General features: G+C 38.6%; 1 protein-coding gene across 2 annotated transcripts; it reads right to left on the bottom strand.

Annotated features, from left to right (window-relative positions):
• Nucleotides 1-73,430: 73,430 nt before the first annotated feature.
• Nucleotides 73,431-124,503, bottom strand: pik3r4 (phosphoinositide-3-kinase, regulatory subunit 4). 2 transcript variants are annotated; one of them, XM_073024093.1, is made up of 20 exons: nucleotides 123,330-124,503; nucleotides 120,392-120,525; nucleotides 114,412-114,994; nucleotides 113,882-114,016; nucleotides 113,545-113,766; nucleotides 108,936-109,109; nucleotides 106,014-106,159; nucleotides 103,840-104,043; nucleotides 102,728-102,929; nucleotides 102,139-102,326; nucleotides 95,514-95,739; nucleotides 94,626-94,791; nucleotides 90,094-90,258; nucleotides 88,652-88,678; nucleotides 86,343-86,554; nucleotides 85,947-86,078; nucleotides 83,305-83,405; nucleotides 82,517-82,605; nucleotides 76,540-76,660; nucleotides 73,431-74,913 (listed from the first exon to the last, which is right to left on the bottom strand). In XM_073024093.1, the coding sequence occupies exons 1-20, from the start codon at nucleotides 124,057-124,059 to the stop codon at nucleotides 74,743-74,745; spliced, it is 4,128 nt and encodes a 1,375-aa protein (XP_072880194.1). In that variant the 5' UTR covers nucleotides 124,060-124,503; the 3' UTR covers nucleotides 73,431-74,742. The 2 variants fall into 2 exon arrangements, with proteins under 2 accessions (XP_072880194.1, XP_072880195.1); XM_073024094.1 differs by lacking the exon at nucleotides 88,652-88,678.
• Nucleotides 124,504-144,179: the final 19,676 nt, after the last annotated feature.

Raw genomic sequence — 144,179 nt, 5'->3', positions numbered from 1 at the left:
ATCTACTACACTGCGAGTCAAGATAAAAGAGGGGCTGTAGAGACGGCTCCTCAGACGCATCAGAAGAAACGCTGGTGATCCCGTAATAGCGGGAAGCCATTTGAAGGAAGCCACGTGCGTTCAGTTCCCTTGCCTGGGAGCCGGTGGCTGGTACCACGGACAACGATTTTTGAACTAATAACGGGGAACCAGCTCCCCCGACTCAACGGATCGGCCTCATAAAAGACACGGGCAAGTTTAAGACTGTCTCTCTCTACAACCCAAAAGAGCTGCACCTTTAAGGATAATTGACTTTTATTTCTTCATCGGACAATACAGTAACCCCTAGACAAACGATAGAGCTATTTCTTATGGATGATTATGATTATACTCGCGCGTTTAGATTGAGTATTGACGACGTACATTATCTGAATGTTTGTATTAATCTTATTTTTGTGCCCCTTTATAAATGAAGACTTTTTAAAATAGTACCATCAGACTTCAACGGACCTCTCTATCTTTGCTGGTAAGTGACCCAGTTACGGGGTTTGTAACACCTTGCACTTTTCAGTATGGTGTTAGGAGGTCAAGGATCCGGTTGTCAGTAAATAGTCCAAAGAATAATGTATGGCCAGGGAGATGACATCTACTATAAACCAGTTTTGATTGTAGTTGAGTTGTAGTGGGAGACTGGAGCTGATTTATGCAATGACCAGCTTCTCAAAGCATTTCATGATGATGTATGTCAGTTCATGTTGCAGGCAGTCATTAAGGCATGTTACCTTGTTTTTCTTGTACTGGGATGATAGAGTCTTAAAGCAGGTATGAACCTCAAATAAGAATAGGGAGATCTTAAAAATGTCTGCAAATACACCCTCAAGCTGACCAGTGCAAGGTCTAAGGACATGACTAGAGACCCGTCTAAGCCAGATGCTTTCCCTGAGTTCACTCACTGGACGACTGATCTAATGTCTGCAACATTGTAGGGACAGATACATTGAAGGATGCCAGGGCAGATAGTGACATTCCTGTCCTCTTTTATTCAAAATAAGCATAGTCTCAGAACTATAGAGACAACTCTCTTGCCTGCAACATAATGCCATGATCTTTTATACCCAAAGTGGGGCTGTTGTCTAATGTTTGGTTCAAAAGTCAGTGTTACTGACAGTGTGGTGCTTGGGACTAATGAGTTATCTTGGACACCTTCAAGATATTTTCTCCCGCAATGTGCTGAATTTTTTGTGCCATTATGCACAAGAGCTCCAATATGTTTAGGATCCCATTTTTATTTTTGTGACCATCCCAAGTATGCCCAAGAGGGGCCAGATAGGCAGAGGAAGAAGGGAGGACAATCTAGCAATCATTTTTATTACAATGCACAGACAATTGTGTTGCTAGAGATCATCCTGATCTTTTATAATTTCAAGTTTGTAGAAGCCCACTGCCTTACTCCCCACTTCAATTACTGTGGTGGCTATTCTCGTATCTTGACATGGCTTCAACTCCTGAAGGCTGCATCACGATGACAAAAATACTCACATTTTTTTTTAAATCATCTGTATTTAAAAACAGATTATGGAAAAACAATCTGTTCATTTTATTTTTTAAATGTTCAACTTACCTCTATTCCTCTGATTATTTAATCATTATTATTTCATTCACTTTTTGATGCAGTCCGAATCATTTTCTCCCACAGCTACAAACCTCACGTTCTTTCTGAAGTTAGACTCTGAATGAAATTTCCATTTTCAGTTAGCTGAATAATTAGCTGCTGATTGCGATATATAGAACAAATAGGTATTAATGTCAGATTCAAAAACAGTTACTTCCTTTCAATCATTCGGTTCTTGAACCTACTTTCAAAGCCATAATCACTACAATTTAAATCACTACGACCACTTTGAATGCTTTGCACTAAAATTGACTTTGTCCGTTTTTTTTGTTCTGACGGTGTTTTCCTGTATAGTTTATAATTATTTTGTTTTCCTTATGAATATTGCTTATAAAAGACTATGCACCTGTGATGCTGCCGCAGGTCAGTTTTTCATTGCATCTGTGCATGTGCATGTGTATTGAACATGAACTTATGCATATGACAGTGACTTTGATTTTCCTTTCAATTAGCCATTAAAACAGTTACAGTTAAGACTATTCCATTGCATGGTACAGGATTTTGGTACTTTTCAAAGGATTGATCAGATTTCTCCACAGTTCCCATCACCTATTCCTCTCCCACCAACACTACTCTGGTATTCAATAGACAATAGACAATAGGTGCAGGAGGAGGCCATTCGGCCCTTCAAGCCAGCACTGCCATTCAATGTGATCATGGCTGATCATCCACAATCAGTACTCCGTTTCTGCCTTCTCCCCATATCCCTTGACTCCGCTATCTTTAAGAGCTCTATCTAACTCTTTCTTGAAAGCATCCAGAGAATTGGCCTCCACTGCCTTCTGAGGCAGAGCATTCCATAGATCCACAACTCTCTGGGTGAAAAAGTTTTTCCCCAAATTCATCTCTCTCCTTTGCACCAATTTCAGTTTCCACCTTATTTTGTTCAGCATCCCTGATCTACAGAAGACCAGGATATCATGGAAAAGAGATTTCACTGCAGATCTACAATATACATGTAGGAATTATTCTACCCCAAACTACATCTTGAGCCTCAAGCAAAGAGAATATTCAAGCTAAAGGGTCTTACAGAAACAGGCATTGGTCCATCTTTCATTCATTTCTACAAGTCCTGTCCTCTCCTACAAAGTGCCACTTTGATATCCAGTACAATTCCAGATCCAAAATCTACCCACAGGCTTGTGCTCTGCCGGCAGAACTTATTGGAGGTAATTTAGCTGTTCATCATGCGTATGTATTTGTAAACCACACAGTGATTTTATAACTCAAGAATTTAATAAAATGAAAATAAGTTAATCCTATTTTACACAAATATCACAACGGCCAAGATTGTTTGAACAGGTACTTTTAAATGCACCCTTTAGTCCTCTTGGTAAGGAATCAATTTATATAAATGCTTTAACTTTTGTTACTTTATTATCCTATGCAAGAGATGTGAACTTAGAAATTGCAGTTTTTTTTAAACTTTAATCAACATCAGATAAAAGCAATATGGTTGATTAGAGTTTTCATCTGCATTTGATCAACTGTAGTATTGCCAAGATTGTTATGAAACCTCCTAATTTTAAATATAGTGGCTTGCTGCCTTTGCATTTTTTCATTTGGTTGAAAGAATCATAATCATGAACTTTTTATGCAAGTGCTAATTACAAACATGGGAACATAAGAAATAGAAATAGAAAGTGGAAGGTATGGGCTTTTCAGAACCTGATACCTACTCCACATTAAATCAAATCCTAACCCTTTCATCTCAGCACCACTTTGCTGTCGCAATCCCATATTTGTTGATTCCCATATCCAGAGAGATATCAATCTGTCTTTAATATACACAGTGACTATGCTTCTTGCCCTCTTGAGTAGAAAATCCCAAAGCTTCACCACCCTCTGAGAGCAGAAACTCTTCCTCATCTCCATCTGATACTGATGCCTCCTGTTCAAAAAGAATGATCCCTATTATTCCATAGTCGAATGAATAAAGGACCAATTTGTTTGACCTTTCTTCATATATCAACACATTCACCCTAGGAATGAATCCAATAAACTTTCTCTGCACTGTCTCCATGGTATGTATAACCTTCTCAAATTTGGAAAACAAATCTCAATGTGGTAGTCCAGTACTGCTGTGTCCCATCAAGTTATTTTTGCCCTTGCAATAACAACCATCATTCTGTTTACCATTCTAGTAGTTCACATTTTCTGCATGCTAAATTCCTGTGTTTCATGTGGGTAGACTAACAGATTCCTTAAGGCTGCAATATTTTTCAATTTCAATAACAATTCACTGTTGATTCTTCCTGCCAAAATGAACAATTTTACATTGCCACATTAAAATTCATATGATAACTTCTTAGCCAAATATGGCCTTTGCAGTTCTTTGTGGCCTTCTCACAACTTACAAGGTGTGTTAACATCATTAGAATATTTGGCTACAGATCGCACAGTCTCTTTAAATTCTTAATATAGATTATGAATATGAGGATGCATCATTGATCTCTGTGGCACCAACTAGATACTGATTACTAATTCAAAAGAGTCCTGACTCTCTATTTTTGATTAGTTAAATGAACTCAACCTATACTAATGTATCACACTCAACTCTCTGCGTTCTTATCTTGTGCAGTAACCTTCTGAGGGACATTCTATTGAAGATCAACCAAAGATCTAAATACACCAGATCTAAAGGTTTCCCTTTATCCACCCTGTTTGTTGTATCCTTAATGATCTCTTGCAAATTTGTCAAATTATTTCCTTTCTGTAAAACTATGTTGACATTTCTGGGGGAGAGCCCTGCTGGCAGTCGATGGGGTACCATCTTTTTAAAATTCCTCCTACCTTACTTATCTCTTTATTTCCTACCAGTTTTGAAACCTTATTATAAATCTTAATATTGCTCTAATATGTCTCCAAGAAAGACAAAAACCGCTGCAAAAGAAAAAGAAAAAGAAGAAAATTCACCAACTGTTTTGGAATCTATTGGAGATTTCTTTAAAAAGCAAAGATCAGAACTCTCTGAGGAATTTCAACATCTTAATGTCAAGTTGGACGCTATTCAACAAACTTTAAATGAACATGAAAAGCGAATTAAAGAGAACATAGAAGCTTTGTCATTATTGGAAGTGGACTTAGATGATATGAGTAAGATCTGCAAAAAATTATCATTATCTAATGAAAAATTAATAAAGAAGGTTATCAACCTAGAAAGCAGAAGCAGAAGGAACAATTTACGTATTTTGGGTCTTGAAGAATCAATTGAAGGTGACCGCCCCACGGAGTTCTTTGCAAGCTTTTTGAAACAACTTCCCGGATTTATTGCCATCCATGCCTAAGTTGGACCGCGCCCATCGATCACTATTGCCGAAACCCAAGGCAGGAGAATGTCTCAGGTAGGTCATTTTATGCTTTCAGGAATTTCACACCAAGGAGCTTTTAATTCAACATACCTGTCAAGTCGGAACAATTGATTTCAACGAGAAGAAAATTAGGTTTGTGGAAGATTATGCACCAGAGGTTATGGCTGAACGTGCCAAGTACAAAGAGGTCATGTTGTTGCTTTATAAGAAAGAGTTTAAACCCTCTCTTTATTTCCCTGCATGTCTCAAAATCGTTTTGAAAAATGGCAAGCGGAAATGGCTGAGATCCGTCGAGCATGCTCAGAAGTTTCTGGAAGCAGAAGATTAATTGCATTATATCTTTTACAAGAGCAATTACCTTTTAATATGTCGGACAGTATAAGGTTTTAATAAGTTTACATTTTGACTGTTTATATATCTTGCTTTTTATGATATTTTCTTTGATAATTTTTACTATTTTGTTTTTTCCTGTGAGGCTTTTATATATATTTCTTTTGAAATCGATAAAATGAATCCACTTAAGTTTTGGATTTTTGATCTAAGTTTTTTCTTTGTTTTGTCTGAGTAGGAACAAAACAACTTTCAAAGTTTTGGAGTTTTGCCAGCAGGATACCTTGGGAGGGTTATTTGTAGGGTTAGCTTTCCGGCTGACCTCTAGCTGGCTTGTTTTGCTTTGGGAGGGGTAGGGGGTGGAGTCTCTTTTTTTCTGGAAGCTGGGTTGTGTTAACATCCAAATGTTCTGCTTGAGTACCTTATTTCATGGTCTGTCTTTTGGATCTAATAAGTTATGCTCAGATCTTTTAACTCTTCTGTTAGTTACAATTTAAAATGGAGCAAAATATTAATTTACTCAGTTTGAATGTGAAAAGGTTAAACCATCCTGTAAAACGGAGTAAGATCTTTGCGTATATTAAAAAGTTAAGGGCCCCCATTATTTTTCTACAAGGAACGCAGGTACGTAATTGTGATAATGCACGCCTTTTTAATCGGTGGAGGGGTTTACAATTTCATTCTTCATTCAGAGTAAAATCTCGTGAAGTCTCTATTTTTACCAATAATACAATTTCTTTTATTCAGCATAAAGTTGTCTCTGACCCTAATGGGCGATTTGCTGTAGTGTCAGGGAAACTAGATAATACATTTTTTGTATTTGCTAATGTGTACGCCCGCAATGTGGATGACCCAGGATTTTTTAATCGTTTCTTTTCATTCTTGCCAGATTTGAGCTCATATTCTTTAGTGATAGGAGGAAATTTTAATTGTTGTCTAGATCCAGTATTAGATCATACTTCTTTTAATTTAGCCACGCCTAATAAATCAGCTTTATTTATTCAATCCTTTCTAACGAAATGTGATATCGTTGTGGTCTGGCATTTTCTTCATCCAGCAGAAAGGGAGTATTCATTCTTCTCCCATGTCCATCATTCCTATACTAGGATTGATTATTTTTTTTATTGATAGTTAATTGATTCCATTAGTTCGATCCATTGACTATAAAGAAATAGCTATATCCGACCACTCTCCTGTATTTTTATCTTTAAATCTTCCTGGTTTCACTCATATGAACAGATCTTGGTGTTTTAATTCAACTTTATTATCTGACAAGGACTTTCTAAAATTTCCGAAGAATCAAATTACACCTTTTTTTGAAGAAAATGCATTGGAAGAGACCTCCAGTCTTATCATTTGGTATGCTTTTTAAGACATATATCAGAGGACAAATTATTTCTTATACTGCATATATTAAGAAAAAAGCTAATAAAGAGAGAACTGATTTAGCTAATCAATTAAAACAGTTAGACCAGAAATATGCTTTGGCACCAGACCCTGAACTATACAAAAGACGTATTGAAATTAAAACTAAATATGATCTTCTTTTAACATACCCAATTGAAAGCCAACTTTTAAAAGATAGAAGCCAATTTATATACATGGAGAAAAAAATGGTAAACTATTGGCTAATCAATTGAAGACCTTTATAGCTAAACGGCAAATTAAAGAAATTTGAAAAACCAATAGTGACATGACAACTGACCATTTTGAAATAAATGACACTTTTAGAGAATTTTATTCTAAATTGTATAGTTCTAATTCTATTAAAGATAATACTATAATGAACAATTTTTAGGTCAATTAAATATTCCTGGACTTTCGGTTGATAATCGAAAGCAGTTGAATCAACCTATTTCTCAGGAGGAAATCACTGAAGCTATATGTTCATTGCATTCTGGGAAATCTCCAGGACCTGATGGTTTCTCTGGAGAATTTTATAAGGCCTTCTCCTCATTGCTTATACATTATTTATGTTCTACCCTTACTTTTAAGGTCTTTCAAGGTTGGTATGTTGCCACAGACTTTTTATGGAGCTTCCATTTCGCTTATTCTTAAGAAGAATAAAAATCCCACTGAATGCTCTTCATATAGACCAATCTCTTTACTCAACATTGATGCTAAGATCCTATCTAAAGTTCTGGCCCGTAGACTCAAAAATATTATACCTTCTGTAACATCTGATGAACAGGCAGGATTTATTAAAAATTGATATTCCCATTTTAATATACGGTGACTGGTAAATGTTATGCATTCTCCATCCAAGGAAATATCAGAATGTGTGATTTCTTTAAATGCAGAGAAGGCTTTTGATCAAGTCGATTGGAATTACCTATTTAAATCCTTAGAAAAATTTAATTTTGGGCCCAATTTTATTCATTGGATGAAATTACTTTATCTCTCTCTGTTCGGGTCCTTACTAATTTTCAGACTTCTAAACCAATTAAACTTCAACGTGGAACCAGACAAGGATGTCCGTTGAGTCCTTTGCTTTTTGATTTTGTGCTAGAACCTTTAGCAATTGCCTTTTGAATGTCTAAAGAGATCACCGGTATTTTAAGGTAAGGTGCTATTCATAAAGTCTCGCTTTATGCTGATGACCTATTGCTTTTTATATCTAATGTTACAACTTCTTTACCCTCTATGTTTTGTTTACTGACTAATTTTAGTCAGTTTTCAGGATATAAATTGAATTTACATAAGAGTGAATTGTTTCCTTTAAATAATTTGATACCAACCAATATTAACCTTCCTTTTAAAATTGTAAGAAAACAATTGATATATTTGGGCATAACAATTACTAAGAATTACAAAGATTTATTCAAAGAAAATTTTTTAACCTTAATGAATTATTTGAAAAAAACACTTTCTAATTGGTTGCCTCTCTCTTTATCATTGATTGGTCGAATTAATTCTATTAAAATGAATATTTTACCTAAATTTATATACTTCTTTCAAGCCGTACCTCTTTTTATTCCTAAATCTTTTTTTGATTCTCTAGATTTGATTCTTTCTTCCTACACATGGAAGAACAGAAAACCTCGATTAAATAAAGCCCACCTTCAAAAAAGCAAAAAGAATGGTGGTTTTGCTTTACCCAACTTTAGGTTATATTACTGGGCAATTAACATACAAAATCTTACATTCCGGTTATATTATATTAATCATAAGGGTTGTCCAACATGGGTCTTTTTGGAAGCCAATTCTGTTATTCTCTTCCTTTATCTGTAAATAAGTTAACTGACAGTTTGGTGGTTAAACACACTTTGAGGATCTGGCTACAGTTTAGAAAACATTTCAGTTTATTGAGATTTTCTCTTTCCAGTCCTATTTTTTCTATTTTTTTAAACCATCTATGACTGATCTGTTTTTTAGAGAATGGGATAGATTAGGCATTAAGCAATTTCAGGATCTGTTTGTTGGAGGGAATCTCTCTTCTTTTGAGCAGCTCTCAGTGAAATATAGCCTATCTAATACCTATTTTTTTCGATATCTACAGATCAGAGATTTTTTAACATCTAAATTACAAATATTTCCTACTGGCCTGGATAAGAACATGTAATTGTTAATTTGAAACCTTTTGAAAATGGCTCAATTTCTTATATTTATGGTCTGTTATCGGGATTGAGAATGGCTCCTCTAGATAAAATTTTAAAAGATTGGGAAAAGGACTTACAGACTTCATTATTTGATGAGACCTGGAGGGTTATTTTCAAAATGGTTAGTTCTTCATCTTAATGTGCTTGTCATTCCCTCCTACAATTTAAAGTAGTACATAGGGCTCATATGTTTAAAGACAAGCTCTCTCACTATATTGCAAATTTATCTCCTTACTGTGCCAGATGCAATAACGGAGAGGCTTCATTAATTCATATGTTTTGGTCACATTCGAGCCTTGAAAAATATTGGAAAGATGTATTCCAAACTTTTTCTGTACTTTTTAAAGTTAGTTTTAAGTCCAATCCTTTAACTGCCTTATTTGGTATTGTTGAGGAAAAAACTATAATTTCGGAGCCTTCTCAATTGCAGGTATTGGTTTTTATTTCTCTTATGGCTCGGAGGGGGATCTTGCTTAAATAGAAGGAGTTTGCCCCCCCCCACACACATGGTCGATGGTTATGTGATGTTATGTCATGTTTAAATCTAGAAAAGATTCATTGATCGATTTCTGATTCTAATCAAGATTTTCAAATGTTAGGGGATTCTTTCTGAACTATTTTAAAAATCTTTGAATTGTTATTATAATATAGATCTGGGATATTATTATAAAATATTATATGGTAAAGTACTCTTCTCTTTTTTTCTTGATTTTCTTTCTCCAACCAACTTTGTCTTTGTAGGGGGCATAGATTTTTTTATAACATAACTAATTGTACTAATGTATTTCATCATTCAATTTATTTTAATTGATAGATCATCAACATGGGATACTGTGATTGTATCACTATGATTTATATATAGTGCATTTTGTGCTATCTTATTTTGATTTATAATAAGTATCCTTATGAACTCTGTATTTGTGTATATGAAATTCAATAAAAATATTGGAAAAAGAAAGAAAGACATTTCTGGATTTTCTAAGTGATTTAGCTCGTATCAATTTCACAATGACATCTTGATTTTTCCCCTCTCTCCTTTCTTAAATAGTGGCTCTGCTTTTTGACTTATTCTGACAAATTGGATGACCACGTATGGAGGCCTGTGATCAGTGGGTACTGGGGATAAAGCCCAGAGGTCAGCTCGTCTGGAGGGTGAAGCCCAAAGGTCAAAGGCCCTAGGTTGGAGAGTCTGGAAGTCGGAGGTCCGGTGTCTGCACGTCTATAGCCACAGTCTGGAGGTCGGAGTCCTCTCCTGGGACTGAAGGCAAGTCTCTGTATGTGAGTGGGTGGTGGAGGTGGAAAAGGGGTTTGTTTTGATGTTGTTGCTTCTTGTATCTTGGCTGCGTGTTGCTCTGCTGAATAGTATGCACATGCTATGTTGGCACCAGAATATGTAACACAGATAACCCAGCACATCTTCAGATTATGTTGGTTGGTAATAAATGAGGCATTTCATTATGTTTTGATCTACATGTGATTAATAAATAAATCTAAAACCTGCTAAGTTCTCATTTGTTAGGTCCGGATCAACCTGAAGTCTACAATTTCCTAGTTTCCCTAACTTATTTTCCCAAATACAGGTGTCACAGTAGGAACTGATCCAGAGATCAAATTATGGTGGAAGGTAACCACCACACTAGACTTCCTCACTTGAATGAATTCCAGCGTTGGCATCTCCAGCACCCAGACTTGACACTTACTTCCTTCAGGACGTCTGCCCAGCACTGCTTCAATACAGCTCTGGGCACCTCCTGACACCCTTTGTGTGCATCTACTTCCCTACCATTCTACTCGGATACTGGGATCAATAAGTGTAAAACTAGGGATTAAATACATGCCCACCTCACCAGCAATGCTCCAGAAAAACTTCCAGCTTCTGCTTTAGCAAACAAATACCTTTTAAGAACTGGAGCCCTGATGTCAGTTAGCACAAGATTGGTGCCTCAAATGATACGGTATTGATTTGCTAACAAGCATCACAACACTTGGAAACTCTCTTGCCTGCAACATAATGCCATGATCTTTTATACCCAAAGTGGGGCTGTTGTCTAATGTTTGGTTCAAAAGACAGTGTTACTGACAGTGTGGTGCTTGGGACTAATGAGTTATCTTGGACACCTTCAAGATATTTTCTCCCGCAATGTGCTGAATTTTTTGTGCCATTATGCACAAGAGCTCCAATATGTTTAGGATCCCATTTTTATTTTTGTGACCATCCCAAGTATGCCCAAGAGGGGCCAGATAGGCAGAGGAAGAAGGGAGGACAATCTAGCAATCATTTTTATTACAATGCACAGAAAATTGTGTTGCTAGAGATCATACTGATCTTTTATAATTTCAAGTTTGTAGAAGCCCACTGCCTTACTCCCCACTTCAATTACTGTGGTGGCTATTCTCGTATCTTGACATGGCTTCAACTCCTGAAGGCTGCATCACGATGACAAAAATACTCACATTTTTTTTTAAATCATCTGTATTTAAAAACAGATTATGGAAAAACAATCTGTTCATTTTATTTTTTAAATGTTCAACTTACCTCTATTCCTCTGATTATTTAATCATTATTATTTCATTCACTTTTTGATGCAGTCCGAATCATTTTCTCCCACAGCTACAAACCTCACGTTCTTTCTGAAGTTAGACTCTGAATGAAATTTCCATTTTCAGTTAGCTGAATAATTAGCTGCTGATTGCGATATATAGAACAAATAGGTATTAATGTCAGATTCAAAAACAGTTACTTCCTTTCAATCAGTCGGTTCTTGAACCTACTTTCAAAGCCATAATCACTACGACCACTTTGAATGCTTTGCACTAAAATTGACTTTGTCTGTTTTTTTTGTTCTGACGGTGTTTTCCTGTATAGTTTATAATTATTTTGTTTTCCTTATGAATATTGCTTATAAAAGACTATGCACCTGTGATGCTGCTGCAGGTCAGTTTTTCATTGCATCTGTGCATGGGCATGTGTATTGAACATGAACTTATGTATATGACAGTGACTTTGATTTTCCTTTCAATTAGCCATTAAAACAGTTACAGTTAAGACTATTCCATTGCATGGTACAGGATTTTGGTACTTTTCAAAGGATTGATCAGATTTCTCCACAGTTCCCATCACCTATTCCTCTCCCACCAACACTACTCTGGTATTCAATAGACAATAGACAATAGGTGCAGGAGTAGGCCATTCGGCCCTTCAAGCCAGCACTGCCATTCAATGTGATCATGGCTGATCATCCACAATCAGTACTCCGTTTCTGCCTTCTCCCCATATCCCTTGACTCCGCTATCTTTAAGAGCTCTATCTAACTCTTTCTTGAAAGCATCCAGAGAATTGGCCTCCACTGCCTTCTGAGGCAGAGCATTCCATAGATCCACAACTCTCTGGGTGAAAAAGTTTTTCCCCAAATTCATCTCTCTCCTTTGCACCAATTTCAGTTTCCACCTTATTTTGTTCAGCATCCCTGATCTACAGAAGACCAGGATATCATGGAAAAGAGATTTCACTGCAGATCTACAATATACATGTAGGAATTATTCTACCCCAAACTACATCTTGAGCCTCAAGCAAAGAGAATATTCAAGCTAAAGTGTCTTACAGAAACAGGCATTGGTCCATCTTTCATTCATTTCTACAAGTCCTGTCCTCTCCTACAAAGTGCCACTTTGATATCCAGTACAATTCCAGATCCAAAATCTACCCACAGGCTTGTGCTCTGCCGGCAGAACTTATTGGAGGTAATTTAGCTGTTCATCATGCGTATGTATTTGTAAACCACACAGTGATTTTATAACTCAAGAATTTAATAAAATGAAAATAAGTTAATCCTATTTTACACAAATATCACAACTGTCAAGATTGTTTGAACAGGTACTTTTAAATGCACCCTTTAGTCCTCTTGGTAAGGAATCAATTTATATAAATGCTTTAACTTTTGTTACTTTATTATCCTATGCAAGAAATGTGAACTTAGAAATTGCAGTTTTTTTTTAAACTTTAATCAACATCAGATAAAAGCAATATGGTTGATTAGAGTTTTCATCTGCATTTGATCAACTGTAGTATTGCCAAGATTGCTATGAAACCTCCTAATTTTAAATATAGTGGCTTGCTGCCTTTGCATTTTTTCATTTGGTTGAAAGAATCATAATCATGAACTTTTTATGCAAGTGCTAATTACAAACATGGGAACATAAGAAATAGAAATAGAAAATGGAAGGTATGGGCTTTTCAGAACCTGATACCTACTCCACATTAAATCAAATCCTAACCCTTTCATCTCAGCACCACTTTGCTGTCGCAATCCCATATTTGTTGATTCCCATATCCAGAGAGATATCAATCTGTCTTTAATATACACAGTGACTATGCTTCTTGCCCTCTTGAGTAGAAAATCCCAAAGCTTCACCACCCTCTGAGAGCAGAAACTCTTCCTCATCTCCATCTGATACTGATGCCTCCTGTTCAAAAAGAATGATCCCTATTATTCCATAGTCGAATGAATAAAGGACCAATTTGTTTGACCTTTCTTCATATATCAACACATTCACCCTAGGAATGAATCCAATAAACTTTCTCTGCACTGTCTCCATGGTATGTATAACCTTCTCAAATTTGGAAAACAAATCTCAATGTGGTAGTCCAGTACTGCTGTGTCCCATCAAGTTATTTTTGCCCTTGCAATAACAACCATCATTCTGTTTACCATTCTAGTAGTTCACATTTTCTGCATGATAAATTCCTGTGTTTCATGTGGGTAGACTAACAGATTCCTTAAGGCTGCAATATTTTTCAATTTCAATAACAATTCACTGTTGATTCTTCCTGCCAAAATGAACAATTTTACATTGCCACATTAAAATTCATATGATAACTTCTTAGCCAAATATGGCCTTTGCAGTTCTCTGTGGCCTTCTCACAACTTACAAGGTGTGTTAACATCATTAGAATATTTGGCTACAGATCGCACAGTCTCTTTAAATTCTTAATATAGATTATGAATATGAGGATGCATCATTGATCTCTGTGGCACCAACTAGATACTGATTACTAATTCAAAAGAGTCCTGACTCTCTATTTTTGATTAGTTAAATGAACTCAACCTATACTAATGTATCACACTCAACTCTCTGCGTTCTTATCTTGTGCAGTAACCTTCTGAGGGACATTCTATTGAAGATCAACCAAAGATCTAAATACACCAGATCTAAAGGTTTCCCTTTATCCACCCTGTTTGTTGTATCCTTAATGATCTCTTGCAAATTTGTCAAATTATTTCCTTTCTGTAAAACTATGTTGACATTTCTGGGGGAGAGCCCTGCTGGCAGTCGATGGGATAACATCTTTTTAAAATTCCTCCTACCTTACTTATCTCTTTATTTCCTACCAGTTTTGAAACCTTATTATAAATCTTAATATTGCTCTAATATGTCTCCAAGAAAGACAAAAACCGCTGCAAAAGAAAAAGAAAAAGAAGAAAACTCACCAACTGTTTTGGAATCTATTGGAGATTTCTTTAAAAAGCAAAGATCAGAACTCTCTGAGGAATTTCAACATCTTAATGTCAAGTTGGACGCTATTCAACAAACTTTAAATGAACATGAAAAGCGAATTAAAGAGAACATAGAAGCTTTGTCATTATTGGAAGTGGACTTAGATGATATGAGTAAGTTCTGCAAAAAATTATCATTATCTAATGAAAAATTAATAAAGAAGGTTATCAACCTAGAAAGCAGAAGCAGAAGGAACAATTTACGTATTTTGGGTCTTGAAGAATCAATTGAAGGTGACTGCCCCACGGAGTTCTTTGCAAGCTTTTTGAAACAGCTATTCCCGGATTTATTGCCATCCATGCCTAAGTTGGACCGCGCCCATCGATCACTATTCCCGAAACCCAAGGCAGGAGAATGTCTCAGGTAGGTCATTTTATGCTTTCAGGAATTTCACACCAAAGAGCTTTTAATTCAACATACCTGTCAAGTCGGAACAATTGATTTCAACGAGAAGAAAATTAGATTTGTGGAAGATTATGCACCAGAGGTTATGGCTGAACGTGCCAAGTACAAAGAGGTCATGTTGTTGCTTTATAAGAAAGAGTTTAAACCCTCTCTTTATTTCCCTGCATGTCTCAAAATCGTTTTGAAAAATGGCGAGCGGAAATGGCTGAGATCCGTCGAGCATGCTCAGAAGTTTCTGGAAGCAGAAGATTAATTGCGTTATATCCTTTACAAGAGCAATTACCTTTTAATATGTTGGACAGTATAAGGTTTTAATAAGTTTACATTTTGACTGTTTATATATCTTGCTTTTTATGATATTTTCTTTGATATTTTTTACTATTTTGTTTTTTCCTGTGAGGCTTTTATATATATTTCTTTTGAAATCGATAAAATGAATCCACTTAAGTTTTGGATTTTTGATCTAAGTTTTTTCTTTGTTTTGTCTGAGTAGGAACAAAACAACTTTCAAAGTTTTGGAGTTTTGCCAGCAGGATACCTTGGGAGGGTTATTTGTAGGGTTAGCTTTCCGGCTGACCTCTAGCTGGCTTGTTTTGCTTTGGGAGGGGGAGGGGGTGGGGTCTCTTTTTTTCTGGAAGCGGTGTTGTGTTAACATCCAAATGTTCTGCTTGAGTACCTTATTTCATGGTCTGTCTTTTGGATCTAATAGGTTATGCTCAGATCTTTTAAATCTTCTGTCAGTTACAATTTAAAATGGAGCAAAATATTAATTTACTCAGTTTGAATGTGAAAAGGTTAAACCATCCTGTAAAACGGAGTAAGATCTTTGCGTATATTAAAAAGTTAAGGGCCCCCATTATTTTTCTACAAGGAACGCAGGTACGTAATTGTGATAATGCACGCCTTTTCAATCGGTGCAGGGGTTTACAATTTCATTCTTCATTCAGAGTAAAATCTCGTGAAGTCTCTATTTTTACCAATAATACAATTTCTTTTATTCAGCATAAAGTTGTCTCTGACCCTAATGGGCGATTTGCTGTAGTGTCAGGGAAACTAGATAATACATTTTTTGTATTTGCTAATGCGTACGCCCGCAATGTGGATGACCCAGGATTTTTTAATCATTTCTTTTCATTCTTGCCAGATTTGAGCTCATATTCTTTAGTGATAGGAGGAAATTTTAATTGTTGTCTAGATCCAGTATTAGATCATACTTCTTTTAAATTAGCCACGCCTAATAAATCAGCTTTATTTATTCAATCCTTTCTAACGAAATGTGATATCGTTGATGTCTGGCATTTTCTTCATCCAGCAGAAAGGGAGTATTCATTCTTCTCCCATGTCCATCATTCCTATACTAGGACTGATTATTTTTTTTATTGATAGTTAATTGATTCCATTAGTTCGATCCATTGACTATAAAGAAATAGCTATATCCGACCACTCTCCTGTATTTTTATCTTTAAATCTTTCTGGTTTCACTCATATGAACAGATCTTGGTGTTTTAATTCAACTTTATTATCTGACAAGGACTTTCTAAAATTTCTGAAGAATCAAATTACACCTTTTTTTGAAGAAAATGCATTGGAAGAGACCTCCAGTCTTATCATTTGGTATGCTTTTTAAGACATATATCAGAGGACAAATTATTTCTTATACTGCATATATTAAGAAAAAAGCTAATAAAGAGAGAACTGATTTAGCTAATCAATTAAAACAGTTAGACCAGAAATATGCTTTGGCACCAGACCCTGAACTATACAAAAGACGTATTGAAATTAAAACTAAATATGATCTTCTTTTAACATACCCAATTGAAAGCCAACTTTTAAAAGATAGAAGCAAATTTATATACATGGAGAAAAAAATGGTAAACTATTGGCTAATCAATTGAAGACCTTTATAGCTAAACGGCAAATTAAAGAAATTTGAAAAACCAATAGTGACATGACAACTGACCATTTTGAAATAAATGACACTTTTAGAGAATTTTATTCTAAATTGTATAGTTCTAATTCTATTAAAGATAATACTATAATGAACAATTTTTAGGTCAATTAAATATTCCTGGACTTTCGGTTGATAATCGAAAGCAGTTGAATCAACCTATTTCTCAGGAGGAAATCACTGAAGCTATATGTTCATTGCATTCTGGGAAATCTCCAGGACCTGATGGTTTCTCTGGAGAATTTTATAAGGCCTTCTCCTCATTGCTTATACATTATTTATGTTCTACCCTTACTTTTAAGGTCTTTCAAGGTTGGTAGGTTGCCACAGTCTTTTTATGAAGCTTCCATTTCGCTTATTCTTAAGAAGAATAAAAATCCCACTGAATGCTCTTCATATAGACCAATCTCTTTACTCAACATTGATGCTAAGATCCTATCTAAAGTTCTGGCCCGTAGACTCAAAAATATTATACCTTCTGTAACATCTGATGAACAGGCAGGATTTATTAAAAATCGATATTCCCATTTTAATATACGGTGACTGGTAAATGTTATGCATTCTCCATCCAAGGAAATATCAGAATGTGTGATTTCTTTAAATGCAGAGAAGGCTTTTGATCAAGTCGATTGGAATTACCTATTTAAATCCTTAGAAAAATTTAATTTTGGGCCCAATTTTATTCATTGGATGAAATTACTTTATCTCTCTCTGTTCGGGTCCTTACTAATTTTCAGACTTCTAAACCAATTAAACTTCAACGTGGAACCAGACAAGGATGTCCGTTGAGTCCTTTGCTTTTTGATTTTGTGCTAGAACCTTTAGCAATTGCCTTTTGAATGTCTAAAGAGATCACCGGTATTTTAAGGTAAGGTGCTATTCATAAAGTCTCGCTTTATGCTGATGACCTATTGCTTTTTATATCTAATGTTACAACTTCTTTACCCTCTATGTTTTGTTTACTGACTAATTTTAGTCAGTTTTCAGGAAATAAATTGAATTTACATAAGAGTGAATTGTTTCCTTTAAATAATTTGATACCAACCAATATTAACCTTCCTTTTAAAATTGTAAGAAAACAATTGATATATTTGGGCATAACAATTACTAAGAATTACAAAGATTTATTCAAAGAAAATTTTTTAACCTTAATGAATTATTTGAAAAAAACACTTTCTAATTGGTTGCCTCTCTCTTTATCATTGATTGGTCGAATTAATTCTATTAAAATGAATATTTTACCTAAATTTATATACTTCTTTCAAGCCGAAACTCTTTTTATTCCTAAATCTTTTTTTGATTCTCTAGATTTGATTCTTTCTTCCTACACATGGAAGAACAGAAAACCTCGATTAAATAAAGCCCACCTTCAAAAAAGCAAAAAGAATGGTGGTTTTGCTTTACCCAACTTTAGGTTATATTACTGGGCAATTAACATACAAAATCTTACATTCCGGTTATATTATATTAATCATAAGGGTTGTCCAACATGGGTCTTTTTGGAAGCCAATTCTGTTATTCTCTTCCTTTATCTGTAAATAAGTTAACTGACAGTTTGGTGGTTAAACACACTTTGAGGATCTGGCTACAGTTTAGAAAACATTTCAGTTTATTGAGATTTTCTCTTTCCAGTCCTATTTTTTCTATTTTTTTTAAACCATCTATGACTGATCTGTTTTTTAGAGAATGGAATAGATTAGGCATTAAGCAATTTCAGGATCTGTTTGTTGGAGGGAATCTCTCTTCTTTTGAGCAGCTCTCAGTGAAATATAGCCTATCTAATATCTATTTTTTTCGAGATCTACAGATCAGAGATTTTTTAAGATCTAAATTACAAATATTTCCTACTAGCCTGGATAAGAACATGTAATTGTTAATTTGAAACCTTTTGAAAATGGCTCAATTTCTTATATTTATGGTCTGTTATCGGGATTGAGAATGGCTCCTCTAGATAAAATTTTAAAAGATTGGGAAAAGGACTTACAGACTTCATTATTTGATGAGACCTGGAGGGTTATTTTCAAAATGGTTAGTTCTTCATCTTAATGTGCTTGTCATTCCCTCCTACAATTTAAAGTAGTACATAGGGCTCATATGTTTAAAGACAAGCTCTCTCACTATATTGCAAATTTATCTCCTTACTGTGCCAGATGCAATAACGGAGAGGCTTCATTAATTCATATGTTTTGGTCACATTCAAGCCTTGAAAAATATTGGAAAGATGTATTCCAAACTTTTTCTGTACTTTTTAAAGTTAGTTTTAAGTCCAATCCTTTAACTGCCTTATTTGGTATTGTTGAGGAAAAAACTATAATTTCGGAGCCTTCTCAATTGCAGGTATTGGTTTTTATTTCTCTTATGGCTCGGAGGGGGATCTTGCTTAAATAGAAGGAGTTTGCCCCCCCCCCCACACACATGGTCGATGGTTATGTGATGTTATGTCATGTTTAAATCTAGAAAAGATTCATTGTTCGATTTCTGATTCTAATCAAGATTTTCAAATGTTAGGGGATTCTTTCCGAACTATTTTAAAAATCTTTGAATTGTTATTATAATATAGATCTGGGATATTATTATAAAATATTATATGGTAAAGTACTCTTCTCTTTTTTTCTTGATTTTCTTTCTCCAACCAACTTTGTCTTTGTAGGGGGCATAGATTTTTTTATAATATAATTAATTGTACTAATGTATTTCATCATTCAATTTATTTTATTTGATAGATCATCAACATGGGATACTGTGATTGTATCACTATGATTTATATATAGTGCATTTTGTGCTATCTTATTTTGATTTATAATAAGTATCCTTATGAACTCTGTATTTGTGTATATGAAATTCAATAAAAATATTGGAAAAAGAAAGAAAGACATTTCTGGATTTTCTAAGTGATTTAGCTCGTATCAATTTCACAATGACATCTTGATTTTTCCCCTCTCTCCTTTCTTAAATAGTGGCTCTGCTTTTTGACTTATTCTGACAAATTGGATGACTTCACGTATGGAGGCCTGTGATCAGTGGGTACTGGGGATAAAGCCCAGAGGTCAGCTCGTCTGGAGGGTGAAGCCCAAAGGTCAAAGGCCCTAGGTTGGAGAGTCTGGAAGTCGGAGGTCCGGTGTCTGCACGTCTATAGCCACAGTCTGGAGGTCGGAGTCCTCTCCTGGGACTGAAGGCAAGTCTCTGTATGTGAGTGGGTGGTGGAGGTGGAAAAGGGGTTTGTTTTGCTGTTGTTGCTTCTTGTATCTTGGCTACGTGTTGCTCTGCTGAATAGTATGCACATGCTATGTTGGCACCAGAATATGTAACAACACTTGCAGGGTGCCCCAGCACATCTTCAGATTATGTTGGTTGGTAATAAATGAGGCATTTCATTATGTTTTGATCTACATGTGATTAATAAATAAATCTAAAACCTGCTAAGTTCTCATTTGTTAGGTCCGGATCAACCTGAAGTCTACAATTTCCTAGTTTCCCTAACTTATTTTCCCAAATACAGGTGTCACAGTAGGAACTGATCCAGAGATCAAATTATGGTGGAAGGTAACCACCACACTAGACTTCCTCGCTTGAATGAATTCCAGCGTTGGCATCTCCAGCACCCAGACTTGACACTTACTTCCTTCAGGACGTCTGCCCAGCACTGCTTCAATACTGCTCTGGGAACCTCCTGACACCCTTTGTGTGCATCTACTTCCCTACCATTCTACTAGGATACTGGGATCAATAAGTGTAAAACTAGGGATTAAATACATGCCCACCTCACCAGCAATGCTCCAGAAAAACTTCCAGCTTCTGCTTTAGCTAACAGATACCTTTTAAGAACTGGAGCCCTGATGTCAGTTAGCACAAGATTGGTGCCTCAAATGATATGGTATTGATTTGCTAATGTTACGTACCCTGTAACTGGGTGGCTTACCAGCAAAGATAGAGAGGTCCGCTGAAGTCTGATGCTTCTATTTTCAAACGTTTTTATTTATAAAGGGGCACAAACGTATGGTTAATACAAAACATTCAGATCATATACGTCGTCAATACTCAATTTAAAGCACAGGTATAGTAATAATCAATCAGAAATAAGCTCTATCGTTATCTAGGGGATAATACTGAGTCCAATGGAAATATAAAAGTCACTCATAAATCTGCAGGCTTTTCTGTTTGGGAACCGCTGGCATTTCACGTGTTGGAGAGAGATATTGGTGAGAGAAAGGAACACTTGCCCGTTGTCTTTGCGAAGCAAATCCCTGGTGTTAGTTAAAACGGTTTTTCCTTTGGTTTCAGCCACAGACTCCCGATCCGGAATCTAACGCACGTGGCTTCCTTCAAAATGGCTTCCCGCTCCGACAGGAAGCGCTATCGTGTTTTCTTAGTGTGTCTCCTTGGTGCGTCTGAGGGGCTGCCTCGGCAGCCCACCTTTTATCGGGACTTGCAGGGTTGTAGCTGTCAATCAGGGTGGGGTGAGGCAATCTCTCCTCATCTCCCAGCCCACGTTGCCCTGAGGGTTTGCACGTAACCCAGTCCCCATTCCACAAAGGTGTCTCCAAGAGACAATGGCCATTTCCTTGGCTTTTGTCTGGCCGAGAGGCCAGACTACATTCCAAAACCTGGAGGCCTCTCCCTCACTCTCCTGAGTCCAATTCAGCACATCGCTCTCTCTCTTGGGTCATTGACCCCCCCTTCACTAGGGCTCTTGCGATTCTCACAAAGGAGGGGGCTGGGGTCATAACACTAACAAGCATCACAACACTTGGAGACAACACAGCAAACACTGAAAGTGCTGGCACACCAAACAGAGTGTTGCATTTCTCCACCTAGGGTTAACATATCACATTACTGGCTTTTGGACAACACTAAAACCCTTCTGATGCAAGGACTTGGCTTGAAACATCAGACAACCCTTTGCATCCACAACTGGTGCTTGACCCACTGACTCCCACCAGCAGTCTGTATTTTTGCTCCAGATTTTAGCAGCTGCAATATCTTCCGTCTTGACTAAAAGATTTACCCTGCCCTGTCTGTAATTTACAAACGATGTTGAAATGTTCAAAGAGCTATTTAATGTTTCCAGCATGCCCTATGTTTATTTCTCAGTAAAGAGAGGTAACATGTTTCAGATTTCTGGTAATTGGATAATTTTGCTTTTTATTTTGTTGGTGATAAGTGAGAAAAGAAAAGAAAAACACCTCCAGGAAAGTTGAAGAGCCAGGTGTCAAAAAGATAAATGAACAGCCATTATTCTGCTAAATGCTTGGTAGAGGAAATCCATTTAGTAACACTTGATTAAATTACTTTCAATGTAATTTTCTTGTATTTCTAATCCAGTTTCTTTTAAAAAAGTTGACCATTTCAAATAAATTAGCATTTGTGGGCATGTCAAGTGATTGGAGTGAGAGTGTTAGAATACTAAACTACTTTTTATTGCAAATCCTTCAAACATCACTTTACTGCCACTTACAATGTTTTTGAATATCCATTTTAATTTTTTTAAACCTTTTCTTCATTCTCCTTTCAAATCAACAGATCAAATGCAAAAGGCTGCAGGTTGTCAAACAAGATCTCAAAAGAACGAAAATATAACTCGGCTTCTCCTGCGGCTAACATCAGTAGCATAGATTACTTCTGTAGCATACAAGCAAGAACTAACCACTCAAACCATGGAATTACCTACACAGCTCAGATGGATAGCCCAAAGCAAGTAAATAAAGACATAAATAGTGATGGTGGCAAAGCTACCTGGGAAAAAATGCACAGGTTTTCAGTGTAGGTTTTATACATTAATGGGGAGAGCTTGGGCAGCCTACAGCAGTTGACGTTGTGGTTCCAAAATTCTATCATACACTTGTATAGTGTTATACATTTTAGAAAAGGCCTTGAATGATAACCATGTACACAGAAATTAAAAACTACCATTGCACATCATAAGACCATTGACCATAAAATATAGGAGCAAACTTAGGCTGTTCAGCTCATCAAGTCTGCTCCACCATTGCATCATGGCTAATCCATTTTCCCTCTCAACCCCATTCTCTTGACTTCCCCCTGTAGCCTTTCATGCCCTGAGTAATCAAGATCCTATCAACTATTGTCTTAACTACACACAATCACCTGGCCTACACAGCTGCCTGTGGAAACAAATTCCATAGATTCACCATCCTCCAGCCAAGGAAATTCCTCCTCATCTCCATGCTAAGTGGAGATTGTTCTATTCTAAGGCTGTGCCCTCTGGTCCTAGACTCACTCACTATAGGAAATATCCTCTCTATGTATACTCTATCTAGGTCTTTCAACATTTGATGAGATCCCCCCTTATTCTTCAAAATTCCAGTGAATACATGCTGAGAGCCATCAAATGCTCTTCATACTAGAACCCTTTCATTCACAGAATCAGTCTTGGTGCACTTCTAAATATCTATATTCCCCTACTTCCACCCATCCTAGATCTTTTGTACTTCCATCTTCTTTTGATTCTGATCACAATACCCATTCACAAATTGATCTTGCATTCTAACTTACAATAAAAGTTCATTATGTTGACTTTTAAAACTGCAGCAAAATCATGATAATGCCATTCATTCACAGTTCCTGATTAAAATGCTGGCAATAATTTCACAATAAGAGGCAGTGGGCTTGAAATCCAAAGCATTGATTTTCCACAGAGTAGGTGATTGCTCACTCTCCACCCACCCACATTTATGCCAGCCCAGCCTCTTTGATGCTTTTAGGGCCTTCTTACCACTCCTGTCATTTTGGCATTCTCAATCATCGTTGTCACTCAACTTCAAATAATTTCCCCTCCACCACAATTTCCAACTTGCAAATGTTCCTTGCCTCACATGAACTCTTTCCTTTTCTCCACCTCTTCATTTCTTCTCAGAACTTTCATCTAATTCCCTGGTCGATAAGACCATAATTAAGCTAGTTGGCCCATTGAGACTGGTCCACATTTCAATCATGGTTGATTTATTTTCCCTCTCAACCCAATTCCCCTGCCTTCTCCGTGTAACCTTTGACACCCATTGCCATGTATTTAATATTTCAGTAAACTTGTAGATTAATTGTTTGATTAAGCATTCCTGTTTATTTAAATAATTCATTACAAGTTATATGTATCAACACATGAATGCATGAATTGTATACACCATCACACAACTTTGCTTAAAACTAAACTCGAAGTTAGACTCGCATTTTGAATTCCTGTGTCTTCCTTTGAATTAGTTTAATGTTTTGAAATTACAAAATATAACACTGGCAGTGAAGTAGCTTTAAAATGAATGTGAGACAGCTATCGATCTGTTGAAGTACAGCAAGACAGTTGAAATAAAAAAAACGCAACAAGGAACAGTCAAATTTAAAAACACATCCCAGTACATGCAGAGATGGTCAAGTTTAAAAGAAACCAGCACAACATGTGTTCTTCAGAAGGAAAGACACAATTGAGTTTTTTTTTAATGTCAGAAAATGGAAGAATTAATGGATTCATAAAGAGGAAAGGAAGGATTCCTGGGTTCATAAAGAGTGAGTAACAGTTGATAATTATCATAAAAAAGAGAAATGGCAGGCTACATCTGAAAGATTGTCACATTTAATTACACTACAGGTAATTGAATTTATATACTCAGTAAATTCAACAATATTTTGAAGCAAATGAAATAACCAACTTTGCTAAGTGCATTGGGTTTAAAGGCATACAGTTTGCTTTGACGTTTGTCTGGTCCAACAAAACCAGTGGATATGAGCTTTGCTGATATCGTAAAAGTGATATAGGAAAATTTAAAACTGAAGCCATTGATGATTGCAGAATGCTTTGGGTTTCATAAGCAGAATGAAAAAGAAAGGGAGTCCATTTCAACAAAAGAGAAGAGATTGTCTAAGCTGGGGTTCCGCTGAACACTAAGGTCCCAAGAGAGGGTACTAGGGATTCTGTGAGAGATCATGATTTTAAAAAGATAAGCATTATTTTTGGAACTTCTTGCAATGCACATTGCTAGGGCTGGCAGTGGTGACAGTGACCAAGCAGCCCCATTAGAGATCTCTCAGCTCAGAATGGCAGCACGCAGTTGGACTGTGTTTATTTAGTTGAGTCCATTCTCAGTTTTTGATGCAAGATAGTGGAGATCGTTGGTAATTGGTGAGCACTGTATTGCACAGAGGAGAGAACAGTATGCTGATGAAGAGTGTGAAGTGTGTTTTCCAAGCATTGAATGGACTCGCCCAACTGGAGCTGTTCCTATTACTTATGCCTTATGTGTCCTCCCCAACATGGACTAACTGGTAATAATGAGAGTGACACAGGACTGTATAGCTTTCAGATTTAGAGTGTCAAAATTAACAACAGAAGACAATATGCTTTATGCCAGAAGTGAACAGCAAATTAATTAAAAAGGAATTGGACACTGGCTCCACAAAATGAGTTAGAATGACAATTTCTAAGACGCTAAACTGAAGCCTGCAGATAGTTAGCAAAAAAAACCTTATACTGCAGTAAAGATAACTCCTGTGGGAATGACATAAGGAGAATATAATTTCCCGAACTACCCACATGCATTGCTACGTACCAGCAAAAATAGATCACAAATTGAGTCGGGTTTTAAGTTTAATGAAATAAACAGAAGTTAACAGTGTTATGTGTGTGTGGCTCCCAAACTGTCAAGCTTAGGAACAGTTCTTAAGATGGCAAACTAGAAAAGGTCTAGTAATCCACGGAATAAGTGAGGGCAGAGACTTGAAAATCCACATTAAGATGTAGAGAGGAGGCGATTATGAAAAAATCCACAGGTCCCACGCTGGGAAAACAAAGTAACAGTCACTGAAGATCCTATCCATTGAGTTGTCCCGAAATCTACATAGAAATACCACAAGGTGACAGTCACGGAATATACCCTAACACAAGTGGGTACCATATAACATACTGAGACCATGTAAGGGTTAACAAAAGTGGTTGCCACAGGTCACTCCAACAAAATCCACGTATGAATCATATGAAGTGACAGTCACATATCCAATGTGCACTGTGTGCTGTTGATCAACCCAATCCTTTGGGCATGGGAATGTATCAGACTTTACCCATTGTTGCAGCAAACTTCTGCCAGCAGCTTGCAGTAGAAAATTTCCACTCTCTCTCTCCTTCTTCTTCGAAAGTCCCAGTGGTCTGTTGCAGCTTGTTATATTGACGTCATAGTCCCATCTCATCCAGACGTATTAAAGTGATTCCCACAGTAAACGAAACCATGGTCACGTAACATCTCCTCCCAAAAAGGGAAAATTTTTACCTGTAAGAGCAAAATTTTAACTGCAAACTACAACACATGAAACAATACATTTACAGTTACCATACAGCATACTACAGACTAATACGACATATTGCATAAGTGTATACAAATAATAAATTCTACTCCACTATTAAAAGTACTTTGCAAACTTAACATCTGGAAGGACAATTGCCAATTATATTATCATTGCCTTTAATCTGAGTTATCATGATATCATACTCCTGCAAAATCAAACTTCGATTCAACAACCATCTATTTTTGCTTATTACCTTACTCAAAACCAGCAATGGATTATGATCTGTACACACAAGAAGTGGTTTCTGCGCTGTGCAAACATACTCATCAAAATGCTGCAAAGCCGAAATAAGTGATAATAATTCTTTCTCGATGGTGGAATAATTTCTTTGATGCTCATCGAATTTCTTTGAAATTGAAAGGATGGTCAACATCATCATAATCATCCCTTTGAAGTAACACTGCTCCTGCAGCTTCACCACTGGCATTCACACCTATGGAAAATGGCTTTGCAAAGTCAGGTGACCTGAGCACAGGTTGGTGACAAAAGATGGCCTTCAATTTATCAAATGCCTCCTGACAAGGCTCTGTCCAAACAAATTTCTCGCCCTTCTTCAGGAGGTTAGTCAGTGGGAGAGCAACATCAGCAAAGTTCTTGCTGACCATTCCCAGGAATCTTCTAAGAGCCTTTTTACTAGCTGGAATGAGAACCTCAGAAATTGCCTGAACTTTTGCCTGAACAGGAGCCAACCTGCCTTGACCTACAACATAACCAAGATAGGTCACAGTGGCATGGCCAAATTCACTCTTAGCTCAGTTAACTGTAAGGTTGGCCTTTGAGAGCCTTTCAAACAGCTTTTCCACTGCAGAGATATGGGCTTTCCATGTGTCATTCCCTGTGACCAAATCATCAATACAGGCATTTGTGTGTTCTAACCCTTGAATCATTCTCTGGCATGTTCCTGGAGCATTTTTCATTCCAAATAGCAGAATATTGTATTCATACAACCCAGAAGGCATTACAAATGCAGAAATTTCTCTACCTCTATACCTCAGCAGCCCTGTGTCCACCGTGGAGAACTTCAGGTTCCTGGGAACCACCATCTCTCAGGATCTGAAGTGGGAGCAGAACATCAGCTCCATCCTGAAGAAGGCCCAGCAGCGGATGTATTTCCTGCGGCTCTTGAGGAAATACGGTCTGCCTCAGGAATGTCTGCTGCAGTCCTACACTGCAGTCAGTGAGTCTGTACTGTGCACCTCCATCATTGTGTGGTTTGGAGCCGCCACCAAGCAGGATAGAACCAGACTACAGCGCACAGTGAGGACAGTCGAGCGCATCATTGGAGCCTCCCTGCCCTCTATTGTGGACCTGTACTCTTCCAGGTTGAAGAAGAGGGCGGGGAACATCATAAAGGACTCCTCCCATCCTGCGCATGGACTGTTTGATCTGCTTCCGTCTGGTAGGCACTTCAGATCCCTCCAGACTAAGACTAATAGGCACTGGAGAAGTTTTTTCCCTACTGCGGTCACTTTGCTGAACAGTTAACTGCCGGTTAACTGTCGGCTATCTATTACTTGGATTGCACTACCTGTATGTATAATCTATATTTTCATTTATATTTATCATTATTATTGTTATGAGCAGAGAGACAACATCTGCCAGAAGTAAATTCCTTGTATGTGCACAGGTACTTGGCGATTAAAGTCTGATTCTGATTCTGATTCTGATTAATGGAACACACCAATACCCTTTTAACAGATCGATCTTTGTAAGAAACTTAACTTTTCCAACCTTGTCTACACAATCATCCACTCTGGGGATGTGATAAGCATCTGTTTTTGTTACTACATTCACCCTTCTGTAATCAGTGCAAAACCCGATACTACCACCTGGCTTAGGTACCATAACACAAGGTGAGATCCAGTCTGAAGTGGAATGCCTACTAATACCATTTTCCAACATATACTCAATATCTTGTTCAGCAAGTTTACATTTTTCAATATTCATGCAATATGGATGTTGTTTTATAGGTTTGGCATTGCCAACATCTACATCATGTGAAGCTACTGTTGTTCTTTTTGGGACATCAGGAAACAACTCCCTAAATTTCATGATCAACTGCTTCATCTGTTGCCACTGCTGTGGCTATAAATGAGCCAATTTCTCATCAAGATTTTTAAAAAATAGTCAGATTTGTCAACCTGGCTGAAATAATATTTGATTTAAAGTAGGCCTCAGATTCCAGTAAATTCCCAGAGAGTTCTGATTCATTGTAATTGACAACGACCATCACAGCTGCTGTTTGTTTCTCATGATACAGCTTAAGCATGCTTATGTGACAAAGCTGCATTGGCCCTTGTCTATCTGGTATTTTGACTACATAATCCCTATCATTAACATTAGGAACAGTTTCATAGGGACCATGAAATTTAGCTTGCAGGGGGTTTGTTTGCACAGGGAAAAGAACCAATACCTTACCTCCCAGCTTGAATTACCTCATTCTGGCTTCCTCATCATACTAAGTTTTTATTCTTTCCTGGGCTGATTTTAAATTTTCCTTTGCTAAATTGCAAGCCCTTTGCAATCTGTCTTTGAATTTTAAAACATAGTCCAACAAATTAATATGCAGGCCATTGTTAATCCACTGCTCTTTTAATAATGCCAAAGATCCTTGGACCTGTTATCCAAACACAAGCTCAAAGGAGCTAAAGCCTATTGCCTCCTGCACTGACTCCCTTACTGCAAATAGAAGCAAGTGAACTCCCTTATCCCAATCCTTCTCATTTACAATACAGAATGTCTTAATCATGACTTTGAGGGTAGAATCAAATCTTTCTAAGGCCCCTTGGGATTCTGGATTGTACGCAGATGACATAATTTGTTTGGCTCCCAATTTATAAACTATCTGCTGGAATAATCCTGACATAAAATTACTCCCTTGACCAAACTGAAATTCTTTAGGCAAACCAAATAGGGTGAAAAACTTTATAAGAGTCTTTGACACAGTTTTAGCTCTTATATTCCTGAGAGGTATGGCTTATGGAAATCTAAATGCTGTACACATGATGGTTAGCAAATATTAATGGCCAGCTCTAGTCTTGGGCAATGGGACAGCAGGGATCAGCAAATGCAGGAATAGGCTGCAGTGGGACCACTGGGGACCAGATTAGGTTTACCCACAACCTGACAAGTATGACAGGTTTGGCAAGATGTCGCAACACCTTTCCTCAAACCAGGCCAGAAGAATTGTTTAAAAGTCTTATCCACAGTTGTATTCACACCTAGATGGCCACACAAGGGCATACGATGGACCAGGGTTAAAATTTCATTCCTATAGACTTTAGGAACTACAACCTGGTGAACAATTGACCATTCCTCACTTGCAGGAATATCAGGTGGTCTCCACTTCCTCATTAACACTCCATCCTTGATATAATACCCGACTGGCACTTTCTCAATCTCATCACAAGGGAGAGATTTTCCTCTCAAGGCTGCAATCTCAGGGTCTCTGCTCTGTTCTGCTATGAGCTTCCTAGACAGGGACTAATCTTTATAGTCAGAATACAAGAATCCTATTCCAATAATGAAGGCAGGAAAGTCACTGACAAGTTATTAAAATCTGAATCCCGATTTGGGCTATCATGAGTAGCAGAACCATGCTGCACAAAACCATCCACATTGGCTGGCTTCTTGGCCATAGCTCGAGTTATTGCACAGGAAGGATAAATGTCAGAATCCATCTTTGGGTCATCAGTGTTTCGCTTAGTCGTCAGCTGCACTGCAGGGACAACTTTGCCACCTGCTAGGTCATTCCCTAACAACAAAGAAACACCTTGCACCAGTAAACTGGGTCATAGTCCTATCTTTACAGGTCCTGAAACTAACTCTGACTTCACAATTACCTTGTGCAGAGGCACAGAAACAATGTCGTCCCCAATGCCTTGAATAAGATTTACCTCCCCAGTGGCAGTCTCATCACTAAACTGTAGAACATTGTCTAACAAAAGTGACTGAGAAGCCCCAGTATCTCAAAGAATTTTCACTGGTACCAGGGATGACACTTCATTCACTGAAACAAACCCCTCTGACACAAAAGGAATGAATTCTTTCCTGACCGGATCAGACATCTCAGCCTCTGACAGAGCTTCATCAGAAAGTCCAGAACCCTGGGGGTTTATAGGTGTTTCAAGGTGTGGAATTCAAGCATCTGGAACTTTCTTCTTCTTCTTCTTCTTCTTCTTCTTCTTCTTCTTCTTCTTCTTCTTCTTCTTCTTCTTCTTCTTCTTCTTCTTCTTCTTCTTCTTCTTCTTCTCCTTCTCCTCCTCCTTCTCCTCCTCCTCCTCCTCCTCCTCCTCCTCCTCCTCCTCCTCCTCCTCCTCCTCCTCCTCCATAACATGACCAGGTTTCTTGCAATAGTGACAAGTAGGAACAGAACATTTCTCTTTAATTGCTTCCCTTCATCCTTACCTTTGTCACTAGTTTCAGATTTGATTTATGGTTTACCCTGACTATCCATGCTAGCCTTTTGGAAAGTCTTACTCAGGATAAACTTAACCATGTGGGTTAGAGCAACTCATGTGCTAATTATTAGATTCTTGAAAAGTGACTGCATCCTTCTCACCAAATATGTCTTTATATCATTATGGACACCCCCTTTAACCTCTTCAAATAAAACCAACTCTTTCAGTTTGTCAAAATCACCATCCACATTTTTAGATGTGCACCATCATTCAAAACACACAAACTTCTCATAAGCAAATTCAACATGAGTCTGGATCACAGATCTCCTCAAATTTCTGAACCTTTGCCTATAAGCTTCTGGAACCAGTTCATAGGCTTCAAGCACAGCCTGTTTTACTGTCTCATAGTTAGCTGCAGAATAAGCCTGCTGAGCTTTACCTTTAATTACACTTTGCAGCAAGAGAAACCAACCATCTCTTGGCCACCGTAGGCTCTGAGCAATTTCTCAAAATGCTGAAAGTATTTATAAACCTCAACCTCATCAAATGGAGGGACCAATTTAACTTCCTGACTGGCAACAAACCTATCACCAGAGTCAAACTTTGGACCCCCCTTGCTGCAGCTTCTCTAACCTCTCTAGCTCAAACTTCCTTTGTTTTTCTTTTTCCTCAGATTCAAACTGCCTTTGTTTGCCTCTTTCCTCCGCCTCTAGCTGTCTTGTCTTTCCTTTTACACAGCTTCAAACTGTCTTTGTCTTTCTCTGTCCTCTAATTTAAGTTTCTCTAACTGTAATTGTTCCATCCTGTACAGATAGTCCTCCGGTTGAACTTCGGAAACCTTTCTAACACCCTCTCTTCAAACACATTCATAGATAAATAATGCTCAGCTATTCTCCTCTGAATCTCTGCCTCCCTCATAGCCAGTTTCACCATAATAAAACCTAGCTCTTTAGCAATGATCAAAAACTCATTCTTTCTGGTATCCCCAAATGCCTCAAAGGTTAGTGATGCCAGAAATTTATCATATCTTTTGCTGCTGGTTTCCACACACAAGTCAATTAAAAGGGAAGTAACCAATCAGATCGATAATCAATCAATCAATAAGCTCCAATTTAGTTCAAATCCCAGACGAGCCCCAATTTATGTTACATACCAGCAGCAATAGATCACAAATTGAGTCAGGTTTTAACATTAAAACCACTATATTTATTAATATCTGCACAAGAATATAGAAATTTAAATGAAATAAACAGAAGTTAACAATGTTATGTATGCGTGGCTCCCAAACTGTCAAGCTTAGGAACAGTTCTTAAAGTCTTAAGATGGCAAACTAGAAAAGGTGCAGTAATCCATGGAATAAGTGAAGGGAGAGACTTGAAAATCCACATTAAAATGTAGAGAGGAGGCGATTACAAAGAAATCCACACGTCCCATGCTGGGAAAATGAACAGTCGTCAAAAATCTTAACTGTCGAGTCATCGCGAAATCCACGTAGAAATATCACAAGGTGACATCACAGAATATACCCCAGCACGTGGTTACCATATAACATACCAAAACCATGTAAGGGTTAAAAAAGTGGTTGCCACGGGTTACTCCAACAAAATCCACATATGGATCATATGAAGTGACAGTCACACATCCAATGTGCACGGTTTGCCATTGATCAACTCAATCCTTTGGGCATGGGAGAGTATCAGACTTTACCCATTGTTGCAGCAAACTACTGCCAGCAGCTTGCGGTCCAAAACTTCCACTCACTCTCTCCTTCTTCTTCTTCGAAAGTCCCGGCAGTCTGTTGCAGCTTGTTATACTGATGTCATTGTCCTGCCTCATCCAGGCGTTTTAAAGTGATACTCACAGTAAACAAAACCATGGTCACATAACATTATCAAGCACCTTCTGCCCCAGCATGGCAGAGTTTGAAAATTCCTTTTATGCCTTTTACCTCATCTCAGTACCCACAAAACTGGAAATGAAGAAGTCATCCTAAGCCTCAGAAAAATGTAGATATGAGGAGCTCATATCCTCTCTTTCTCTTTACAAATTTGAAGCATCTGCTAGGTATTCTTGCTAATATTCTGTATATTGCAATTTCTGATTTGTAGTTTACTTTTTTAGTTTTATTCTTTCCTTAATAGTACTCTTTGGTATATAAGTCAGTTGGCGACCTAAAAGACTTGGCAGCTAATTGGACCTACTTTCCACTGATTGAATCAGAACATAACTACTTGTGGTTAATTGAGGTAATGCAGGGATCAGTGCTTTGACTCCAGTTGTATGCTATGTTCAAAAAATTTCATTTCTTGTCAAAACCATACAAAACAAACGCCACATATAACTGCTTCAAACATGCTTTATCTAATGTGAAATATACAGTACTGTATGAGTTCACTGTAAGTGATTTCAGAGCTGGTACAAAGATCTGATTAAAACAATCTTGTGGTTTTCAGCTTAATAGTTATACTGAATCATTCCACATTAGATTTATAGGCTGCATAAATTTATAATTTCTGTAGATTTGAGTTCATATTCTAATTTTAATAGAAGAAGGTAGAATGGAAGTTCATGCAATATCAAAATATACATTATATTAAATGGGTCTGTGTGGGAGATGTATAACAGATTTTTCCATTGCTGTTGGAAAAAGACTTCCTTTGATCTTATCCTAAAAGGGTTCATGTGTAAAACTTGCACAATTATGAACTGTTAAGCAATGGCACTAATTAACTATGTATAATGTGTTTACCACGGTAAATAAATCTACACTCTTCAAAAGAGCTTTTAAAATGACAGAATCAACTGAAGTATGAATTAGTCTATTCTGGCAAGAAAAGAAACATTATCCAGATGGTGAGAGACTGCATTGTTTGGAGATGTGGTGGAGAGGGGAAGGGGTGGTGTAGAGTACATGGTATACAGCAAATAGTTTAGAGTAAATATCAGAGCACATATCTGTCACCACATACAATGCTGAGATTCATTTTCCTGTGGGCATATTCAGCTACTCTATACAATAGTAACTATAACAGTAATTAACTATGATAGTAACTATAATGAAAGACCAACCAGAGTGCAGAAGACAAAAAACTGTGTGAATGTAAATATAAATCGATAGCAATAAATAATGAGAATATGGGATAATGAGATAAAAAGTGCTTTAAGTGAAACTATTGGTTGTGGGAATGCTCAAAAACTTCTATAATTGTACCATGGAGAGCATTCTGACAGGCTGCATCACTGTCTGATATGGAGGGGCTACTGCACAGGACCGAAAGAAGCTGCAGATGGTTGTAAATCTAGTCAGCTCCATCTTGGGCACTAGCCGACAAAGTACCCAGGACATCTGTAGGGAGCAGTGTCTCAGAAAGGCAGTGTCCATTATTAAGGATGTCCAGCAATCAGGTGTGCCCTTTTCTCACTGTTACCATCAGAGAGGAGGTACAGAAGCCTGAAGGCACACACACAGCATTTCAGGAACAACTTCTTCCCTTCTGCCATACGATTCCTAAATGGACATTGAATCTTTGGACACCACCTCACTTTTTTTTAATATACTGTATTTCTGTTTTTGCACTTTTTTAAAAAATAATTTATTCAATATATGTAATTGATTTACTTGTTTATTTATATGTGGATAGAGCATTGGTTGATTGGCAGGAAACAGAGAGTGGGAATAAAGGGATCCCATTCTGGTTGGCTGCCAGTTACCAGTGGTGTTCCATAGGGATCCATGTTGGGGCCGCTTCTTTTTACATTGTATATCAATGATTTGGATTATGGAATAGATGGCTTTATGGCTAAGTTTGCTGATGATACAAAGATAGGTGGAGGGGCCGGTAGTGCTGAGGAAACAGAGAGTCTGCAGAGAGACTTGGATAGATTGGGGGAATGGGCAAAGAAGTGGCAAATGAATTACAATGTCGGGAAGTGTATGGTCATGCACATTGGTAGAAGAAATAAACAGGCAGACTATTAAATGGGGAAATAATTCAAAGTTCTGAGATGCAACGGGACTTGGGAGCCCTCGTGCAGGATACCCTTAAGGTTAACCTCCAGGTTGAGTCGGTGGTGAAGAAGGTGAATGCAATGTTGGCATTCATTTCTAGAGGAATAGAGTATAGGAGCAGGGATGTGATGTTGAGGCTCTATAAGGCACAGGTAAAGCCTCACTTGGAATACTGTGTGCAATTTTGCAGGACTGACGAAGGGTCTCGGCCCGAAACGTCAACAGCGCTTCTCCCTATAGATGCTGCCTGGCCTGCTGTGTTCCACCAGCATTTTGTGTGTGAATACAGAGACTGAACACAGATAACATCTTCTGCAAACTCTCCTTTGGGTAAGTTCAAACATTATGAGTCCTGAAAGATCTCTCAATATCACACAATTTGATTAAACTGCCAATAGTTTCCTTGCTGATTAGCTGATCAGCTCCCTTTGTCACCCCATTTCTGCTGCATTCAGACAAATATTTGTCACGGTTCACTGACTAGTAACATCTGCTACCACCTATACTGACTTTCCCCAGTTTACACTTTGCAAATCAATCCCCAAGGGCTACTGAGCCTAAAAATTTCTCATCACAATTTTGGATGAAAACCAGTCCTGATGAAGGGACTCGGCCAGAAATGACAAATGTTTACTCTTTCCCACCGATGCTGCCTGACCTGCTGAGTTCCTCCAGCATTTTGTGTGTGTTGCTTTGGATCTCTAGCATCTGCGGATTTTCTCATGTTTGGAGGAAAGTGTTCACTTCAGATTTCTTGAACATTCTCTTGCTGAAGAGTTTTCTGTGGTTGAACCCTTGAATAAGCCAAGGATCCCCCGTACAGCTGAACAGGAATTCCTGAACTGCAAATTGGCAAGAAATCAGCCTTTTGTATTATAGACTTACTCCCAGGGTGTTTCAGGGCCAGGACCTCAGCAGCAAACAGTCTAAGTCTAACTCACTGCTCAGGCCTTTGCTATGTCTTGTTGTCGCTAGGGTATGGGAATTGCCAAGATCTCCACATCTGAGCAAGATTATGAAAAGACAGAGATTAATGAGCCCAGGCAGGAGGCTGAATCAAGCTTGATTTCTATCAATATCTCTTAAATGCTAGAGCAGTAGATTCTAATACCTGGCATTTTACCAGATTATTTATCTGACAGTTTACCTACAGGAAATAGTTACCCTGTGCACTACACATTTTTTATACATTTTCTCACAAAACAGATTCATTCATATAAAAAAAAGCTACACAAAGTGAAATGATTGAATTTTTACTTAAAAGCAAACAAAAAAAAACAACAAATCACTGGAAGAACTGAGCAGCATCTGTGGAGGCAAAGGTGAGTCAACATTTCAGGTCAAGACTGCTACAGGGATGAGAGGGAAATTGGAAGTTTATTGAATGTATGGGTGGAGTTTGTGATGAAAGCTGGCAGGTGATAGGTGGGACCAGATGGGGAGGAGATGATAGGCTGACGGAAGGGCAGAGGGAATAGATAAGTGAGCCAAGAGATAAGGAAACTAAATTAACAGGTGTGAGTGTGTGTGTATGAAAGGAGTATACTGGAGTGTGTGAATTACGCCAAATTGGAAAATGCAGTGTTATTCCATTTGTTTATAAGTTACCTAAATAGAACATAAGATGTTGTTCTTCCAAATTGCATTAGCTCTCTCTATCACAATTGAGGACAGGCAGGTCAGTGTGGAAAAGGGAAGGGGAGTTAACAGCCAGAAATTAGAGATGCTACTGCAGGCAGAGTTCAGGTGCTCTGCAGCACAGCTGCTGAGTCTACGCTTGGTTTCCCCAATGCAAGGACCAAGTACAGTAGAGCAATTTAATGCAGATACAGGTAAACCCCTTTCTCAGTTAGAAGGGCTATTTAGGTTTCTGGATGCTGGTGAGGGAGGAAGGTGAAGGGACAGGTGTCACACCCACTGCAGCTGCAGGGTAAAATGCCATGGGATGGGGATGTGTGGGTGAAGAGGGTTGAAAGGACGAGTGAGTCACAACACAAGGGATCCCTGCAGAACCTTAAAGCAGGTAAGTGGAGAAGATATGACCAACAGTGGAATTGTGTTGGAGTTAGCTGAAATAGTGGAATTCTAACTTCTTAATGTATTAAAAACAAGAAAACTATGGTTTATACCATGGGCTTATCATTTCTTCAGTAAAAAAAAGCCAAATTTAAGACAGAAATGCTTGTCGTTTTAACTCCCCATCTCACACCCACATTGACCTGTCTGCTCTCAGCATTTTCCATTGCTATAGTGAGACAACTGGGAAACGTAAAAAGCAAATTATAAATTGGTGCTTGGAAACCATGGTCTTGAAATAAATATGCTCATCTCTTTATCAAGACATCTTGAATTATTTTTTAGCTACCCACAATATAGAGAAAAATGAAAATTATTTCCATACTAAATTAAGTTTGAAGATGTTGTTTTTCCCATAAATGCCAGGAAAATGCCAGATGAATAATTGGGAACAACATTTGACGAGGAATAATTTCCAAGCAGAGGGGAGGATCCCATTGTAATATCATTTCATGCCATACATCTTTCCTTTGAAGACTTGTGAATGGTACTTGTCATCTACTAGCACAAGCCTGAATGTTTTCCAAGGCTAACTGCCACCAAATGTGGATCATTTCACTGGTTGAGAAGTTATACATGGAAGTTAACATTGCGCAGTTATCAACCAACTTCCATAATTATGGCCTCCAGGTAGAGACAAGTTTACTGATGAAGCATAAAGATGGTTCAAATAAACAAAGGAAATGGTGGAATCTGTTGCAGCAACTTAGTTTCAAGTTGCAAAGAGAATGGAGAGGGATAAAAGAAATATTTCTGATAGAGTGAATCCAGTTGGACTATAGTGATAAACTATTGAAGGGATCGGATTATTGGTTTAATGAGAGCAGTTAGAGACAAAGAGAGACAGACAGACAGAGAGACTGCGATAAAAGAAAAGAAGAAAGCTGTGAGATGCAAGATGGTATTGTAGGAAATGCACAACAGATCAAGCAGTGTCAGAGGAGAGAAAAGCTGACAGATGGATAAACATCAACAGAACTATCATCAAACTTTTGTTCTCTTCTTTCCCTTATTTAAAACTTATGCACCTTATTCTATTCTCAGTTCTATTGAATTTCTTTGACCTAAAACATTAGTTGTTTCCCTCTCTCTGAAATTGAATTTTCGGTTTGCCCCATCTTCTGATGATTGGATTTATTTTTAGACTTTGTAAGTCTACTTTGCAAGGTTACAGCTGTGTTTCTAAACATTTGCCTTATTGGGACCTGTTTCAAAAAACTTCATTTGTCATTAATTTGATATTAACAAACAATGGCAATTTAAGTTAGTCTCTTTTTGTTCTTTCATGCTCGTTAAATTGCCCTTCTTTTGATTAAGCACCTGTAAATGGATCCTTTAGATTCCAGATCAGATTGAATTCTATCAGGTTGTAAATACTATCACTGAAACCATGATTTCTATTAGCTGAAACTTTAATCTTCAGAAAAACTAGGAGAGGAGCTTACTCTCATTATTTCCAAAACACTGATCAACAGCTAGTATTATTTCTGACTTAACTGATCATCATGCTTTGTTTCCCTAACTTACACCAGTTTAATCCAAAAACAATATACAATAAGTGACCATTTTATTACAGACCTCCTGTATCTAATAAAGTGGTCACTGAATGTATGTTCATAGTCTTTTGCTTTAGCCCATCTACTTCAAGGTTCAATGTGTTGTGCATTCGGAGATGATCTTCTGCATGCCACAGTTGTAATGGCTGGTTATTTGAGTAACTGTCACCCTCCTGTCAACTTGAAATAGTTTGGCCATTCTCCTCTAACTTCTCCTATTAACAAAGTGTTTTCACCCATAGAACTACCACTCACTGGATGGTTTCTTTTGCACCATTTTCTAGAAACTCTAGAGACTGTTGTGTGTGAAAATCCTAGGAGATTAGCAGTTTCTGAGAAACTCAAACCACCCCCTCTAGCACCAACAATCATTCCACAGTCAAAGCCACTTAGGTCACATTTCTCCATTCTGATGTTTAGTCTGAACAACATCTAAACCTCTTGACCACGTCTGCATGTTTTATGCATTTAGTTGTTGCCACGTGATTGGCTGATTAGATATTTGCATGAATGAGCAGGTGTACAAGTGTACCTAATAAAGTGGCTACTGAATGTATGTGACATTTGCTTTAAAAGTGATTACAGAAGTATTTCATTGCAGAAAATCCACTAAAATGCTGGGTAATAAATGAGTTCTGTTGTTACAGATGTCCAAAAGATCAGACAATACATGCTTCCACAGTATTATCATGAGTGGCAACAAAAATGCTTAGATTGATAAGAAAGAATTATTACTAAAAGCAGAGTAGGAAGTAGAGACTAGTTCTTTGGTTCACAAGTATAAACTTCTGTACATCAGACTTTTGACGTACATTCTTGTCCTGGGGATAGTCTATCCTATGATACATTCAGGAATATTTTAAAGAGGCTTACAAATTAGCCACTTTTTGCATAACTACTTGATAAATGCAATAAACCATTGGAGAAGCTAAAATTGTTTAAAGTGTTCATTTTATTAATTTGGTATCAAAGTAAGCTGAAAATTTACAAAATTGTGGTGAAGGGAAGAAATATCCCCACCTCTGACCATCGACAGTCCATAATTTATTGCACTATAATAGCAAGAGTTGGAAATTCTAAAAAAAATTAGCTTTATAAGAGAAATCGCACTAGAATTTTCCTAGCACGAGTTAGCAATTGCTCAACTAGATAAGTAAGTATAGAAATAAAAATGATGATGTGAAATTAAGAATGAGTTTTACGAAATAAATTGTTTGCTTTTAACTTAAAACCATGAAGAGTTATTTCTTTGGAAAGGCTTGACTATAAATTAGTAAGTAATTACTGTAATCTTCAAAACATTTGCTAATTTCAGCAGTTAGTGGTTAGGACTTTATAATGAAACAGTCATTCTTAGCTTCTAGGAACTGCCTGATGATTAATGCATTTCAGACATTTGAAAAGTGATTTCCACCACGTAGCTTCACAGACTGTCTAGTCTATTACATTTTCATCTTCATTCTTATTCGTTTTGGGGGATCAGGACATCACTGACATGGCTCGAATTTTTGCCCATCCCAAAATGGCACTGAGAAATTGATGAGTTGCATCTTTGAATCAAGGTAGGCTTTCTAGAGAAGGTACTTCAAGTACACTGTTGGGGAGGGCTGTTGATTTAAACCCAATGTCAACAAAGAAACAGCAATATTTCCAAATCAGATTAGTGTGTGATTTAGAGAGGATTCTAAGGGTGACAGTCTTCTCATATGCCAGCTGCCCTTTGTGGATGTTAAAATGTCATGATGTGCAGCAGAGTCTGACTAGTTACAGAACGTGATCTTCCCTTTTGCCACAGTATAAATGTGACTGATCCAATTGAGCTTCAGTGATAACCTCTAGAATCTAATCAGATATTTGGCACATATTGTCAAATGAAATCCCATTAACCCTTGTAATTGTAACATTGATAGAAACAGTAAGGCACTCGATTGATTTAAGGACTTGGTAACAGTGGTGGTTTAATTCAAATAAAGTTGTCTATCAATCATTTAGCTGTTAGGCACATTCCTTCACACTGGGAATGTAGCAAATTGTTAAGTCACTTAAACTCTTTTAAACTAAAAAACTTCATTAGTTTGAATTGTCTTGAAACGCCCCTGATAATCAGAAACGTTAAGAAACAGTGGAAAAGCTTTTGATAGCACAAGCTGTTCAAAAGCCATCAGGGCTCTATGACTCGGAGTTAGATCCAGGCCCAACAGCCCAGCCACCTCTCCAGCATGGAAGTAATAGAACAATGTCATGGGTCACATGTTTGGGAGTCATCCCACTGCAGAAGGTTAGTGACAATTTAAAAAAACTTTTGAATCTCTATAAGGAAAGATACTCTTGCTTTGAACTTAGGTTATGCTTGTGAGGACAAATTGATAAGGAAAAATTGATATTCTTTGGAGTTTAGAAGAATGAGAGTCTGTCTCAATGAAACAGAAGACTATGAGAATGATTGGCAAGGAAGCTGCTTTTAGCTATCTCATCGGACTGGAATATATATAACTAGGATCAGATAAGAGTTGGGTTATTTAAGACTGATCCATGGGGAAATTTCTTCACAAGGATGTTTGTAAAGTGTTGGAGTTCTATGTCCTCCAAGGTGTGAGTTTTGCATAAGAGTAGTCAAGATTGAGATCAACAGATTATTGGACATCAGTAACATTAAAGAATGTAGTGATAATGAATGGAAGTGGGCTTGAGGTGCAAGATCAGCAGAACCATCTCATTTTCTACCATTTGTTCCTGTTGATCAGCTTACATATGTACAACTCCCAATCACTTTATCCTGAATAACAGTAATTCCAATAACTGCCAACAAATGATATTATACAAACATATATTAAAATCCCTAGTTGAACTTTTTTACCCTCCTCTTTAGGGATTTTGGCAGTTTTTCAAATCCAGGGGACCAGTTCTTAAACGAAAACAAATTTCAAGTAGATTGGGAACAGCTGTTTACATGTAAAACAGCACCCTAGAGGTGTGATTTTTTTTAAAATGGGAGACAGTGAGAGTTCTGGGACAACACGTGTCTGTGAGTGTGATAGGAAGGCTGGCAAAATTCGAACTTTGGATGACAAGAGATATCTCTTGTTTGATGAAAGAAAGGAGAATATGACAGATAAGGCCATAAGACCTTAAGATATAGTTATGGTATAGCCTGTAGTTATAGGCAAGAAGCAGGAGAGTTTTCTTAAAAGGAGCTAACTGGAGGGTAATTAAAAGGAAATTAAGAGAGAAAAATGGGGCTGTGAAATATCATGGGTAGAAAAGAATAAGAAGAAACCAAAGTTAAATATGAAGCAAAAGGGTAGACAAGAAAAAGAATTGGCTCCCTTAGGGCTAAGAGGGAATACTGCAAGTAGAGCCAAGAGTTGTGAATGAGGTCCCAATCGAATACTTTATATTTGTATTTAGCATGGAGAAAGATATTGTAAATTGGAGTTGGTAGGAAGTGCAATGAGGCTATTGTGGAGCATCTTGGGGCTGTACAGGTTGGTTCAAGAAACAAATGGTTCAAGGAAAACAACTAACTGTTCTTGAAACTAGTGGTGTGTGTATTTCAGCTTCTGTAGATCTTGTCCAATGGTAGCTGTGTGAAGTTGGCACTGGTGGTGGGGATGGTGGAGAAATTTGATAATAAATGCGGCCTTCTTGAGTGTCACCTCCTGTAGATAAGGTGATACTGTTTGGGAAGGCAAACAAGGGTAGGGCTCTTGAGATTGTTGATAAACAAAGTACCTTGAAGTTCCTGAAAGTTCAGTAGGGATAGAGAGGGTTTGCCTTTATTGGCATGACATAAAATATAAAAGCTGGGATGTCATGTTACAAATTTTTAAACATTAATTAGGCCACACTTGGAGTATTGTATGCATTTCTGGTCACTATTTTATCAAAAGAATGCAATTGTTCCGAATGTGATCATAGAAAAGATTCCCCAGGATTTTGCCTGGATTTGAGCATTTTATTCCTAAGGAGATTCAGAGAGGCTAGAGTTATTTTTCCTAGAGTAGAAGAGCCACCTGTAAGTGATATACAAAAATATAGGTAACAAACCGGGTCAGGTCACAGATCTGTCAGTGGGTGAGCATCAGGGGGAGAGTGATCACCACTCCCTGACCTTTAGCATTATCATGGAAAAGGATAGAATCAGAGAGGACAGGAAAATTTTTAATTGGGGAAGGGTAAATTATGAGGCTATAAGGCTAGAACTTGAGGGTGTGAATTGGGATAATGTTTTTGCAGGGAAATGTACTATGAACATGTGGTCGATGTTAGGGATAAATTTGTCCCGGTAAGGAAGATAAAGAATGGTAGGGTGAAGGAACCATGGGTGACAAGTGAAGTGGAAAATCTAGTCAGGTGGAAGAAGGCAGCATACATGAGGTTTAGGAAGCAAGAATCTGATGGGTCTATTGAGGAATATAGGGTAGCAAGAAAGGAGCTTAAGAAGGGGTGGAGAAGAGCAAGAAGGGGTCATGAGAAGGCCTTGGCGAGTAGGGTAAAGGAAAACCCCAAGGCATTCTTCAATTATGTGAAGAACAAAAGGATGAGAGGAGCAAAGGTAGGACCGATTAGAGATAAAAGTGGGAAGATGTGCCTGGAGGCTGTGGAAGTGAGCGAGGTCCTCAATGAATACTTCTCTTCGATATTCACCAATGAGAGGGAACTTGATGACGGTGAGGACAATATGAGAGAGGTTGATGTTCTGGAGCATGTTGATATTAAGGGAGAGGAGGTGTTGGAGTTGATAAAATACATTAGGACGGATAAGTCCCCGGGGCCTGACGGAATATTCCCCAGGCTGCTCCACGAGGCGAGGGAAGAGATTGTTGAGCGTCTGGCTAGGATCTTTATGTCCTCGTTGTCCACAGGAATGGTACAGGAGGATTGGAGGGAGGCAAATGTTGTCCCCTTGTTCAAAAAAGGTAGTAGGGATAGTCCGGGTAATTATAAACCAGTGAGCCTTACGTCTGTGGTGGGAAAGCTGTTGGAAAAGATTCTTAGAGATAGGATCTATGGGCATTTAGAGAATCATGGTCTGATCAGGGGCAGTCAGCATGGCTTTGTGAAGGGCAGATCATGCCTAACAAGCCTGATAGAGTCCTTTGAGGAGGTGACCAGGCATCTAGATGAGGGTAGTGCAGTGGATATGATCTACATGGATTTTAGTAAGGCAATTGACAAGGTTCCACATGGTAGGCTTATTCAGAAAGTCAGATGGCATGGGATCCAGGGAAGTTTGGCCAGGTGGGTTCAGAATTGGCTTGCCTGCAGAAGGCAGAGGGTTGTGGTGGAGGGAGTACATTCAGATTGGAGGGTTGTGACCAGTGGTGTCCCACAAGGATCTGTTCTGGGACCTCTACTTTTCGTGATTTTTATTAACAACCTGGATGTGGGGGTAGAAGGGTGGGTTGGCAAGTTTGCAGATGACACAAAGGTTGGTGGTGTTGTAGATAGTGTAGAGGATTGTCAAAGATTGCAGAGAGACATTGATAGGATGCAGAAGTGGGCTGAGCAGTGGCAAATGGAGTTCAACCCAGAGAAGTGTGAGGTGGTACACTTTGGAAGGACAAACTCCAAGTACAAAGTAAATGGCAGGATATTTGGTAGTGTGGAGGAGCAGAGGGATCTGGGGGTACATGTCCACAGATCCCTGAAAGTTGCCTGACAGGTACTTAGGGTTGTTAAGAAAGCTTATGAAAGCTAATACCCCATAAGTCGAGGGATAGAGTTTAAGAGACGCGATGTAATGATGCAGCTCTATAAAACTCTAGTTAGGCCACACTTGGAGTATTGTGTCCAGTTCTGGTCACCTCACTATAGGAAGGATATATGGAAGCATTGGAAAGGGTACAGAGGAGATTTACCAGGATGCTGCCTGGTTTACAGAATATGGATTATGATCAGAGATTAAGGGAGCTAGGGCTTTACTATTTGGAGAGAAGGAGGATGAGATGAGATATGATAGAGGTGTACAAGATATTAAGAGGAATAGACTGAGTGGACAGCCTCTTCCCCAGGGCACCACTGCTTAGTACTAGAGGACATGGCTTTAAGATAAGGGGTGGGAAGTTCAAGGGGGATATTAGAGGAAGGTTTTTTCACTCAGAGAGTGGTTGGTGTGTAGAATGCACTGCCTGAGTCAGTGGTGGAGGCGGACACACTAGTGAAGTTTAAGAGACTACTAGACAAGTATATGGAAGGTGGGGGGTTATATGGGAGGCAGGGTTTGAGGGTCAGCACAATATTGTGGGCTGAAGGGTCTGTAATGTGCTGTTCTATGTTCTATGTTCTATGAGGAAGAAAAATAGAATAGATAGTAAGAATCTTTATCCAATGGAGAGGTGCCTATGACAAGAGGGCATTGGTATAAGGTAAGAGACAAATGGTTTAGAACGGATCTGAGGAGAACATTTTCACGCGTAGAGTGATAAGAATCTTGGGTGGTGATGGACATTGGTACTCACTACCCTTAAGAAGCACCTGGACAAGCACTTGTTTCATCAGGACAGAGACAGCCCTGGAGCTAACACAGGTAAATGGAATTAGCATAGGATTGCAACAGGATGTGTTTGGATGAAGATGTATTTCTGCACTATAAAACTCCATGACTTTAAGATAGCTTCGGACTGAAAATTTGTGCAATTGGGATAAAGGATTAAAGGCCTGAATCATTCAACATTCCAGAGATTACATTGACTGGCTGATGACTTCTTAAGTTATTACTCAAACAAATTTTCAAAACATAAGCACTCATTTCTTGACTACTTTTCCAAAAAAAAAAACACGGTGAGATTGAACATTTGGCTCCAAATCTGCTTCATTCATGATCCTATGCCAAATTAAAACATTTGCAGAAAGCTTTGATTTTGGCCATTTTGGAGTAATTCTGTTGACATTGGCACTGCTTCTGTCAAAAACAGGAATTACATTGGAAATGTGAAGCATTCTATTTTCATTCCAGTCATGTGGACCCACCCTCAGACATATGTGTTGTGATACTCTGACAACACAGGTGCACCTACATTTTGCAGATACACAATGTAGTAGGGTTGAAGAGACAGACAGACCCAATAGGAATGCTGGTAGTTGGTTCCAGTTCACGTCCCATTCCCTCCTTTAACATGAGTATTGGAAAATAGATATGGAAAATAAATTCTTACTTCTTCTGACAGATTATGAAAGAAGGACAGAGGCCAAATCTGGAATAATTCTAGTTCTTTCAGCCCTCCCCATCCTACCTGTTTATATATTAAGGTATGCTCTTGGGTCCAAGTTCCACAACAAATCTAGTGTAATGCCTGTGTTGCATTTTGTAATGAAAGCATTTCTCCATGTTTATAAAAAGCTCCCCTTTATATTAACATGGGAAACAAAGTGGAATCTCTTCTAGTAGAAAGTCAACAAAATAGTGAATTCAAGAAATTTTGTTCAAACAGAATTTAGTATGAACTTAATCTGAGTTAAAACAAAACACATTGTTTCTAAATTCAACATGAGGTAAGCTTAAAATTCGTACACACTACAAATGATAAGATTACTTTAAGTCCCATATTTAAATACCAGCAACTAGTTTTACGTTGTTGGAGAGAAGTTGCTACAAAAACAATATAAATTCATGCTACCTGATAAAGACCCACCAACGAGCTAAATACATGGGATTGGGAGCTGGGCCATGTAACAATGTTGTATGTTGGAGCGGCTGGGGTGGTGCCAAGAGTAATGTAACATCAGATCTCTCCAACACTTCATTGTGGATCCTGGAGCAGTACCGCTTGGCTCTACAAGGAAAAGATTATTTTTAAGGCCAAAAATAAAATATTCAAATATAAAATATAAAAGAAAATGAGGCTAATGTTAAATACAAATAAGTTCATTTTTATTCATTTTAAACTCCTTCAGGGTTGAGGAGGACTTGCTTTCATTTCATTTCAGAGGAGTGGAAGGAATGAATTCTTTTAACAGGAGATGGTCATGGTAGGCCAATGTCGAGAGCCCTGTAGGCCTCTACGACGTGCCATAGAGTGTTGGGCTTCTGGGTCCCTTTGGCAGCTATATTTACTAATTGTTGTCTTAACAACAGTCGTTAAACTCTTGCACTTTCTGGTTAATCTTGCTAAGTTAATTGTGACAGGCACGAGTAAGATTATTTAATTTGGACACTCAATTACCGCAATTCGCGGAGTCCTTGCGTGCTGAGAATGATTTGTCTCACAGTATCGCTCAGTCGTGCTTCCGCTGCTCTGTTGGTATTCTTTTGTATAATCTCTTGTTTCTATCTGTACAAGCAAGTCTGCCACCCCTCCGCACCTGGTTTCAGTCATTGCCAGCATGCATAGTGACAGTCTGCCGCTCCTCCATATCTGGGTTCAAAATCAGAGAAATTCACCACAGAAAAAGGCCCTACTAATTTACACTAATCATACGTTAACCCCATATTTTATTCTCACCCAATTTCATGAACTCGCTCAACTTTTACCACTCACCCACTGTGATGAGATCTGAAGGATTATTAAATATGGACTGTTCCTTTGAAAAGAGAGAGAGAGCACGAAGATCGTGTGTGAGGAGAGAGAGCAACAAAAATCCTGTGAGTTGCCTTGGAAACAGCAAGGCGGAGCTATATGATAGACAGCTGGTGTTTAGCAGTTATGGAATATATACAAGGTCAACTGGCTTTGTAATCAGACACTCCAGAGACATGGAAGACACTGACACTGGTTGAGCTTTGTGTGCCCACGACAAAGGTGGGGTTTTTGCTCACAGTGTGGACAAAAGGGGTGAACGATGAAAAGCTATCGGTGTGTCCAACCCTTGCCTGGGTTGATAGCTGTACTACGTGAAAATGGCATCCTCTTTTGTGTGGTCACAGTCAGTGACTTTAATAAGTTTCGGGAGCAGGAGGATGGCATGGAAGATTCAACAGCATCGGCACTGGGAAGACAAAATATCTCTCTCTCTCTCTTCAATCTACTCAATTCAATATCCAGAACTGAACTGACCTCATACCTATACCATTGTAAGACTGTATCATTTATCACCTGAGCTGGGAGAAGTTTGGGGAATTTATTTACTCACTTATATATGCATATACTCTGTTAACCTGTTTGCCTTAACTTGTTTTATATTACTTTATCACATAGTTGCTAATAAAATAGTGTTTATAATGGAAGACTCAGACTCCAGTTGTGTCTATTTCTGCTGGTCCTTTTTAATCCATTACGGTGTATGTAACAAATCGGGGGCTTGTCCGGGATATGAACAAATTGGTGAGAGCCATTCTAAAAATTGTTGGGGGCTTTAGTGAATAGTTGATCTGATTGCAGAAAATCCCTTCCACTTTGCTTCAGTGGAATATCAGCAGAAATGGAGTTTGAGGTTAATAAGTTTGTGACAGAACCAACCCCTGAGGCATTGGGTGATGCTTAGACGGATGTGCAGCTGGGAATTGATCGTAAGTTAAAAGTTAAGGTGACTACTAGAATGAAGAGGGCTCAGATGCACATGTTTATAGCATAGCATTATGTAACCAAGGGAACATTTGAAGAGGAGGTGTTGGAAATGTTTGCTCTTTACTTACTGGGGCTGAGGTTCAGCTTCAGGCAGCAAAACTGAAGTATGAGCATGAGTTGCAGTTAAAACCGCTCAAATCTGATGAAGCAGAAAAGCAGAGGGTGCATGAGGCTAGAGAGGTGGACAAATGGACGGAGTTCAAGAGGGAGAGGATACGGCAAGGAGGTCAAGTGCCAGGTCGTGGTGAGGAGCCAGTGGTACTGTTTAATATCAGCCAGGAAATTAAGTTATTACCACCATTTGATGAAGCCGAAGTCGATAAGTGTTTCCTGCACTTTGAAAAGGTGGCCCAGACTAAGCAATGGCCAAAGGATCAGTTGTCTGTCATGTTATGAAGTGTGTTGAAGGAGAAGGCTCAGCAGGCGTATTCTCCCCTGACTTTTGAACAGTCAAAGAACTATGATATAGTGAAAGACATGCTGCTTAAGGTTCATGAGTTGGTTCCAGAGGCGTATAAACAGAAGTTCAGAGATTTGAGGAAGTCTTGGAACCAAACCTATGTGGAGTTTGCCCACTAAAAATGGGTGTATGTTGATCGTGGTGTACCTCAAAAAGGGCGAATGAGGATATGAACACCTTAATGGAGTTGATGCTGATTGAAGAATTTAAAAACTGTGTCCCTGATAACATAAAAATGTACTTGAATGAAAAAGAGGCTGTGACCCTGTCAGAGTCTGCTAGGTTAGCAGACAAGTATGCTTTAACCCACAAGGTAAAGTTTTTCCTGAGCAAAAGCTACCAAAGGAGTAGCAGAGGAAACAAAGATACCCCACAGGTTAAACCAGAGAGTAAGCTGGGAACCAGTGACAAGAGTAAGGAGGAAGGAAAGCAGTCAAAGGGGAAGCTCCCCAGTTTTACCTGTCACCATTGAAAGAAGCCTGGTCACGTGGTGGTGAATTGTTTTGCTATGAAAAGGGAAAAAGGAAAAGAAAAGGACACAATCCCAACTGGCTGCGTTCAGTCAATTGAGACACCGTGGAGAAAGAAGGGGTCTTACTGAGTGCAAGAGGGATTTAAGTGGTTTATCTCAGATGGGTTTGTGTCTGTAAAAGAAGGTCAACCCCGGTTCCAATAAAAATCTGGAGAGATACTGGGGCTTTTCAGTCACTGATATTGGATAGTGTTTTGGACCGGTGATGAGATGAAAACCAATGAAGTCAATATTATTAAAGGAATTGGAAAGGGGACTTAGTCCGTGCCTTTGCATAAGGTAATTTTGAAATGCAAACTGGTGTCAGGACCTGTTAAGATTAGGGTATGATCTGAGTTACCAATAGACAATGTTGATGTCTTGCTGGGTAATGACCTTGCAGGTGGGGATGTTTATTCAGCAGTGAAGCTAACGAGCATGCCTGTGGCTGACAACCCACACATGGCTACTGATGTTTACCCCGCATGCACAGTAATGCGGAGCATGTCTAAAAGGTCTGCTGATGCAGATAGTTTGGGGCAGGGGGATTCTGAGGCCCAAGATAGCAAAACCAGGGGTTTAAATCATAAGGATTTGTCACAGACTTCTCTACCTTCCATGTTACAACAGGATTTGGGTAGTAAGGAGGATGAGAAAGGTTTGTCCTTGTCCGAGGATGAATTTATAGCAGAGCAAAGCTGAGATTTAGAAATTGCTGCATTAAAGGAGACAGCTCTGGCAGAAGAGGAGGTTCAGAGAGAGTCAGTAGAATATTATCTTCAGGATGGGGTGTTAATGAGGAAGTGGAGACCACCTTCTATGCTGCAAGTGAGGATTGGGCCATTGAACATCAAGTTGTGGTCCCAAAAGTTTGCAGGGCTGAGATTTTAAACATGGCTCATAGTATGCCTTTAGGTGGACATTTTGGAGTGAGAAAGACAGTGAACAAGATTATGAAGGAATTCTACTGGCCTAATTTAAGAAAGGATGTTGTGAACTTTTGCAGGACTTTCCATACCTGCCAGGTTGTGGGGAAACCTAATCAGGTTATTCAAGTAGCACCACTTAAACCGATACCTGCTTTTGGTGAACCTCTTTCTAGAGTCAGAGTGGATTGTGTTGGCCCATTTCCAAAGACTGCAGCTGGTCATTAGCACTTGTTAACAATTATGTGTTCTGCGTCTAGGTTCCCTGAAGCAGTGCCTCTCAGAAACATCCAGGCCAAGACTGTGGTAAAAGCACTCATCAAGTTTTTCACACTGGTAGGTCTGCTCAAAGAAATTCTTTCTGACCAAGGTAGTAACTTTACTTCAAGAACATTCCGGCAGATAGTTGGTGAGTTGGCAGCTAAACACATTGTGTCATCTGCATATCACCCTGAGTCCCAGGGAGCCTTGGAATGGTCCCACTTCATTCTTAAGGCCATGATTAAAACATTTTGTGTGGAAAATGGTAAAAACTGGGATGAGGGGGTTCCCCTATTCTTATTTGCTGTTAGAGATTCCATTCAAGAACCTTTCGGGTTCAGTCTATTTGAACTTGTTTTTGGTCACAAAGCTAGAGGATCTTTGACCCTTCTCAGAGAACAGTGGTCTGATCCGGAAGTGTGTGTGAGCATGCTTAATTATGTTTTGGAATTCAGAGACAGACTTAACAAAGCTTTAGTTCAGCATTCAACACAATCATCCCTCAGAAACTAATTGGAAAGCTGAGCCTATTGGGCCTGAACACCTCCCTCTGCAACTGGATCCTAGACTTCCTGACTAGGAGACCTCAGTCAGTCCGGATCGGGAGCAGCATCTCCAAGACCATCACACTGAGCACGGGGGCCCACCCCAGGGTTGCGTGCTCAGTCCACTGCTGTTCACTCTGCTGATCCACGACTGTGCTGCAACACACAGCTCGAACCATATCATCAAGTTCGCCAATGACATGACCAGGGTGGGTCTCATCAGCAAGAACGACGAGTCAGCTTACAGAGAGGAGGTGCAGTGGCTAACGGACTGGTGCAGAGCCAACAACCTGTCTCTTAATGTGAACAAAACAAAAGAGATGGTTGTTGACTTCAGGAGGGCATGGAGCGACCACTCTCCGCTGAACATCGACGGCTCCTCGGTAGAGATCGTAAAGAGCTCCAAATTTCTTGGTGTTCACCTGACGGAGAATCTCACCTGGTCCCTCAACACCAGCTCCATAGCAAAGAAAGCCCAGCAGCGTCTGTACTTTTAGCGAAGGTTGAGGAAAGTCCATCTCCCACCCCCCATCCTCATCACATTCTACAGGCATTGTATTGAGAGCATCCTGAGCAGCTGCATCACTGCCTGGTTTGGAAATTGCACCATCTTGGATCGCAAGACCCTGCAGCGGATAGTGAGGTCAGCTGAGAAGGGTCTCTCTTCCCGCCATCACTGACATTTACACTACACGCTGCATCCGCAAAGCAAACAGCATTATGTAGGACCCCATGCACCCCTAATACAATCTCTTCTCCCTCCTGCCATCTGGGAAAAGGCTCCGAAGCATTTGGGCTCTCACAACCAGACTATGTAACAGTTTCTTCCCCCAAGCTATCAGACTCCTCAATACCCAGAGCCCGGACTGACACCTTGCCCTACTGTCCTGTTTATTATTTATTGTAATGCCTGCACTGTTTTTGTGCACTTTATGCAGTCCAGTGTAGGTCTGTAGTCTAGTATAGCTTTCTCTGTATTTTTTTTATAATGTAGTTCAGTCTAGTTTTTTGTACTGTGTCATGTAAACCATGGTCCTGAAAAACATCTCATTTTTACTATGCGCTGTACCAGCAGTTATGGTTGAAATGACAATAAAAGTTGACTTGACTTGACTTGACTTGCGACCTTGCAAAGCAGAACTTACAGCACTCTCAGTTAAAGATGAAGCTGTGGTATGACCAGAAAGCTAAAGAACAGAGATATCATGTTGGAGATAAGGTCCTGGTGCTGTTCCCCCTCCTTACCAACCCCCTTCAAGCGAGATTTAGTGGACCATACCAGATAATTAAGAGAATTAATTCTTTGAATCATGTTATTAGAACTCATGACCGAAGGAAAGATACCCAAGTCGTGCAAGTAAACATGATCAAGCCTTATTATGACAAGGAGACCTCACCTGTGAGTACTGTTATGAAAACAAATGAAGCTGTGGAGCCTGGTACCAAGATACCAGATAATTGTAACAAACTCAGTGTAGTCACAAAGCTCGAAAACACTGTTGTTTTGGAAAACCTTGACTGTAAAATCCATCATTTGAAGTCTGAGCAACAAACACAATTGAAAAGCTTAATTAGCAAGTATAAAGATTTATTTCCTGACATTCCAAGACAGTGCACAGCTGCAGTGCATGACGTAAATGTAGATAAAGTTGATCCCATTAAGCAGCACCCTTACAGAATGAACCAAGACAAAAATAAAATGGTTAAACAAGAAATTGAATACATGCTGACGGCCAGCATTATTAGGCCATCTACCTCAGACTGGCCGTCGCCCTACGTTATTGTCCCTAAGCTGGGTGGAAGCAGGAGACTCTGTACTGACTACAGGAAAGTTAATACAGTAACCAAGACAGATGCTTATCCTATCCCAAAAATGGATGACTGTATTGATAGAGTGGGGAAGGCTAAATGTCTTACGAAGATTGACCTGTTAAAAGGATGCTGGTGTGTTCCTTTGACAGAAAGGTCTAAAGAAATATCTGCATTTGTGACACCATCTGGACTGTATGAGTACAATGTTTTACCCTTTGGGATGAAAAATGCTCCAGGGATGTTCCAAAGGATGATGAATTCAGTGATTCAGGGTTTAGAAAATACCGGGGCTTATATTGATGATTTGGTTGCATGGAATGACACCTGGGAGGAGCATATCTCAGCAGTAGAGAAACTGTAAACCTTGCTAAAAGTGAATTTGGCTATGCCACTGTCACTTATTCTTGGCTATGTAGTAGGCCAGGGCCAAATGGCTCCTGTGCAGGCCATGGTTCAGGCTATTGCTGAGGTCCCCGTTCCGACGGGCAAGAAAGCGTTAAGATGGTTGGGTATTACTGTAAGTTTTGTAAGAACTTTACAGTCATCATTCTCCCCCTAATGAAACTCCAAGGGAAGAGTAAAAGATTTGTATGGAGTGACCTTTGCCAGGAGGCATTTGAACACCTGAAAACCATCCTGTGTTATCACCCTGTGCTCAAAGCACCTGATTTTAATAAACCATTTCCGATTGCGGTAGACACCGGTGATGAAGCTGCTGGGGCAGTATTGTTGCAAAAGGATGATGATGAAGTTGAACATCCAGCAGCTTATTTCTCAAAGAAATTTAATGCGCATCAGAAAAATTACTCTACTGTTGAAAAAGAGTTGCTATCACTCATTTTAGCATTGCAACATTTCAATGTCTACATACGTCCTGCGCAGAAACCACTTGTGGTTTACACGAACCATAATCCATTAGTGCTTCTGAGGAAAATGAAAGATAAGAATAAAAGGTTACTTTACTGCAGTCAGATCTTGCAAGAATATGAAATGGAAATAGAACACGTGAAAGGTACTGGCAACATTATAGCAGACTGCTTGTCTAGATATTAAGTTCAAGTTTGTATACGCTTTGCTACGTTACCTGATAATTACATATGTATTGCTTTAATCTGTATAATTGCTAGTTAAGACAAAAATTTTGCTCCTTGATCAAAAGTTTTCCTAAAAGGAGGAGGTGTGATGAGATCTGAAGGATTATTAGATATGGACTGGTCTTTTTTTTAAAAAGAGAGAGAGCGAAGAGTGTGTGTGAGGAGAGAGAGCAACAAAAATCCTGTGAGTTGCCTTAGAAATGGCAAGGCGGAGCTATATGATAGACAGCTGGTATTCAGCGATTATGGAACATATACAAGGTCAACTGGCTTTGTAATCAGAAACACCAGACACACGGAAGACACTGATACTGGTTGAACTTTGTATGCCCATGACAAAGGTGGGGTTTTTGCTCACAGTGTGAACAAAAGGGGTGACCGGTGAAAAGCTATCGGTGTGTTCAACCCTCACCTGGCTTGATAGCTGTACGACGTGAAAACGGCATCCTCTTTTGTGTGGTCACAGTCGGTGACTTTAATAAGTTTCGGGAGCAGGAGGATGGCATGGAAGATTCAACAGCGTCGGCACTGGGAAGACAAAATATCCCTCTCTCTCTCTCTCTTAAATCTAATCAATTCAATATCCAGAGCTGAACTGACCTCATACCTATACCATCGTAAGACTGTATCATTTATCACCTGAGCTGGGAGAAGTTTGGGGAATTTATTTACTCACTTATATATGCATATACTCTGTTAACCTGTTTGCCTTAACTTGTTTTATATTACTTTATCATGTAGTTACTAATAAAATAGTGTTTATAATGGAAGACTCAGACTCCAGGTGTGTCTATTTCTGTTGGTCCTTTTTAACCCGTTACAGGGTACGTAACACACACACACCAGAAGCAATTTACTGTTGTCAATAACCCTGTCACAACCACGGATTTGGCAGTGCAGCAGATACGGCAACTGCGTTGTGAATATGCACGTGTCCACTAATTATTACTTCATTGTGATGGTATTTAACTCCATTCTTTCCGTTGTAGTGCTTGTTGAGATTTGAGCAAAGCACAGCAATGTTTCGCTGCCTGCTTGCATTCAGCCTCGTCTGCAAAAATTGGACTGTCGATTATACTGACTGAAGATCAGCGGCACACACAAACTGTTCGAGGAACTCAGTAAGCCAGACAGCATCTATGGAAAAAAGTATAGCTGACGTTTTTTCCATAGGTGCTGCCTGGCCTGCTGAGTTCCTCCAGCACTTCGTGTGTGTTGCTTGGATTTCTAGCAACTGCAGATTTTCTCTTGTTTCTGAAGACTGGCTGTATTTGTTTTATATTGAGTTATTCCTTTTCAGCTGCATTTTTAGAGTTTTAGTTAATGGCCCTGTTTTGGCCTATTGTTTGTTTTCTTTTTGCTCCAACTCTGTTCACATTAAAGTCTAAACTATTGACCCGCTTCAATGCCTCTTGCTCTGCACTTGGGCCATATCTGAAAGCACTGACAAACCCTACCATTCCCGACTTTGGGATGCAAGTCACAGCCACAGGGAAAATGTGCAGAATACAGATGCAGTTAGTAGAGATGTTGCTTTGTTGTATTAAAGGACAATGTTTAATCCTGACCTTGTACGTTCTCCCTGTGACAGTGCTTTTCATTGAGGTAGTCCAATTTCTTTCTACATCCCAATAAATATGCCAGTCTGTGAGTTAATTGGCTGCTGTATATTGCCCCAGTGTGAAAAATTGTAGTAGATCCGATAATTTGGGAAGAATAAAAATGAGGCATTATGTTAACAGTGTAAATTGGTGGTTGAAGACTGGCATAATCTAAGGAACTGTTTACATCCTTCTATAACTCTAAATTTCACAGAGGATTTAGCCGGGTCTCTAGCATTGTAGATGAAGGGCTCCTAACATGTTGTCTCAATATATTTCGTGTGTATCGACCGCATTCTTTTGATAATTGACAACTGTATTCATAAAAGTATCTATGTAGTGAATGGGTCAGGACTTGCTGGAGACCATACTCTGCTGGCTTGATGACTATAAATGAGGTATGAAGAGGACAACATTAACTTGGGCAACAGTTAGACAGCTGACAATAGACAGGATCTGTGGTGTCTGACCGTTCAGGAAGGCATCAGAAGAGGTGAGAAATGAAGAATCTCACGTGGCTGAGAAGAGAGATCAAATTATATATTTTTCTTAAAAAAGGTCAGGAAATTTTGTACCTTCTCCAGCAGCTGGTCCAGCAGCTCCAATCTGGGTTCCTGATGATATTCAGCAAAGCAAGAACAATGTTCCTTTAGGCTTGAACACATATGTTAAAACGTTGTAACAACAAGGAAATCTTTAACTGCTGCAAAGTTGGTTGAAGTGTATTTTACAACATCCAGATGGTTAATCACAGGGCCTCATGAGTGTGCTGAGAACTGTGGTGGAATCATCTAAAAGGACATTGGTGCTACAAAGAGATAAATAAAACAGCTGCTAGGAATGGAAATAAAATATACATTGAAGACAGCTGAAAAAAATTATTAGTCCTACAGAAAGGCAATAAGCCAAGTTCTGTTTAAACATGGGAAGTTGCTAAACTTGGAAAACTTTGAGTCACATTAATTAATTTCAATATCTAACAGAAAAAAATGGAAATTAAGGAATGGTATTGGACCTACAATTTAATATTTGTAGAACATCTCACAGGAAAGTTTGGACATACTAATATATACTCTAAGCATACATATGTACATGGACACAGATGAAACATACATTCTTTTTCCCAGGTTCTCATCCTCTCCCATTTCTCTTCCCTAGTTTCCTACCCTCCCTTAATCTTTGTCCCTTTCAACCCCTTCCTCATTCCCTTTTAACAAATTGTCTTTCCTACTCATATCTTCCCTTCAGCCTCTTCCCTTTGTTTATATTTCCTGCCCTGATCTCTTAATGCACAGCACATGCTTTATTCTGTTTCGTTTACTTGCTTTTTTTGCTTTCATCTTTTCAGCTCATCATTCTTTCCTGTTTCTCTAATGTACTTGCCTAATTTTCCTTGAAGTTATCTAAGCATTTGTCTCAACGATTTTTCAATGTAATGAATTCCACATTCCAAGCTTTTTCTAAGCGTAAAGAAAACTCTCAATTCCTTGCAAGAAGTTAAGGATTGCTGTGGATTTACAGTGTCCAGATTTAGGGATGGAAATGTTCTCTGCATTTTTACTCTGAAAATTCCAATCTTGCATATTTTCATCAGCCTCCTTTGTGAAAGAGGCTACCTTTTCTTCCAGTAAGGTGCCAGTGCACATGGTCTCAGCAGCCACTCCAGGTCCAATGATCCTTTACGACTGTTTTACAATCACAGGACACTGTATCAAGAATATCAAGTAATGCAGGTCTACTCCACTAGCCAGTTGCTTGATAGTGGTGCAGCTGGGCTTGGTGTGGACTGTGTTGCCACCTGTTACAGGAAGGTGTCCGAGTTAGTGAGAGGAAGTGGTTTGCAGTCTTGCAAACAGAGAGAGATTGCCTCGGATGTTTTTCTCGTGATCACCGGACTTTATGGGTTTTGGTCATGTAGAATACTACAAGTCCGGTTCACCAATGAGGCAGGCAGCAGTGGAGCTGCACGGCCTTGGTCATAGTGCAAACTAGGACCTCGCTCTGTGCGGGCTCCTTTTGCAGCCGCCTAGGCAAGAGATGCCGGTGATGGTGTGGGAGCGAGTAGAGGTGTTGCGGACATGCTGTAGTCAATGCTGGGTTGGGGCTTGCCCTTCCCAACAGAGCTTCTCTCCAGTGTTTGCTCAGTGGAAGACAAGCTGGATTGCGTTTGTCTGCAGTTGCACTATCTGCGGCCTTATTCTTGCCGACAGCATCCATACACCATCAGTCTACAGGCCAGGACACAGCGACTGGGGTTATATTGTACTTTAGTTGTGTGACTGTATGTTTACTGCTGTCTTGTGTGTGTTTTGTGTGCCTTGTCCTGTGTATGACCATTGGTACTGTTTTGTACCGTTTAGAAACGCTGATTTGTTTGGCTATATTCATGCGTATTCATGTATGGTTGAATAACAATTAAACTTGTGCATGAAATACATCTTTAACTTGTACAGTTTCTGTTGATTTTGTAACATTTCTTTTCCAATATGATTCTTACTGAACTTTGTTGCATTTTCTCTGGGACTACTTTCCCGATTTTGCAGAGATTAAGATCATATATGCGCTTAAGTGTGACATTAACAGAATCATCAGTCTTGAATTCTTTATCTCTAGAAATAAATCCAAGGGCATTGTTGGTATTTTAATTGTTTTGCTGACTTCCTTTATTATTTTTAATAATTTGTGCACAAGCATTCCTAGATTCCATTTGTCATTCTACCTCATTTAGTTTCTAATAGTTGGGTATATAATATAGTGTGTCTGTATTTCTAATAATGAACTACCTGACATTAACCTTCAAGTCAATTAAACTGCTATTGAACTGCAACAACCTTCATCAACCAATGACATCATGTATCATGTTGTATTTGTTCTCAGCTTCAGTCATATCTTCTGATTAGACAGTATCTGTAATATTTTAATTTAAATTACAAGTGTAGTCAAGAAGCTATTTTGTGATACTTTTTGAAGCGTCACCTGCTCGAGTTGACCTGTGATATATACATATATATATATATATATATATATATATATACAGCTGGTCTGTCCAGATTGAATTTGGAAGAGACTGAAAAAATGTCCTCTAAGCCCCTTTATAAAAATGCAGATTCTCCATTAGCTCCTGGTAATCATTGACTCATGACCACTCAAGTGGATCATTTGTGATGTCACTAAGAATCATGAGACTACGTTAATGGCAGAAAGAATAGACCACCTTAAAAAATTCTGCAGTCAGACCGTCCACATCCGGCAAATTATTATTTTTAAAATTTGAAATGGCAGCCTTAACCTCTCCCAAGCTAATAAGAGCATCACACAGGTCTTTCTGATCATTGGACAGGTTCCTAAGAATATTAATATAATTCATGAAATGTAGTGTAGATGCTTCACAATATTTTGAGCTATACAGTTTACTATAAAAAGCGAAACAATATTTTGCTATTTTTTTAGAGTCCTCTGTAATCACACCATCAATATTAAGCTGATGAATGGAATTGAACTGGGCATGCTGCTTTTCTAAACAAAAGAAATAAGCTGTACTTTGTTCACCCTCTTCCAACCATTGTTTTCTAGATCTCACATATGCACCTTCTGCCTTTATAAGATAAAGATGGTTTAACTTATCCTTTAACAAAGCCAGCTCCTCTTTATCTTTCCCTGAAAGGTTATCTGGAAACAGTTCACATAAATTTGCAATCTTTGAGATCAATGATTGCTCTTCCAATTTTCTTTTCTTTACTAAATCACTACTGTATTTCCTAAAGAATTTGGCAGATTCAAATTTTAAAAGTTCCTAATTTGTAGAGATATTATTCTCTACCATCGCTTTATGTAAAAAGTAGGTTGCCAGCTTTTTAATGTGCAAAGAGACAACTTCATGCCCCAAAATGGAATTATTTAATTTCCAATAAGATTTAAAATTGGATTCAGCTGAAGATAATGCAATGTCTATATGGATAGCTTTATGATCTGTTAAAGGTGGGGGAAAAAAATTAAAAGTGACATTATTATTTCTTAAGGTATCGGATAGTAACCAGTAATCTAGTCTAGACATGCATGTAATAGATTTATTAGTCCAAGTATAATTTCTAACCAGGAAAGTACTCTCTCCAAATATCTATATTAAACTTCTGAATAAAGCTAGTAAAGTTATTATAAGTAGAGTGTTGCCTTGGTGGCCATCGATCAATATTTTCATCTAATACCATATTAAAGTCTCCTCCCATAACAATAAATACATCAGGAACTTTAGAGAGCCAATAATCAAAAAGTTTTCCCAAAATCTCAAGCAATCTATCATTATCATTTCTAATATTATAACCATAAATATTAGCAATAAGAAACATTTTACCACAATATTGAACAATAAGAACCAAAAAATGTTCATTCGTATCCGCGTGAGTGCAAAACATCTCCTTTAAAGTTAAACATCAGAATAAGAACACCTGCAGAATGTTCAGAACCATGTGAAAACCAAACATCGTTCCCCCTCTGGGATTTCCATAGTTTAATGCCTTCAGTCACAGAGTGTGACTCTTGGATTAAAAAGAAGTCCATATGTTTATGCTGCTTTAAGAACAAGAATAAAGCCTTATGTTTAACAGTGTGTATGAGACCCCTGGCATTAAGAGAAAAGAGTGAAAAAGACAGTCTTATGAGAGACTACATATATATACACAAAAAGAATTCTTCATCTCTAATAATAAAAGTTAAAAAGAACTATCCCAGTCCTATATAAACAAAGGCCAGACTCAAATATTAGTAGAGGTAGTAGACCAGTTGCCACACCAATATGTTACCGTTCTGCTCGTATCCCTTTTCCATCAATGAAAGCTCGGGTCCCAGCAAAGAAAGCAAGCTTCCCATCTTTTCTAGCAGCCTCCACCAATGGCCACAGCTTCTGTTGGGCCAACTTATCAGCTGCAGTCAGGTCCTCGGCGATCCTCAGGATCTGCGAGAGCAAGTATTCATTTCTTCTGGCTTGTTTGCCAGAACAACTTTGCCACATCCACTCTGTCCATGCCTTTGAAATATTTTGAATGTTGAAAGGCATGGACTGAGTGGATGTGGCAAAGTTGTTTCCCATGGTGGGGGAGTCTAGTACAAGAGGACATGACTTGAGGACTGCAGGGCGCCCATTCAGAACAGAGATGCGAAAAAAAAATTTTAGCCAGAGGGTGGTGAAGCTATGGAATTTGTTGCCACGGGCGGCAGTGGAGGCCAAGTCATTGGGTGTATTTAAGGCAGAGATTGATAGGTATCTGAGTGGTCAAAGGTTATGGTCAGAAGGCAGGGGAATGGGACTAAAGGGGAGATTGAATCAGCTCATGATGAAATGGTGGAGCAGACTCGATGGGCTGAATGGCCAACTTCTGTTTCTTTGTCTTATGGCTTCCATACCAGATCCCTCGTGGTTCTGTTTTAAAATCAAATAATGGTCACCCAAGGCTTCTTATCCCCTTTCATCTGACTGAGACGATGTACAGCATCCACGTGTAGTAGAATCTCCTCCTTGGCCTCCGGAGCTACTGCTTGGTATATTTGAGTTACTTTATTTTTAATATTTTCATCCGTTTGCTCTGGAATGCCGTGGATTCTCAGATTCCACCTTCTCTGATAACGCTCAGTTTCATTCAGCCTCAACTCCAAAGTCTCAACTCTCTTTTCGTGGTCCGTGCAAGTCCCTTTAATCTGCACAACATCAGACTTCAGGGTATTCAGTTCTTCAAAAAATAAAGTCAAGGGACTTCTTAATGTCATCAATGCTATTTTCATTGTTGCCAATTCTCAATGCCAGATCATTGGATCTATGGTTAATTAACTGCCCTATAGTTTGTAAAGTGACCTTTGCCTTCTTCTTTTTAACAGCAGCCTTCACCGAAGTGTCAAGGTCTGACTCAGGCAAAGGCTCCAGGCTGGGGTCGACCTCCGGATTTTGAAACTGGGAATAACAGTGCTCCCATTCCGAAGCAGCAGCACCAGACTTTTCCAAAGGAACTCCAAACTCCATATCTTCAGGGAAGGACTGCACCTTGGGTTTTTTTCCAGCCAATTTTCACTTTCTTTCTTTGTTCTTAGACTCCTTTGAAGGCATTAAAACTTTCCAGAACATGTGGTATCATCCACCATGTGACAATAAAAAACTCAAAATATGTCTTCCAAAGCCAAAGAAAACTTCAAAAATGGTAAACAATCAAGTATTGAGCAACACTGGACTGGGATTGTGACATATTATTAAAAATTTGAGATGAAGATCAACACACTATCTCAAGCATAAAAACTTGCGACTTCACGGGGCGCCACCCAGTTTCATCACCCTAGCTCCCTTTTTACTAAAATTATTTTTAGAATGTATTGATAAAGAACTTCTTCCCACTTCTTTAACACAGGGCCTTATTACTTTAACTCCTAAAACAAGAAAAGATATATTATTTATCAATAATTGGCATTTATTTGCCTTCTCAATAGTGATTATAAAATTCTGGCCCAAATCTTTGCTAACAGAAGGAAAGTAGTTTTATCATTTATTATTGATGAAACACAGTCAGGTTTCATGAAAGGTCATCATATCTCTAATAGTGTCAGATTAGTTTTAGATCTTATTGATTATTCTCATCTTGTTCAAAATGATAGTTTTATACTGTTTTTAGATTTCTACAAAGCTTTTGATACTATTGAGCATCAGCTTATCTTCTCTGCTCTTGGTTAAATTGGATTTGGTCCATTAATTTGTAAGGCCGTTAAGGCATTGTACACAAACGCTAATAGTTCTATAAAGTTGAAGTTGGGATCTTCACCAAGGTTTGATATGAATGGGGGGTGAGACAAGGTTGTCCTATCTCACCTTATTTATTCCTTTTATGTGCTCTGCTGCTCACCTATTCCATCAAGTCTAGTCCTCTAAAAGGCATTTCCTGTGCAAATTCCAATTTTCTGATTAGTCAGGTTGCAGATGATACGACTTCTTAAACGATGTTTCGGAAATCTCATTGGCTTTAAACTGTATTTCTTTTTTTTACCAAAGCCTCAGGCCTCTGTTTAAATATTCACAAATGTGAATTGTTTCCTCTTAAAGGTTGCACTCAATCTATAATTAATAATATTCCAGTAAAGGACAAAGTTACATATTTGGGGATAGCTATTGTTAAAAACAAATACTTAAGGTGTGTGGATAATTTTCAACTTCTTATAGACAAAACCAAAAAAAATTAACCCATGGCTTCAAAGGGTCTTATCTTTGAAAGGCCAGGTTTTGCTTTGTAAAGCAGAAGGTCTTACCAGGATTATATATAAAACTCTCCCCGTATACATCGATTAAAAAAAAATCTGTAAATTGATAGACACTATGTTGCTTAACATTTTATGGAAAAACAAAGTTCATTATATAAAAAAATCTGCTGTCATGAATAGTTATGATGGGGGGGTCTAAATTTTCTTGATTTTGACAGTCTTAATAATACATTTAAAATTAATTGGATTGAACAATTTTTACGCAATCTTACTTCCATATGGAATTGTATTCCTTCTTTTGTCTTTTCCCAGGTTGGTGGATTGAAATTTTTTCTTTTATGCAATTACAAAATAGACAAAGTTCCTCTCTGTTTATCTCAGTTTCATAAACAGATGCTTTTATCTTGGTCTTTGATTTACAAACACAATTTATCTCCTCATTGTTACTTTATCTAGAATAACCACAACAAAACTTATAAGAATGAATCTTTGTTTTATAAAGATTGGTTTGATAATAATATTTTGTTAGCTAAACAGTTATTTAATTCAAGTGGTACTTTATTGAGTTATACTGAGTTTTTATCCACCTTTGAATTTCCTGTGAATCCAAAAGAATTTGCTTTTGTTATGGATGCAATTCCCTCTGGTGTAATTATGTTATTTAGAAATACATCATATTTGGTAGTTGAATTACCGAACTTGGATCCAGCCAGTACAGCTGTAGGAAAGATCTTTTTCCTCCGTCTTTTAAAAAAAATAGAGGTATTAGAAGTTTGTTTCAAAAAGAAATTACTTCTATTCCTACGACTGTTAGTTTTTGGAAAAGTCACTTGGGGAATCTGAGGTGGAGGAGTATTTGGGGCTTATTTAATACATTTTTATTGAGGAATAAAACTAAAGAAATTACATTTACAATTATGCATAGATATTATCCAACCAATGTATATTTGACAAGGTTTAATTCTGATATTTAAATTAACTGTTCTTTTTGTGGTTTATATCCAGAGGATTTATTTCATCTGTTTTGGGATTGTGAATATGTTAAAACATTTTGGGTTGATCTTAGTCAATTTATAAATCAATATATTAATGTGGATTTTACTTTTTGTTTTGAAAATGTCTTATTTGGGTTTACTAATAATACCAAATCTCATAGGGACCATTACTTTATCATAAATCTTTTGTTAATTTACAGCAAATTTTATAGCCATAAATGCAAATACAACAATAAGAAACCTTCATTTATATTTTTTACGTCAGACTTCATACTATACTTCAATACTCTGAAAACTTCCCATAACCAGAAAGCTGTAAAGACTGTGCAAATTTGTCCACGTTTCGGGTTATCTCTGTAAATGTTTCTGTTTTGTGACTCCTTTTAGATCTAGTTCCTTCTGTCCAACAGTATTTAGAGTGGATTTTCTTATTTATTTGTATATTTAAAGTTAATAGTTATATATTTGTTGCTGCTTATGTGTGATTCCCTGGCTTCATTAGCATATGTTTAGTGTTCCGTTTTTGTTTGTGTTCAATAAAAAATTTAAAAAAGTGTAGACAACCTTAAAAACTGCCCATCCGCCTATCCTTCCAGGACCCTTTTGCTCCATCTGTGGAAGTGCTTGTGGTTCTATGTTAGTCTCATCAGCTACCTCAAAATTCATCAAATTGAAATGAAAGCCAGTCATTCTCAATCCAAATGAACATCCAAGAAAAAGGAATAATAATAATAATAATAGTCGTGAACCTGAAATAAAGGTCCAGACAAATCACCATTCTAATCTTTCTTATTCTGATTTGTGAATTGTGCGATCACCAAGTGCAAAAGGAACCATAACACATTTTCATAAGCAGTCAAGTGCATGAGGTGAATTCCGTTTATTAAAATGACAATTGTGGAAACAAACAATGTTATTTTAAATTAATTGTGGTGCCCTGGCTACACTTCAGCCTGTGTTGCTACTGCTGCAGGGTTTTTGTAGCACCTGTGCAACATGCATTTGAACACGACAAAAAACTTGACTACTATAACAAGAAAAAGTATCATCTGCTTTAAATACATTTTTGTTAGCATATTAGACTGAAAAAAATGAATAATAAAACAAATTCATGATATTGAACACTGCTGCATTAGTGCTTTGGATGCTAATAGAGAATCATTCCCACCACCACAGACAGTTGGTTAGCACCAGCGAAGGCAGTGGAACAAAGCAGACCACCTGGAACAGAATTTTAAAAAAACATTTCCTGAAGTTCCTGAAGTTGAAGCATAGTATGAAAATTAATCTATAACGCTCAAACAAATACTTTCATACTCTACAAGGCACACTGCAGGCATGTCCAAACTGTCTTAATTTCATAAATACATCGAAAAATCTATTTTTTGGCTCAGAGCAATCTCAAGCCAGTCGATTTGAACAGTGAAGCCAAAGCATGTGCACGGTTATCAACTGGTGCAAATTCTTTGGCCTTTTAACCATATAACCATATAACAATCACAGCATGGAAACAGGCCATTCCGGCCCTCCTAGTCCGTGCCGAACTCTTAATCTCACCTAGTCCCACCTACCCGCACTCAGCCCATAACCCTCCACTCCTTTCCTGTCCATATACCTATCCAATTTTACCTTAAATGACACAACTGAACTGGCCTCTACTACTTCTACAGGAAGCTCATTCCACACAGCTACCACTCTCTGAGTAAAGAAATACCCCCTCGTGTTTCCCTTAAACTTTTTCCCCCTAACTCTCAAATCATATCCTCTCGTTTGAATCTCCCCTACTCTCAATGGAAACAGCCTATTCACGTCAACTCTATCTATCCCTCTCAAAATTTTAAATACCTCGATCAAATCCCCCCTCAACCTTCTACACTCCAATGAATAGAGACCTAACTTGTTCAACCTTTCTCTGTAACTTAAGTGCTGAAACCCAGGTAACATCCTAGTAAATCGTCTCTGCACTCTCTCTAATTTATTGATATCTTTCCTATAATTCGGTGACCAGAACTGTACACAATATTCCAAATTTGGCCTTACCAATGCCTTGTACAATTTTAACATTACATCCCAACTTCTGTACTCAATGCTCTGATTTATAAAGGCCAGCGTTCCAAAAGCCTTCTTCACCACCCTATCTACATGAGACTCCACCTTCAGGGAACTATGCACTGTTATTCCTAGATCTCTCTGTTCTACTGCATTCCTCAATGCCCTACCATTTACCCTGTATGTTCTATTTGGATTATTCCTGCCAAAATGTAGAACCTCACACTTCTCAGCATTAAACTCTATCTGCCAACGTTCAGCCCATTCTTCTAACCAGCATAAATCTCCCTGCAAGCTTTGAAAACCAACCTCATTATCCACAACACCTCCTACCTTAGTATCATCGGCATACTTACTAATCCAATTTACCACCCCATCATCCAGATCATTTATGTATATTACAAACAACATTGGGCCCAAAACAGATCCCTCAGGCACCCCGCTAGTCACCGGCCTCCATCCCGATAAACAATTATCCACCACTACTCTCTGGCATCTCCCATCTAGCCACTGTTGAATCCATTTTATTACTCCAGCATTAATACCTAACAACTGAACCTTCTTAACTAACCTTCCATGTGGAACTTTGTCAAAGGCCTTGCTGTTTCATAACAAAGTCATTTCCATCACCAGAATAGTAATTAGATCGAGGTGGCAAGCTAAACTGGGGTAATGAGGTTGCCTGAAAACACAACAAAGAACCACAAAATCCTAGTTGAAAAACCTGAGCAACCACTTGCCAGAAAAAGACAGCTGGAAGAACTTTTCACTTCTGTTGGTTAGGGCAGTGATAATGAACAGTTCAAGAAAGAAGGCGGAAAATCCAGTAAAGAATATTTCATAGCAAAACACAGCAGAAATGTCAGAGAATTTCCAACAATAAATATGAGATAATCCAACTGAAACAGCAACGTATTGAATTCACAGAAAGATCATAATTTGAAATATTACATCTGAAGCTAAAAGAAGTTGGAAATGTTGTATAGTTAGCCAAGTAATGGAAATATTTTATGTTCCTCATGCAGGCAAAATGTAATCTATTAGGCTATACAGAAAAAGAACAGTTATACACAATATTTCAATACTTAGAATTAAAGGGTAAATGCTGACAGTTATCACAGGATAACTAAGAACAGTAATATCAGCTAAGTATGGGCAAAAGTAGAGCAATATCCCATATGCTTGCAAATCTTAGCTAGCTGGTTACTGGAATTTCCTGAAGCTCAGAAGGAATATTTTTCCTCAGTCCAAAGTTCAGGTATAAAAGAAAGATGTACAATTCATAAAATTTCAATTTAAAAAATAATAACTATATATTTTGCACCACATGAAACATGCAAATCACTTTCAATCGATTTGTGTGGGGCTGTATTTAAGATCACTTTTTCAAATTCAATGCTTTATTGATAAATACATCATAATAAATCATGCTTGATATCAAACATGAGATTCCATTTCCAAGTCCATTAAAATTCCTAATTTGGCATAAATGTGTGGAATGCAAGTGATTAAAAAGAACCATTATTTCTGCTGGAAGAAATGCTCATTTGCAGGAATGTACCAGAGCTTCCTGCAATGTTCTGTTTAATGTTAATTTGCTGGTTAATGTTAAATTATTTGATAAAGTGATTACATTCAAAATATTACAAGAAGATGTTCAAGTATACCAGTACAACTTTGTAATATTGCTTCCAGCTTTTAAACCTTTGAAATCTCCTTAGTCTGATTAGTTTTCCACTCTACTTTGATTATTCTACAAAAATAACAGAAAAACCCTCTATTTAAAAGTCAGCAGATCTATTCATATCCACTTGCTTTTAAACAAGACTAAGATGCTGAACAAAGGCTGCAGAGCAACTATTATTCACTCAATGCATGGTTGATACAAGAATTCCTCTTATTGCATCTGTCCACCTTTATATTATTTTTCCATACCATTTGATACCATCTTTCAACCTGTATGTTGGCAAATACTTTTTTGATCAACAAAAGGTGTAAAATAAGTGAAAAACAGTTTGGTCCTAAGGATACACTCAGAGAACATGGATGATGATTCCCTTGCTTTTCAACCCATATTTACTCATTCCTTTTCAAATCAGTCCTTATTGCATTGTGAAATGATTTTCATATACAGTGAATCTTTGTTATAATGTGCTCCCTACTGCACCTTGCCCTAACTGATGCCCATGCCTAGCATTTCCAACCCTCAATACTCGTCACCTTTTCTTATAGGTGCAAAAAATATCCATTGTGTTAGGAGTCATCTGGGTAGAACAAAATGGGGAGGAGCAAGTGCAGACAGAATTAAATCAACCAAGAAAGATTATAATGAAAATATGTTCCATTTTTAATGTCAGATCTACATGCGACTCCAGAATCCTCCTTAGATTAAACCTTAAAGGTTCCCCTGAAGTGGCTGAGTAATCCTCTCAGTGCACCATTGGGTTTAAACAGAGAAAATTAATAAAGCTATACTGACCACCCAGCATAAACCAACATACCAAATTAAGGTGCAGTGAAGTGCTCTTGGCCTTATAAGGACTTCATCACAAACATCTAGAGGCTCATATCTATACAGAGATAGCTGCTGCAAAGACTAATCAAGCAACAACCTAATAGAGTAATATTCACAGAATTCTATCTTATAGACAATGTTCTACGCTTTTCCACCGCAATCCTTGGGTATCTCTTGTCTTACTGTCAGAACAGACCTGTCACACACCAAAATGCTGAACTGTAGAGGTGAGGGGAGAATGACTGGCCTTGACATCAAATCAGCATTAACTAGTCATCAGCCTTGGTAAAGCTGATATCATGAGTACAAAAGGGTAAAAAATTTATTGGCTGGATTCATACTTCACACAAAGAAAGATAGCTGTGTTGTAGAAAGTTAATTATCCTACCCCTGCAGGATTGTGTCCTAGGATCCAACCAGCTTCAGTGTCATCCGAAATTGAATCTGGGTTTCTTGAGCTGCCAGGGCGCCTAAAATTACTCCATTACATCTTACAGATCATTGTATTTAACAGATATTTTCAATCCATTTCCATCAACTCAACAGTTTGCAGATTGCGAAAGTATTCCTCTTCTTTAACGCATTAACCAAATTCAAAGCAATACTCCAGTTTTCACTCTGTTCTTGATTTACAGAAGAAAATATTTCCATATTCAGAACAATCAAAATTAAGCTATTAATTTTGCCAAAAAAGGACAAAATATGACTGGAATCAGAGCTAAGGAAAACTACTACCAATGAAATGCCAGATACTCTTTGCAGATGTTCAGCAACAATTTTGGAATATAATCAAGATATTTCATCTTGGATCCAATATCATTGAAGTGCTTGATACTGATATACAGTAGTTTACTGAAATGGGAATTGTTGCATTCTCACTCCCAATTTATACATTGATTAAAATAAACATTTCATCATTATTTTTTAAAACAAATGGTCCAGGCAATCAGATAAAAGGTAAAACTAATGATTTTTTTTGGTATCAATATTAACTTCTTGGCCATATTTGTGGTATATAAGCAAACCAAACCAAATTCACCAAAGTGCAATAATCCTTGGTCATTTTCAGTGCAATCCCATGATGCTAAACTGGAATTATAACTAATTTCCGATAATAAAGATGCAAATGAATGTAGTTCTCTGAAAATGAAAATAACCTTAATGGAACTTGCATTACTCATAGGATAAACTTAAACTGCTGATGAGTCCCAATTTATTGCCATTATTTCTTCCACAATGAAATCAACAAAAACAGCAGAAGGTTCTGGTTAATAGCGTCATTCTTCACTGTGGAAGACACCAGCAGTATGCCAAAGTTCGAGATTGTCGGGGGAAGAACCGAGGTTAGTTGCTACTACTGAGGAGGAGGCGCTTGGGAAGCCGAGAGGTCTGAAGGTAGATAAGTCACCTGGGTCAGATGGACTCCACCCCAGGGTTAGAACATAGAACAGTACAGAACAGAAACAAGCATTTCGGCTCACACTGTAAATTAGTAACCAAATGGCCAACTAAACTAATCTCTTATGCCTGCAAAATGTCCATATCCCTCCATTTCCCTCACATTCATGTGACTATCTAAACATCTCTTAAAAGTTCCTAATATCCGTCTCTACCACCTCCCGGGCAGTGCATTCCAGGCACCCGCCATTCTGTGTGTAAAAAGCTTGCCTCTCAGAATCAGAATCAGAATCAGGTTTATTATCAGCAGCATGTGTTGTGAAATTTGTTAACTTAGCAGCATCAGTTCAATGCAACACATAATATAGAAAAAGAAGAAAAAAATAAACAAATCAATTACAGTATACATATATTGAACAGATTAAAAATCATGCATAACAGAAATAACATATATTTAAAAAGTGAGGTAGTGTTCATGGGTTCAATGTCCATTTAGGAATCGGATGGCAGAGGGGAAGAAGCTGTTCCTGAATCGCTGAGTGTGTGCCTTCAGCCTTCTGTACCTCCTACCTGATGATAACATTAAGAAAAGGGTATGCCTGGGTGCTGGAGGTCCTTAATAGCCGATGAATAGCATCCTGACATAGGTGTTTGTATTGTCCAGGTGGTCTAAAGCCGTGTGGAGAGCCATTGAGATTGCATTGTTACCTTTTTGAAGCAAGTGGGAACTTTTGCCCTAACAGTGAGAGGTTGAAAATGTCCTTGAATAGTCCCACCAGCTGGTTGGCACAAGTTTTCAGATCCTTACCAGGTACTCCATCAGGACCTTCAGCCTTGTAAGGGTTCACCCTCTTTAAAGACAGCCTAACATCGGCCTCTGAGACAGAGATCACAGGGTCATCAGGTGCAGCAGGGATCTTTGCAGCTTTAGTTATATTCTCCCTTTCAAAGTGGGCATGGAAGGCATTGAGTTCATCTGGTAGTGAAGCATTGCTGCCATTCATGCTATTGGGTTTCATTTTGTAGGAAGTAATGTCTTGTAAACCCTGCCAGAGTTGTTGTACATCCAATGTCCCCTCCAACCTCATTCAAAATGGTCTCTTTGCCCTTGAAATATCCTTCCAGAAGTTCTCTGGTGCACACCTGGGTCACCAGCCTTGAATGCCACAGATCTAGCCTTCAGCAGACGATGTACCTCCTGGTTCATCCACGGCTTTTGGTTTGAGAATGTACAGTAAGTCTTTGTAAGTACACACTCATCCACACAGGTCATAATGAAGTAGTAACAACTGCAGCATATTCATCCAGAGTCGAAGATGAATCCCTGAATACAGTCCATTCCACCAATGCAAAGCAGTCCTGTAGGCATGCTTGTGCTTCCCTTGTCCAAACCTTCCTGGTCCTCACTGCTGGTGCTGCAGTCCACAGTCTCTGCCTATACTCAGGGAGCAGAAGTACAGCTAGGTGATCAGACTTCCCAAAGTGAGGGCATGGAAACGCACAGTAGGCATCATTGATGGTGGTGTAACAATGGTCTAATGTGTTGTTTCCTCTGGTATTGCAGATGATCTGTTGACGGTAATTGCTTAGTGATTTTTTCAGACTGGCCTGGTTAAAATCCCTCAAAACAATGGTGAAGGCATTAGGGTGTGCTATTTTGTGCATGTTGAACCCATTGCTCAGGTTATCTAAAGCCTGATTGACTTTGGCCTGAGGTGGAATGTATGCGCTACCAAAGTGATCCTGGAAACCTTCTGTGGTAGGTAAAATGGACAGCATTTAACTGCAAGATATTCTAGGTCTGGTGAGCAGAATTGGGACAGCACTGATATATTTGTGCACCAAGAATTGTTGATCATGAGGCATATTCCTCCACCTCTGCTTTTGAAGGACCATAGATCTATCCTGACGGTGTGTAGTAAATCCATCAATCTGAATCGCTGCATCTAGTACAGAAGGGGTTAATGAGGATTCCATGAAACAAAGGACACATGCTGTCCTAATGTCCCTGACATCTCCTTTAAAATATCTTCTGGTATTAAACAGTTCATCCCTTGGAAAAAGATGCAGTCTGTCTACTCTATCTATACCCCTCATAATATTATAAGCTTCCATCAGATCTCCCCTCAGCCTCCGCTGCTCCAGTGAAAACAACCCAAATTTGTCCAATCTTTCGTTAAAGTGCATGCCCCGAAGGCAAATGCAACATTAACATTAATTTTGAGAGAACTAGAATATAAAAGTAAGATGTAATGCTGAGACATTATAAGGTTCTTAAAGAGGTATCTGAAGAGATTGTGGAGGCATTAGTAGTGATCTCTCAAAAATCACTGTGGTCTGCAGACTGAAAAATTGCAAATGTAACTCCACTGTTCAAAGAAGGGAGGGAGTCTAAAGGAAATTATAGGCCAGTTAGCCTGATCTCAGTGGTTGGGAAGATGTTGAGATTTCAGGGTACTTGGAAGCACATGACAAAATAACCCAAAGTCAGTGTGGTTGCCTTAAGGGGAACTCTTGGAGAAAATAACAGTCAGGATAGACAAAGGAGAGTCAGCGGATTTTATTTCCTTGGATTTTCAGAAATCCTTTGACAAGATTCCACACACAAGGTGGCTAAACAAGATCCCACTGTATTGCAGGGAAGATACTAGCACGGATGCTGGCAGGAGCAGAGTGGGAATAAAGGGTGCCTTTTCTGGTTGGCTGCTGATGAGTAGTGGTGTTGGGATCACTTTTCACATTATACAGTATGTTAACAATTTGGATGACAGAAATAATGGCTTTGTGGACAATACAAAGATAGGTGGAGGGGAGGTAGTGTTGAAGAAGGATGGACTTTGGTTAGGACAACGGGCAAAGAGGCAAATGAAGTATAATGTACGGCAGAATATGGTCTTGCATTCTGTAAAATGAATAAAGGCATAAACTATTTTCCATCAGGGATAAAGTTCAGAAATCATATGCGCATAGGTACTTGGGAGTCCTCGTGCAGGAGTCCCTGAAGGTCAGCTTGAAGGTTGAGTTGGTGATGAGGAAGGAAAATGCAATATTAGTGTTCAATTTAGGAGGACTAGAATATAAAAACAACAATGTAATACTGAGGCTTTATAAGGCACTTGGGAGTACTATGAGCAGTTTTGGTCCTCTTATTTAAGAAAGGAAGACATTGGAGACAGTCTGGAAAGATTCATGATATAGATCCCAGGAATAAAAGGGTTCACATATAGAGTTTAATGACTGGGTCTGTACTCACTGGAGTTTAGAACAATGAGGGAAAATCTCAGTGAACCTTATCGAATATTGAAAGGTCTAGATAGACCAGAGGGCACAGCCTCAAAATAGGATCGTGAATCTATGGAATTCATTGCTGTTTCCGTAACATTTTTGTTTTACCAGTCAGTGTCGTCAGCCCTGAGATGAACTCCCAAACCGAGGAGACCAGCAGACTTAGTCTGGCCTCTACCTTTGACCTGTTCGGCATTGGTGACCCGACCAAGAGCCAAAGCATAAAGCTCCAATAGCTTTCCAGGGCACTGGGGCATGCAAGTCTCCAAACTCTACAAGGATACGGTCCTCTTGGGGGGGGGGGGGATATTTAAAGCAGAGGTTAATAGGCTCTTGATTTGTAAGTGTGTCAAAGGTGATGGGGAGAAGGCAGGAGAATGGGTTTGAGAGGGATAACAAGACTTGACAGGCCAAATAGCCTCATTCTGTTCCTTTGTCTTATGGTATCAGTGTACAAATTAGTGGTTATTAGTACATCAAATTAAATTGAGAATTTCTAAAAATGGGTTTTCTTTCAATTCTATTCATCCCTTTATTCATTTTAATCTTTTGAACAGTGAACTATTTTCCACTTGTTTAATCCTCACACCAGCTCAGAGGATCTTGACAACTCATTCTTCAGCCAATACTTCCACTCTTTCCTTGATAGCTACTACTATTTTCTAATTTGAGACTACATTGATACCCTCAATTAGCAATCAGGATGCAATTCTCTGAATAAGACTTCTAATTAAAAGTTGTTGTCAAAATATCATTGATGCAATGCACATTCAGCAAAGTTCTAAGTTTTAAAAAATACTTAAATTTTTGTTAGTAAATATACTTTCATACCCCAGATGAAGAGTGCAATAATGGATCATCATTCCGTAAGGTAGTACTAAGTGGGGTACCAATGTATTGTAGTTTCATATCATTTATTACCCAGATGCAGTCTTCTATGCAGCACATACTTTCATGTCATAATCAGTTAAGTAGCAGGAAAACAGCTGGCAGCAACTTAAACTATTCACCTTTTTGTATATCTTATTTGCTTGACAAAAATAACACTTCATGCCAGGAGGTTGACAAAACTGCTTTACTTTGTATATAATCCAAATTCCAGAAGCCAAAAGTTTAAAATAATTCTAATAATATGTCCAGCGTTGACAACATTTTTCTATCTTTACCAAATTAGGGAATATACTAACAAACCAACTGATTCCAACAAATCCTGATACTTTACTATATTATACTCTTATCTCCTTATAGTTTTTTATTAGAACAGTTTAAATATTAAAGGAATTTATTTCACCAATAATGATCTTCCACTTGAGCTAATATGCCAGTATTTCTACCTTTTTCCCAAAACTATCAACATGTCACAAAGCAAAAGAAAAATGCACATTTTGGATAAAGATTACTTTTGTCTTTGCTGTGGTTTTTTGAGCTGTTGCCTTCAGACAAACTAGATGCATTTCTAAATCAACTTCTTTAGAAAACACCCTGGTCAACTTAGACAACCAGTTCTAGATATATGTCTACTGTTTCCACAGTGCTAACATTTATGTTATTTGAAAATTAATTTTAGTTTAACTGAATACAAATCTCTGTAGAGGAGCTCTGTGTATTCCCATTTGATGGTCCATATAGTGGGGTCTCAGTGTAAATGCACTGTAAAACTTGGATTTCATTGCGGTCACCAACCTTGTAATAAACTGCTGCTCAAGTACTTCTTCCACTTGAGCTAATATACCAGTATTTCTACATTTTATTTCAAAACTATCAAAATATCTCAAAGCAAAAGAAAAATGCTGCATATATTGAAAGAGTTTACTTTTAATGATTTCAAGCATATCTACTGCCAAGAGGTCTCCCTCATAGAATTATGCTGACAAGTAAGGAAATCCATAAAGGACATTTCACCCCTCCAAAGGTGCCCAAAAATATTAATATAATTTACTTAAAGTTATATTCTCTTTTAAATTCTAAAGTGCTCCTGAATGAAATAGTGAAATTATTTGGAATTGTCATAAATCTGAATTTAAAACATTATACACATTTTTATATTAATAAAGTTCAAACAGTGAGTTTGAATTCTTTACACACATGCAGAATGGAGAGAATACATTTCAAGCTTATAACTGCATAGTCAAATACTCTGGATTGTGAAACAATATATGCAGTCATTTCCTGGAGTTCCAATGCCATTAGGTTGTCAAGGCTGAATTATTTGAAAATGCAAACATGCTCTTTATCATAAAACATTATACATATTAGACTTTTATTTTCATGAACCAATAATTTCCTGCATCATTTCCCAACCTTCATATTGCAAACAAATGTATTAATACAAGTTGATTTAAAATTCTCTTCAATACATCTGCCACTTTTACTTCCAAACTTTGACAATCCCATCTCGTGAAGCAGTTACAATAAAGCCCTGAGTGGTTTGGAAAGCAGCAAGGTCTGTGATAATATCATGGTGTCCAACTGGGAGAGATTCAGGACCTCTGCGAGGCACATCTTCTGATGATCCAACCTTCTGCTTGCTGTGAATTTCCTTTCAAAACAAAAATTGATGCTCTCATTTAATTGAAACTAAAATTCTGAAGGTCAAGTACAATATTATTCAGAAATGTTATTTCTATAAAAAGAAAAAATAGTTACTCCAATTTAACTAACTTTAAAAAAAAAATTAGTATTTTAGACTATAGAAAAGTGTCATAAACCAGGGTTATATTTAAGCAAAGTACACAAGTTAAAAGACAACTCCTTGATTATTTTAATCTTCTGGTATCCAAAATTTAAAATCAATTTAAAAAGATACATCACTGGAAAGGTAATTTCGCAAAAATCTGCGAAAAGCCTCAAGAATCTCAAGTAATCTTAACAGTTAAAACTTAATATATGACAGTGTAAAGCGGGGGGGAGGGGGTGCAGAGTTTGCATTTTTACAGAATTTTTCAGACTGTTAGGGCTTCCAGTTCCGAAGGAAAATCACTGTTCTAATGTAAAGATATTTGATAATCAAATTATCACAGTTAAGAAAAACAGAATTTTAAAAATGCTCAAAATCTAAAATAACAGTAAAGTATGGGGTCAATGACCAGAAACTCTTTTTTCCCTGAGCATGGAATGCTGTCTGATCTGCTGAAAGTTCCTAGCATTTTGCCTTTTATTAACTGAGTCCTGCAGTCAATATCTTCTTAGCTGTGGACTGATTTGAGCTCCTCTGGTTCTTGTTAACATTCAGATCTTTTACAAACATCTGATGGAGCACATTACACTTAGCTATTATATTTATTCAAGAAGTGGCATATGGAAGAGAGTCTTGGTTACTTCCAATTAAACCAAAGAAAATATAGAAAATAAAAATAAAAGCTGGAAATAATAAATCTGTCATCAACCAAAAAGTTTGTTCAGCTTGTCAGAAAGGAATTTCTTCTTCAAGAGATGTGTATAATGGAATTTTAATTAGGTTTATTTCATCTCTGTTTTTTCATCAGATGAAGGGTCTCAACCATAGATGTTAACTGTTCATTCCCTCCACAGATGCCAACTTACTTACAAAGTTCTTCCAGAATCTAGTGCACTGCTTTGGAATGACCTAGTGGTCAAAATCACAATCCTAGAAAACATATATTTTATTGGTTCTTCCACCTCCCTCCCCCCCCCCCATTATGCCTCCTTTTGTGTTATGCTAACATCAGCTGAGGTATCTAAGGATTTCCAGTTTTCCAATAATCACTTCATAGTTTGTGTTTAAAAGCATATTATGGAATGTTCACAGCACATCTGTGAAGGGTGTTATTATCTTTTCCCTGCTGTCATTCCTTCATCCAAATGTTTTTAAATGCTCTTCATATTCACTTTGTTTTGGCGAAGAGGAGTCTTGAAATCAAATTGAAAGCTGATTGATTTGTTTCTTTGGAGGTTTCCTGATCTTAAGTACTCACAACATTTTGCAGCTTCATATAAAAAAAGCCATCTTGACTAATGTACTTGCTCTAAAGTTGTGTTTAGAAACAGTTAATTGAGGTTAAGAATTAACTAGATGTTGGCTTTTTATGTCACAAACACCTAAAATCCAGCACAAAAGCTACCTTTGCACACATTAACAGAAAGTGTGCAAACACTTGAAGTGTGAAACAGAAGTTAAAGATCTTCGGATGTTTACAAAGCCTACCTGTACAACCTCAGTCCCTTCAATGATCTTTCTATAGTATGAAACAGATGGACAATGCAGAGCGTCATTTGCACCTCCTACAACAATATATGATCTCTCAGGATATGCCAAATCCCAGAATCTGCATGAAAAGAAGTACAATTAAATTAACAATTAACATTAATTGCAATTGTTTTAGTGGCTAGAGTGGAACTGTAACAAAATTGAGTCTAGAGTCCATGGAAAGAAATAAAAGATGCATTTCCATAGTGCCATCTGCAACTTAAGAACACCTCATAGTGATCTGTACCCAATGAAGTGTAATTAGTTACATGATAATGGACACAACACTGTGATAATAAACAATATTTTGATATTGGTTGAGGGATTATTTAATGTTGACTAGTACATTACTCCATCAAAATAATACCATTGCAATCTTTATCCCTGAAGGGCTAGACTGGGACTCAGTTTAACACCCCTTATGACAGATAGCCTCTGAAAATGTGGCACCTCTATTGTACTCAAGTCTCTAGAAACTTAAAATCAGAAGCTACTAAGGTAGTTCTGTTGAGTTAGCTGCCTTTATGGAGCAACACAGAAAGCACTAGATTACATTTCAGATACAGAAAACAGAAATCTGCTATGCATCATGCTTATCAGCAACCTCTGTTGGAAGCATGCATGTGTTTTTATTAGTGAACTGATTAGACTGGAACATGTCCTCCTTTTTCAAAGAAAAGTACTTCCCTTCCTCCACCATCAACGCTGCCCTCAAACACACCTCTTCCATTGTATGCACATTTGCTCTCACCTCATTCTCCCGCCACCCTACCAGGGATATGGTTCTTCTTGTATTCACCCACCACCCTATCAGTCTCTGCTCCCAGCACATAATTCTCCGTAACTTCCACCATCTCGAACAGGATCCCGCCACTTCTACTGTCTGCAGGGATTGCTCCCTAGGCGACTCCCTCGTTCATCTGGTTCTCCCCGCTGATCTCCCTCCTGGCACTTATCCTTGCAAGCATAACAAGTGCTGCACCTGCCCCTACATCTCCTCCCTCACTATCATTCAGGGCCCCAAACAGTCCTTCCAGGTGAGGCAACACTTCACCTGTGAGTCTGTTGGGGTCATTTACTGTGTCCAGTGCTCCTGATGTGACCTCCTGTATATCGGTGACACCCAATGTAGATAGGGAGACTGCTTCGCTGAGCACCTACGCTCCATCCACCAGAAGAAATGAGATCTCCCAGTGGCCACTCTTTTTAATTCTACTTCCCATTCCAATATCTCAATCGATGGCCTCCTCTACTATCGTGATGAGGCCACACTCAGGTTGGAGGAACAACACCCTTGTATTCTGTCTGGGTAGCCTCCAACCTGATGGCATGAACCTAGATTTCTGGAACTTCCAATAATGCCCCCTACCTCCCTTCTTTACCATTCCCCTTCCTCTTTCTCACCTTATCTCCTTGCCTGCCTATCACCTCCCTCTGGTGCTCCTCCTCCCCCTTTTCTTTCAATATAACCTTCTGTCCTCTCCTATTAGACTCCCTCTTCTCCAGTCCTCTATCTCTTTCACCAATCAACTTTCCACCACTTTGCTTCACCCCTCCCGGTTTCACCTATCACCTTGTGTTTCTCCCTCTCCTCCTCACACCTTTTAAATCTACTCCTCATCTTTTTTCCCTCCAGTCTCGAAACATCCACAGTACTCTTTCCCACAGATGCTGCCTGGCCTGCTGAGTTTGTGTTGCTTAGATTTCCAGCATCCAGAGACTTTCTCTTGTTTGAGACTGGAAACTTATGCTGTTCTGTTGGGAAAGTCTATGACCACCCATGATTTGACACCGGAATAGCACGCACTTCAGTTTTAAAGGTAAACAATGATGTATATACAACTATACTGCTAAATAAAACAAATCAAAATAATTTTTACCACACCCAAAGTTTACACAAAGAGATGCTATTGATGTTAGACAGCCATCAATATGACGGAATCATACTCTGGACAGAAGTCAATGCTTCAAGCAGCAGAAATGCTATAACTGAGCGGAAAGTCAAAAAATATTTGCCAGAATTGTACAAAGTGCAAATTAGTTTGGTTTGGCAGATGGTTGAAAATTCCCTGACTATAATTTTAAATGCTCTATCAGCAACATGGCTAAAATGTTATTAAGCAATGATTCAAAGGTTCAAAGGTTCAAAGTACCCATCTATGACCTTGGTCTTCTCCAGATAGATAGCCATAAAACCAAGAAAGAAAAGAATGGCAGCACAATCATCAATGCCTAAATTCCCCCTCCCCACACAAAAAACAAGAAAACAAAAATGGAACAGGAATATCAACCTGCAAATCCCCCTTCCCCGCTCAAACAAAAGATTGACCAAAAAACACAGAATGTAAATGAACTGTAAGACTGATAAAAGTCCACTGTCCGTAGTCCAAGTCCATATCCATATCCAAACTGCAGAAAACCTCAGACACAGTGGCAGGCCACACAGTCTTCCCTCTCCAAGAGCAGAGGGATCCTACCAGCGATCAAAAGGCAAGCAGCCGGTGCTCAACCTTCCATTGGCCTCGATGTTTCAATCTCACTCGTCACTTTAATCAGTGAACAATGGAACGTTTAATCTCCCCCACACAACATCCTCGTCATGTGGCTCATGCTTGCGGCCTCTGCCTCCCACTATCTTATTGGGGACTGCAGAGTGCTGATCTCTGATCTCTAAATCTAAATGACCTAAATGATCTCTAAACTGCAAATCACAGGCTCCAACAGTTCGGAAACCAAATTTAAAATGAAATAAAACAGACATAAAAGAAGTGAAATAAATAGTTCTGTGGTCTATCCAGATGATGTTGACCTTGGCCACGCTGTATGCAGGCGCCATCTTGACTGGAAGTACAGCTTTACGCAATGCTTGTATGATTATACCTTCAAATTCTGCATGGTTCCTTACTAGAAGTAGTGAAATTGTTCATTTTCACTCCCGACCTGTTTCTGGCATCTCCAAGACTGAATGCTTGAAATAGCAATAAGCAAGACAGATCAGAATGGTCTTACTGCTTATTTCTAGCCAACTATCAGTGACAAAGATCACTGCTTTTTGAAAATAAACACGTCACTGACACTATTTGAAAATTGTTTGCTCTAAGCAAGGTGTAGCGCCTAATGGCCATACAAGCACGCACAACTTATGCTAGTTAAAATCTGCTCAAAAAGTCTCTTGCTTGAATTAAGCAGCATAATGTCCCAAATAAACAAAGTAAATCCTGGCTATTTTTCTGATTTTTTTTTTGCTTTTTAAGAATTGTATCAAATAAGTGGCTACCCTGATTAACCAATGGTCCAATTAAATTGAATTGCCTGTATATGAACATTTGGAAAACAAAGATGAAAATTAAAGACAGATGAGCAAAATATGGACTGCGGGTGTAAATTAAGAGGCAGTAATGCAATCAAAGTACCAGCAGGACTATTACTGCTCATTATCGTCAAGATGATACCGAAGAACCGAAGAAACCACAACCAAAGGAGTTGAATGACTTCAGACCTGTTGCCTTGACGTCGCACATGATGAAGACCATGGAGCGGCTGATAATACAGAATCTGAGGCCACAAACCAGGCACGCCCAGGATCCTCTTCAGTTTGCATATAAGGAGAAGGTGGGAGTGGAGGATGCTATCACGTATTTGCTGCACAAATCACTAGAGGGGGTCAGTTGTGCTGTGAGGATTACATTCCTTGACTTCTCTAGTGCCTTTAACACCATCCAGCCCAAGATCTTAAGGCACAAACTAACGGAGATGGGAGTAGACTCTCACATGGTGGATTGGATAGTGGACTACTTGACAGATAGACCTCAGTATGTGCGGTTGGGAGACTGTAGGTCTGACACGGTGGTCAGCAGCACAGGGGCGCCGCAGGGAACCGTACTCTCTCCGGTCCTGTTCACCCTGTACACATCAGACTTCCAATATAACTCAGAGTCCTGCCATGTGCAGAAGTTCGCTGATGACACGGCCATAGTGGGGTGTGTCAGGAATGGACAGGAGGAGGAGTATAGGAAACTGATACAGGACTTTGTGATATGGTGCAACTCAAACTACCTGCGTCTCAATATCACCAAGACCAAGGAGATGGTGGTGGACTTTAGGAGATCTAGGCCCCATATGGAGCCAGTGATCATTAATGGAGAACGTGTGGAGCAGGTTAAGACCTACAAGTATCTGGGAGTACAGTTAGACGAGAAGCTTGACTGGACTGCCAACACAGATGCCTTGTGCAGGAAGGCACAGAGTCGAATGTACTTCCTAAGAAGGTTGGCGTCATTCAATGTCTGTAGTGAGATGCTGAAGATGTTCTATAGGTCAGTTGTGGAGAGCGCCCTTTTCTTTGTGGTGGCGTGTTGGGGAGGAAGCATTAAGAAGAGGGACGCCTCACGTCTTAATAAGCTGGTAAGGAAGGCGGGCTCTGTCGTGGGCAAAGTACTGGAGAGTTTAACATCGGTAGCTGAGCGAAGGGCGCTGAGTAGGCTACGGTCAATTATGGATAACTCTGAACATCCTCTACATAGCACCATCCAGAGACAGAGAAGCAGTTTCAGTGACAGGTTACTATCGATGCAATGCTCCTCAGACAGGATGAAGAGGTCAATACTCCCCAATGCCATTAGGTTTTACAATTCTACCGCCAGGACTTAAGAACTTTTTAAAAGCTATTATTAATGCTTTTTGAGACGGTGATTTAGATGCATATCATATTTTTTTACTGAGTTAAGTATTGTATGTAATTAGTTTTGCTACAACAAGTGTATGGGACATTGGAAAAAAAGTTGAATTTCCCCATGGGGATGAATAAAGTATCTATCTATCTATCTATCATTTGAAGAATCTCTTTAAATTGACTACAAACAATACATTTCTTCATATAATATTTACAAAATATGAAATGCTAGCTACTTTGAAGTGGAATCTATGGGAAAATAGAGATCATTAATAAAGCTTTACAATTTATAAAACAAGGCAGTGAGCTGGAATACACATATACAGTACCCTTGAAATCCTGCCCCTTCAACCTCTGCCAACATAGTTCAAATTTTTTCAATCAGGTTCCAAGCAGCATAAACCTACACCTAGTGTTGATCAGACTATTACAGTTAGGATTCCTCTAGGTAGGTAGACTGGTAAGTAGTGAGTTTTACCCTGCATTTAACTAACCCTATGAATAAACTTGAAAATAGCTTTATCAAATACCAAGACAAAAATTAGAAGACTATTCCATTTCCAAAATGGTGGAATCATTAAAAGCATAAAATATGTCACACACTCTAAATCTTCCGAAAATTATATCAAGCAAACTGATATCACCAATAAAAATATAAGATTTTGCTCCTTCTATAGTAATCCCTGTTAGGAAAACAAAACAAAAAAACTTCATAGTAGTTTTAAATTACAAGACCAATACTGATTATAACCTTTATTTTATGCATTTTGGAAATCAGATTTAATTCCAAAAATACTGCTTCAGATATTATCAAATAATGCTCTTCACATATGAGGATCTTTTGATGGCTCTGGGCATGTAGTCACTGAAGTCTGAAAGAATGAGGGGAGATCTCTTTAAAAGCTATCAAATATTAAAAGGCCTAGATAGCGTGGACATGCAGAGGATGTGTCCTATAGTGGGGGGGAGGGGTCTATAACACCAGAGGGGGCACAGAACAGAGATTAGAAGGAACTTCTTTAGCTAGAGAGTGGTGAATCTGTGGAATTCATTGCCACAGATAGCTGTGGAGGCCAAATCATTGAGTATATTTAAAGTGGCGGTTGACAGATTCTTGATTTGTAAGGGTGCTGGAGGTTACAGGAAGAAGACAGGAGAATGGGGTTGAGACAGAAAAATCAGACATGATCAAATGGCAGAGCAGACTCAATGGCCTGAATGACCTAATTCTTATGGTCTTAAAGATCTACAAAATTACAATACCTTATTCTCATGTCTGATCCAGCTGTTAGCAACAGAGGATTTCCATCTGCTGGGCTGCAGTAGATTCCATGAACACTATGTGCTGAAGGCTAAAATGAAATGTAATCAATTAGACTTTGCACTTGCTTTGGTTACCAACAAAAAGGGACAATTTATCTTTATAAGATTGTAATGATGTACCCTGTGGTGGAGGCCAAAATGCTCCTAGTTCAAAAACCCCAAGATGAGATCTTTCTCAAGTGTGTAAAAAAATAGGGTTAAAAGCAAGCCTACTTGTTCCACCTACCTAGTTACTCACTGAAAATGACTGGCTCATACTGCTTCTTCTCTGACTGTTAACAAATTCCCTATCCATGCTAATATATTATTCCCAGCTAATGATCTCTCACTTGCATACAATCTCCTGAAACACCTTATGGAATGTATTTTTAAAAATTCTGAATACAATACTGCTGGTTCTCCTTTAAGTTAACTTTTTCTGAGGCATCTGTCCAGGGCTCTCTGCTTTCAGTGGATGATATACTTCCATTAAACTATGCCTATCTTTGCTTTATGATACTGAAGATTTTTTTTTCTGTATTATTACTATTTGTGTAATAATAACACAACCACTTTCCTGACAAATGCTGTCTTCTCTATCTTCTTAGTAATGCAAAAGTGCATTAACCTACTGTATATTTGATAGTCACAACGGATTCTGAACTCAGTCTTCTGACTCGGAAGCAAAGGTGCTACTAACCCCACATAGATAACAAAGAATCCTAAGCACTGAAGATCTAGCTTCAAACCTGCATTTCAGAGAGAGGTGGAGCACTGCTGGCCCATAGAGTGAATCGCCGGTCCCCTGTTTCCATGTCCCACATTGAAACTTCATTATTTCCTTGCACAGCTGAAGGGAAATGTCAAAATAAATATTCAGAATGTACGTTGGCCACTATAAGGAATTGCAAGTATTTGCTTGAAATTTTGCAAATAGTGAATTAATTAAAGAGAAAAACACACCTTAAAGGTAAAGTTTAATCACTTCTTTTTTAACTATGGTTAACTATTAGGAATAGGTCACTGAATATTAAATGATTCATAGATTTTTGATGAGGTAGCTCTATGTATTTAATACATGAGCTCTAAAGATTGCTCCATTTTTCACCCTATTAAGTATACCAGTATCTATCTTGTTCCTATGATGACATGCTGGCATGTTGTGGGAACCCACTGTGGCAGAGATAGAGATGTGAGAGGGATGCGAAGAAAAGATTATCCTTGCAATTCTACTGTCTATAAATAAGTAATATCTTACATTAGATACTGTACATGTCTTAATAACTGATTCAAACTCTATTAACATTCATTTTGGAAAATTCAATGGAAACTGTGACAAGGAAATTTCCTTCTTGAACTATGCAGAATGAGATTTTAGAGGGATCCCTTCAAGATCCTTGGCCTCTTTTAAACTGTGTTATCTCCTTCAGCTTAATAACCCTCAGGATCTTAGAATTGTCTAGACTAAAACAGCAACAACATCCATGTTGACAGTGTTAATCCCATTTCTCTGCATTAGTTCTGTATCGCTCTGTCAATCATATCCAAGTACCTGCCCAAGTGCCTTTAAACAATAAAGTACACTGCAGATGCTGTGGTCAAATCAACACATACAAACAAGCTGGATGAGCTCAGCAGGACAGGCAGCATCCGTTGAAAGGAGCAGTCAACAGTCAAACCCTTCCTGACGAAGGGTCTCGGCCTGTAACGTCGACTGTTCCTTTCAATGGATGCTACCCGACCTGCTGAGTTTATCCAACTTGTTTGTACGTGCCTTTAAACAAGCTCCTTCATCCAAGCAAGCACCATTCTTGATATGACAAACTCACCCCTCAGATCTCCTTTACACATCTCACCTTAATTCAGTGCCCTCTGGTCTCCCCTGCCCTGAGAGAAAGACGCCTCTCAATTTTATAAATCTCTGCAAGGCCAGACTTCTATGTTCTACATTCTTGTGAAAATCGAAAATAAATATAGCATACAAAATCTTTCCTACTAACTGTAGCTCCCCATTCCAGGCAATGTCTTGGTAAATCTCCTCTGCACTTTCTATGACCAGATCTGTACACAAAATTCCAAGCTCTCCCCGTTCTGAACTTTTGTGCATACCCAGATTTGATCTCACCCCACTGATAGGTTTACTGCAGTCTAACCTCTAGAATTTTCTACTTCCTTGCCACGTCAAGATCTTTCTTTTTACTATAAGCTTCCACAACTTATGACACCCCTACACATAAATGAACTCCCATGTCAATAAATTCAAAAGCCCAATGTACATACATGCATGCATTCGTTCATTCCTATCAATGACAGAAATAACTCCCACTCTGTCTCCACTTTGAGCAATTGTTCTTTCTTAGCAGTCTTGTGCACTTTTAGTGCGAATCATTTCAATACTGTGAAGGTATGGTTACCATAATTGAGTGATTTTTGTGTAACTTCCAGCTTCCAGACAAAAATCAACACATGGATGTTTGTGAAAATGGAATCTCTTTGTTATCTTGAAATGGTTTGTACTATAATACTTTCACCGGATATTTTTATTTGCTTTAGTATTGCTTGGCACCAATTTTATTTTGCTTGACAATATTCTTATAGAATCTTTGGATATTACTATTGCATTAAATATGTTGCAATATAGCTCCATACAAGGAGATGGTGTCATTTTTAAATGAACATTGGGAAATGGGGCAGGAAGGGCAGTATTGATGTGGTCACCTAATGATAATTCCACATACATTGTAGAACATAGTGCAATACAGCACAGGAACAGGCTGACCATGATGCCAATTTAAACTGCACATCTTTATATGTTTTACATCGCTCAATTCCCAGGTGTCTGTCTAAGAGCCTCTTTAACATTGCTATCACATCTGTTTCCATCACATCCTCTGGTAGTACATTTCAGGCACCTACTGCTCTGTACACCCCCTTCAAACTTTCTCCCTCAGCAGAGCCTCAAGTTCCTACGAGTGAACATCACCAATAACTTGTCCTGGTACAACCACACAGCTATCAAGGGCAAGAAAGCTCACCAATATCTCTATTTGCTCGTGAGGCGAAAGAAATTTGGCATGTCCCCATTGACCTTCACCATTTTTTAAAAAATCAATGCCTACATCAATGTGCTGTTGTGTGACCTGTGCAAACCGTTTGCAAGATATGTTTTTCACCGTGCCTTGGAACACGTGACGATAAAAAACTCAATTTACCAATTAATTTATCATTTTGCCTTCGTGTTTGACAGTTCAACCTGGGGAGAAGGTTTCTGACAATTCTAACTTATTTATGGCTCTCCATTTTTTGGAGGATAATCCGCAAAATAGAATACAAGGGCACTGAGGCCACAAACAATAAATCAGAAGTAATCTGGATGAAGCATTGAATTTACCTGCAATGACCCAGGACTGGCAGAGGGGATGCATTAGCAGTTGCCGGATGCGAGCCCTTGCGGGATGCCAATGGCTTGAAATGGGAAGCTGAAATCTCATGTCCCAACAAGCCATAGTTCCATTACTTGTCCCTTTATATACAAAAAAAAATCCAACTTGAAATATAAATATAGCGAATGCCACGTGGAGCTCCTAGAAACTATCACTCACTGCAAATACAACACCTCTGATGTGTTGACTGCATAATAAAAGTTAGTTTTAGCTGTAAGGATTTACTACTTTACATTATAGCTACATTTTGCTAATAGATAATATTTTGTCTAATGAAAATCTCTGGATAAATGTGCACAAAGGCAATAGATACCTGATAAATAGACTTAGGAATTCATACATACCTATACACAGCCAGCATTGATGTATATCCACAGCAAATGAAGTGATAAGACCAAGTCTCAAATCATGCTTTAATGTCCAGGCATTTGTTGATGACCTCAGGTCCCAGCCAATCAATGAACCATTTACTGTTGCATATGCTAAGACAGACTGGGCTCCTGCATTAAAATGATGAATGTCTACTACACAGCCATCCTTTTTCTGGTCCAAAGTTCTTGAGGAAGCAAAGAAAGATCTATTTATTTGAATATGAGCATTATTTATCAATTACTTGTCATTAATGCTATATAAACAAATGCCCTGCTAATACCTAACAAGACATGATGCAAATTAGAAATCTCTTTTCTGATTAGAATGTGTTTATTGACTGCACATATTCCATAAATGGAAAAGATTAGCACAGCAACAACTATGTCAGCACAAATTCAAACTATAGGTGCAAGTTAACAATTATATCCGGGCAGATGAAATATCACTTAATATTTTCAATTAGAGCAGCTTTAAATTTACTGTTTAACTTGATTTCTGATAATTATACTAGGCTACTATTGATATTCCTATTAATACAATTATAAAATAAGGCAGATTTATATTAGTCTCAATATAACTGATATTTAGCAGATTTAAAATAAAGAAATTGATTTGAGATTATATGCTGGCAATGACAAACTGCTGTTCTATTTCTAGTATTTGTAAATAATCAAGTACAAAAGTAAGAATCCAAATACATTCTCATGTCAAAATTAATCTACATTCTTATCTAGCTTGCAGCTCCAATTGTGAAGGAAGCTTCTTTAATATTAAATTCAATGTACATAATTACTAACGCCACATGCAAACTTTACAGAATTAATACAAGAAAAAAAATACATGTTAGCAACAAGAACATCACCCAGCATAGTTAGCTGCAGTAAGGTTAACAGAGTTATAGAAAATAACTAGGGGAGGATGGTATCAGTAAACGCTAACATTGCTTTTGCATTAAACTGCGCCATATTCAAGCTGTTTAAAAACAAAGGCCATTTGTTCTGTTGGACAGCAGAAAGCACAATGGTCTTAATCTGCAACCATCATATGATAGGAAACAGCAAAGAATTAAACACTGGAGACTCTGCAGATGCCGGAAATTTGAGCAACACACACACACAGACACACAAAATGCAGCAGAGACTCAGCAAGTCAGGCAGCATCTATAGAGGGGACCAAACAGTCGATATTTCAGGTCAAATCCCTTCATCAGGGCTGGATAGAGGGAGAATGTCAGAATAAGGTGGAGGAAGGGAAAGTTGTACACACTGGCAGGTGACAGAAGAAACTAGGTGAGGGGGAAGGGAATGTGGGCAAGGATAGATGAAGGAAGAACCTGGGAGGTGACAGTTGGAAGATGTAAAGAGCTGAAGGAATATGATTCAAGACCACAAGACATAGGATCAGAATTAGGCCATCTGGCCCATCAAGTTTGCTCTGCCATTCAATCATGGCTAATCCTTTTTTTCTATCTCCTCCTCAACCCCAATTCCCAGTCTTCTCCCCATAACTTTTGACACTATGTTCAGACAAGAACCTATCAACCTCTCAGGTTCAGATGCTACCCATCACTTTTGAACAGGTCATTCCTCCACCAGAAGAGATCCGAATTATCCAAGAACCTGAAACCCTGCATCAGCTTCTCAGCCACTCAATGATCTGCCAAGGGGTCAGTGGACCTGGGAAGAAAGAAGGAAGAGGGGCACCAGAGGGATGTGATCAGCAAGTGTTGCAAAGAGAAGTGAGAGAGGAATCAAAATGGAGAATGGGAAAAAACAGCAGGGGAAGGGGGAGAAAGTACCGTAAGTTAAAGAAATGGACGTTTATGCAACCAGGTTGGAGGCTACTCACATTGAATATGGGGTGTTGCTCCTCCAACCTGAGCAAAGAATTGACCATTTCCCTTCAATAAGCATTACAGGCCTGTATATATTGTAATATTGGGCAATGTACAGGACTAATGTTAAAGCCTAATAATAGACATAATTGAAAGTCTTTGAAAAATTTGTATTAATTGCAGCGTCCTCAAGTATAACTAAGAGTCCAATTCCATCTGTTTTTCTTTAAATATAGCTGTGCCTATGCTGTAATATATCTTTGCACCCTATTTTATTGCAGAAGGAAAGTCAGCTCTTCCATATCTTGCAAGCAAAAAAAAATGCACATATACCAATGGAATAAATATAAATGATAGATGTCAACAATGCTAAAATCAATACTTAAATATCCATACTAAACATGTACAAAAGCTCAGCAATGAAATGATTTATAAAAATAAGCATACACGTTAGAGATGTAATGATCTTCCTTTCTGTGGAGAAAAAGATAAAAAGTTATCATCGAAAGATCAAAGAGCACCACTAATACGTTAGCTTTGTTTCCTGGGCAAACGCATTGGTTTCAAATGGTGATTATCCTGGTGTTGTTTGTCAAACATTTAACCGTTTGGTGTAAAATGATATGCCCCCCCCCCCCCCACCTCACTAATGACAAAAAAAACCTATTTCATGCTACTGTAATTAATAACTTCTAGAATATGCCAGAAGCCATCCTGCTAGAGAATATACATAAGGTAACATTATGCTCCAAGTCAGGTTACATTATAATGTTATGGTTTGAAGGAAAGTTGGGAGAGATAAAGCATCACCTATGATTGAGCAGTTGGGGAAAAAAGCATGGCAAGAAATACAGAATGAAGTCAACTATTTTTAATGACCTGTTAGAAAAAGATTTATGCCAAAGCTCTGTAAATGTTACAGACTATTCTAAAGATCAAAGCTAAGGGATTTATGTAGCCCAGGCAAAAGTACGTAAATTAAACTGTGCCAAACTGAGAAATTGGACACTTGATAAAAAGATGTTGCAATCTTGTTTTTCTCCTCTGAATATTTAATTCTATTTTAGCCTCACAAACAAGGAAATCATGCTGGACAGTTAGATGCTGCACTATAAACAAAGATATAGAAAGTTAAATAGATTAAGAAATAATTTTATCTTCTAACTACACTTCATCATTGCTGAAAGAACACTAAATATGGAAAAGTATAAATCAACCAGACAGGATTTTGCATTGTTGAAGTGGCATTGCTGGTTGCCAACCTCAAAGAAAGCTGCCTATATAAACTTACAATCTCTGTGACATAGATTTTCAGCTATATAACTTCCACCCACTTAATATCAAAAAGCATGGGCACCACATTATGGAATTATCACATATTCTAAACTAGAAAGCACATAATTATAAACAAATATTTTAAACATTTCAGAGGGAAATACATATATTTTAAAGCAGAAACTGAAGTATTAAAAATAAAAACAAGAAGAATCCATTAAAATATATTTTGAAATATTTAACATAGCACAATTAGACCAAGGAGTTTGATAATTCATATTATGATTTAGAAAGTCATTAGGCTTACTTGGATTACTTGAAATAAAGCACAAGTGATGGACTGAGATGGAGCCAGCCCACACTGACTGTCACTGTAAACAGAATTACTTTTGACAGGCCTGTGGGCTCAATTATATTGGAGACCTCGTTGCTACAGCTTATTAAAATATTTAAGACCATCTCAAAAAGAATTTAAAATAATTTATTTTAGATTAATTTATTTCATATCTTCTCAAGTGCTTAAGTGCTAAAACTAATAAAATTCAGATAATAAAAATAGGCCTAAAGAAAATTAACATAATAAAAATAGTTAATATTCAAATGAAATATAATACCTGCTCTGGAGAGGATGTATTTTTGGAGATTTTGGAGGCTTACTAGCCTCAATCCCTAGGAGTTGGACAGTACCATTGTCAGAAGCAGCTGCCAGATAATGCGAGCCCTGGCAGAATGCCAAAGTTTTGATTTTTCCCCCTATTCGAGAATACGTCAAAATTGATCTACAAAACAGTAAAAACGAAAACTAATTTATTGATTATTGGAGATGCTACTGCTGTCTGCTGACATGCTTTGCCCCAAATACTGAAGGAAATTTTCACATTCAGCTGCACACCCAAAGAATGCATTCCTTCACATAAAATGCAATCTAAATTTGCAACATACTACTCGAATAAACTATTGAAATGAAGTTAACTGAAATATTTCATTTCTGCAATGGAATGATTGTTAGGCAAGCATACTAAAGATTATGGAACGGTAGCAAAAAGGAGAGCTGAAATACAAATTAACTATGATCTAATTGAATGGAAGGCCACGTTTGAGGGCTGGTGTACATCCATTGCTACAGACAAATACACAGAAGAGTACCACACACTACAATGTGGTGTCGACCTTTCACCCTATTCCATGATCAATCTACCACTTCTCTCCTACAGAGCCCATAACCCTCCATTTTTATTTTATCCATATACCTATCCAAGAATTTCTTAATGTCCCTAAGAGTATTGGCCTCCAACATCACTCCCGGTAGTGCATTCCAGACACTCAGTTTACTCTGTTAAACAGAAAACTACTTCTGACATCTCCCCTAAACTTTCCTCATCTTAAAAGGGTATCCTCTGGTATTAGCCGTTGCTGCTCTGGGAAAGAAAAAGACGCTGGCCATCCACTATCTATGCCTCTATCACCTTGTACACCTCTATCAAGTAACCTCTCATTGCCTTTTGGTTCAATGAGAAGAACTCTCTCTCACTCACTCAACCCTTCCTGAATAAGACATATTCTCTAATCCAGGCAGCATCCTGGTAAATCTCCTCTGCACCCTCTTTAATACCCTCCTCTTCTAATATCCCTCCTACAGTAAGGTGAACAGAACTGAACACAATACTCCACTGACATCTAACCAGAGTTTTATAGAGCTGCAGCATTACCTCATGCTTTTTCCACCCAGACTTTTTGGAACAATCTTCTACACAATCCACAACCTTTGTGTCCTCTTTAAACTTACTAACCCACCATTCCAATTCCTCATCCAAGTCATTTATAAAAACCACAAGGAACAGGGATCCCAGAACAGATCCTTGCAGAACATCACTGACCACTAAGTAGAATACACTCCATCTACTAACTCCTGCTGCCTTCTTTGGACAAGCCAATTATGAATCCATGTTGCCAATTTTCCTTGAATCACATGCCTCATGATTTTCATCAATTTGTTTTGTCACTTCTTCAAAAATTATACTTGTGAGGCATGACCTACCCTTCACAAAGCCATGTTAACTATCCCTATTGAGACTATGCTTCTCCAAATGTTTGTAAATCCTGTCCCTGAAAATCCCCTCCATTGTTTGCCCACCACTAATGTAAGACTCACTAGTCTATAACTCTCTGGATTATCCTTATTACCTTTCCTGAACAAAGGAACAATATTTTCCATTGTCCACTCCTCTGGTCCAACTCCTATGGCTTGTGTGGGACACAAAGATCACAGACATAGCCTCAGCAATCTCTTCCCGTAGTAAAGAATTTCAGAGATTAATCTAATGTAATGTTGATGAAGTATTGTATTACACATGAAATTGCATCTAGCATTGTTGGCAAAACCAGCAAATTGCATCTGCTCTTGGTAAAGATCCTACCCATTGAGATTAGAGAAATATTGAAGTCAGTAACATAAGACATTTGACCACAGTGTAGAAAATCTAAAATTTGACCACAGTGTAGAAAATCTATTTTTAGAATATTTTGTTGCACAACTGTTCATTAATGTTTCAATGCCTCTATAATTACAAGGATATTATCCCTACAGAGTTTAAACAGAAATGTCAAATTGCCCTTCCAGGACAAAAGAAAAGCTCAGCAAGCCACAGAATATACCATTTTGACAAAATATTAGCTAGACAAAGAAGAAAGTAATTATATTAATAACAAATGCAAATTTGCTGCAATTTAACTACAAAATATAGATACAAACCATTATACAGATATTATAAAACTTAATTATAAATGTAAATAAAATAATAACAAATTGAAAGTAACTTGCAACACATTGTTACTTTAAGATTCATCTGCATTGTGATGTCTTTATTTATATTAAATTAACCAAAGTGGTGCCAGAAATTTTAGAAATTGCAAAGAATATTTTACAAGAATTTGTAATAAATTCTGACTGCAAGTTAGATACTGTATTTCCGTGTCCCAAAGTGTGTTTGATTTACAAAATATTTTGAGCAGGGGCTCATCCAACAAGATATAGCAAGATTTGAGAGCACAAGATCTTGAGAAGATTAGTGTGGCTTGAAGACAAGATCAAAATCTATCCAATAAATGGAAGCAGAAGGTCACGAATGAGTAGCTTAGGTGAAAGACATGATCAAGACCACATGGATGAGGTGGGCTAAAGGAAAAATCAAATCCATCAGGACATGGTCTGGGAACTAATTGAGAATTTTGCAGAAAAGCCTACAGAAAGAATGTACCTTCTTAAAAAAAAAACAATACTAAAGAATCATGTGACAGTATTGTAAATTATGACCTTCACAAATTAAAGTTGATCAGTCTTTTGTTTCCCATAAGGAATTCTGGGTGAGCTGAAGGGAATGCTGGAAGAATACAAAGATGATCAACTGATTGTATGAATACATTAATCAAGAAACTGGCTAAAGCAACTGCTTACTAATTGTTACCTGCCTGTTCAAATCTGTCCATATTATTTTAACTCCTGTGGTCTATCGGTTAATTAGATTTGCACATATTAATGACAGACCACTGAGTTTGGATTTGCCTTCCTCAAGCATTTTGAAAAGTTAAAGTCATCACAGGAGAGAAACTTGTTCACCCTTCACATTTTCTAAATTCCTAATTTCTCATCAAAAGACTTTTCTTTAAATCATAAAGCCATCAGACAGAATGATAAACCCTTTTTATGATAATTCACTAAAATTCATTAGTTTATTTATTTACAAATATACATGATTAATATAATGCTGTTAAATGGAACTGTGTGTCAAAGTAACACAATGTCTCAAAAGAGAGAAAAAAAACAATATTAAGGATTAAAATCTTTAATATTGTTTTTCTTCTCTCTTTTGAGATTTTTTAAGTGTTGCTTACTTCGATGTGCTCTTGTATTTTAGATAATAATAATAAAAAGATTTGAAAAGGAACTGTATGTCCACACTTACATGTGCAGGGTGTAAAGGCAATTTATTAGCACAGGTGTGACATTTGCACAAAAAAGGGGTGTTTAAAGGGAAATAGATTTGATCACCTTTACCAGTGGAGTCCTCCATACAATTTTCAGAATAAGTAGTGCTTAAAATCTACAAAAGAATTGAGAACTGTATGTAATTAGCTTCTAAAATTGGAAAGTACATTGTAATAAAGGATAGCAGCAGACACAAAATGCTGGAGGAACTCAGCAGATCAGGCAGCCTCTATGGAAAAGAATAAACAGTCAACTTTTTGGGGCAAGACCCTTCATCAGGACTTGCCTTTGTAATAAAGAATACTTACGGTTGCATGTATCTAAGGTACAATAACCTATTACAAGGCATTAACTCTATCTTCCTGTGAGGCTTGATCAGTTTTACATTTTTCCCCACCCATTCATGTTGAGGTCTAATTCAGGAAGGGAGGAAAACTTGTTGGGATAGCTTCCTTTAACTTTAGGGGGATTGTGGTTGGAAAGGAGCACATCAGAAACGGAGTTTGCAATGGGGAGAAAACCCTATGGGGAAGACACTGGATTGAGGGCTTGCTTAGAATGGTGTCCAAGTACACTAGAAACAAGGTGGTAGATTCTTACAAGTCTCTAATGGTGGCCTATGCAACTTCAGGTCTTTTAACACCAAAGCATATGTCAACCATTCACTCAAGACAATTTATTTTCAAAGTAATGCCTATCAAAGATTAGAGACAAATTAAATTTATAATTTAAGGCACTTGGCTTCAAAGCTAAACAAATGCATTTGGCATTTGACCTTAAAGTACTTACACAATGGACACCATGACTTAGAGCTTAGTGCAAAAGGAAGTGTTATCAGCAGTTCTCTCTCATAGTACACTGTTCAGACCTGAAAACAATCTTTTAAGCAAAATAGCTTGCGTACCTGACCTAATATCTGTGGAATTCTCTGCCACAGGAAACAGTTGAGGCCAGTTCATTGGATATATTTAAGAGGAAGTTAGATAAGGCCCTTGTGGCTAAAGGGATCAGGGGGTATGGAGAGAAAGCAGGTACAGGGTTCTGAGTTGGATGATCAGCCATGATCATACTGAATGGTGGTGCAGGCTCGAAAGGACGAATGGCCTACTCCTGCACCTATTTTCTATGTTTCTATATGTTTCTAAAGAATTATGTCCATACCTTGTAGTTGTGGTCTTTCCCTCCATCTTCTGACTATCCCAAATCTTCACCGTCCCATCATTTGAGCAGGTAGCAAAAATTGAATGCTCATCAGATACCCGGATTCTGTTCACTGCTGATTTATGTTCATGGAGATGTGCAACAAGAAGCCCTTTGGGATGCCAGCCTATATAGATAGTGGAATTCATTAACAATGTAGAATTGCATGGAGTCACAACCATACAGTAGTTATATTCCTACTAACACATCACTATGAACCGCATTGGTAATTCAGAAGTTAATATAACCTCTGATAACTGACTTAAAAATTATGCATTTAATATGAAAAAAAGTTAATTTGAATAGCAAAAAAATTGAACTTCACTCGTCACAATAAAGTTCAAAGTACAAACATTCACCATATGCAACCTGAAATTCATTTTCTTGCAGGCATACTCAATAAATCCAAAATAGAATCAATGAAAGAAAATATCAATTTGGGCATTCAGCCAGTGTGCAAAAACAACAAACTGTGCAAATACAAAAAGAGATAAATAATAGTAATAAATAAAAAAACAAGAAATATCACGAATATGAGATAAGAAGTCTTCGAAATTGAGTCCATGTATTGTGGAACATTTCAATGATGGGGTAAGTGAAGCCGAGTGAAGTTATCACCTTTGGTTCAAGAAACTGATGGACGAGGGGTTCTCAATCATCCTATCTGAGGTATTCCCTGTCTTATCCACTCACTCCTACCTCCCTACAAATTTGTTTTGTTCCGTAGTTCTGATGTACTGTAGAGTCTTCAGCCAGAAAAGTTAACTGTTTCACCTTACATAAATGCTGCCTGACCTGCTGACTGCTTCCTGTATTTGTCTTTTTTTTAAATTCCCAATCTTTGTGTACCTGGTGGAGGAGATTTACTCTCCCATTCAGCATTTTCCATCAGCTGTTTGGCCATTCGTTCGGCATTGCATTGCTCTCGCTTCTGCTGAATCAGGTGTTGGAGCTCGGTGACACACGTGGTAATGCGTCTCTGGTACGTAGAGGGCAACAATGGAACATTCCCACTTGCTGGAACCAACAAGGAAACAGCTGCTTTTCTTGTTGGGGCCGCAGCTCCTTCTGTCACCTTCAAATGGAATTACACAATTAGGTCCGTGTCTAGTCCTTAGTTATCTGTTGTTTTCTGATTATTTTTAGAGTCATAGAACACCACAGCACAGAAACAGACCCTGCAGCCCATCTAGTCCATGTCAAACCAGTAATTTCTCTAGTCCCACTGACCTACACCCAGACATAGCTCTCAATGCACCTACCACCCATTTACTTTTCACAAATTCTCTTAGAAGTTGAAATCCAACTGTTATCCACCACTTTTGCTGGCAGCTCGTCCCACAATCTCATCATTCTGAGTGACATTCCCCCTTGTGTTCCCCCTAAATATTTTACTTTCCACCTTCAATCTATGACCTCTAGTTCAAGTCTCACCCAACCTCAGTTGAAAAAGTCTGCTTGCATTTAGCCTATATATACACACCCCTTAATTTTGTCTCCCCTCATTCCTCTGTAGGGAATAAAGTGCTAACTTAGGTAACCTTTCCCTACTTTTCTCTGCACTTATTCAATCTTATTGACATATTTCCTGTAGGTAGGTGGCCAAAACTGCACAAAATATTCCAGATTAGACCTCAACATCTTTTACAACTTCCAACATCACATCCCAACTTGTGTACTTAAGACTTTGATTTATTAAGGTCATTGTGCCAAAAGCTATCTTTATGACCCTATCTACCTGTGACACCACTTGAATGGAAGTATGGATCTGTATTCCCAGGTCTCCCTGTTCAACTGCACTTCTCAGTGCTCCACCACTCACCATGCAAGTTCCATCCCGGTTTGTCCTCCCAAAGCTCAACGTTTCATACTTGTCTGCATTAAATTCTATCTGCTGTTTTGCCAGTCCATTTTTCTAGCTGGTCCAGATTCTGCTGCAAACTTTGATAGTCTTCCTTGTTGCTCACTACAACTCAATCTTGGTGTCATCCGCAAATTTGCTGATCGAGTTCACCATATTATCATCCAGATCATTGATATACCTGGTCCCTCAGAATACCTTCTAATAACTTACTCACTACGATGTCAGGCTCATCGGCCTATAATTTCCTGGCTTATTCTTAAAGCCTTTCTTTAAACAACAACATTAACTATCCTCCAATCCTCCAGTACCTCACCCATGGCTAACTAAGTTTTAAATATCTCTGCTAGGGCCCCTGCAGTTCCTGCAATAGCCTCCCACAGGGTCCATGGGAACACTTTGTCAGGAACTGGGGATTTATCCACCCTAATTTGCCTCAAGAAAGCAAAACACCTCCTCTTCCGTTGTAATCTGTAAATGGACAATGACCTCATTACTACTTTGACTTGTTTATTTAGACTCAGTGTCCATTTCCCGAGTAAATCCATGCAAAAAATCCATTTAAGATCTTCCCAATCTCATTTGGCTCCATGCATACATGACCACTCTGATCTTCCAGAGGACAAATTTTGTCCCTTGATATCTTTTGCCTTTAATATATCTGTAGAAGCCCTTCAACTTGTCTGCTAGAACAACCTCATACCTTCTTTTAGCCCTCCTGATTTCCCTCTTGTAGCTGAGGAATATAAAACATGCAAGAGAATAGCTCATTTGCTCCATTCTGCCTAGATCTGCTATGCACCTCCTTTTCCTTAATCAGGATCTCAATATCTCTTGAAAACCAATGTTCCCTAAACCTGTTATTCTTGCGATTTATTCTGAGCAGAACGTATAAACTCAGTACTCTCAAAAATTACACTTTTGAAAGTTTTCCACTTACCATAAAACCGTACAGAATTAGGCCATTCACCCTATCAAGTCTGCTCCGCCATTCCATCATGGCTGATCTCGGATCTCACTCAAACCTGTACACCTGCCTTCTCACCATATCCTTTGATGCCCTGACCAATCAGAAAACGATCAACTTCCACCTTAAATACACACACGGACTTGGTCTCCACTGCAGTCTGTGGCAGAGCATTCCATAGATTTACTACTCTCTGACCAAAATAATTCCTCCTTACCTCTGTTCTAAAAGGTTGCCCCTCAATTTTGAGGCTGTACCCTCTAGTTCTGGAATACCCCACCACAGGAAACATCCTCACAACATCCAACCTATCTAGTCCTTTCAACACTCGGTAGATTTCAATGAGATCCCAATGCATTCTTCTAAATTCCGGTGAGTACAGGCTCAAAGCTACAAAACATTTCTCATATATTAACCACTTCATTACCAGAATCAGCCTCGTGAACCTCCTCTGGACTCTCCAATGACAACACATCCTTTCTGAGATATGAATCCCAAAACTGCTGACAAAACTCCAAGTGCAGCCTGACTAGTGTCTTTTAAGGCTCAGCATTATCTCATTTCTTTTATATTCTATTCCCCTTGAAAGAAGTGCCAACATTGCATTTGCCTTCTTTACCACAGACTCAACCTGTAAATTAACTTTCTAGGAGTCTTGCATGAGGACTCCCAAGTCCCTTTGCACCTCTGATGTTTGAACCTTCTCCCCATTTAGATACTAGTCCGCACTATCGTTCCCATTACCAAAATGTATTATCATATATTTCCTAACACTGTATTCCATCTGCCACTTCTTTGTCCAGTCTTCCAACTTGTCCAAGTCCTGCTGCAATCGCATTGCTTCCTCACCACTACCAACCCCAACACCTATCTTTGTATCATCTACAAACTTTGCCACAAACCCATCAATTCCATGAGCAAAAACAATGACAATGTGAAAAGCAGCAGTCCCAATACTGACCCCCAAAGAACACCACTAATCACCAGCAGCCAACCAGAAAAGGCCCCTTTTATTCCCACTCGCTGCCTTCTGCCTGTCAGCCATTCCCCTATCCATGCCAGTATACTTCCTGTAATGCCTTAGGATTTACTAAGCACACTATTGCCAGAAAACAACCTGTCCCAATCCGTGTTTGTCAGATCCTTTCTGATACCATCAAAAATTGGCTTTCTCCAGTTTAGAATCTCAACCCAAGAACCAGACCTACCCTTCTCCAGAACTATCTTGAAAATAATTGTATTATGATCACTAGATGTAAAGTGCTCCCCTGCACAAACTTGTGTTAACTGCTCTGACTTACTCCTTAATAGGAGATCTAATAAAACACCTCTTTAGTTCAGCCTTCTGTGGATTGATTAAGGAAACTTTCCTGAAGACATCTGACAAACTGAATTCCACCCAGCTCTTTTACAATATGGGAGTCACAGTCAAAAAATGGAAAATAAAAATCACCTATAATCTCAACCTTATGTTTCTTATAAAAGTCAGCAATCTGCCTACAAATCAGCTCTTCTAAATCCCATGGACTGATGGTCTATAATATCATCCATTTCTTATTCCTCAGTTGCACCCACGTAGCCTCAGTAGATGAACATTCCAGTTTGTCTTTGAGCACTGCCTAGTTTCACTAATGCCTACAATGTCATTACTCCACATGCTGATCCATGCCCTCAGCTCATCTGCCTTTCCTATAAAACTCATTACATTAAAATATACCCAACAGCAGAACATTAGTCCTATCATGCACAATCTGTCACTTCCTGTCTTTGTATGTAGACTGAACAACATCGTTCCCCACAACCATTCCACTATCTGCTCTGGCATTCCAATTCCCATCCCCCTGCCCCCTCACATGCAGCACTAGCAAACCTTCCTGCAAAGATAGTAGTCCCCCCTCCAGTACAGGTGCAAACTATCCCTTCTGTACAGGTCCCATCTACCCTGGAAGAGAGCCCAATGATCCGAAAATCTGAAGGCCACCTCCTGCACCATCTCCTCAGCCATGTGTTAAACTGTCATCTTCCTATATCTGGCCTCACTAACACATGGCATGGGTAGCAATCCTGAGATCACAACCCTGGAGGTCCTGTCATTTTAACATCCAACTCCCTGAACCCAATTTGCAGAACCTCACCACTGTGCATTGGTCATTGGCCCCATCAGCCATGTCATTGGTACTGATGTGGACCTTGACCTCTGGCTGCTCAGGCTCCCACTTAAGAATGCTGTGGACTCAATCTGAGATGTCCCTGTACCTGGCACCAGAGGCAACATACAACCCAGGATTCTCTTTTTTGTCCTCTCTATTAACCTAACAAATGAATCCCCTATTACCATAGCTTGCCCCTTCTCCCCCCTTCCCCTCTGAGCCACAGAGCCATACTCAGTGCCAGATCTGACCACTTTGATTTTCATCTGCTAGTTCATCACCCCCAACGGCATCAAAAGAGGTATATCTGTTGCTGAGAGGAATGGCAACAACAGTACTCTGCACAAGCTGCCCATCCCACCCATCCCCTTTCCCCTCCTGGTGGTCATAGTGTTACCTATGTCATGCACCTTGAGAGTATCTACCACCCTAAATGTCCTGCTGATCAACCCCTCAGCCTTCCGTATAACCTGGAGTTCATCCAGTTCCAACTCCAGTTCCTTAATACGTTCTGAAAGCTGCTGCAACTGAATGCACTTCTTGTAGGTGTAGTCCTCAAGGATAGATCCCACAAGAGGTGCATCCCACTATCCTGCTTGGCATCCCCACTGCTCTATGTGAAATTTGAAAAAAAAGAAAGAAAATGAAACAAAAAAAAATCTATATTCTGCCTACACCTCTATGAGTCAAGGTCTGAACTCACCACTCTAACAATGGTCCACTCATACAATAGTTGCTCCATTTAAACCTAAATCATCTTTTAATTTGACCTTGCCTATTAGGCACACTCCAACATCTCCTTGAGAACTGCTCCCGCTTGCCTCTTTTGAGATCTCTCCTGCTATGCAATCTAACGTCTCATTGGGAACCTTGGCACACAAAATGAAGATGCACACTTTGCTAATCTAATTTCCCCCCAATATCATCCCTGCATATTCTATACAATCCTAGGCTTGCTGTAACTTTGAGCTCCTGATATCTAACACACAGTTCCTTCTTTGACTTTATATACAGGGACCTTAGCTTGAGGATTCACATATTTTCCCTTGCTTTGTAAAAAATCTGTTCTGATGAAGGATCACTGGCCTAAAATATTAACTGATTTTCCCTTCCACAGATGCTGCACAACTGACTGTGACCTTCCAGTATTTTTGTTTCAGATTCCAGCACGTTCCTCTCCACCATGTTTGTTCTAGACTTTATTTCCTTCTTCACTTCCTCCCACGTCTCCAACACTAATACATTTCCATTTGATTGAATCCAGTACAATTTCAGCTTTGAAAAATTAACCTTTCTCCATCTGGTATCATTTACTTGATGTTAATATTCGTTCTTTTCCATAACTACACTAGGCTTTATTCAATATCCAAAAGCACCTATATTTTAATTTTCCTCAACACAAAGTGACTAAAATTCACACACACACCACTCTGGGGGAATTCAGCAGGTCAGGTAGCACCTACAGAAGAGAATAAACCATCGACTTTTCGGCCTAAGACTCTTCATCAGGACAGGAAAGGGGAAGATGGCAGAACACAAAAGTGGGGGGAGGGGGAGGGGAAGAGGACAACTTGTATGAAAGAATACTGATGTGGAATGGGATACATTTTCCGTCACAATTTTAAATACTGATCAACAATTCATCAGGAGCACAGCACTGATTTATCATACTCTATTTTAAAGCTAATTATCAAACTCTATTTAAAGACAATTTCAAATACTTAAATCTCAGAGAACAAACCTTTCATCTCATTTTTACTGATTTAACCGGTATTCAATGTCTATTCCTCCTAATTCTATACTACTTCACCAAGGTAATCATCCTCATGTCATTTACTCTGTCAAGCACCCAGAGATCTTTATAGTGTTTCAATAAGATAAAGTTTCATGTCCATTTCTACATTTAGTTCAGATGCCTTTTCCCATCAGGTTCACTGCATTACAGTACATACCATCAAGTGCTGCTAAATCAAATTAATGTCTATTTTCTAGTAGCATTTAGCTTTGGCTTACAAATGCACTTAATTTCCAGTTACGATACCCTTCCCTCCCAAAATATACTCAGATTCCCACTCATCCATGCAACCTCCCTGAACAGCAGTAACAAAAACTCCCTTGATTCTGATGAAAGGTCCAGATCTAAAATATTAAGTTTCTCTTTTCCCCATATATGCTGCCTGACCTACTGAGTCCTTCCAGCATTTTATTTATAATCCAAAATTCCAGCATCTGCAGATATTTTTGATTTTCATTCCCTCAGCAGTTGAAATATAATCTATGAGCTTGTATAAGTCACACAGCACAATCCCCAATACTCCCCGTTGAAAACCCACCCTCTACGAACTCGAGCAACACTAACCAAATTGACTGCCCAATTTTTATATTTACTAGGCACCAAGAGTAATTGAAAGATGACTATTCAACACTGCTCTCAAATTTCTTTAACTTCCTAAAATTCTGCCAGAAATCCTGTTTTTCAATGAATTTTCTATTAACCTGTTGCAAAGTGGAGTTGGTAGTGATCATTATCCCCGGTGAAGACTCAGATCTGAGATTTTTCCCAGTGGTATTTTCCTGGTCTCCAGGGGCTGCAATAACTTTAGGCTGGTTTGGAGGTTCAAGAGAGCCAAACATGCTCTTCCATTCTTCATTTAAATTCGAGTCTTGTTTAACATGCCTTCTTGCTATAAAATACCAAAACATTGAATTCAGCAATTCTACTATCTACTAATCCTAAAATCTACTACATTACTGGTAATTTATGAAAATTCTGAACTTCATGTGTCGCTCTAGACAAAGAAATGCTAATATTTTGATTTAACGGCACTTTATTGCATCCCAGTTAAGAAAACAGCTTTAGATACATCAACTCAGTGCTCACTAAGTGAGAATATTCTGTACACAGTTAAAGATAAAAAAATGTTATTTGTACTGCAAAATTTAGTCTACTTCTAGTCTGATTAGCTGTATTTGTTTTTAATTACCAGCTGCAGCATATTTCTTTATCATATACATTTCATATAAACACAATCCCATTGCTGCTAATTATAATCATGGCAGGAAAAGAAGAAAATAAATCAACTACCTCGTTTATCATCGTTTTCTTGTTTTGTCTTCACAAGATCAACATGTTTCCTAGGAATTCCTAATGCAGCCAAATCAATCACTCCACTCTGACCACAGTCACTCATGTGGCTTTGATCCACCACATTGGCTTTGGCCTTGTTTGACTTTAGCATGAAATCCTTCAGGGCAAGTAATTTGTCTTCATCTGCTTCACTCATGCCCTACATCAAGACAAATAAGCCCCATTACATCACTTTTAGGCATACCTGGGTGTTGAGCTTCAAACAAAATCAGAGAAAGCAAATATAATGCAATTACTATTTCAATGCCATATATTCCACCAAGCTTATTTTATATAATAAAGCAGCAATGGGTTCATAAACAAGAAGTCTGTGACAGGGTCAGCAGCATCTTTCATCACCAAGTGAGAGGTATAAAAAATAAAACAGAGGTATTAAAAACAAGATGCAGCTATTGTGGGATTGGCCATCATGTGAAGGACAATACACTATTCTAAAGTCTCACATTTGGCTACAGAATACTTAGCTATTTTGCTCACCGTCAAATCCTCCACTACCACTGCTCATCCAGACTTTTCCCACACCTCATGTGCATACATGTTGTCACGCTAATGCCAGGATCAAGACTCGAAGGAGGAAGGAGAGTAGCCAGAAGTTATAGTACATATTGTTATTAACACACATAGAAAGAGGGATGAGATCTTGCAGAGTGAGTAGAAGGAGTTAGAAAGCAGATCTGGACAAGTCCCTGGGCCTTGTGCAAATGGGGGGAGAAACAGGAAGATTGAAATAATGCATGCATGAAGAGCTGGTGCAGGAGGGAAGGCTTTAAGTACTTTTACCATTTAGATCAGTTTTCAGTGGGTAGGACCAATACAGGTGCACCTCAGTTGGAAGGTAACCAATATCCTTTCAAGAGGTTTACTCATGTTACTTGGAAGGATTCAAAGTAACTTGGCAGAAGGATGGGAAGTATTTTAACAGATGGGAAGAAAAATGTTGAGGATGAAGAAAGCTTAAAATGACAGATTGTATCTTCTTCATATTGATCAAAAGTGAGCAATGAAAATAGGAGATTCTTTCATTATTGAAGTCACAGATTAAGTGTTACCTGAGAAAGCAATTTCTTTAACAGCTGAGCAATGATTGGGTCCTCAGGGATTGGGCATTCCAATATTAGTCCATTTCTTATTTTCTGACGCAAGTGCAAATGCTTGTAGAGATTTATGATGTCCTTTGATCGCAATACATAATCAAATATCGAACGGTTGACAGGCTCCTTGAGGACACTCAGCAACACAATTTCCTTGTCAATCTAGAACAAGTCCAAAAAGAGTCAAATGAAGTTTACAAACAACCAAGCTAGTACTTGCACACTAATTATTTTAAAATAAAATCATAAACACAAACAATTCTGCAGATTCTACATATCTTGAGCTACACACACACATAAAGTCAGCAAGTCAGCCAGCATCTACTGAGCAGAATAAACAGTTGACCTTTCGGACCAAGGCCCTTCATCAGGAGTGAAAAAGAAGGGGAAAGAATCTAGATTAAGAAGGTGGGGGGGAAAAAAACCAGAGAGAAATGATGGTCCTTGCCTCCTCTACTGGCACAATGAGAAGCAACACCTCATTTTCCATCTGGATGAATGGTAGATGCAGCATACTAAAGCCTGAAAGCACACAGCTTCTACCCTGCTATTATATGACAATTGCATGTTTCCCAAGTATGATAAGATGGACTCTCGAGCTTGCAACCCACCTCATTGTGACCTTGCATCTTACCTATTTATCTGCACTGTACTTTCTCTGCACCATAACTCTTAATGCTTTACTTTGCACCACCTCAATGCACTATTATAATCAATTAATTTGTACGGATGGTATATAAGACAAGTAGGTTTTCACTGTACCTTGGTATGTGATAATAATAAACCAATTTTAAATGGTTCTAATATAATATTTAACTATTAAATAAACATTAAGACACATCTGGATCAGCATTTTAATTTCTATTAATCAGGAAAACAGGGCAGCAACTCATTCTCCAGTATTTATAATTTTTATTAGAGGCCAAACATGAGGTACTTAAAACAGCCAAAGCCAATTGACAATATACAGGCCAAGCCTTTCACTATTGCTTGGCATATTGTTATAAGTCTACCACCTAGGGCCACTGAAATCAAAGAACACAATTGTATTAACCAACTTACTTGGCTAAAATAGATAACAAATTCAAAATGCTAAATAATGTTAAATTAAAGATGTAGAGCAGAAGTGAAATCTTAGCTACACCAAAAGACCACCAACTACAAGACAGCGAGTTCATTCGGAATAGTGCTGCTAGAGTCCTCACTAAAACCAAGAAAGAAGAACATATCACTCCAGTTCTCAGATTGCTACCCTGGCTTCCTGTCCAAAAGAGGATTGACTTCAAAATATTACTACTGGTTTATAAAGCACTGAATGGTCTAGGGCAGGGGTGTCAAACTCATTTTAGGTCACGGGCCGGATTGAGCAAAATGCAGCTTCATGCGGGCCGGATCAGTCGGACGCGTGCAAACGCAGCTTTCGTTGCCTCCGTTTTTTCAGCCTGCTCTCATGTGTCTCGGTCTCTGCTATAACTACAAAGTGTTTCACTTTACAAATTCCGTTTCTTATGAAGAAGACTGCCAAGCAAGACTGCCGAATAAACACTAAAAACCCTGAAAACCTGGTACCTGAATAAACTCAGCATTAGCCATATCATACGCCATAGGCGCTTCGATTACTGGGGCCAGCTTTAATAGTAATTAGATATTATCTCGCGGGCCAAAGATAATTCCACCGCGGGCCGGATTTGGCCCGCGGGCCTTGAGTTTGACATATTTGGTCTAGGGCCAAAATACATCTCCGATCTCTTGCTGCATTATGAACCTTACTGAGTTCTCATGTTGTCTGGGGCAGGTCTGCTTATCACCCCGAGGGTCAAAACCAAACATGGTGAAGTAGCTTTTAGTTACTGTGCTCCGCATATCTGGGATAACCTTCCAAAGGATATGAAATCTGCACCAACTTTAAGCTCTTTTAAATCGAAGCTTAAAACTTTTCTTTTTGCTGTAGCTTTTAAGTAGAATCTCCTGCACTATAACTTCTATTTATCAGATCTATTTTTTGTTTGATTTTATTCTATGTTGTTTGAAATTTGATTTTTATATCTTTCTATCCAACAGCTCCGTAACAGATCCAAAGAATTGAGTGACACAAAAAAAGGTGCTAATGTGAAAAAAGGAGCAATATTTACCTGTATTATGGGTTGGGTGATGAATGGATGAAGAAATGGCATCAGTTTGCAATAGACATCCGCAATATTCAAATGTTGTGCTACCACTGTTATGAATCCAACAGCTCCATAACGGATCCAGAGATTTGGGTGACACAAGAAAGGTGCTAATGCAAAAAAAGCAAGTGTTTTTTTTAAATACACAAACTTTTACACAGATTTAGTGAATTTAAAGAGTTACATATTTTTATGTGTATTTTGGCATTTAGCTATGTTCTACAGCAGCTTGCCGTCAGAATTTTAATGATCCTTCCAGGAAGACACAATCTTACCCTGGCAATTCAACAATTTTCTTTATGACAGTAACTGAAAAAGTCATTATGTCGAGAAATCAGGACAAGTTATTGCCTCGTAAAATACAGAATTCTAACAAAAAAAAACACTTTCCAAAGGGACAGAGTTGTTTTTGAAAAGTTAAATTTCTAACCAATATTTCTTGCTTAGCTTCTTGTTATAAACATAAACAAGTCTTCATTTCTTTATGTAAACTGTAAGCAATAATCAGTCTGAAATTAAAAAGGACAACTTTGCAAACAAACAGCGCTGGCAAAGTTATTTACTTCAAGGAAGTTTGCAGACCAGAAGACTTAGTACGTCAATCATGGTCACAAGAATGATCAATAAATGGTTGGGATATTTGTCTACTCAAGAGTCAGTATTTTGGGTGATTAGCATCTCAGTCCCCAGAAACGTTAGACCACCTGTGTGAATTACAGCAAAGGTATCTGAAAAACATCAACTAGTAGCAAACAGCATAAGTGTTAAAAAGCATTGGGGATTGTTAAGAATGACAAGGAGACTGACAAAGACAGAATGACAGAAAGAAGAACTGGAATTCGTTCCTCAACCTTTGGTTTCTCCAATGAATGACTCATTCATTTGCAATTCGTTGGTATGTTCTTCTAGTTCGTAAGAATTGTACCTGTGTTTGAAAATCTTACGCAGTTTAAAAATCTTTTGAAATTTGGGATACTTTCTGTGAGTTTTAAATGGGTGTTACGAACTATTTGTCTAAATTTAAACGTGCATCATTTAAAATAAGATAAACTGTTTGAAATACTTCATTAACTGGAAGGATCTTCTTGGCAGAGAGAGGAAACACGCTACTCAAACAGTGGATATTATTAGTAAGACCTTGCCACAGACACTAAACAGGGAAATAAGTTAGTCTTTGAAGAGGCGGTTGACATAGTATAACCTCCCTACAGTAAGGGTACCAAGGATCCTATATTGGCTCGAGCTTAAAATCTTACTTTGAGTTTAGGGCTTTGTGAACAGTGAACCCAGTACCATCACAATATCACATTGGTATACAGGAAGCAATGGACCACATACAGAAATGGTTTTTAGTGATTTTCCCAAGAAATATTTTGGGAAAGCTCAGCACTGACAGAAAAATCTAGATAATACCATCACCTAATAGCAACCTTAAATTTAGTATACATGTACACAAAATAAAATTAAGAAGTACTGACCAACAGGTAAAATAACCATGCAAGGCAGTTGAAGACTAGAGAAGCATTCCAAACAGAAATAGTGAACACATTTTCTAGACTGCTGAAAAATTAAAATCAGAATCAAAGTACATAACAGATGCTAGAATTTTGAAATAACAAAATACCGAACATGTTTAATAAGTCAGGGAGCATCTGTGGGCAATAAAACAGATTTAGGCATTTCTGGCAAAAATTCACCAACCAGAAATGTTAACTCGGTTTTGCTTTCCAATGATGCTGCCTAACATACTGAATAAATACTGAACTCATGTTTTAACGTATACATTATTATTCTGCATTATTATTGTTTTACCTTGTCCTACCTCAACGCACTCTGATCTGTGTATGAACAGTATGTAAGACAAGCTTTTCATTGTACCTTGATATATGTGACAATAATAAACCAATAACTTGCGCATCTGGATACAAAATTTGTTGCTAAGACACATATTGGAAATGTTCTAAATTGTATACAATATGTATAGACCAGTTGTATTTGTTGTATAGTGTACTAACACAAGTTCATTGACTAAGATTTTGAATTTAAAAACTTCTGACACAAATGCATATCACTAATAAATCAAAGCTGAATAAAAATCAGTTACTGAACAAATGACAACTACCCACAGAGATGTGGGAACTTTGATAGAAACCACCATTAAACCATCACCACAATATGCATTAGTTGCAAAATATGTTCTAAAAATATTGGGTTAATGAAGGAGAAGGCACAAATTCCAGGAATTAAAATTAGTCTTAGAGATCTCTAGTTTCTCAAATATAGTGGAGAGGTACTTTTAGTACACGCAACAAACAGAAGCAAAGTTGGCAAAGATAAAGAAAAACAAATAGTTTAAAAGTAGGATTGAACACATGTATGGAGATGCAAAGTGTGTTCACATAAAGGAATAAGTAGCACTGAAATGAAAAATCAAAGTTGAACATATGGCTGGTGTTTCAAAATATGATGTGAACTGACTGTTAAAGATGAGTATGAATTAACTAATTTACACGCTTTGGAACGCAAAGGGGTTGAAGATGTCAAACAACCCACACAAGAGATGATGCAGACAGGATGGATTTTTGGACTTCAATGGGGCTCATAGTGGATCTACGAGAATAGGAGAGAAACAAATTAACTCACATTCTTGCTTCCAATAAATAATAAAATAAATATCTCCTATCGGTAAGTGCCTGGACAAGGACAGGAATGATTGAGCTAGGCTGTCTCACATAACTATAGATACATTATGTCTTGATACAAATCTTTGTCATTTGATTATCATTATAGATAGTAACCACTGCTAATTTAAGTATCAGAGTGGAAAGTGGACATGTCACAAGGATAAAGAAAAAAAATTATTCCTCAGACAAAAATAAACATTACCAATATCATTGGCAAACTCATAGATATGAGGCTTTTGCAGAAGTCCCAGCTGACACATGCAAGTCATCGCATTGAGGGCTTTATAGATCACAAACTCTTCAGCATCACTAAGTCCTTGTTGAAGAAGAGGTTTGAGGATTGATGAACTCTGCCACCCAACATAAGCAGCCACACCTGAAAATTTAAAAAAAAGGTCTTAAAAATGTCTTTGATCTTTGGAAGAATGCATCAAATATTATTGAAGACCAAACTTATAATGAAGTGGTGTTTACCAATATCACTGGTGTAATTTCCTTATTACTGGTTATTCACTAGCCCACTTTAATCCAAGACATACATAGAGACAGGTGCCAGGGCATCAGTCACTAAGATTTTATGCTGGACTTATGCAGTCCAATGGCAGAGTCCAACCACACATAGACTCGCAGGTATTTACAATAGGGCTCCACCTTTCTAGTTCTGTGCTAGACCTGGGAGGGAAGCACAGTTCCCCTTCATTTGAATAAGGAGTTCCATTCTGGAAATTAGGAAATTTATTTTTCTAACTTAATTATTTATTGGTGATTTAATAAAATTTTAATTAAACTTTATTTAGGCAAGAGTTCAGATTTTAAAATCAATTCTTGATAGGTTTTAATAAAGTCAAAGCTGCATCCTTGTTTAGCCTCCTGTTAAAAGTTATAGAGACATCCCAGGGTTAGGACTTCAGCTGCATCTTGCCAAGGTCTACTCAGGATCAAGGTCTTTTAGCATCTTTTCAGGTGCATCCCAAATGCAGAGTCAGCAGATTCTACTTTTGCATCTACATCAGTCCAGGTATACAGCAAACAGGCATAGGATTGTAGGAAATGAATGTAGTTCAATTAGGTCCAATGACCACAGCTTACATTAATTTTGCACACATACAGTAGGGATATGCATACACACTGTGACCATGAATTATAAGCTGCCAAAATGCTTTTACGTTAAAATAAAGGTACCTTATGGGCACATTTTGCCAAAAACTATGACCCAAGTCAACTATTACCCTTTCAAAACATGGGTTAATGTGTATATCTTGTGTTGGCCAAGCACTAAAAAAAGTTCTAAAATTCCCTACTTGGTTTTATTATTAGCCAATTAATTTCCTATGACTCTTTTTAAATGATCAAGTATTTTCATAATTTATATGGAGCAATCTTACTTTATCCTTACAATAAACCTTGATACAAGTTTGAACTTCAGATCATGCTTTCCATTAAAATCTTCTAGAATAAAAATAATGTCCCCTTGAAATCAATCAACCAATTGGCAGTTCTTATAAATAGATGAAAATTATGATTGCCAGTGCTTTTTAGTATTTGTTTTAGTGCAAGAAGCCTTTTTCAAATCTTTGAAAGCATGTTTTATTGTACCATCTTGTGGTCAATTCTAGCAATGCTTATGAACTATTTTAGAATTAATATATGAATGTGCATCAACAGTTTATATTACTGATTTTGAAACAAAAAATTCTTTTGTATGTATGAAAATGCATCAACAAATCTCGAACTACTTATTATCATTCTTTTAACATTCTAAAAATAATGTTCTTTATATGGCCATTTGCAGTTAACTGTTTCAAGGCACTTGTTCATTTTTGAAAGACTGCAGCATCAATCCTAACAATATTATTGTACAACAGAACTAATATAATGTAAGGAAAAAAAAATTACAGCTAATGTGGAAAACAGAAGTACATAAGAAGTAAGCTAAGGCTATGACGTTAATGAAAAATAAACATAACTTTTGAGTTTTGGCTACCAGAAGAAATAATTTATAAATAATTTATCAATTTGACTGTTTCCCCAAATATTTGGTTGGATTTAAATCCCAGAATTCAGCATACAAGTTTTAAAATGTACACAAAACATTGCAAATCAAATCATAATGCAGATACACATGAAAACACACATTCCCAACAAATTTGCAGGAAAAAAATCAAAACACAAACAAAACATGCTGAAACTATCCAACAGAGAAAGTAACATCTACAGGGACTGAAATAAAGTCAGTATTTCAAATCAGGGGCTCCGAATCAGAAATGGAGATCTGAGGGAATAACTGTGGTTTAAGCTGCAAAAAGGCAAATGGGTGGAGAATACAAAGGAAATGTATGTGACAGGATGCAAAGAAAAAATTGTCTATGTAACAATTACTTTAAATACTAGAAACTGGTGAGAATGGAGAAAAAAAGTAACAAAATAAAACTAAAACTAAAAATTAAAGTTACAAGTTAGAGGAAAAGGAAGCCCTTGCCTTGAAATTGTTATGTTCAATGACAAGTCCATAGGCTACAAAACACGCTGTTTCTCAGACACAGAGATCACGTCATGAATGAAGTATACTAAACTGGAAAGGGAATTTCTCCTTCACCTGGAAGGACTATTTGGTTCCCTGGATTTTAGGAATGGAAGTGGTTAAAAAAAAAAAGAGGGAAATGGTTGCATCTCCCACAATGCAATAGAAAAGTGTCATGAGAAGGGAAAATAGTTCGTGAGGATGGGAAAGCAAGTCAGGGAGTCACAGTAGATGTGATCCCTTTAGAAAGCTCAAAGGAAGGGGAAGGGGGTAGTGCATCTGCTGGTAGAATTCCATTGAATGGAACAGAATTTATGGAATGATCAATTGAGTATGGATGGAAGCAGAGAGGAAAGTGTATTCTACCTAAGCTCATTCTGACTGGGAGAAGAAGTGAGATCAAAAGTGCAGGAAATAGAGAAGATGCAGTTGAGAAGAAACTACAGTTAAAAAGGAAGACATCTTAAAGGTATTGTGAAAAGTCTCATCATTTGACAGCACACAACATGAAAGAGAAGTGGATAATGGGAGCAAAATGGGAAAAGGGCAGCAGAATAGCTCTGAGAACTCATTGCAAAATTAGAATTTAGTACAAGTGCAGGAAGCAACACCAAGACAGTCATCAATGTAACAGAAAAATAATGAGGAAAGTGGTCCAAATAGGACCAAAGTGATGACTGCTCCTGGAATTCCTCAAAGACTCATGTAAGGCTTGGGTGCTCATCTCCTTTCTATATGCCATAATTATAGCTTCTCCAAGATTCCTGGCACGTCTTTCTCTTCTTGAGAACTTGTGCCAAGTTTTTGAACTTCAACAAAATTACCATCTCTCCCCAAGGGCTTCTTGCTTTTTGGCTGACATGTAGGCTTTTCAATTTTTTATTGTTCTTAAGGATGGCAAGGCAAAACCAGATCAAGAAGGATGCTCTCATCAGGGACAGAGTCATAAGGTGTTCTTCCAAAAGTGGTCTTTTTAGCAGGTGCTGACTGTCTTGATAATTTAAACCCTTGTTTCTTGTGGGGTTGCCCCAGGGTTTTTAGGCACATAAATAAAGAACCCACACATCAATGGGAGCATTCAACTGATGTGTTCCTCATTTAACTTGATACTATAAGGTATAATGGAACTTACAGACATTAAGAGACTTGTACTAACTCAAGGAAATCAAAGCATCAGTGCGGTAACAGGTATAAAGAGAGAAAAGACAACCGTGACTGAACCAAATAGAACCATATCCAATGAAAGAGGACGAATAAGGAGGGAAAGTAATACTAGTTAGTATTAGTTACAAGTCTGCCATAAATGAAGGGACTAGTACTCTAAAAATGTAGCTGAACTAATGAAATTTTGATGCTAATCACATCATCCATTTATCTTAATGAATAAAATACAGGCAAGTCTCTAGATTATGAATTAAATCTGCCTTTACAGACATCCATAAATTGAGTTTGCCCACAAAGTCAAAAATACACAATCAAGGGATCACCTGTAATAAGTAGATGCAGACTAGAGGAACCTAAAATGATCTTTCCAGAAGCCTGAATTCCTCCAAACATCAAGAGATCAAATTGTGATATGTGTCATTTTGTTTTGGCACAGCGATCAGTGATAGATTCTTTTCTATTTTATGACTTAAAATTTTGTCCGAAAAATAATATCTCACAGTTCCAGTGTCATGGTTTGGCTCATAACTGCCTTCATTTATATTCCTCATTTAACACTCTGACAGACAGACAAGCTATGATTAACAGGCATTCATCAACCTCAATGACAACACCAAGAGTATTTGTGTTATCTGCACAATCTGGGTCTTCAATCATTCATCCACAACTTGTCTTTTCACTTTTGCAGTTCAGAAAAAAAATGAAATATTAATTCTGCTTTTCTGTCTACAGTTATTGCCTGCTGAGTACCGTTAACATTTTAAGAATTAAGCAGTGATAGAGCATGGAGAGAGGGTTTTCGCCCACTGCACCCTCACCGATTATGGAGTACCTATCTTTATTCCTTTTATATCAGATTTTCAGAATGCAATTCTGTGCTTTGAGTTCAGAATCAACCTGAACATTTATTTCAATTAAAACATTTTGATGAAAATTAACATGACAAGTTGATGTTCTCTCTTTTATTAACATTAATACATTAAAATAACATTGTAACAAACACTGCCTACTCCCAATTTTCTAATTTTACAATAAGATTATAATTGGGCAGAATTACAAATGTAGCTGAACTAATTAAATTATTATAATAGGAGTTCATACTGGCAAAAGTTGATATTGTACTTACCAACAATACTATCAAAGAAAGCACCTCGAAGATGCCAATCATTTTTATCGTTCAAGAAGGTTATCATGTGTGACAAGAGGACATCATTAGCCTTTTGTCGACCAAAGAACACGCAAAGTCGAGTAATACCATTCTCCATTAAGGTCTGCTTCACGATATTTTCTGGGTCACTTAACAGCGTCACCACTTTTTGTTGTACCATCTCATGAAGAGCTTGTAATTCTACAAAGATAGAATCCACTTTATTAGTCAACTAAAGATTTTGGGGAAATAAGCCAGAAAATGTAAACAACTGCATTAAATTTCAATAAAAAAAGATTGCAATGCAAGAGATTACCAGAGTCGTAATTTTCATTAGGATGTAGTATTTCTTCTGTTTCCTCACCATTTAGCTCACCTTCCACATTTAAGTTATTTAATTGGACTATTTCTAAAAACCGAAGAGCTGTCTCTGCCAAAAGTGCTATGTTTTCTGTTAAAAGACAATGTAGAACAAAAGTTCAGAAAGCAACTTTCATTGAAATAAATGATAGTTCATCCCTTGACCAAGTTATAAAACTGTCAGATAAAAAAAGAAATTGAATACAGTGAACAGAAATGAACTACATGAACTTGAGATCTCAGGCCAAAGGAGTTCACAAAAACAACAATATGATCTGAACTTACATAAAGAATTCTGCATAAGGTAGGAACAATGCAAGGTTAATGGTAGGATATACCCTGTCATGTCAGGGATATGGAGACAACTGCAATCCTAACAATGGGCAATAAGGATACAAGAGGTGATATGTTTCAATTGACATGCAGTGAGTCCACCGTATGAAGCCACCATAGACCAGAAATACATCTTTTGTCTATACTCCTTACCTGCATATGCTAATCTGACAAGAGTTGCTTCATCCTGAGCCAAGTGCGCAATTCCTGGTAAAATGTACTCAGGGTAAATATTGACATCGTTACGTGGCACCTCTTTGACAAGGGCAAGGACTTTTGTCAATGTTCGGACTGCTTCAGCTCGCACCCTTGGCACGGAGTCATTGGCAAAATGCAAGAGATAAGGTGTTATACGGTCAAGCAAGATCTCACCACTAAGTCTGGTTGCTAGTTGGAGAATTAATTCCAAAGCAGCTAATTTAGAATCACAGAACTGGAGTGTTTGCAAGCAAGAAGTGATGACAGACACCAAAATAACCAATCCATACTCTTTTGTTTCTCCTTCGCTTTTCTCTGACTGGTCTTCTCCACAAACATTTTGCAGAATATTTTCCAAGTCTTTCCTTATTACCAAGATACGTTCATCAGCAGATTGAAAAGTTTCTTTTGCAAATTGTGCCATATAAGGTTGTAGAAAAGAGTAAAACAGCTCTGGAAAAGCTCTGCCCCTCTGTTGTTTGAGATGTTCTTCTGCTGTTAGACGCTTCTCAGGGTCACGCTGAATCATCTGACTGACCTGCCATAAAAAAAGATTAATATCCCAATTTTTAAAAAGAAATAAACAAAAGTAAATCATATTTTAAGAATGCAATTGTTATGCTTGAAACTTCAAAACATTAAACTAATTCAGAGGAAAACACAGGAATCTGAAGTGTGAATGTAACTTTGCATTTTTTAAGCAAGGCATTCACATAGCATAATGACACATGCAATTCATGTACTGTATTTATACATATAACTCATAATGAATTCTTTAAATAAACAAGAATGGATAATCAAATCTAACTCAATAGCTATAAACTCCAACTCAACAGAGAATGCATATCTACTATATACACAGTATACCATTTAATACAACTACTATATAAAGACATCCATAACGTTGTTAACTTTTCAATTGTTCAATTCAGATTTAATCGCTGTGGAGGCTTTCTTAATCTTGTGGGATAACATCTTTCCTGACCAGGAGGAAATCACACTGCTTGGCAGGCAAGACTGGTGCCTGTTAAACAGTCTCAGGTTCTGAGACTGCAGGAAGTCTCTGTTCTAACAGCTCTGGACATCTTTCCCCCCCTCCTTCCTTTTCCTTCTTCTAATTTGTGCATCTTGATCCGGGAAGGTTCAATTAGTTCACTGGGGTATTTTTAATAATCTTTCTATCTCTCTCTTTACAATCTGATCTCTCTCTTCTCTTGCTTTCCTCATCCACAACATCAATTGATGAATCCTTTGTTTTCATCCATTGACTCCTTTCTTTTTGGCCTTCCATTCATCCAGCCTGGCTTTCGTCTTTGCATTTATATTTGCATACAGCTTTTTGTCACCCACTTGAAGTTTATGCAATAACCTTAATGTGCACAGAGCAGATTCTGGTTCTTTATAATCACAAAAGCTGAATGCTTGCAACTTCCCCGAAGCTCCTTGAACTCCCTTCCAGCTTAAAACAGCCACATTTCACAAGTAAATACCTGATTAACAGATCAGATGCTTTCTCAGATATGTTGCACACAAAAACTGATGTAGTTGGACCACCACTTTCTTCACTTTCACAATTCTTCAAAGCAGCATGGTCCTTCCTTGGTCCAATATGCTTTCCAACACCTGTTGCCCTCTGTTGGGGAACAGTTCATGGTGTACAACATGGAGATCATTGTGGCAACATCCAATACCTTTCTTAATTTGGGTTCAGTTGACTCTTTTGCATGCAAATTGTGGATGGATCTCCAATCAGGTTGTAGTTGTTTCAGCCAATCATGCTCTTACAATGCTAGTCCTCCTGCTTTTACCACATCAAAGCTCAATGTGGCTTGTTGGTTGTATTCCACTGTTGCGAATGTCATTCCCACAGGAGTTATCTTTTCTCTAGCTTAAGTTCTTAGCTGGATATCTGCATGATTCCGTTTGGCATCTCTGAAATGCTGTTCAAACTCACTTTGTGGAATGACTGAACTAGCTGAGCCACTGTACAATTCCATTTTAATTAATTTGCCGCTGACTTCTAGCATAAACCATATTGCTTGTCAATTGTTAATTTTTACACTGTAAATCTCAAGGCTACATCACTCATGCCCTGTGTCATTCACATCACTATCAAATTTGTCAACAGGAGCATGCAGATTAGTGCTCATTTTGAAACTGCAACTTGACTTTTAGGTTTTTCTCTTCTCTGCGCACTCCACCTATTTTTGTCTGCCCAACAGGCTCTTACTGTGTGTCCAACTTTGTTGCATTTTTATAAGTGTCATCCTTAAACCTGAATTGATCTGGTGTATCAACTGTACCACAATTTGCTCAGCCAGAGCCGTTTCTGTTTAGATGTTGCAATTTTGTTCACTCACTCTCATTCCTGACTGCAGCTCAATAGTGTCTCTGTCTGCAGTTTCTGTTAAAACAGCAATTTCAATTCCTCTTTTAAATGTAAGCTGTGCTTCATTTTTTGAAAGCTCTCTTATAAGATTCCATAATCTCTTAGATCTCAGTGCTCTGTCTGCAGTTTACATTGATACAGCAATTTCAACTGCTCTTTTAAGTGCATTTGTGCCTCAGTTAGGAGCTGCTTTTGAATGCTTTCTTGTAAGATTCCACATACTAACCAATCTCTCAGTGCATCATTACGCTCATTGCGGAACTGACAATGCTCAATCTCTTCAAATCTACTACATACACTGAAATGGACTCCCCCTTCCTTTTGATTCCACTTGTGAAAACTAAACTGTTTTACAATCAGTAATGGCTTCTGTTCTAAATGTTCCAGTATTACTTTTACAATATTAGCAAAGCTCATTTCTGCTGGTTTGGTTGGAGCAATTAAACTTCAAAGCAATCTGTATGCCTTTAAACCCAATAAACTCAGCAAAATTTGTACTTGTTTAGATAGACATTTTGTTGATCCCAAAGTAAATTACAGTGTCACAGTAGCATTACAAGTGCATAGATATACAAATATTAAAAGAGAAGAAAGAATAAAAAATCAATTTACAACGTACAATCTAACGGGGGGGGGGGGGGGGGTCATCACTTCCCCGACTATAGGTTGACTGATTATAAAGCCTAATGGCCAAGGGCAAGAATGACTTCATACAGAACTCTTTGGAGCAGCACAGTTGTCTTAGACTTTTACTAAAAGTGCTCCTCTGTTCAGCCACGATGGCATGCAAAGGGTGAGAAACATTGTTCAGAATTGCTAGGATTTTTCATAGGGTCACTTGTTCTGCCACAGTCTCCAGTGTCCAGATTGACTCCTATAACAGAGCCAGTCTTTTTAGTCACTTTATTGAGCCTGTTGGCATCACCCATGTTGATGCCATTGCCCCAGCCCACCACCGCATAGAAGATTGTACTGGTGACAACAGACTGGTAGAACAGGTGAAGGAGAGGCCTGGATACTCCAAAGGACCTCAGTCTCCTCAGGAAGTAATGGTGATTCTGGTCTTTCCTGTACACAGCCTGTGTTGGTGCTCCACTCAAGTCTGTCATCTAGGTTCACTCCCAGGTACTTGTAGGTCCTCACCACATCCACATCCTCACCATCAATAGCAACAGGGAGCAGTACAGGCTTAGTCTTCCTAAAGTCCACCACCATCTCCTTTGTCTTACTGATGTTGAGTTACAAATAATTCAGCTTGCACCCTTTGACAAAGTCCCCCACCAGGACCCAGTATTCATCCTCCTGTCCACCCTTTATACACCCAACTATTGCTGAGTCATCAGAGAATTTCTGCAAATGACATGACTCAGTGTTGTATCCAAAGTCCGAGGTTATACAGGGTAAACAGGAAGGGAGCAAATACAATCCCCTTTGGGGCCCCAGTGCTGCTTACAGCCATGTCTGACACACAGCTCTGAAGCTGCACAAACTGTGGTCTGCCAGTCAGGTAGTCCATTATCCAAGATACAATGGAAGTGCCAAACTGCACTGAATGGAGCTTTCCCCCCAGCAATGAGGGCTGTATGGTATTGAAGGCACTTGAGAAATCAAAAAAACATCATCCTCACATTGCTCCCATTTATCCAAATGGGTGTAGGCTCTGTTCAGCAGGTAGATGAAAGCATCATCGACTCCAATCTGCTCCTGGGAGGCAAGCTGCAGGGGTCGAGGGCTGAGCCGACCAGGGGTCAGAGGTGAGCCAGGACCAGCCTCTCTAAAGTCTTAATGATGTGTCTTCATGTGTCTTCAAGTCTTCATGGACGGTAGTCATTCAAGGCTTTTGGTTGGCCCTTCTGGGTACTGGTACCACACATGATGTTTTCCACACAGTCAGGACCCTTTCCAGGCTGAGACTCAGATTGCAAATGTGCTGGAGAACTCTACAGAACTGCTCAGTTTCTCTTTAGCTATTATATTTGCTTCAAAATGTTTCTGAATTACCGATAGCTCATTAAACTTATTCCAGTTATCTTTTGTGTAATCAAACACACAAGTTTTTCTAATGTAGCCAGCTATTTCTGTTGTTTTTTTAAATGATTATCACGAGGTACTCATTCTTTAGGAACCCATGAATTCTTCCATTTTCTGACTTTTTTTAAAAACTCCACCATTTCTGCACATGCTGGGCTGCATTTTTTTTTTAAACTCGCTGTTCCTCCCTGCACTTTCCTTTTCAGTTTGAACATCTAGCTACACTTCAATAGGTAGCCCTCTTCGGTTCATTTTAAAACACCTCGTCACCACTGTTACGTTTTGTAACTTCAAAACATTAAACCAATTCAAAAGAAGACATAGGGGCCTGAAATGCAAGCCTAATTTCATGTTTTTTGAAGGGTTGTATTTCAGCCACTTTAACATTTTCATCTATAATACCCTTGTGCTAAAGGAATTGAAAAGGAAATATACAATGAAAACAGAAAACTTAAAATATGTAGCAGGTTAAACAGAGAGAGACAGAGACACAGAGAGTGAGTTCATGCTTCTGATCAATGATCTCACTGATAAAAAGGAGACCAATCTTAATGTTTGTCCAGTTTCTCCCTCCAGAGATGTTGCTGAATATTTCCAGAATTTTGTGTTTTTAATTCAGGTTTCCAGTACAGGTCTTATTTCTGTTCAATAGTTGCTGGGAAATAACCAAATTTGCCAGGGCTTCTGATCTCTAATCACTATCTGTGGAAAATACATCTGTAAAATATAAGAGAAGTACGGGCTCTCTAACAAAACTCTTCATAATCAATCTGATAAATTATGTCTGTTGTGCCAGTATACAAGTTCTGTTGCAGTACATATAACAATATATATTCAGTCATCTTCAAAGCCAAAGTGATAAATGGACAATGTTAAAATATTACACAAGAACCACAATTTCAAGCTTTTAAGCAGTGTTCATTATCATAATGATGGAAACATTATTGTACACCACTGGTAAATAGTTTTTAATCTCAATAATTAATCCAATATATCTATAAATTCATAGCCAACCATGTAAGCTATCACTGAGTATAAATCCAAATGGGTTCAATCAGTGAAGTGAAATTTTCACCCTTAAGCTGACTTACTCTTAATGCCACGGATGGAAAAGCAAACTATTCAACTGACAGAGAAACTATGTTAAATGATGCCTTACTGAAAAATCAGAACAAAGTGGTTATAATGAAAGCAAATGAACCCATTCTTTATCTTTTTAAGAGTGTTTTTTCTAATAATATTGAAATTTTTTTTGATATTCTTCCAGTGTAGTGTACAATGATTAGAAAATTGTGCCCTCCTTCCCTGTGTCAGTGATGTACAAAACAGTAGCAAAATTCATATAGAATTGGTGAATTATGCTACAGAATATGCATGATGATCCAAGGTCATTCCTACCAGACCCACATCAGCAAATTATGGTATATCAAATAATCATTTTAATTGTAATGGAATATGCAGTCCTTATGTCAGCATATCATAGTGGACAAAATTAAACATTCAGGGCATGCTTACCAGACCTCTTATGCTAATATCCTCAATCTTATTCAACACCTGTTCATGAGAAAAATGACCATTCCTGTAAGCTAGCAATTGTGATAGATCAAACATTGGTACTCCTTCTGTGAATAGTTCTGCAATAACACACCCTATAATAAAAAAAAGTAGCAATTAGATATGGTTCCTACATTACATATTCTACACTAATTTTGAAAGTTTAATTCCCAACTACAAAACAATTAAATTTGTAACATTTATTTCATTATCACTGCTTCCTTCACCTGAAACAATTGATTTTGATATTTTAAGCAAATTAAAGTCAAATGGAAATAATCAATTTCAGCCATTGAACTTCTTGAATTTTCCCCCCAATACTATCCATCAGCAATAATTGTATTTTTTTTAAATGGAGTGAGAGTAACCCAACATGGACTTGTTATAGACAAATAGTTCTCAGTCAATTTGATACAGAACAAAGGTTACTAAAAGAGCTGTTGAATTAGAAAGACTTTTGAGTATAGGTGTACAAGTTTCAGGACAGGTTGAGAAAACAGTTAAAAAGGCCTGCTGTATATAATTCAGTCATATCAATAGAGTATAAAAGCAGTGAAATCATACTGCACCAGACTCAACTGCAGTACAATTGTTCAAATCACCACTTTATAGGGAGGATGGAAAGGCATTAGAGAGTCTACAAAAGAACTGAGAATAGTAACTTATGCCAATACAAAGTAGATTAGAAGGGCAGGGCCTAGTTTTTTTTATTGGTGAGGCCAGGTGGATGGGCAAGATCAGGGGCTGGAGACTGGAGAAGGCTGTGGACAGATATGTTACAAGTACATAAAATGATAACAGGTCTGGACACAGTGGGAGGCTATTCTGTTTGGTAGAAGGGTTAAACATATAGGCTACAGTAAAAAAGCAAAGCAAAATAAATAACTTGAGGAAAAATATTTTTATGTAGCATGTGATTAGAATCTAGAGTACAATATGTTGTTTGGAGCTGTGGCAGAGATGCACTGTGGCACTGGCCTTCAAGAGGGAATTAGATCAATATGCAGTGGATAAAAATTTGCAAGTACCAAAATTGGTTGTACAAGGGTAGGTGGGCAGAATCAGAGTCTGGAATGGAACTGACACACAATAGGCCAAATGGTCTCCTGTGCTATACCATTCAATGAAAAAAATGTAATACATAGTGGAAACTCAATGAATTTTCATTACTTACACAATCTATATAAGTAATAGTTTACAGAGTTGATGGTTACATTGAAGCAGTAATGAGCAGCAGATGCACACAACTTATGTTAATGAAATCTGAAAATATAAAATTATATTCAATTTTAAGGATATTATGAAATCATGTAGAAAAGTGAATTGAATGGAGGACACAATCTGCAACGTGACAGTTTTGAACGTGTGGGCAAGTTGACAGCAGATGGTGTACAATGAGAAAATGTAAATATTAAGAACAAGAATGCAAGCACAAGAAGCAGTACTCAGCTATCCGACTCCTTACACTTACACCACTAACCTCTGAGATTGCGGCTGATCTACTCTATATTTACTTTTCCGGAACTCTTTCTATGTTCAGTTTCCTTCATATCCGTGTCCATCATGTTTTAATGAACCCAAAAACTAAGGCACTAACTTCTGAATAAAGAAATCTTTGCTCTTCTCTGTTCTAAATGGCTAATCGCTTATTCTGCAACTATGACCTCTGGTTCTTGACTCCTTAGCTAAGAGAATCTTTCACATACATTCATTCTGTAAAACCCAAGTTTCAATGAAGTCACCTTTCATTCTTCTGAATCTAGAGAACACAGGCCAAGTCTACTAAACCCCTCTACATGTGCCAAACCTACTATCTCAGGAACTAGTGTAGCAAACCTTCACTGCACTTATCTCAAAATGTAATCTCACCCAGGTTATATATAATTACAGAAAGACTCTTACTCCTTACTCAGGTTCCCTCACAATAAAAGCCAACATGCCATTTGCCTCCAAACTGGTCCCTACACCGGCAGGTCAACTTTTAATGACTCATGTACATGGACATCCAGGCCCACATTTTCCAATCTGCTTAAAATACTCGTGTTTGTGAAAAAATACTCATTTTGTGCACTTTGTAGACATCACCTTTTCAAGTTGTCTTTCATCTATCATATTCTTGTCCTCTCACCTAGCTCATCTATACGACCTCGAGTCCTCTCTACATCTTCCTTAACTCTAATAAGGTGCCTATTTTTACAGACTATGTTGATGGACATGGGAATGTTGGTGTGCTAATTTATCATACACAATAAACATTCAGGTGTAAAAAGTTACTGAGTAGCTAGAAAGTACATTGGTGTAAAATGCAAGAGGGATCAGGAAAGAAGAACTAAACTAGTATTGTGGTTGCGGGTAAGGGAAGTGGTGAGAAAGAAATGAATGGTCAAGTTTAGCAGAGGAAGGGTGCTGAGAATGTGGTGGTGAAAGAGAATGTTTGGGATGTGCTATGGCTGGAAGGTAACTGACTTGCAGAAATTAATCAGATATTTAAAACAAAGGGAAATGGACAAGTGAGACTATGGTAAGGGTAGTGATGAGGTAAGTGATGCAGACCAGCAGGAAAACACGGCCTTCATTGAGGGTCTATGGGGGGGGGGGGGGAAATCAGCATCCCGTCAAACATTTGTTTTTAGTATTCCCAGCTTTACATCTCAAATTCAGAGAAGGCATACATTTTGTTTCTGTTGTTGCAAACTCTATTTCGTGCCCGGTCAAGAAGTGTTTGTTTCATACTGATTGTAGGTAGTCTCAGTGTAGAGCAGGATCCTATTTCACTGGAAAAATTAGAGTCCAGATTTACAATGTAAAGTATTTTCTAGCAATAACTGGGTAGCTATAGCTTTAAAAATATTCTATGATTCTCGCACTCCCCAACAGACAGACTACTTAGTAAGTGCACCTGCAGAAAAGACATCCATGGCCGGTTTGAGTTCTCCTCTCATCCTTTGATTGTTGGGAGTTAGATCCACCAGTGGGGTAGTTGAATCTCTTGCTGCTTCCAATTCGGTGCCGAACATCGTCCCGTCCACAAAGCGCTCCGGGGCAATGTAACACGTCCTCCTCCGGGAGGTGTCAAAGAAATAATTGAAGTCTGCAGGGTTATCCTCGGGCAGGTAGGTGGGCTTGAAGCTGGCAAAGTCGGTGAGCAATACCCAGTTCCAGCTGGTGACCATAACGTTTTCTGTCTTGATGTCCCCGTGGCGAACGCCGGCCCGGTGTGCCTGCTCCACTGCATTGAGGAGCTGGAAGGCGATCCACTTCTTCTCGATGTTGTTGAGAAAGGGTCGGGTGCTGATGCGGTCGTACAAGTTGTCCCTTACGTATTGCCGGAATAGCATGGCGGCTTTCTCAGTGAAGCTAGCCCTCTGGAAAGGCACACAGTTGGGGGCCCCGAGCAACTTGTGCTGCAACTCCTCCAGTTCCTGCTTGTAGGCAGTGAGCGGCAGTGATGGATCCTGCACGGCGAACACTTTGACAACCACCAGTCCCTCACGGTGCTTGGCCCGAGCAACCTTGAAGAAGCGGGTGCTGCCCAGGCTTTTGTCGTACTCGAACTCATGGATGTCGGAGAAGTAACTATCGACGGATAGGATCTGAGAAGGCGCGATGCCAGCCAGTTGGTTCCCCATTACTATGAGACCTGGGTGTCAACCCTCAGCAATGGCCACCAACACTTCTCGGAGCCCGGCAAACTGCGGATAAATAAATGCAGCCAAAGGACAGGCGTTGCTGCCAGCTGCCGTCAGGCCTGTTCCATCAATCCTCACAGGCAGCGAAATCGGGCAGCACGCTGACGGTTAATTCCTCATTTACATCCCAAGTGAAATCGTATTTTGACTGGACGTCTCCGCCAGTCATTGGGGGAACGGAAAGGGTTGAATCAGGCCAAGAAAAGTGCGCTTCATCAAATTATAAACAGCTCGGGATTTGCGCTCAGGTCTACTGCCGGCAGAACCGCGACTGGAACAGCACGGAGAATGTTTCGGTTCGCAAACCCTTCAATCGAAACGCCCGAAACCTTGTCCAAATCCTAACCCGGAGTAAAATGGCCGCAGCACAGAGCGACGGGGACGATAATAAAGGGCGGACCGGACTGCCAGATGGTGCATGCGCAGGAGTTATTGTTGGGGGAGTTGCTCACTTGTGGGCTGCTGTGGATGTTGGTGATTACGAAACAATATTCACTCCGGAGGAACTTAGCGGGTTAGGTAGTAACTGTGGAAGGAAACGAACAATCTACGTTTTGGGCCGGGAACTTCAAAAGGACTGATGATTATGATGAAACTATTAGCAGAAGTCGTTAATTCAACATGTAGTAAGTGATCCAGAAGTGGGATTGATGCAAGAGGTGTCTGCATGGCACTATGTAAAGGGCATTATGTTTCTCGACGATTGCTTAAGAGAAACGGTAGACAGCTTCCTCCCAATGTTTGCTGGGTGAGGTACTACCCAAAATGTCCACCATAGGGTCAATCTCTGCGTCATTGACCTGAAAACTCCTTTCAGTCTCTCTTCTGGCATTGCTTCGCCTCACCCGAAACAAATTAGAGCTGCTGTAGAACTACTCTATAGGGCTGCAGGAAAATGGTTAACGTACGTTGTCTCCACTTCAGAGCCATAATAAGTCCAAATTCAATATTTGAGCCATTGTATTTACGTTTGAAGGTCAAGTTCCAAGCAATTGCTGGACACCCAAAAAACAAGAATCAAGAAACTATCCCTCACATTCATCTTTATTTTAAGTGTATGATCCTTTACTTTCATCTCCATATCTACCTTGTCAAAATCTTTAAAGTGTCAAGCAAATTGCTTATCTGTTTAATAAACTTAGATACAAGTGAACCTGTCCAATCTTTCTTCATGACACAATCCAATCACTCCAAGCATTAATCCTATAATAATTTATCTGAACTGTGTCAAACACAATAGCCAGTTACCTTAAATAAGGTGACCAAGAGTACAGTAGCTCATGAGCACATTCTTGTCCCATGTGTGATAAAGTCATCAGAAATCTTGGAATCAATAGGATTGGAGTGAAAGCAAGTCATCCGCAATCCCAAGGTACAGCCAAAGAAGAAGAAATAAGGCTGAGTTCACATCTTTACCTCTTCTAACATTGTTTGTTCAAAGTTGGAATATTTATTGAATCCAGAAGGATTTGCAGTACACCACACTGGCAAGGAAAGTAGAATGTGTGGAAGTCCTAGGCTGGGGTATTTAACATTTGGTGAAACAAAGTATTCCTCAAAGCTAAACATGAGCACATGCAAAAAGGGAACTTAAGACAAGATGCTAGAAATGGTACAAGTGGAAAATGTTGGAAAGTTCAGGTAACATGATAAAGAAGAGACATTTAGTACCTACACTGAGCATTCTGATTCATTCTTTAAAGATAAAAAAAAGCAACAGGTGACAGTTGAAAAATAAACTATAGTAACCTATGAAAGAAAAAAGGTAACTGAGTAAGATTTGGCTCAACAAGTGATAATATATTTATCAGCTGCCAAATTTGTCAAGATACAATAGACCATTTGCTTGCAAGGTCTTGACTTAAAACTTGGACCACCCATCTGCCTTCACAGTTGCTGTCTGACCTACTAAGTTCCTCCAGCAGTTCATATTGTTATGAATGTACCACAGCTCTGAGGGGCCGAAGGGTGCGGGGGTAGCCCCCTCCTTTGTGAGAATCGCAAGATCACTATTGAGTCAATTCAGGAGACACAGGAAACGAGAGAGAGACAGGCAGAATCCACAAAAGAGTTGGAATGTGTCCTGGCCTCCAAAAGGCGGACCCATTGATACCGGCCATTGTCTCTTGGAGACACATTTGTGGATTGGGGACTATGCTACGTGCAAGCCCTCGGGCAAAGTGGGCTGGGTGAAGGGGGGAGATTGCATCATCCCCCCAACCTGATTGACATCTGCTACCCTGCGAGTCAAGATAAAAGAGGGGCTGTAGAGACGGCCCCTCACATGCACCAGAAGACACGCTAGCGATCCCGTAATAGCGGGCAGCCATTTGAAGGAAGCCACGTGCATTCGGTTCCCTTGCCTGGGAGCCGGTGGCGGGTGCCACAGAAGCGATTTTCTTGAACTAACAATGGGGAACCAACTCCCCCGACTCAACGGATTGGCCTCATTAAAAGACCCGGGCAAGTTTCTTTTCTCACAAATCTCTCTCTCTCCAACAAGTGAAAACCCAGCGGTCCCCAAAACCCAGAAGCCTGCAGGAACTGAGTGACTTTTATATTTCCAACGGACAATATATTACCCCCTAGACAAACGATAGAGCTACTTCTTATTGATGATTATTACTATACCCGCGCTTTAGATTGAGTATTGACGACGTATATTATCTGAATGTTTGTATTAACCTTATTTTTGTGCCCCTTTATAAATAAAAACTTTTAAAAATAGTACCATCAGACTTCAACGGACCTCTCTATCTTTTCTGGTAAGTGACCCAGTTACAGGGTACGTAACAATATTATGTTTAAATTGCAGCATCTGCAGTCTCTTGTGTCTTAAATAATACACCTCATTGGATGTAATTATGGCAAAACTGAAAATTTGCTTCAATCCAGCATGTCCAGAAGATGCCAGAGTAACAAACTTTCCCATCACTTCAACTTTTACCCTCCCCCTTCTAATTGAAAAAAAATATTCTCTGGTTTTTGGTATTTCTATCCTGGGGAAATGATTCTGACTGGCTACCCTATCAACTGCCTCTCATAATTTTAAAATCCTCCATCAGGTCTCCTCTCAACTTCCAACTCTTTAGGACAGGGGTTCCCAACCTGGGGTCCATGGACCCTTTCCTTAATGGTATTCATCCATGGCATAAAAAGACTTGGGAACCCCTGCTCTAGGGAAATCAGCTGAAGTCTGTCCTATCTTCCCTTATAGTCATACCCTCTAATCCAGGCAGCATTCTGGTAAACCTCTTCTGCACAGTCTCCACATCCAGAATACTCCAAATATGATCTGGCTTAAGTTTTATCTAGCTGCAGCATGACTTCCTTACTCTTATACTCAGCACCCTTACTAATGAAGGCAAGCATGTCACATGTCTTCTTTTCCACTTTATCGATCTGTGCAATCGCTTTCAATGGACTACGGACCTGGACACCAAGATCCCTCTACCTCAATGCTAATAAGGCATCTACCACTAACTAGAGTTTTTCCTTTCATTCAGTCTCCTGAAGTGCAAAACCTCACACTCGCCCAAACTAAATGTTGTCTGCCACTTTTCTGCCCATATTTGTAATTCATCAATTTCACACGTTATTCTTTAATAGTCCTTAACATTCTCCACAACTTGGTGTCATCTGCAAACTTGCTGATCCACTCGACATATTTTCATGCAGATCATTGATATATATCACAGCACATGAGTCTCCAGCCAAAATAATAGCCTTCCACCCCTCTTTCTACAGAATCAAAAGATACAATATGGGCATACCAGTTCTGAATACAAAAGTGCAATTCACTCAGTATCTTATGCATCATCTGAATCAACTTATCTTGAAGAACCTTATGAAATGTCTTACTAAAGTCCATTTAGCTAACATCTGCTGCCTTACCCTCATCAAGCTCCTTTGTCACCTCTGCAAAAAGTTCAATCAAGTTTGTAAGTTATTACTTTCCTTCCACAAAGCCATGCTGACTGTCCCTAAGAAGGCTATGCCTTTCCAGATGCGTATAAATCCTATCCCTCAGTATTCTCTCCAATAGTTTCCATACCACCGACATGTGGCTCACTAGCTTATATTTACTTGAATTATCTCTATTTTTTTGAACAAAGGCACAACATCCACTCCTCTCTAGTCCTGTGAGACCTCACCTGTTGCTCGTGAGAACATAAAGATCCTTGACTGCCCTGGCAATCCTCTCATTTGGGATAATATTAAATGTCCTTATCCTGGTTGAGCAAGCAACAACGGCAAGTAAGGAATCTTGATCATCACTCTTTCAATGGCAAAAACAAGCTATAATGTATGAGGACACAGTTTAAGCTATTGCCAATGTCTATTTCTATCAATGCAGAATCACTTACGTCTATTAATTATAAGTTCTTAGGAATATTAAGAGAAACAAATAATCTTTACATGTCACTGAATCTATTAGGACTTTTGAAGAAGATCCCAGCAGGTATACATCCAAACTTCATTTACCCAGTTCGGCTCTACATTTGTTAAGAAACGCAGTTAGCAAAAATTGATCAACTGTATATATAAAATTATTAAATATTATTAAGCTTTTCCTGAGTTAAATGGAAGTTGCATTCTTTACCTGAAAAAATGTTTCTTAACTATTGATGCCTCTGATCCAGAGTTGCAAACTCTTGTCTAGATTCTCTTTTCTGCAGGAGGACGTCCACACTATTTTACCCTTCAATTCCTGGCTCCCTTTATCGAGGCATTGAAGCCAAAATATTAAAGGCATAATCATGTTGAATGGTGGGGCAGGCTTAAGGTGGCTTACCCTCCTTGAATTTTCTTCTGTTTTTGTGGAGCTTAGTTAAATAACTTTGAGAACACCATGTAGCCATTTATCCATAACCTCTATGTCATGCTTTTTTCCATTATTTATATCTGAAGTTGGCAAAATGAAATTTGCACTTCATTCTGTAAAGAATTGTATATTAGTGGCAGGCAAATGTACAATTTCCTGTTTACCGTATCTTTTGTTTCTGTAGAAGCAAAATATGACACCATTGCCTGTTGAAAAAGGGCACTCCTTGATGAAGTTCAATACATTTTCAGTTTCTATCACAGCAAGACTGTTAGAAGTAGGGCAATGTTTTATTAATTAGGCAAATGTTTTCCACTGCCCCACATCAATTTGAAAATTATAAGAAACGTGAGGTAAATAAAGCTAATGTTTCTTTTAGTTTCTGTTTTGCTGAATCACTGTATTGATTTAAGGAGAAGGAACCCAGAGATCCATGAACCAGTCCTCATCAGGGGATCAAAGGTAGTGAGGGTCAGCAACTTTAAATTCCTTAGTATTATCATTTCAGAGGACCTGTCCTGGGCCCAACACGTAAGTGCGATTATGAAGAAAGCATGACAGTGCCTCTATGTCCTTAGAAGTTTGCAAAGATTCAGCATGTCATCTAATACTTCAAGATACAGACTTCTATACTCTTCTATATGGAGAGTATATTGACTGATTGCATCACAGTCTGGTATAGAAACACCAATGTCCTTGAATGGAAAATCCTATTACAAAGTAGTGGATAGGGTAAAGCTCTGCCCTTCATTGAGCACATCTATAAAGAGTAGGAAAGCAGCATCCATCATCAGGGACCCCCATCACTTAGGTCATGCTCTCTTCTCACTGCTACCATCAAGAAGAAGGTACAGGAGCCTCAGGATTCATTCTACCAGGTTCAGGAACAATTATTACCCCTCAACCATCAGGCTCTTGAACCAGTGAGGATAACTTCATTCAACTTTACTTGCCCCTTTACTGAATTGACCCCACAACCTAAAGACTCACTTTCATCACACTTCATCTCATGTTCTCAATATTTATTGCTTATTTATTATTTTTTCTACTTTTGTGTTTGCACATCTTGTAGTCTTTTGCAAATTGGTTGTTTGTCTGTCCTGTTGGTTGTGGTCTTCCTTTGATTCTATTATGGTTTTTGGGTTCACTGAGTATGCCTGCAAGGGTTGTATATGGTGACATATATGTACTTTGATAATAAATTTACTTTGAACTTTAAATTTTGATTTCAGGCCTTAATATCCCTGATTTTTTTTTTAAAGTCTGTTAGATCTATATAATAGTTATATTCTAAAGTTACCACATGGATCTTTTGAATTTGTATTATTCACAAGATATGTAGATTGGATTTGACTTGCTGTGTTAGTGTTACTGATATATAATCCAACATCTCAGGTTGATTATTAGTTTTTATTCCTAATTTTATTTTGTCATTTTGGTATCTGCCATTGATTCAGAGAAAATTGAAAGATACCACAGAAAGCTATACTATTTCTAATGCCTCTTCTAGACTTATTAAGGTTCATTATTCACACTGGCATGTTATCTCAGATGTAAGATCATATTTAGGGTTATAGGAAGTGAGATTTCATCAAGGAGAATTGAACTTTTATTTTGCCATTTACAGCAAAATTGCTAGAATTTTCAGTGTAGATTGGACATTATTTTTTGTTTAAATAATGCTATTTTCATTTTTCCAATTAGAAAATTTATTACAAATTTCAGTAAAATCTGCCAAATTGATTTTTTCTTAAAAATCTAAATACAGTATAACAACATTTTGGAAGAAATGAATGGGATGATATTAAAAGTTAGCTCCATTAGGATAAATCCCTGAACTTGATTTGGGGATTTTTATTTAGTTTAAGATTTTTTATATCTTTTTTTGTTGAACATCTAGTCATATAATCTGATAATGTATCGCAAAAACAAAGTAAAATATCCAGTATTGCAAACAGTACATCTCTGAAAAAAGAAAAAAATTATATTGGGAATGGTCAATAGAACAAACTGTACTTGAAAGAATGTATACAATGCCATTTCATGTGTAATCCCTTCTTAGAATTGGAAAAGTTAGATAGAATAAGAGCAAAAGGAAGACCAAAACACATAGACAAAATATCCTATATCCTGATAACAAGTACAGAGGATGATTGAATAACTATTTTTCATGTGAATAGGAATAAGTCAATAAGATATTCAAAGAAATAAAATCAAAACATGAAAATAGAAGTCTTAATCTAAATCATGGGATTTTCAGATATTTAACAGAGCTTAGATATGTCAATTTCAAAACAATATCATGACCATTGTGATTGGATGCATGGGAGAGTTTAAATTTCACAATCCACAGAAAATTCAGATTGCTTTATCTCAGATCGGTGCATGAGGTTTTGTTTGGAGTGAATCCTCCTGGATTTGTTCAGATTCAATCTAGTAATGTTCATTTCCTCTGGTTAAACTTTTTGCTTTAATTCTTGATCTCAGATGAGGTATTTGTAACAAATAACGGTTTCATTCCAGCATTTTTCCTCCCAGATTCAAAAATAGTAATTATCACTGGGTGATAATTATCCAGGATGGTTTATTGCTAACAATGTTAACCCATGTATCTTTTGCCCTCCCAGTTTAGAGCTATACTATGGAGAACACAAAGGGATAAATAGGAAGCATGAACAATGAACAATCTCCAGCATTTTGTGTATGTTGCTTGGCTTTCCAGCATCTGCAGGTTTTCTCATCTTAATCTACTGGAAGATCTCTGTATCAAAGAGAGGCAAGGAATTGTTGATGTGATGCACCATCAATAACTCACGCTGAGACTTAGGAAGCGAGATATCGGCTTTTATTGACTGGAAGAATAAACAACACTACATCCTGGGGAAAATGAGGGAGAGCAGCAGCCCACAGTCGCCTTTATACAGGGGTCTGTGGGAGGAGCCACAGGAGCAGTCAGCGGGGTCTGTGGGAGGAGCCACAGGAGCAGTCAGCAGGGTCTGTGGGAGGAGCCACAGGAGCAGTCAGACAGGTATATCTAGTTCACCACATGATGTTTCAGGCCAAAGCCCTGCATCACAACAGAATCGAAAGACATATGGATTGCAGGTTAATTGATCACATGGGTGTAATTGTGGCTTGAGCTCAATGGGCCAGAAGGGCCTGTTACCATACTGTATCTCTAAATTAAATAAAATTATTTAAGGTACAGTATTTCTGAAGCCAAATCATGAATTTTCTAATAATTCACCAGTTCCACATTTGAATTTGTTGCTGCTTGTCTTTTGAATTACTGGTGAAGTAACAACCGTAAGCGATCTATTATTCCTGAGTAATGTAGTCCTTCCATAATGATATATATGGTCCATAATCTGACCAGGATTGTTCAAAGTGCATTCTTAAGAACTTTGAACAGGCCATTCACTTATCAAATGACAATAGTGATCATGTCCTTTTTGGATCCCAATTAGAATATTTTATCTTTTACAGGTAGGTAAAAACTCTTGAAATCGGGAATTATATATTTATTCTGTTTTATCCAAACTGCTGCACTATCCTACAACACAGGGGTCTGGGAGTATGATCTCAAAGGTTTCAAAGTGAATAAATAATGAGCTGGTACATATGTTAAACTCCATTGTGTTATTCATATGAATGACTTTTCAATGAAGATTAATCATATTGGCCAGCACTGGTAGTCATTGAACTGATGTAGATTATGGTGATAGCATGCAATGCAGAATTTAACCAGGTGTCCAAGCATGTGGAATGAGTGCTAGCAGCATACCAGGACACACAGTTCTCAGCTGTTGGAAATATTATCGCTACAGTCAAAATGCAAGAGACTCATAATTTAACACCTGCCTTCATTATGACAAGTTTCCCACTTTGCTCATCCACTCTTAACAACAATTCTTCAACATTGATAACAAAGATCTAAATTCAGTCGAGTGTCACACCTTGGACATAGAGTGACTTCACTGGATTTGATTGCAATCTGTACTTGTAGAATTGGCAGGGCTGGTGTAACTGTGTTTATCCATATTTTTGATTGGTTGATTTTCTGATCACTGGAGGGATATGAACTCATTACAGTTGCCAGAACAACTATACATCCTCTTCACCCCACTCTGCTGGACAAGGGTGGATTTTCCATTCTCACTCACCAGGCCACTTCTTATAGTACTTTAAATTGGTACCAATCGGCAATGTGATGTTTGTCATTTAAGTCCTTCCCATCATCCAGGTGCTCAAGCAGTCATTCCAGGTCTTTCCTGCATTCCACTTCTTCCAATCCAGCATACTGAATTCAGTGTTCACAACATGGTCAGAATCAAAATCAGGTTTATTATCACCGATTAATGACCCCCACCACCCAGGTCATGCTCTCTTCTCGCTGCTGCCATCAGGAAGAAGGATTAGGAGCCACAGGACTCCACCCTTTGGTTCAGTAACAGTTATTGCCCCTCAACCATCAGACTCTTGAACCAATTTAACTCAACTTCACTTGCCCCATCACTGTACTGTTCCCACAACCTATGAATTCACTTTCATGGACTCTTCATCTCATGTTCTTGATATTTATTTCTTATTTGTTTATTTATTCTTTCTTTCTTTTTGTATTTGCACAGTTTGTTGTCTTTTGCATACTGGTTGTACCACTGATGTGGTCTTTCATTGATTCCATAATGGTTATTGGATTTATTAAGTATGCCTGCAAGAAAATGAACTCAGGGGTGTATATAGTGACATATACTGTATGTATTTTGATAATACATTTACTTTGAACTTTGAATTTTTTTGAACTTTAAAATTTCCTATTTTGTGCCAGCAGTACAGTGCAATACACAAAATAAACTATGAATTACAATAAGAAATATATATATTAGTTAAATAAATAGTGCAAATATAATGAGGTGGTGTTCATGGGTCATGGTGTATTCAGACATCTAATGGCAGTACGGAAGAAGCTGTTACTAAAATGCTGAGTATGTATCTTCAAACTCCTATACCTCCTCTCTGATGGTAGGAATGAGAAGAGGTTATGTCCATATGACCATAAAAGATGGGAGCAGAATTAGGTCATTTCACCATGACTGACCCATTTCCCCTCCCAAACCCATTCTCCTGCCTTCTCCCCGATCTCATTCCTGATCAGCCATACATTTCCAGAATTTATTTCATGTTAACAACATCTGCAGTTTTGTTGATATTCAAAAGTAGATTGTGCATTGATGCTAGTGGGTTAAGAGCAACCCATGTTCCACACCAAAGCCTTGCATGCACTTGGCTAGTTCTCCATAGTCCATTCAACTAAAAACAAAGGAAGATAGAAAATATAGAGGCAGGAGAAGACTAACTGCTTATATCTGAATTGATAAAATCATGGCCATAGTTGGTTTGCCTAAATGGTTGATTATTTTACCTTTACATTATAATTATTTATTGACAAGGACACATACATCCCATTCAACAGCAACACCTTTCAATCTCTCACCATTTAAAAATGCATTGCTTTAATTAGTTCCTACCAAAGCGAATGGTCTCACATTTTTCTGCATTATATTCCATCTGCCATGTCCTTACTTGGACTGTCTGTATTGCTTTCCGCACGTTCTCCATAACACACATTGCTTCTTAGTTTTGTATCATCAGCAAACCTGGATGAAGTTCAAAGTTCGATATATCCAACCCATTGACGTAAGTTGTGAAAACTGTGGGTCCATCACTGATCCTTGTGGCACTTGATTAGTCCCAGACTTCTACCCCAAAAGGGACATCATTGTGTTATAATCGATCATTTATTTCTTTATAGGCTGATCAATTAATATAATGCATCTAATCCCATGTGCTCCAATTTCACTTAATACCCTCTTGTGGTGACACGGTAGCATAGCAGTTAGTGCAATGCTTTAGTTCAAGTTCAAGTTTAATTGTCATACAACCATACAGGAATACAGCCAAACAAAACAAACTTTCTCCAAGGCCAAAGTGCAAAACAGTACCATCAGTGCACACAGCAGAAGGCACATATAGCACCTGTAATAATGATAGCAGTAAAGAGATTCAAAGTACATTTATTATTGAAGTATGTATGAAGTATATAATCCTGAGGTTCATCTTTCCACAGCCACAAAACGAAGAACTATCATGGAGTCCATTCAAAGAAAACATCAAACATCTAATGTGTAAAACAAGAACAAATTGCGCAAATGGCGAACAAAAGGGAAAAACACAGAATATAAAACATCATTGAAACAGTCCAGAAATGTTCAGTTCAATTCAATTTAGTGCTGTGTCATTCATTGACTGCAGGCTGCGGAGCCAGTCCATGGTGATTGAAATCGCACAAAATTGCAATAGAAAGAGTAACCAGAAACACATCATAACATTAAAAACAGAGTCTGATCCACAAACCACAGCGATTGCCCAAGACTCAAGACTCTGGTCCCAACCTCCAGCAGCACTCAGCTAAAGGAAGAGAGAAACACCGGTCAAATGGAGACTCTGCGAGCAGCAAGCTAGAGTGAGAGACCGGTCAAACACAGGCAGGCAGCACTGAACACCCACTCACCTTCCGCACTCATCCTCATTGATTTCAATCTTGCCCGATGCTTTAATTGGCGAAATCAGCGAGATCATGGGTTTGCACTCTGTCTCCAGGCTGCACGCTCCACTTGAAAGCTCACCAAACTCCCTCGGGGACAGCAGACTGCTTGATTTTCAATTGGCCTGAAAACATACCATCAAAATGTAAATCTTAGGTTCCAATAGTAGCAGAATCATATTTGAAAAAAGAAGTTGTTTAGTGAACTGTCTGAAGGATGTCATCTTTGGTCACGTTTGCTGGCGCTATCTTCTTTAGTAAACATACAGTCACAAAAAAATATATAGCCCATGTCCCCGAGTGTCATATCCTGTAGAGTGATGGTGCATGGGATGTTGGCAGCAAGAACAAGCCTGCAGCAGTCTGATCATCATGCGCTAGAGCAACCACAGCTGAACAGAATCCAGTTTGTCTTCCACCAAGCGAACACTAGAGGGCAGCAGCAACAGAGGGGCCAGCCCCCAACTCAGCAGGGACGCCTGCCACACCGCATCGACTTCGGTGTCTCCTCCCCTGAGCGGCTGCTACAGGCAATCCCACGGCTTGTGGCCCTTGTCCATGCAACGACTGAGGTCTGCAGCTCCCATGGCGTTGGTCTCGCTAATGAACCAGTGAACCGGACTTGCAGTATTCTGTATTACCAATGTCCAACAGGGTCTGGCGATCACAAGGAAAACGCCCACACACTGCTTCCAACACCTTCCTGTAGCAGGCACCAACACGTTCCAAAAGTCCAGAACAACATGATAGTGAGGAGACCTTCAGTACGTGCTGTTCTTAAAATCCAGCAGTATCTTGCAATCATAAAAAAAGATGTAAACAATGAACAATTATACCTCTGTTTGGACCCAGTGAGGCTGCTGTGACTGAGTCCACCAACATCTTACCAGAGCCAGCAATCAATGATCAGGGTTCAATTCCTTCCACTGTCTGTAAGGAGTTTGTACATTCTCCTGTGACTGTGTGGGTTTCCTCTGAGTGCTCTGGTTTCCTCCCACATTCCAAAGACATACGGGTTAGGGTTTGTAAGTTGTGGGTTAGCTATGTTGGCACCAGAAGCATGGTGAAACTTGCAGACTGCCCCCAGCAAACAACACATGTCACTGTATATTTCGATGTTTCAATGTACATGTGACAAATCAAATGAATCTAATCTAAAGTAATCTTGTGTGACACTTCATAGGAAGCATAATGAAAATGCAAGTACACCTTATCCTTTTATCTTTAATTACAAAAATGATTTCCTCTTATAATCCATATTGATTCTATACTGCCCTGTTATTTTCTGTGCCTTCTTGCTCGATCTTTAATAACTAAACTTCTGTGATCTTCAGCATATAGTTCATTGTTTTTGCTTTCCATCCTTTTGTAAATAATGAGCTTTCTGCTGCCTTCTTCTAATTTGTGGTAATCAATGGAATTTTGAAAGCACATTTGCAATGAGCATATCTGCCATTTCCATTCTGACCTCCATCAAAATTTTGGGATGCAGAACATCAGGGTCTGAACTCTTCCTTTCAGGCCAACTGTTAACAAATATTCAAATTAAATAGTTCTCAGTGAGACTTTCCAGCTACTAATTTCCTGTCTGGCTAGAAGCAACTTGTGCCTCTCAAAGCAGGTGGGCAAAGAATAAATACGGAAGATGTAGGTTAGAGAACAATGTGGTGGTATACTCACTACATTCTGTATCTGTGAATTCATTCACATTTTGTATTATAGTCTGTTTAGTGAACAACCAGTCTTTCGGCTTCATGTGCGTTTAAATAAAGTTATATGTTTATGATAGAAAACAGTATAGTTGGATGAAATAAGAATCCACATGGTGTTACCAATGGGAGTGCCAGATAAGATGATCTAAGTTATTCCTATTTTACTTAATGAACTGCAGGAAAGAAATGGATACTCTATGTTCAAAGGAGGGTGGGAGAGTATAGTGCTGAGAAGAATGGACTGTGTCTGTATGCAGCATGTGCACTGCAGACTAATTGTGCAGTTCAGTGTACGAGAGTGACCTTGATATTCCTGTTGCCTCTCACTTTAATTCCCTACCCCACAGCCACTTTGACCTCTTACATTGTCCCAACAAAGCCAAACACAATCTTGAGGAACAACACCTCATCTTTCATCTAGGTCTTGGGAACAAAATTGAATTCATCGATTGCAGGATATCAGCCTTTGTAGCTTGAGCTGAAATTGCCGAGCTCTGATTTAAAACCATCCATATGAAATATTAACTCAGTGTTTTTCTCTCTTCACAGATTTCACCTAATCTGTGGCATTATTTCCCTTTTGAGATTTCTAGCAGTTACTGACTTCTACGTGTATCTCACAATTTCAGCATTGTTTTTTCTCTCTTCCCTCATACATCTCCATATACTTCCATTCCTCCAAACTGAGGAGTTCAGTGAAGGGCAAAGTGCAGAGGGAGAGACTGACATGGAATGAGCAGTTCACTGAGTTTTAAGAAGAACCGTACAAAACAAAGGAAAATAATAAACACTAGGTCAGTGTTTCCTAAACATTTTTGGGTTATCGCCCCCTCGCCTCCAAGACCACATCCCCAGCCCAGCCCTGCCCCTCCCTTTCCGTCCATTACATAAATCTAAAAACAATTTTGATTTTTGATGCACACTGAAAGAAATTCAAAGCAGTGACAAATAATTGCAAAAATTACTCTTAATTTATTTAAAGCTTCTAATAAAATTATTTCTATATTTATTTACAGTAAAACAGATTTCATCAACAATTTTATGGCATGCTTAGCCCAACTGTTCACTACTTCATTGCTTTTTCATCTTTTAATGAGATGGATGGGCTTAGTTCAGTAATTTTAGCTTCTCAACATCAGGCTAAATGATATTCAGCATGAGTCTCAGATCCCTACATTCAGTATTTTCCAGTCTGTTTTATTGCTTTGAAACCAGTTGGGTGACTGCATTGAAACCATGCTCCACTAAATACGATGTTGGAAAGACAATAAAGGACATCTTGAACTTTTCCCACAGTGCAGGACAGTGTTCAGAGATTTCTTTCTGCAACAAAAAATCTTGATATTTTTCTTTGAGCCTCAGCTTCAGCTCAATGTCATTTTGTAGCAAGATTGGTTCTTCCTCCATCTTTCCTGTTAATTCTTCATCACAACTGTTCAGGAATAGATATATTATTCAATATGGAATTTGGATCGAGAGAAGACCCTGATATCTCTCTGACATGTCTTTATGCAGCTCTCCCAGGTGGGCACAGTATACTAGGAGGATCATCATCTGGTATTCCTCCTTTCTCTTCCATGGTTTGTGAGCTGATCATTTAGGTTTTCTCTCACAACAAGATGTTGTGTATGAATTACTCAGCTTTTTTTAAGAAAGTAATAACCCAAAGGTGGCGCCATGTCACTGATGGTGCCCCATCTGTTGCGCAAGCAGGAATATGGGTGAGTGGAATATCCTTCTCTTTGAAAAATTGCTCAAAATGTTGACTCCCCCTTCATATCTGTTTCTGGTCCTGTTGCAGATAGTAACTCTTGAACCATGCTTTCATATTTTATGAAGTGAACATTACCAAGAAGCAAAGATTCATTGCCTGGCAAAGTTGACTCCTCCACAATCTCCATCAACACAGGCACACCACAAGGCTGAGTGCTTAGTCCCCTGCTCTGCTTGCTTTATACTTATGACTGTGAGATTAAACACAGCTGCAATGCCATATTTAAATTTGCTGACACTGGCTGAATCAAAGGCGGTGACGAATCAGCAGGAAGAATGAAAATCTGGCTGAGTGGTGCCAAAACAACAACCTCTCTCTCAATGTCAGTAAGACCAAGGAGCTGATTATTGACTTCAGGAGAAGGAAACTGGAGGTTTCTGAGCTAGTCCTCATCAGCGGATCAGAGATAGAGAGGTCAGCAACTTAAATTCCTCGGTGTTATCTGCCCTGGGCCCAGCATGTAAGTGCCATTATGAAGAAAGCACAGCAGCACCTTTACTTTCTTAGAACTTTGCAAAGATTCAGCATGTCATCTAAAATTTTGACAAATGTCTATAGATGTGTAGTGGAGAGTAAATTGACTGGTTGCATCATGGCCTGGTATGGAAACCAATGCCCCTGTACAGAAAAGTTTACAAAATGTAATGGATACATCCAACTGCAAAGCAAATTCTTTTGTCCTATGGTTGTTGTACAATACAGCTTCTGTACTCATTTAATCGTCTTTGAACAGAGTTGTTGCTGAGTGGATTGCTTTAATAATTTAGTCTGGTGACTTATGCAAAACTGTACTCAGAACCTCCCTTACTGCCAGCAGAATCAGTTCTTCCCCAATTGTATGGGGCTTTCCAGAGCAATGAGATGATTATGAAGCATTATTTTGTTGTGAGGTGCAGGCAAGCATGTTTTGAAGTGTTCTCCATTTCTGAAAGTTTTCACAAATGACTCAAAAATAAGCCAAGGTCTTGTTTGCTTTATCAGAGTCTATTCTCTTCAAATACTCAAGGAGCCTACACAGTTTCATTAGCAAATTTGGAAAGACTTTTTCACACAACAGACTGATTGGCTGTTGTTGGTTGCTTGGTACTTGGTCCATATTTCAATTAATCCTCACCATACTGTCCACACATCCTTTTCATTTGGCCTGCTTCTGCCATTTTTGTTATGAGTTAATGACCACAAGCTATTGTTTAAGTCCAACCTCAAGCGCTGCGATCAATAAAGGGGAAAGTTATGATGTCATCATACCTCAGGCAAAAGCTGACTCTCGGCCTGAACATACATAAAGTGGGCTAGAGAAATGCAGTCAGCATCATTGAAAAAGGAAGATTCTGAGCTTTACCACATTGAACACCAGACCTTAATTAACAGGAAAACTGCATCACTGTGTGACTATAGTATGGGAATCATACTAGTTAACACTAAACCACAGTCTGAACGTTAATACTGTGGGGTCGGCCCTGGAAGTAACATAATTTCTTCAGACTAGATTACTAGTCAAATACAGAAGTGTTACATTGCTTTTCAACAACTATAATATGAATAAACACTCCACAAGCTTCCAGCCTGATGAAAGTATCGAATATAACCGATGTTTCGGGGATAGCAGAGTTTGCTATTGAAATATCAGTTATAATTGGTAACCATACTTGGCCAGAAGCCCGAGAAGAGTTTATTCGTCATATATGCTGGGTAAGCATTTGATCCTTTTTACAACTATAACACACAAAATCTAAGAGAACAATAGGTTAGCAAGAGACCAGGTTATTATGTGAACATGGTAATCAATTGTGAGGCACTGAATAAAATACTTAGAATAAGTCTGTAATTCCATGTTACCAAGCACCCCCACTATCCTCTTTAAATTTATTGGCCCTTAGAAACTCCCATCACCCCCAAGGGCAGAGATGATATCGCCCACTTTGGGAACCACTGCGTTACGCTAACAGGGATGCTAAAAACTCAAACTAACTGAAATCTAATGCTGTCACTGCGGCTCAAAAACAGTAACCTAAACTAATACTGCTCCTTTAATAGCATATATCAAAATCACTAATCTTCTGTCCCAGAACATGGGCTAACTCAAGCAGGGAGCATTGTCATTGCTGTGCTTTGATCAAGACTTGACAAGACTGAAACAAAAGGAAGAGTATTAAATACAATTACAAAGAAAACCCTATTTGGCTGGAATGTGTGCATCCTCACGTGCATAACTGCCATCTTTGTTCAGCTTCCCACCTGCGAGAGTGCCCAGACTCTGCAGAGGTGTGTATGGCCTGTTTCATTTTGTCCATTGGAATCCTGCAGAGGTCTTATTGGTGAGAGCATTTATGGATCCATGATGGAACTGAAATTTCTGATGAAGAGTAGATAAAAGTTTGCAAACCCCATGAAGCACCTCACCTCTTTGACAGCAGATGGTCTGGGGCACTCTGTGACTGTCTGAACCTTACATGGGTCCACTTGAACACTGGAAGGGTTGAGAATGATAACGACATCTTCTCTTTATGGAGCTCATACTTCTCTGGCTTGGCATAAAGGTTGTTCTCGAAAAGTCATCCGAGAACCTTCCGGACATGCTGGACATGTTCCTGGTGAGAGCGGAAATAGAAATGAACAACATTCAACATGTCCTACAGCACATCATTGACCAGGGCCTGAAAAACAGCGGGGGTGTTTGCCAGACCTAATAGCATCACAAGGGACTCACAGTGACCAGTGGGGTGTTGAAAGCTGTCTTCCATTCGTTCCCTTCTTGGATACAAACCTAGTTGTAAGCATTGCACAAATCTATCTTAGAGAATATGGTTGCTCCCCTGGAGATGTTCAAATAAAGGCAAGTAGGGAAGAGGGCTGCGGTTCCTCATTGTGAAGTTGTTGAAGGGCTGATGATCAATGCAGGGATGGAACTTGCCATCCTTCTCACTCACTAAAAAGAAGCCTGCCCCTGTTGGTGAGGTAGAGGGATGGTTAAATCCCAAGGCCAATGCCTCCCTGATGCACTCTTCCACGGCCACTCCTGAGGAGGACTAGACTAGGTAAGAGATCAATGGTACAATCATATAGCCAATGTAAAGGCAGGGAAATGGTCTTCTTACTGAAGACCTCAAGAAGGTCGGTGTATTCACCTGGATCACCTGACAGGTCCACACTAACAGGGCATGAGCTGGACCCAGACAGGTAGACAGACGTGCCAGTTCCCTTTCTTGTAGCACCTTCTGGAACTAATCAATCCATGGCTGAGTTGAGAGAGCCAGGGGAGGCCAAGTACTGGCAGCAGTTCAGATGAATCAACAAGATGGAAGGAGAGCTGTTTCCTATGGTTGTCCCCAGCACAATTTAGAGGGGTACTGTGGAAAAGGTGGCTCTTGCCGGTGACCAGAGGTTGATCATTCAGAACCTTGATATCAATATTTTCTCACAATTGTTGAGTGGGAACTTCCCATCTTTGAGCCTGAAAGATATCCATAGCTGACCCAGAATCAATAAATGCCAGAATCTCATGGGACTAGGAGCACAATGACAGGAAACCTGGGAGCATCACTCCATTAGGAGAAGATTCTTGCAGGATGAATCGACCTGTCAGAATTCCCCTTCTTACTGACAGGTACCATCTTTTACTGGGTGCTTGGGACATGATGCCTGGAAGTGTCCTGGAGAGCCACAGCAGAGGCATCAACCTGTTCTTCTGTGCTGATCCCATTCTTCCTGAGATAGGCACAGGCCACCACGTGCACGGGCCCCTCCGCGGACTGTTACTGGCTCATGAGAGAGAGGGTGAGGACAGTTGGTGATCTGATGAGCAGGAGGCTTGGGACGTTATCTCTCTGTGCCACTCAGCTGCCTGGTTGTCTTTTCAAATGGCCAGATGCGTCAGATCATCCAGGCTGTCCTGTTTACCACACACTGCAATCTCGTGCTGGACCTCTGTGCTTAGCCCACACTGGAAAGCAGCGATGAGAGCTCTTTTGTTCCACCCTGGCTCAACTGCAAAAGTGTGCAACTTTACTAAGTAGTCTGTCATTGTCCCTCTCCCTTGGCACAGGTCCAGGAGTGGGTGGCAGCCTCCCAATCCCATACTGGAAGATCAAACACTCCCTTGAAGTTGATGACATATTGCTGGAAAGACGGGTTGCAGGAGAACCTTGTTCTCATAGGGTGCCGAGCAGGTTCAGTTGGGGTCTTTCTAAAAGATTTACCATGTAAGCCAGCTTACATCTCTCATCACTGAACTGACCTGGCTCAGCTTGGAAAGTCAGCTTGCACTAGTTCATTAAGTTTCTGTAGCCGTCCGGTTTTCCAGAGTATGGATCTGGTGGAGGAATGATTGGTTCAGGTCTGGAAGCAGCCAAGGGAATCGGGCCATTAGTGGCTGAGGCTAGTGAGACTGTAATCAAGGAGGATGGGGTGGAGAGTTCTGGATCTGAAGAAGCTCACACCTGGATTTCCAGCTTGGACTGGGCTTGCCACTCTGAGAGAAGTTGCCATACTGCTGGAGCCACTTCTGCCAATCCAGCCTCCACTGATTTACACTTCTCCCCCACCCGACCAACAAAATTCAGGGCCTATTTCAGCTGTTCTCTCTCTACTGGACCCACTTTGATGTCTTGCTAATGGGAGTTCAGTATTGCCCAAGAGAGACAGACATAGCATGGACAGTTCACTGAGTTTTAATAAGAACTGTACAGAACAATGGAAACTATTAAAAATTAAGCCAACACGGCCACTAACTGAAAACGCCCAAACTAACTAAAGACTAGCACTGTCACTGTGGCTTGAAAGCAGTAACTACATATTACTCCTTTTACAGAGTTGATCTAAGTCACTAATCTTGGAATATGGATTAAGGTAAGCAGGGAGCGTTGTTGGTGCTGTGCTTCAATCAAGACGTGAGAAGACTGAAAAAAACATAAGAGAGTTAAATACAGTTAAATAATAACCCTAACTGGCTGGAATGTGCATGATTCCTGTCTTCCTTCTGCTACCCGCCTGTGAGAGCGCCCAGAATCTGTGACCATGTCAGCAGTTGTGGCACAAATAGCATCTACGTTGTCTAGAATTCTCTTGGCGTCTATGTTGTCACAGCCTTTATTCTTTTTACACCTCTTCCTTCTTTGCATTTAAAACACATCACTTTTTTCAGTT

The sequence above is a fragment of the Hemitrygon akajei genome, chromosome 20 (assembly GCF_048418815.1).
Source record: "Hemitrygon akajei chromosome 20, sHemAka1.3, whole genome shotgun sequence".
NCBI classification, from domain to species: domain Eukaryota; kingdom Metazoa; phylum Chordata; class Chondrichthyes; order Myliobatiformes; family Dasyatidae; genus Hemitrygon; species Hemitrygon akajei.
Note: the sequence above shows the minus strand (reverse complement) of the source record. Positions and strands in the feature narration are given on the sequence as shown.

Bases quoted from the DNA above. Each gene is read 5' to 3' on its own strand.
- pik3r4 (XM_073024093.1), bottom strand. From the start codon at position 124,059: ATGGGGAACCAACTGGCTGGCATCGCGCCTTCTCAGATCCTATCCGTC. The intron at 109,110-113,544 runs GTAAGTACAATA...TTAAATTTTCAG, and splicing joins TTTCTTTGATAGTATTGTTG to GTGTGGCTGCTTATGTTGGG. The intron at 82,606-83,304 runs GTTTGAAGCTAG...ATTTCATTTTAG, and splicing joins CACCTCTCTCTGAAATGCAG to CCTTCAGCACATAGTGTTCA.